The sequence below is a fragment of the Mustela lutreola genome, chromosome 11, assembly GCF_030435805.1.
Source record: "Mustela lutreola isolate mMusLut2 chromosome 11, mMusLut2.pri, whole genome shotgun sequence".
Taxonomy (NCBI): Eukaryota; Metazoa; Chordata; class Mammalia; order Carnivora; family Mustelidae; genus Mustela; species Mustela lutreola.
This window is the reverse complement of record NC_081300.1, coordinates 58,169,827-58,282,007: the sequence shown is the minus strand read 5'-3', so window position 1 is coordinate 58,282,007 and position 112,181 is coordinate 58,169,827. Positions and strand designations below refer to the sequence as shown.

Sequence of the window (112,181 nt, the reverse complement as noted above, 5' to 3'; positions counted from 1 at the left end):
ACAAGCTAAGGTGGGGTGGCCAGACAGAAACTAAAAATTCAGGGGAGGAGAGCTAGGTCACCCTTACTCAAATATTTGTCACTGTTGATCTGAAGTGAAAGTGTAACCAGAAGTCTGTACATGGCAACCCCATGGTAAGGTCAGCCTAAGTCAAAGACAAGGCCAGAGAGGAGTATGGCGCCACCAGCCCTCCGGGGACTCCGCCTGCCGAGAGGTGTCGCCCTCCACTGCGCCCGAGCTGCAGGGGCCCAGGCGCCGCAGCTGCCAGGGCCGAGTTCATATCTCCTTCCAGAGAACCTTCCCTTCCTTACTGCTGCTCCCTGCTTGGGAAGACAGACAGCAGAAGACAGACAGCAGAGACCACCTTACTAGCACTGAATGAGAGATGCTTTGATCCCTAGGTGAGAAACACCAAGAATTTTGGGTGCGACCTTGATCCGAAGACTACAGACATCCTCCCGAAGAGGTGGCTCTTGCTTTCTCTAAGTGCAGCTGGGATTTTCAGCAGTTTCTTGCCTTTTGTTGGGGCTGGGCTCTCCAGAGAATCCTATTCTGAGCCTGGCCGAACTGGCCCAGGGTGCCCGCAGAGGCCACTTCAGTCCCTCTCAGTGTCGGGGAGGCCTGGTGACAGGAGAGGCCAATAGCCAGCTGTGTGCCATGCCATGGCTTCGAGCCTCAGGCCCCTGTTGTTAAAAACAAGACAACAGGCCCAAAATGGAGTCACTTACGCTAATACCCCTGTCACCAAACGAAGACTCAGCTTAGTTTCAGCTCTCCAGGAAATGGATTTGAAACCAGTCCAGTCCGGAACTGCCTGACCAGCACTGGGAGGTAAGCGACCCAGGCCATCCCCTTGATGAAAGCAGCTCCGCAGTAACCAACCTGCTTTTTGCCAGTTCTAACTTCTCTGTCCCTGCTCCCTTCTGCCTACAATCCTTTCATTTTGTACCGCTCTTTGAACTCCTTTCTAACTGCTAGATGAGATATTGCCTGTTTCGAAGCCATCTTTGCTCAAACTTAAAATTTGTAACATGCTCAGACAGAGACACCCGGCAGCGTGCAGGACCAGTGAGCCACGAGGCACAGGCGCCCACCGAGCCCCCTAGAGCTTTGCTTGCGCTGCTGTGGCCGTTGGAGGCGGTGGCTCACTCCTTCTTGGAGAAAGCCTTGCAGCTTTTGTATCAGGAGCCTTGAGACTTGATTTGAGCACGATTTCCCCAGACTGAGCCTGACTGAAAAACCAGAATGAGTCCAGATTTAACTGGGTCCAACCTGAAAACTGGATTGGGCCCAAGGTAGAAACCAGACTGGGTCTGGGGTCAGACTAGATCTAAGCTAGCTGGACTGGGTCCAGTGTGAGGCCTCAGATTTCAAATTTTATTACAAGGCTGAACAAGCAGGTTTACCTTACCAAGCATAATAATCTCGAGTACAGTGGCTACAGTGGACTTTTTTTTTTTTTTCAAGATTTATCTGACAGAGCATGCGCACAAGCTGGCAGAGCGGCAGGCAGAGAGAGAAGCAGGCTCTCCGCTGAGCAGAGAGCCCAGCCGATGTGGGGCTCAATCTGAGGACCCTGAGATCATTAGCGAAGGCAGACACTCAACCAACAGAACCACCCAGGCACGGTAGACAACTTTAAACCTAATAAGCTTATCCATTTATGAGATGCCTAGAGAAAAATGGGTCCTAGCCATCAGCTCCCTATTAAAAGTAAGAGGGAAAATTTTTTTTGTTCTTCCTCCTCTACGGCTTCTGGGGACCCGGAAGAGACCTACTGGGTCACCCCTCCCACTCTGGGACCTGCAGATGGGCTCCTGGGAAAACTGGCAAGAGCCCGCAAACTGTGAGAATTTTACCAGGGTCAGCTCTTCCATACCTCTGTGGTGCTTGGTCAACAGAGGAGGCCATGGTGTGACCTTGTCCCTTCCTCTCCACATTCAGAATGGCAGACAAAAAGCCTTTGTTACGAATTAGAGCTTTGAATTAGAACTTGGAACTTGTTTCCGGTTACCCCTGGGTGTCGGTCCTTTCTCTCCTGTGCAGTTATATTGCTTTATTGTTGGTCTCATTTGGTGTCCACAGAACTTGGCTTGTCAGCTGCCAGGCTGGGGACCCCAGAATATGGCCAGATAGAAATGTGGATTGCACTCTCCCTTCCAGACAACTGTCGCAGGCTCTCAGGGACTTGGCTCTTTGAGTATCTTGAGTGGCTCTGGATAATCAGATGATAGTATCTTTTGCACCTTCTTTGGGGACACCTCGTGTCCACGGGGTTGCTCAGTACGGACAAGAATATTTACCATTAGTCTCAGCTGAAACCCAATAAGCTAGATGAAAGATTTTTTTTTTTTTTTAATTAGCTCAACAGCCAGAATTTGGCCAAACTGGACATTGATATTCAGAGCCTGATAGTTTTATTTTAGTTTTGGGGAGAAGTCCTAAAAAAATTCCTCTGTGTCCTAAAGGAAAGAACAAGATTCTGAAGTCTTTGTGGAAGGATTTACTAAAACATTGCAAAGACACACAGCCTGAAATCTAGAATGTAGGAATGTTCTGATTTCCATCTTAGTTGAAGATCTCTCCATGATAGAAAAGCAGCAAACTGAAGATGATGTACTTGGATGGCTGGGTCAGCCTCTTGGCATCATTCAGGTTGCAACCCAGTTCTTTGAGAGGTAAAAACAACTATACTTGGGGTGCCCAGCTGGCTCAGTCAGGGTCATGGGCTAAAGCTCCACAACGGGTGTAGAGATTACCAAAAACAAACTTTTAACAGTAAATAAACAAAAACTGTTTGTCTTACAAAATGAGTCTCCACAAGAATAGAAACGTGGTTCTAAAACCATCTAAAGCTCTTCCTGCCATCTTTACGAACCCCCAAAACGCCCCCCACCCCGTTCATCTCAGAAGGCTTTGAGAACAAAAGTCCTTCTTGGCAGAGTTGCGTTCTTTCTCTCCGTCCTCTGAGATGGAAGAATTCTACCTGGTCTGTGTAATTCTCATCGGGGGAAAAAGATCTTTAAATTCTTCTCTACAAATATTAGTGGAAAGTAGAAGCCATGTGAGCCGGTAACCTTAATTTATTCTATTTTGCCTAACACAAAATTTGTATCCAACTGTTCTTTCATAAACTAGTGAGTTCTGCACTATTATAACTATCTTAGAGCTGAAATCTTAAAGCTCCAAGACCAGTGTCTGCAGGTTTAGGCATGTCAGTGTATATACCTTATAAATGTGATTTTTTTTTTTTTTTTTTTTAGCTCCAGATGATGTTGCCCAAATTAATTTGTACGGAGCTCTATTTGGCTTAAGGACAAGTATTCCATAAATCAGGTATATTCTCAGAACACAGAAACTAACCAAAATGTTATTCAAGCTCATGTGATCTAGGATAATCTTAAGTAAATAAAATCTAGTTTAAGTTTGTTGGTTTAATTAAAACAGGCATGTCTTTAGAGTTATTAACATTAAATATAATGTGAACATAAAACTTAGTTTACTAAAAATCAAATAAGCTCATGTCTCTGTTACAGAATTTGTCAGCAAGAAAGGTAGGATGGTGGTTAGCAGTTTAATATCGTGAAATTTTCACAACCAGCCTAAATTGTTAAGAACAAGTGAATTAAATAGATGTAAATTAAAGTTTATAAATGAACTTTTCACCAACAATTGTGCTTTTTGGTATGTCTACTTAAAAATAGTTTTCAAAATATTTTTGGTAACTTGAAACCTTAAAGTTATACTGAGATAAACAATGGATATTCATGGAATATCTAGATCAGTGTCCAAATAAGAATACTGAAACACTGGGGGACCTGGGTGGCTCAGTCAGTTAAGCATCTGACTTTTGGTTTCGGCTCAGGTCGTGATTTCAGGGTCATGGGATCGAGCCCCAAGTGGGGGATCCCCATTCAGCGGGAGGCTGCTTTGATATGTTCTCTCTCCTTCCTCCTCAACCCCAGCCCCAGCCTCTGCATGTGCTCGCTCGCTCTCAACTAAATGCTTTTTAAGATTTTATTTATTTATTTGACAGAGAGACAGCCAGCCAGAGAGGAAACACAAGCAGACGGAGTAGGAGAGGGAGAAGCAGGCTTCCCGCTGACCAGGGAGCCTGATGTGGGGCTTGATCCCAGCAGCCTGGGCTCATGACTTGAGCCATCCAGGTGCCCCTCAAATCCTTAAAAAACAAACAAACAAACAAATAAACATTAATTACTGAACAAAGGTTTACCACTTTTGCCTTCCTTTTATAGAGGAAATAAAGACATTTGGCTCTATCGGTAAACACATTTTGTGCTAGGTTGGAAAATTTACTGAGAGGAAGAATATGCTTTTGGGAACCATGAAAATGTGTCTATAAATCTGCCAATCCACGGACTCCTAGTTTAGGAGTCTACAATTGTTTACTTCTCTGTTTTCACTAGGAATGAAGGATCGTGAAGGTGACAAATTTTAATCAATGTGTAGTGACAAAAGCTTCTTAGAAATAATAAGGGTGGGGGGATCTGGGTGGCTCAATCAGTTATTAAGCACCAGATTCTTGATTTCTGCTTAGGTCATGATCTAAGGGCTGTGAGATCGAGCCCTGCCTTGTTGAGCCTGCTTAAGATTCTGCCCCACAACCTCTCTCCCTCTACCCTCCCATTCTCCCTGCCCCCCACTCTCTCTCAAAGTTGGGGGGTGAAAGGAAACACCTGTGTATGGAAAGTAGATAAGGAAAGTAAAAGGATTGGCTAAATTTTCCACAATTAAGGAGAAAACCCAGGACAAAATCTGGACAGAAAAAACTTGTAGAAAATTTGTGGATAAGGAATCTGGGGAAAGTAATTTAAGTGTAGTGAAGCTGGCTGAGACTGGAATATAGATTAAAGACAGAATATAGATTAAAGAATAAAGATTGAATCTATATTGGAATATAAATGCATCAAAAATGTGTTTTAGGAGAAAAAACATTTTAGTATCAAAAATATACAGATACAAAAATCAGAATTTGGTTTTCTCTCTGTTAAAAGGACAAAGTTTTCTTAGATGATTGTTCTGCTCCTAAGAAGAAATTGCAAAGGTGGTTTTGTGGGTTTTTTGGTCTTTTTTTGTTTTGTTTAAACTTTGGATAGCAACGATTCTTCTTCCCCATATTACTTACTCGCTTTATACTGTTTTTATCAGGTATCCAATTATTTAAGAAAACCCAGTCTTCACGATACTGAGTTTTCTGTTCACAACTATATAACAGCCTATATTTACCCCAGTATCTCTTCTATTGTGACTTGCACTAGATAATTATTTCATAATTACCTGTCATCCTATTTAATCAAACATTTAAAACTTTTGACATTTTCTTAAAATTCTCAATAGTTTTTTGTTGTCGTTGTTGGTTTTTTTTTTTTCCACCTCAAACTAACTTCAAGATTTCCCAGAGAGCCCATGGAAAATCTCAAAGGCTGTCTTTCATTAATTTAACATGTTAAAATATGTGGGAGGCATTGTTAAATGCTTAGATTATATGTGTACAGTAAACCTTCGGCTATATGATGAGCCACCTGGGTGGCTCAGTCGGTTGGGCATCTGCCTTCAGCTCAGGTCATGACCCCAGGGTCCTGCATCGAGCCCCCGCATCAGGCTCCCTGCTCAGGGGGGAGGCTGCTTCTCTCTCTCCCTCTCCCTCTGCCTGCTGCTCCCCCTACTGCTCACTCGCTCGCTCTGTCAAATAAATAACCCTTATGTTATATATGTATGGATATATATTACTAACAAGTAATCCAGAAATTGCAATTTCTAGATATTTGTCAAAATTCTCATTGTCCAATTACCTTAAATGATGAAATAACTACATTTCCTTCTACAAAGAACTCATCAAATTATTAACCATGGGCATTTTTTAAAGTCTTATTGTTTACAGACAGTTGCTTTACCCTGATGCTTTTGTAAAAGTGAGATTCGTGGAAAGGACCCTACCAAGTACTCTTGACTACTGACGCTGCTGCCGAGTTACAAGGTATTAAACCCTGGGTGGAGATTTCACACTGAAGATGGTTCCACCTGACATCTAGGCCTGTGCAAATGGCCGGAGATCTTAAAAGAAGAGAGACCAGGAAAAAAAGCAGCCAACATTGAGGTAGACAGCTTTCTCCTAAGACGTGGGGCCAAGAATATTTCTTTCTATTCCTTCTTTCTCTGACCATCCTTTCCCTAAGTCTTACAAGTCTTACATCATGAAGGTCTTTAGGATTCTTCTGTTCACCTTTGCCTTGCCTCTGGCCCATAAACTACCTTGTTCACATACCTCAAGCAGGTCATCAGCATCTAAACATCTGTTGGATTTGTTACAATGCTGGTGATCCCATAGTTGTGTCTATTACAAGCTTCTCTCTGATTTCCAATCCCTTGGTTTCTTTGGAACAAGTTCGGCCCTCTCTTAGTCCTGTCAGGCTCCCCTAATCCTCGGGTCGATCCCTCTCTCTCCAGCTAACAACCCCAAACCTGGGGAATCTTGCATGCAGGCTTGGAACCAAGAAACATACAAGAAGCTACCCAGAATACAACCACCCATGCAGTCCACAGGTCCTGAAATTTTACTGGCTTCCATGGCTGTCAGCTGCCTGGCCCCAAGCCACAGATGCAAACCAGATATCCCAGGAAGCCTTCGTGATTCCAGATTCACTTCCTTCAACAGATTCCGCTCTTCACCTGGCTAAGCATGAGTGCAAATGCGGTGATCAGAATGTCTCCTCAGCCCCTGAAGGTCCTGAAGAATCTGCTGCTAGAGCAACAGCTGCCCCACAGCGGCAAGCAGACCCTCAGCTCTCTCACCAGAGAGATTCCTGATACCAGGAAGGCCCTTGGTTACCTGAGCAAGAAGGTGTCTGTGCTGTGGCCGGTGCCACTTGCTGCACTGATCTGTGAACACACCAGTTGGCGTAAGCGACTCCTTCAAACAGGGTCTCTGTTGACTGATGTGGGTCTTGGGGACCATGGCTCTGGAGCATACTCCAGACACTGGGATTTATCCTGCTTATAGGCCTAATAACTCCCTGGTCTGAATCTCTCAGAAGCTTTAAATCCATGTATGCTGCCACTTAGCAGGATGCAAATGATCTCCCTAAGAATACAGCATCAGGAAAGGAACAGAATGACCAAATTAAAGAATGTGAACCCAACACTGGGTGAAAACTGCAAGAACACCAGAATGGGAGCAGAGAGGAGCGCGAATGCCTTAAGTTTTGATCCCATCTCTCAAGGCTGAGAGTCTCATCAAAAGTGGGGGTTAGTGTTAGAAACAAGAGGCCCAACTCAGGGTCACTTATGTTAAGCCCCATGTCAGCAACCACAACGTAGTTATAGCTTCGAGGCTCCAAGCAATGGAATCTTCATCAGGACTCGCCCAATCCACGCTAGTTAATCTGCCTGACAGACCCCTGTCAGCCCCTAAAGTAAGTGACTTGGTAATAACCGACCTCTTCTTTTGCCAAGTTGGGCTGACTGACCTGTGCTTCATTTCGAAGGGCACTTTGCACTGAAGCAGGCCATCACTCACAGAAGAAGCCGCAGCCCCGATCGCAGGCAGCTGGGCCGCACGATCACATGCTCCCTCAGCAGCAAGCACCTACGTGGGGAAGGAGGACAGCAAACCTCGCCACCAGCAAAGGGCATAAAGTCCACCGAGGTGAGGAACAGACAGCGAGTAAAAAGGTTAGGGCACTCTTGGACCGTAAATATCAGACCAACTCCGGGTTAGCCACAGGATGCTAACTACTTCAAGAAAGAACGTATACAAAAAAAAAAAAAAAAAAAAAAAAAGAGACGCTGGGTTTGGTAGTTTGTTTTTTTTCCTCAAATGGCTGTTGAATTTATTTCCTTGATCAATAATGGTCCTGGCAAAAATTAGTTAACCAACGCTGAGACAACTGTAATGAAATACTAATTTTAAAAATCCATGACACCTTGATAGAAATTAAAGTTTACACAAACAAAAAAAGGAACCTTCAATATTGCCAGCAAATGAAATGAATGTAATATGACCGACGGGACAGCAAGAAGGCTTTTATACGTTTATATTTGACACCTGACCATATTTTCAGTCACCATAATATCTTCTCTCCAGATTTAAAAAAATAGTATGCTGATTTCTATAACAAAGCTTTTTTTCGTACAAAAATCAAACAATGGCCAACAAGTCACAACAGTGCAATAGGTAGAGAATAAAAAACCGCATCAAACAGGTGCTGAAAATAAATAGTAACTAGGAGAGGACAGAGCCCTCGTGGGGGGTTTGTTTCCATCACCTTGAGTGTGTGGGGTCTGTCTTCACAGCTGTGAAAGCTGACCTACCTCATGGGTGCCACTGATTCCGACAGAGCGTGACTGGACACGGGTGCCTGAGGGCGGACCTCCCAGATGCCTCAGTCACCAGAGAAGTTGCAGAAGCAAGAAAACAGGGTCGGGGATCACAGCTATCATTTAAAGGAAAAGATTTCTTTTTCTATTGCTCAATCTTGTCAATTGGGAGTCCATCAGCAGGTTCACTGAGATGAAACGGGTCACTGAAAACCTTTGTCTAAGAGCATATATGGCTTATTCAGGCAAAGAGACTTTTACATTCTAGCCCAAGCAAGCAATCTCATTCTCTGTTTAACGGCAGATCAGTCACACAGATTATTTCTGGGTTCAGAAACAGATCCTCGGTGTGGATGCCTCAGGCCAGGCAGCTACCTGCGACCAACCCAGTGAAAACATGCGCTGATCACCAGCAGCGAGGAGCCCACAGGAGCGAGGCAGCTGCCCCGGGGCCAGTGGGCAGGCTCCACCGGCAGCTCTGTCTGGGACTGGCTAGGCCATCCTGTGACTCAGGCTCGTGGACTGGGGTTTAGGACTGTCAAAGGAGAGAGTGACAAGGGTGGGTAAAGGTTAACCTCAGTAAGAGCCGTTCTGGCCCATCAGGAGATATGAGGCAGCTCCCCATTATATAATCTGCACCGAAAAGGTGTAAAAGGCACGAGCAAGAGTGACTAGTAAGCAGAGATCCCGGAGGGTGAGACTGTGGGGCAATCCACAAGGCAGGAACAGTGTTCACCTTGTTTGGTTCCCCCCCTTGAACGACAGAAAGAGATCCTGATTCTGCTGTAATAAAAAAGCAAAGAAAGACGATTTTTGGTTTAAAAAGAAGCCACTCAAGGGTTAAAATAGTTTTAAGTTAACAAAGAAAATTAATCTTCAAATAAGCTGACACTATCTGGAAAACTCATCTGTCCCCTACAAGCCCACACTGCGTGCACTGCTTTGTCCTCCCGTGTAACCTGAGCCTGACGCGGAGAAGTCATACGTGTGAAAAGAAAGAAGAGTCTGAGAAGAAAAGACATCTTTACAGAATGTACAGCAGAGAGTTGTCCACTCCGACTCTCAGGGTTACAGTAAGATGCACAGGTCTCGTTGGGTCTGGGGATTCTGTGACGCTCGGGCTGCTCAGATGGGCGTCTCCTTCCTGTCTCTGCTCGGGGACGGCTTGGCCTGCTCCTTGCCTGCCTTTGGCTGCTCCTTAGCTGCTTTCGTCTCTGGGGCGCTGTCTCTGGGCGGCTGTCCGGCGCCCCCATGCCTCTCAGGCTCGTCCTCGTCCTGCACCTGCGGTTCGGGCTTGGCTCGCTGCAGCTGGAGCAGGCGCAGCTGCACCCGCAGTTCGATGATGGCCTCCCGTTCTTCGTGAATCGCTTGATTCAAATGATTGTTCTTTATCTTGAATGACAAAGGAACAGTTGTCACTTAAGAAGGGGAGAGGGACAATGAGGAACAAGGGTATCCTACACAAGAATCTATTTCTGTTTTAGGCAACTTGTGAAACAGGAGAGAACATAAATATGCAAATGAGACACATAAACACCTTGACCCGGAATGCACAAAATCCTCCTTACAGAAGAGTAAACACATCTGGAAAAGATATATGCAACAACAGAAAACAATTTGCTTAATGATATTAAATATTTTAGTGTTTAAAATGGTTTGTTTTAAACTGGCTCCTGACCACCCCTTAGGTAAGTGGAAGATAGAAGTGACTTTACCAGCCATCAGAAGTGACAAGTCAGAGACAAGAGGAAATCCCAGAGTTGTCTCAAAAGCAGATGTCCTTGTCTGTTGTGAACGGCATCACTTCACACATGTCCTGTAGTACTTGGGCAAACAAGCGCTATCGGTTCTACAGCGCTTCACTCCTTCAGCAAAGCCGAGGGAGCTAATCCCAAACTCTGCTGAGCTCCGGAGGCGGCGGGCTAGCGCCTGTGGCTGAGCAGTGGCCTTCACCCGCAGTACATGTGTCCCAGCCTCCCCTGCAGCCAGCCATAGCTGGGCACTGTGCGCCTCTGACAGGATCGGGCATAAGCGCTGGCTTCTACTTGCACTGCTTGCCCTTAACCACCAGGCGCTCTTGGGTTCCTTCCCTGTTCCTGCTAAGAGTGGATAAAACCTAAGTGCCTACTCTGGACCCCACGTGTCTTCCACTCGTGTGGAGGGTGGGAGACCTAGACGTCTGCCAGGCAAGGCACAGAACTGTCTTGTTCCAAAACAGAAGAGTATTCTCTTCATTAAAGCAGCTAAGCCTGTACCCTAAGTCCTACAATTCTGGAACGTTTTCCTACTTAGGATTTTCATATGATCTGTAAAACGTTAAATAAAGTGCCAACACGAGGACCTTCTAAGGAAGGGAAGCTACCTAGAGGCCCAGGTCCCAACTGTGGCTCTGCTTTTCCCACAACACAGCCCTGGCTAATGGCAAGTGTTCTGAGCCTTGAGCCTCGGTGGGCTGTCCCGTCTCAACTCTGTCTGTACGACTTACTCTTTTCTGTGGAATTCTAGTTTTCTATGCAGTGGGTGGCTCTGATCTGCCCCAGCTGCTGAATGTACCGGGATGAGAGAAAGTCATCCCACCATTCTTGAACTCTAAGAATGGCTTTCTCTCAACCCTCAGGTAAAACATCCAGAGACAATGATTAATCTGGGGTAAGAAGGGAAATTCTGATCATGATCATGTAAATCTCTTGCTTTCATTTCACCATGCGCTTGCCTCCCAGATCCCCAGTGCCAAATTTATTCACACTGGCTGCTTCAAGGATTGAGGGACGAGAGAAAACTTTGTCCCCATTTTACCCACAGGTGAGTCAGGCGACTCTTCCTTCTTCCACCAGCATTTCTCTTTCTGTTCATCTCTGGGAAGTTAGCCCAGATCTTCCACAACCGTTCAAGGACAGTCAGGAGAGGCTTCCCCGTAAGTGGGAGTCACCACACCCAGAGATGCCTCGTGAGGTCACACCTGTGCTGTGTGCTCAGCCAGGACCAGCTCACGCCCTGCACACACTGGTGAGATGTCCCCTAAACTCCTCTCTACTCAGCACCCCGCTGTTTCCCAAGGAAAAGACGACTTCTAAGGGAAAGAGGTAGCCTCTACAAGTTTTGGGAAGCTGGTGCTCACTTCTAGTTCTTCATTCTGCCTCTGTAAGTCCTCCAGGATGATCTGAAGCTCCTCTTCGTCCTCACTCTCACTCTCACTGTCCGAGGAGTACTCCTCAGTCTCACTGCGGCCATGCTGCTGACGGCTGTGGGCGGGAGATCAAGAGAAAAGGACAGTGAGCAGAGGAAGGAGTGCTGCCTCCTTCCCACCCTTCTTTTAGATTCACCAGGTTTTCATGACACACTTAATATAGCACCATTCTTAAGGCTTAATCAAGATGAAACAGCGAGGGCGCCTGGGTGGCTCAGTGGGTTGAGCCTCTGCCTTCAGCTCAGGTCATGATCTCAGGGTCCTGGGATCAAGCCCCGCATGGTGGGGGAGCGGGGGGGTGTCCCTGCTCAGCAGGGAGCTTGCTTCCCCCCCACCCCTGCCTACTTGTGATCTCTGTCAAATAAATAAATAAAATCTTTAAAAAAAGAAGAAGAAGAAGAAGAAGAAACTTAGGGGTGCGTGGGTGGTCAGTCAGTGGAGCGCCCACTCTTGGTTTCAGCTCAGGTCATGATCCTAGGGTCATGGACTCGACCCTGCTTGCACTCCATGCTCTGAAGAGTCTACTTTAGAGTCTCTCTCCCTCTCCCCTCACCCCCAATTGTGTACACACTGTCTCTCTCAAATTTTAAAAACAAAGAGAAAGAAAAAGATGACTGATTTGGATGCCTAGTTCTTTTGTATGAAATCTGAGAGCTAAAACAATTTTATGTTTATATTTAACTAAACATTCTTGTATACTTAAAACTCTCTGCTTTCCTTTACCTCTGAATTTCAGCAATCTCGGCTCTGAGGCGTTCAATCTCTTCTTTTTCTGAGGCAATCTGTCGGCGCAGAAACTGCTCCATAGCTAGAAGCTCCTCCTGTTCAGTCAGGATCTCATTCTCCTGAAATAAAGACCACTGGTAAACACCTTTGGAAGTATGAGTCTAGGACAAGTCACTTTTCTGGGACATTGTTCCCTTGACTTCTTTAGCCCTATACATGCATAACACAAGTTATGGGAAAGCTTGGACTGCAAAGCTTGTATCCTGTTTCCTTAATGTTAAGGCTCTCTGAGAAAAGGTTCTCTGGGAGGAATGTCTAGATTTTTCTCAAGACAAAAAATGCCACCTAGGAATCCCATGTCCTCATTTTGCAAAAGTTCCCTATGAGGCCATCACACTGGGCACAAAGCCAAAGGTCAAGTGACTATGTCTATTTTTGATTCTCAGTCCCTTCTGAACGCCTTCTCACCTCTCAGTAAAGGGAGTGTCTGTCAAAATGGCCCTTGACCATGCACTGTGATAAAGACCCAGGAAATACAGAGCTGATGTCAGTATCATCTCAAAGCAGATCTAGTAAAGGCAAGATGTTCCCAGAAATCTTTTCTCCTCACCAAAAGCTACCATCCTCTTCAACGCATGTCCCCAGAGATGATAAAGAGCAAATACTGTGCTTTCACAGAATATGCATTTCTTTTTTTTTTTTTTTTTAAATTTTCTTTATTTATTTGATAGACAAAGATCACAAGTAGGCAGAGAGGCAGGTAGAGAGAAGAGGAAGCAGGCTCTCCAAGGAGCAGAGAGCCCAATGCAGGGCTTGATCTCAGGACCCTGGGATCATGACCTGAGCTGAAGGCAGAGGCTTTTACCCACTGAGCCACCCAGATGCCCCCAGAATATGCATTTCTAAAACTGAATCACCAAAGTGGGGGGAAGGAAGATCTACCCAACCCCTCCAACCTAGAAAAAAGAACCAAACCAGAATGTCAGAGGCAGAAATGTATGGCTATGAGAACAAGGAGTTGTAGGCAAAGGTCTACAGCATTTCCTTCCCAACTCCTAGGTATCCAGAGGATAAGCACCTTTGATCAAACCTGAAAGACACTGTGGTCAGGTTCTAAAGGGAACTATCCAAAGCTTCTGGCAAGCATGAATGAGCTCTTGGAGATGGAATATGCGGTGTTCCTTCCCCACAGGCTTCTAAACACAGATGCCTTTCCTTTACCACAGTGCACCTAGTAAAACTAATGTGCTGAGAAATATCAGACTGGAAAAGTCTGAAATAAAGACATAATCTGGAACCTCATCTCACCTTCAGGGGAAGAGCTATGTGTCCCTGTCAAGCCAAACATGGTCTTTCTCAAGTGACAGAAAAGGCCTGGAACTTGCATGGCTTTAGGTATCCCACTTTCATGGATTTCTGGGAGTACAGACTGATTGCTGTCAGAATTTCATTCATTTCTGGTTAAATTCTAGAAGATTCTAGTTAAAAGAATTTCATTCATTTCTGGTTAAACTCTAGAATATTCCAGAACAGAGTTAAGGTTGACTTAAGAAGTTCAGAGGGAAAGAAAGGAGCTTACCTTCAGCTCTACACCTAGAACAATAGATACTAAAGAACTATTTGTCAAATCAATGAAAAATAAAACAAGTTATCTCCAACAACTTTCAACCACAAAGAATAAAATCAAAATAAATATTATCAGCAACAACAATCAGATAAAATCTGTACTGTGATGGGGCGCCTGGGTGGCTCAGTTGGTTAAGGCACTACCTTAGGCTTGGGTCATGATCCCGGGAGTCCTAGGATCAAGTCCCATGTCAGACTTCCCTTGCTCTGCAGGGAGCCACCCCCTCCCCTCCCTCTGTCTCTCCCACTGCTTATGTTCTCTTTCCCCCCTCTCTCTCTCTCTGTCAAATAAATAAAATCTTTTTTTTAAAAAAATCTGTATTATTACATTTTAAGAATCCCAAATTTTGTGGTCAGGAAGAACTATTAAAGTCCAATCTCATTAATATGGAAGAAGTACAACTAATCTGTAAGTTGGGGAAAACACATAAAACTCAGACCTGTGTATGAATAAGATAAGATTAAGCACCTAGGGGGCACCTGGGTGGCTCAGTAGGTTAAAGCCTCTGCCTTCAGCTCAGGTCATGATCCCAGGATCCTGGGATGGAGCCCCTCATCAGGCTCTCTGCTCAGCAGGGAGCCTGCTTCCTCCTCCTCTCTCTCTGCCTGCCTCTCTGTCTACTTGTGATCTCTGTCAAGTAAATAAAATTAAAAAAAAAAAAAAAAAGATTAAGCACTTAGAACAGTGTCCAGTAAAAAGTAATCAGCAGAAGGTAGTTTCTTTCTCCAGCAGAACACTTAAGGAAATGCCACATAAAGGTAAGAACAATTACAACAGGCATGATCCCTCTCAGGCTACCAAATCATCTTACAACTTTTTTTAAAAGATTCACACATCTGTAGTTGAGCTTCTCAAATTTAATATATGACGATCATTAAGAGTCTTGCAACACACTCCTGAGCAAGCAACAGGTCAAAGATGAAATCTAATTATCTAGTAATGAATCAAAGTGGAAACACAACATGTCCAAAGTATGGGATCCAGCAAAACCAACTCGAAAAGGGAAGTTTATGGTACAAATGCCCTCACTAAGAAAAAAGTCCTGAAACAACCTATCTCTACACCTCAAAGAACTAGAAATAGACCAAACTAACCCTAAAATTAGTGGAAGGGAGGAAATGATACAGATCAGAGCAGAAATAAATGAAATAGAGACTAGAAAATCAATATAAAAGATCAATAAAACTAAGAGTTGGTTTTTCAAAAAAAAAGCACACCTGTAGCTAGACTAAAAGAACTCAAAACCATAAATCAAAGAGGAAACATTACAATTGATACCACGGAAATATAGAACATTGTAAGAGATTACTATAAGCATTTATACACCAACAAACTGGATAACCTAGAAGAGAAGGAAATGTTCTGAGAAACATATTACCTACAAAGACTGAATCAAAAAGACTGAGTATCTGAACAGAGCAATACAAAGATTGACTCAATAATCAAAAATTGCCTAACCAAACAAAAACAAGGACCAGATGGCTTCACAAGTGAAATCTACCAAATATCTAAAGAAATAATTCCAATCCTTTTCAAACTCTTCCAAGAAAACTTAAAAATGCTCCCAAACCTCTTTTTACAAGGCCAGCATTACCCTCGTCCCAGAGCCAAAGACATTACACGAAAGTAACAGGCTGGCACCCCTGATGAACATAGATGCAAAAATCCTCAACACATACCAGCAAACCAAATTCAACAATACATTAAAAAGACCACACAACATGATCAAATGGGATTTATCTCTGGAGAGCAAGGATAGTTCAACACATGCAAATCAATAAATGTGATACACCACACTGACAGAATGAAAGATAAAAAATCCTATGATCATAATCTCAGTAGATGCCAAAAAGCATTAGACAAAATTAAAGTTTTTCCTCTCATTATAAAAAGTCTTAACAAAGTGGGTATAGAAGGAACACAGATCATCGTAATAAAGGCCACATTTGGCAAGCCCACAGGTAACATCATACTCAACAGTTAAAGGTTAAAAGCATTTCCTCTAAGATCAGGAACAACACAATTATGCCCACTCTCACTTCTATTTACTATTTACTACTGGAAGTCCTAATTAGAGTAACTAGACAAGGAAAAGAAATAAAAGGTATCCAAATTGGAAAGAAGTAAAATTGTCTCTGTTTGCAGGCTATATATTCCATATATAGAAAACCCTAAAGATGCTACCAAAACAACAGAAAACAAAAAACCTGTTAAACCCATTCTGTAAAGTTGCAGAATATAAAATCAACATACAAAAATCCGTTGTATTTTTGTATACTAGCAAACTATCTGAAAAAAAAATTAAGAAAATCCTATTTACAATAGCATCAGAAAATAAAATATTTTGAATAAATTTAACCAAGGAAGTAAAAGATCTATTAAAAACTAAAACATTGATGAAAAAACTGAAGACACAAATACATGGAAAAATACCCATGTTCACAGATCAGAAGAAGTAATATTGTTAAAATGTTCATACTACCCAGAGAGATCTAGAAATTCAAAATTCCAATGGTGTTTTTCACAGAAATAGGAAAAAACAATCCTAAAATTTATATAGAACCAAAACAGTCTGTTAGTATCAAAGCAATCCTGAACAAAAGGAACAAAGTTGGAGGCATCACACTACCTGATTTCAAAGTATACTGATTTCAAAAGCTTTATTTAATAAAACAGTATGTTACTGGTGAAATAGAGACCAACAGAGTGGAACAGAGAGCCAAAAATAAATCCACCCATTTACGGCCAACTCATCTTCGCAAAGTGCCAAGAACACGTACAGGGAAAGGACCATCCCTTCAATAAGTGGTGTAGGGAAACTTGTCTTCCACATGCAAAAGAATAAAACTGGACACTTAACCTCATTCCATATATATAAGTCAATTCATAATGAGTTAAAGATTTAAATATAAGACCTAAACTATGTAACTATTAGGAAAAAACAGGTTTTTCAGGAAAAACACTGGTCTAGGCAATGAATTTTTAGATATGACCCCCCAAAGCAGGCAACTAAAGCAAAAAATAGACAAATGGGATGGCATCAAACTAAAAAGCAAAGGAAAAAGTCAAAAGAGTAAGGAGATAACCTATGGAATAGGTGAAAATATTTGCAAACCACATATCAGGTAAGGGGTGAATATTCCTAAGTTTCTAAGGAATGCAACCAATACAACAGGTAGAACACAACCAACCCATTTCAAAAATGGCAAAGGACCTGAACAGACATTTCTAAACAGAAGACCTACAAATCACCAGTAGATAGATGCTCAACATAACTTATTATCAGGAAAATGAAAATCAAAACCGCAATGAGATATTACCTCACAACTGTTAGGATGACTATTATTTAAAAAAACAAAACAAAACAAAACAAACAACCATTGGCATGGAACTCATACACTGTTATGGGAATGTAAACGGAAGGCAGCCATTACGGCAAATAGAATGGAGGAAGTACCATATGATCCAGCATTTCCATCTCTGGGTTTAAACCCTAAGAAAATGAAAAGGATACTGAAAAGATACCTGCACTGCCATGTTCACTGCAGCATTATTCACAATAGTCAAAAGATGAAAACAACTCAGTGGTCAATGCACAAATGGATAAAGATGTCGGTGTGCACAGACACATACACTGGAGTATTATTCAGCACTCAACCCTGAGAGAAGGAAACCCTGCCATTTTAGGATAACATGGATAAACCTGGAGGACATGATGCTAAATGAAAAAAGCCAGAGAAAGGCAGACTGTATGATCTCACTTTTAGGTGGAATTAAAAAAAAAAAAAAAGTAGAACTCATAATAGTAGAGAGCAAAACAGTGATTACCAGAGGCTGGGGGAGAGAGAAGATGAGGGGATATTGGTCAAAAGATACAAAGTTGCAATTACAAAGGACGAGTAAGTCTAGAGATCTAGAGTATCTAGATCTCTGGAAATACACTAAAGGAATGGATTTCAGGTGCTCCCATCACAAAAGGAAAAGGTAGTTAGATGAGAAGACAATGTTAACAAGCTTTACTGTAATCATTTCTCTATGTATAGGTCTATCAAATCATCATGCTATATACACTTTAAATATGTACAAAAATTTTTTTTTTAAAGGATTTTGAAAAACAGAAGAAAAAGGTTAGCTTACCTGGGCAAGGAGAATATTTATAACTTCCTCATTTTCATTCATTTCTTCTTTGGAAACATCCTCTTTTGAAAGACTGGCAATCTCTTGTGCAATCTTGGTTTCACACTCCTGTTCAAATAAGACAAACGAAGAACTGGTCAGCCCAAATGTAACACATATTCAACAATTTCACACCATCACCATTTAGAAGTTTCCTTCTCATTTCCTACAGCTGAAAAGGTAACAGTTATAGCCAGGCGAACTATCTGGCTAGAGGAGGATTTGTTAACTGGGCTTGGAAAATAACATGCGGATCTTGGTTTGTGGCTGCACCATGAAAATGGTCAATTCTGGTTAATGTGTTCACCATTTCTGGAACCCATCCATATAAAATTATATCCTGTGATACTTTTTTAGAGAAAGGGTGTCAATTTTAAGTATGCAATTCAATTAATTTTGACAAATGAATACAGCCAAGTCACCATCACCACAATCACAATATAAACATTCCCATCACCACACAAAGTACCTTTCACCATCTGCTGGCACCTGACAACCACTGACTTATTTTTCATTGCTATAGTTTTCCCTTTTCTTGAGTTTCATATAAATTGAGTCGATCCATAAGAAATATTTTATATGTGGCTTCCTTCACACAGAATAATGTTTTTTTTAAACTATTCATCTACTTTGCTGTTTGTATTAATAGTCTGCTGAATAATATGCCATGATACACCAATCTGTTCATCCATTCACCAGCTGATGGACATTTGGGTCCTTCCTAATTTTGAGCTATTCTAACTAGAGCTGTTATGAATATTTCATACGTATATGTTTTGTGTGGGTATGTGCTTTCTTCTTTTAAATACTTAAAAGTGAGATTGCTTGGTCATATGGTAACCATATGTTTAACTTTGAAAGAAACTGCCAAACTGTTTTCCAAAATTACTATACCATTTTACATTACCAAGAGCAACAATGAGAGGTCCAGTTGCCCCATGTACTTGTCAACACCCGGTTTTTGTTTTTTTTTTTTCTTTTTACTTGTTTTTCTAGAGAGGGAGAAAGAGGGGAAGAGAGCAGAGGGGAGGGGTAGACAGAGAGGGAAAGAGAGAAAATCCCAAGCAGGCTAGAAGCCCGATACAGGGCTCAATCTCATGACCCTGAAATCATGACCTGAGCCAAAAATCAAGAGGAAGATGTTTAACTGACGGAACCATCCAGGCGCCCCAATACCTGGTATTTTCAATTTTAGTCATTCTTGTTGGGTGTGTGGTAGTACCTCATTGTGACCTCAATTTTTATTTCTTTAATGACTAATGATATTGAGCATCTTTGCATGTGCTTATTTGCCATTTGTACATGATCTTTGGTAAAGTGCTTTTTCAACTTTTTTGCCTTTTTTTAAAATTTTTAGCCTTTTTAAAACTGAATTATTAATTGTAACAAATGTACCGTACTCTGGTGGGAGAGCAGAATATATACAGGAAATCTCTGTACCTTCCTCTCAATTTTGCTGTGAACCTAAATCTGCTTCCAAAAAAATAAAGTCTAAAAAAACCCTGAATTGTTTGTCTTATGAGTTTTTTAATATATTCTAGCCCTTTATCAGGTATGTGTTTTTGCAGAATATTTTGTCACAGCCTCTGATTTGTATATTCATTTTCTTAATGGTGTCTTTTGAAGAGCATGTTTTAGCATGCCGATAAAGTGTAATCTAACAAATTTTTGAGAGAGGAGGGACAAAAAGCACATATGAGCAAGAGTGTGGGGCAGGGGGGTGGAAAGGCAGGTGGCACGAGAGAGAGGGAGAAGCAGACTCCCCGATGAGCAGAGAACCGGATGCGGGGCTCCCATCCCAGGACCCTGGGATCATGACCTGAGCCGAAGGCAAACACTTAACCAATTGAGCCACCCAGGCGCCCTAACAAATTTTTCTTTTACAATTCATGGGTATTGTGTCCTATTTAAGAAATCACTGCCTAAGCCAAAGTCATTAAGATCTTCTACGTTTAAAAAAAAGAAAAAGAAATCTATGTTTTCTTCTGGAAGTTTGCTTTTTTGTTTTTTGTTGTTTTTTTTTTGCTTGTTTGTTTGTTTTTAGGTCTTAATGTATGACTCATTTTAACTTAATTTCTGTATATGCAGTGTGGAAAGAGTCAAGGTTTTGTTTGGTTATTCTTTTTTGGTATATAGATATCCAACTGTCCCAATACCATTTATTGAAAAGAAAATCCTTCCCCACAGAACTTTTTTTTTTAAAAAAAGATTTTATTTATTAATTTGATAGAGACAGGGAGAGAGGGAACAGAAACAGCTAGAGTAGGAGAGGGAGAAGTAGGCCTCCCACCAAGCAGGGAGCCTGATGCAGGGAGCTCATGACCTGAGCCAAAGGCAGACACTTAATGACTGAGCCACCAAGGTGCTCCTCCCCACAGAACTTTTATCCTCTTTGCTGAAAATTAATTGTCCATATGAGTGTGGTCTATTTCTGGACTTCCTATTCTACGTCTACTTTTATCAAATATCCACTGTCTTGGTTACTATAGCTTAATAGTAAATCTTAAAATCAGGTAATGTGAATCCTCCAACATTGTTCTTTTTCCACAGTCATTTAGAACATTTGTATTTCCATATAAATTTTAGAAAAGCCTGTTAATTTCCACAAAAAAAAAAAAACCCTGTTGAGATTTTGACTGGGACTGACTCCACAGATCAATTTGAGAATATCTAACATCTTAAAAATATCGAGATGCATCACTCTATTTATTTTAGGTCTTTATTTTTCTTTTTAGGTCCAATATCCAACTGCTCATTTGCTAATCTCAAGAAATATAACAGAGTACTGTGCATCTAATCTTGTAACCCAGAACCCTGCTAAATTCACTTATTAGGTTTTTTATAGATTCCTTAGGATTTTTTATGTAAACAGTCATGTAGTCTACATATAAAGACTCTCTTTCAATCTGTATACCTTTTTCTCTTTATTGTACTAGCTAGAATGAACCTCCAGTAAAACGCTGAACAGAATGGTGAAAGCAGAAATCCTTGCCTTATATACCCCAATCTTAGGAGAAAGCATTCAGACTTTCACTACTGTGTACAAAATTAACCACAGATTTTTTTCAGGCTATATCAGGCTGAGAATGACATTTGCTGAAAGCTTTTATCATGAATAAGTGCTGAATTCTGCTAAATGCTTTTCTGCATTTACTGATATGATCTTGTAGTTTTTCTTACTTCTTACCATAATGAATTAAATTACTTCTATCTTTAAATTTATTTTTTGAAAAATAATTTTTAAAAATAAGTTTATTATTTTAAAAATAAATTTATTTTATCTTTAGAAGTAATTTATTCCTGGATGGGCATGGGGAGGGAATAAAAAAATAGAAATAATTTATCCCTCAAAGTTGAAATCAACTTGACAGAATCTCATGAAAATTTATGAATGAATTAGCACGTATAAAAAGACAGCATGAAGAAAACTGACAAAGGTAATCTATCCTTTTCTATGCGCTGTTACAACTCCTTTTTTCAGGAGAGAAGGAGAAGTAAGAGTAATGAAAATCAAACACACATTATCCCTGTCACAGGTCTGAGACCCTTCATTTGGAGTCTGGTGGGCAAAGGGACATGGTTCATAATTACAACCATGAGGTCAGTCAGTCAGTCATTGATTCCAGGCTGAAGCATGAAGGGGACAATAATGACAACAGGCACAGGAAACAAAAGATAGATAATCTGGTAAGCAGGAGAAAATAAGGAAGAAAAATACACAAAGGCTTTTGCTAGTCTGCCAGTCCTGGAGTACATATGTAAAAAACCCCATGAATGCTTCCTTTCTGATGACGCTAACTCCACATAAATGTACACTTGCCCAGTCTGATGAATGCTAATGTTCCCTAGAAGTAACACTGGGGCCTGTCACTGAATTTGCACATGGACTGTAAGACGGTTTAGAGATCTGAGATCTGAGCCTCAGTGTGGCTGAGCAACTTCCAGGCTCAGAGCCAAGCACCACACACTGAGCCCGAGGAGATCAAAAGTCTGACTCGTGCACCCCAACCTTATCAGGAGTCACATGCTAGTCTTCCTATTATTAGGTGAATAAAACTCCTCCTGATCTTCAGTACCTCTTTGTGTTTCCAAAGAGCTGACTCAAAGGCCTCCAATTCCCCAGCAGTCTCTGAAATGTCTCACTATCCAACTGCTCTGTTTACAAGTACAACCAAGCAGGAAATGACAAAACACCTTTCAGTAAAATCATCTATTTAATTAAAAAAAGAAAACAACGGGACGCCTGGGTGGCTCAGTTGGTTGGGCAGCTGCCTTCAGCTCAGGTCATGATCCCGGCGTCCTGGGATCGAGTCCCACATCGGGCTCCTTGCTCTGCAGGGAGCCTGCTTCTCCCTCTGACTCTTCCTTCCACTCTGTCTACCCGTGCTCGCTCTCACTCACTCTCTCTCTGACAAATAAATAAATAAAATCTTTAAAAAAAAAAAAAAAAAAAAAAAAAAAAGAAAACAAAACAAAAAAAAAAACTTTCTGGAGAGATTCCCTATTAGGATGAAATTTACCAGCTATATGAAACTACTTTCAATTACTAGCCCCCCAAAACTACCTTTGCCTATAGCAAAATGTAGGTATTTATACATACATTTTCTTTGATGCTATTAAAGATTTATTTATTTTAGACAGAGTGGGAAGGAGGGTTAAAGAAGAGAGAGAATTTAAGCAGACTGTGGCTGAGCTTGGAGCCTGATGCGTGGCTAGATCTCACAACCCTGAAATTAGGATCTGAGGCAAAACCAAGAGTCCGATGCTTAACCGACTGCACCACCCAGGCGCCCCTTCTTTGATGCCACTAACGATGTTACTACAGGGGCACCTGGCTGGCTCTCCATCCAGACTGTGCATTTAAACCCCACACTAGGAGTAAAGCTTTAAGACAGTTATACAGATTGTTTTAGCTTTATTCTTAAGAAAATGTTTGTCCCTCTTCATTAATAAAACCATGACTTGCACATTTATCTACTGAATATCATGGGTCAAACATTAACAAGGCCAACACTGGGTCATCTCAGTGAACTGAGTCAGTGCCTGTAGAAATGGCCTACATTGTCGGCTAGTCAGTCCACAAGGTGCTTTTTATATTTTGTTACTTTGGTAACATCCAAGGGGTACCTGGCCAGCTTGGTTGGTAGAGCATGCCACTCTGGAATTTAATGTCGTGAGTTCAAGCCTCATGCTGGGCACAGAGTTTACTTAAATTACAAGAATAGAAAAGTGATTCCCTATTACACTTCACAGATTCAAAAGTTGTTGATGCTTTGCCCCATTATTGTTTGTACATCTTCTCTTTAAGCATGCACTTGAACATTTTTGGGTTTTTTGTTTTTTTGTGTTTTTAACAAAGAACAGGGGTGCGCAGAGAGAGGGGGAGGGAAGGAGAGAGAGAATCTTAAGCAGGCTCCATGTCCAGTGCAGAGCCTGACAGGGAACTTGATCTTACAACCCTGAGATGGTAAACTGAGCCAGAATCAAGAGTCAGACACAACCAACTGAGCCACTCAGGGGCACATGCACCTAAATATTTCAGTGTAGATTTTTTAAACAACAAACACACTCATATTAATATGGTATAATTATCAAAATCAGAACATTTTAAGATTGACCCAATTTACTAATACAGCCTGTTTCAGCAGTTATCCCAAGTGTCTTTCATAACACTTCATCAAACTGCCCAGGATCCAACACAAGGTCCACTTATTGTACTTTGTTGTGTCTGTGTGGTCTGTGGAATAGTTCCTCACCCTTCGTCTTTCACGACTTTCATATTGTGTGTGTGTGTGTGTGTGTGTGTATGTGTGTTTTATTCTCCAGCTGTGTTCACTGAGCGCCTGAAACCCGTGCTATGACAGTAGCCGTCAACACACCTGAGCATCCAGATCTTGATTTCTAAATACTGAAAGGAACCATGGCTCCTTGGACAAAGAGCCAACTGCAGGGCTGGGCTAGAGAAAATACAAGATAAACCTCGAACATTCTGTTGTGCCAGAAAGAAAGGAAACCTCAAAAACTGATGAGTGCATGTCAGAACACTGGAGCCACTCAAGCGGTTCTTACTGGCCAAATATGTATCAATTAGATTATAAAAGTATTGATTACAATATCACACGAAGTATCAATAAATAAATTAAAAAGGTAAAAAAAAAAAGCAACTTTCTAAATTAAACATTTTCCTGGTATCAAACTGTATGTAATCATTAACTGGAACATTTAAGCAAATAAATTTCCCATCAGGAACTTCACTTCAGGAAACATGTATATATTGTGTTTTTAAAAGAAACTAACTGGGGCGCCTGGGTGGCTCAGCTGTTAAGTGTCTGCCTTTGGCTCAAGTCATGATCTGGGAATCTTGGGATCAAGCCCCAAATCTGGATCCCTGTTCAGTGGGAAGCCTGCTTCTCCCTCTCTCACTCCCTCTGCTTGTGTTCCCTCTCTTGCTGTGTCTGTCTCTGTCAAATAAATAAATCTTTAAAAGGAACTAACTTAAAATAATATATAAAGAAAATTCCAGCACATTCAGTTTATATTCCATTATAAACATGATATACCAAAATGACAAATTTACTCACCTGTCTTTTAGCTTCTCTCAGTTTCCTTTTGAGGGCTGTCAAAATTCTTTGTACTTCCCATAATCTTTCTTCTTTAGATAAATCCTTTACCCCAGCCTGCAGATCTCGATGTAAACAATTCAAAAGAAACTCCTAGAAGACAACATGCCACACAATGAGTAGTGTCCCATATCTTATCATCTTAAAACCACATCCACATGCAATTTCTCAAGATGTATAACCAACTATCTTTCATTTATCACTAAGGGAACGAAATAATGGCATAAATTATTTTTTCAAGCATATGACTGCAAAATCCTTTTTTGCCTGGACATTGGGTTCTCATCATTAATTTACACCGGTTGACTAACAGTTCATTCCTAACCCTTCCTATCAACAACTAATAATGGGAGCTCAAAGTAGATAAAGGAAAGAAAATCAAATAGGAATTTGATAATGTGTATGCAAATAAAAGACATAATAATCATCAAATATAAGTAGATTTCTCAGTCTTGAATTTCTTAATCAGTTTTGCTACACACACACACAATCAGATGAACGATGTCTTCTACCAAAGTAGCACAGTGGAAAAGCACAGGATTTGGGTCAAATCCCAGTTCTATAGTTCAGTAACTACGTGGCACAGGGTCAGATATTTCGTTTCCCCAAATTTCTTTGTATCTGTAAAATATGGCTGGTCACAGCAACCTTGTCCAGATAAGCTAACATTTTTGGACTCCTTACAACATACCTGGCAGCATTATCTCATTTATGGTAATAAGCTTCACATCAAAACACAAAATGACCCATTTTATTTTTTTTTTTTTTTTTAAAGATTTTATTTATTTATTTGACAGAAATTACAAGTAAGCAGAGAGGCAGGCAGAGAGAGGAGGAAGCAGGCTCCCTGCTGAGCAGAGAGCCCGATGCGGGACTCGATCCCAGGACCCTGAGATCATGACCTGAGCCAAAGGCAGCGGCTTAACCCACTGAGCCACCCAGGCGCCCCAAAATGACCCATTTTAAAATGGGATCACCATGGCTTACAGAGTTTGACCAATCTGCCTAAAAATCAGTCCGCTAAGAAAACCTAGGGAGAACTTAAGGCCAGGTCTTTTGATTTCAAAACTGTGTTCTTTCTACAATATTCTCACTTCACTGGCATGAAAGTGCCAGACAGAAATTTCTGCCTTCCATGTGCCATGAACAATGTGTCTAACATAGTTCCAGGCACACATAAATGCTCAGTGAACAAGAACTGCTCCTACTAATCATTACTACCAATCATCGTCACCATCCAAAACGGTCAGAGCAAAGGTAGGCTCTTTGGGGCTGAAGCGTGGGGCTGAGCACACACACCTGTCTTCTGATCTCCTCCTTGATGTTCTCCTGGGTCTCTGGCAGTGTGGGCATAGTGGCCATGTTAGACCATCGAAGAGGTTTTGTCACTTGCTTTAGTATCACATTTCCAAAGAGCTCTTGCACATGTGTGAAAAACACATATAGGACACGATTGCTAATCTAAGAAAAAATAAATAAAAAGATTTGCAAAAAAAAAAAAAAAAACCTATTCAAATTATCATTTTATTTCATTTAATTTGCGTCTGTTGCATAGTACATCCTTTAATCCTAGACATGGGGATGACAATTTTCCTCAGTAGTGACCAGATATGCTTTGCTAATCAATGGCCAACTGAAAGAAAAGAACGGAAAGGCAGCAAGAGTTCAGTGAGTATTCCAGCACCGTAAGGAACTGGGGGGAAGAAAAGGACAGGAGAAAGGATGCAGAAGTCACTGGCCATCAATTTGCTCTTTTTTAGCAATATAATATTAACTGATTTTAAAAATCTTATGTTCATTATTCTCAAGTTATTCTGAGACCTTTTAACTCACACAAGTAGATCCATTGAGGAACACGAAGGAAGTAAGAGCACTTGCAGGTGTCAAGCTGGGCTGAGTGCAAGAACCCTGACTCCAGAAACGATGCCTTGTGGGCAGATATGCACAGCTAGCATTTAAATATGATGCTCATATGCAGGGAGATCAGGACATTAATTATTTTCTACCTAACACTTACAATACACTCGAACCTTCTATGAAATAATTGTCCCCAATATAGTAATATCAAGTAACAATGTAATATTTACCAAATTCTGAAAGCCTGACTAGTCTGAATGATCAAACTGAAATCTGAGAAACATTTTACCTCCTAAACACAATCAATGAACAAAGAAAGTGTAAGAAAATACCCTCTTACAACTGTGCATTATAACAGTGGCTGATAATAACCTAGTATACTGGCCAAAGAGCGAGCTTAAAATAAAAATACAACCATCACTCCATTTTTTTGTCTTTTGTGTCTGGCTTCAATAAAATATCAATAATTCTAATTAAAGGAAAATATATGCTCTGCGCCAGGACCAAGTGAGGAGCAATAAACAAATGCCAAATATTTATGTTGTAAAGAGACACCAATTAACATACTACCCAGTTCCCTGAAATGCCCTCTCAGATTAAATTTCTGTAACATTCTTCCCTAGGATCTATCTTTATGAATGAAATCACCAGGTTAAGTCCCTGACCAAACAAATGACATTAGGCCCCCTTGTGCCTGAGTCTGATATGTGGACATGATATAATGAGGCAACAGTGCTATTTGAAAAAATAAATCTTTGAAATTCTACAGATGAACTCCATAATTGTGGGTACCATGGGCTTCCCCTCTACTCATGACGGATCACTGTCATCAGAAATGGGTTTAGAAACCCACACCAAAGACTGTACAATACTCAAATTACAAAGCTACACGCTGGTCATATGATGACACTGTCCATATCCTGAAAGAAAAAGACCGATATTCAGGCTAATCTACCGTCTACATTTGCTGGTTAACTGTTTCTGTATGCGACCCAGCAACAGAAAATGTCTCTGACACTCCCCAGGGTCAGCGTCAGAGGGCTCGTGCGCAGAAAGGCCATTTACCTGAACCGTTGGGCTGAGCACTATAGAAATGTTCTGTATATTCATTTTTGTTTCCAGTTCCTTTGCGATAACATGGTCCATGTGCACGATCAGCCAAGAAATCAGAAGATAGTTACATTCTGGCAGTTCTTTGAGCAAGCGCTGGAATTCCTGCACCTTCTCGCTCTCTGTGCTCCTCCCACATGCCTCCTCAAAGCGAGGCATCAGCTCTTTGGTAAGCAGATTCTCCGGAAGGTCTCGCAAATACTGCTTCAACAAACTGGCTACAGTGTTAGGTTCATACTCTTCCAAATTGGGAGACTCCTCTCTGTCATAGGCCGCTTTCAGCTCATCTACCTTTGATTTAATTCCTAAAAACATTCAAATTCCAAAGAAAAAGAGTATCAAGCAAATATAAATAATCAAACAGCTTTTTTTTTTTAGCACAGCACCCACTCCTTGGGGGAGATCTGGGGAGAGCCAATCTGACAATAACAAACCTCTAGTTAGGAAGTATTTATCTGCTCAAGGTGTGCACAATTCCTCTATGAAGAAAGTAATATGAAAAACCACACTGTGTGGGTGAATTCAACCAAAAGCTAAATAATGGAAACTCAATACTTAGAAAAAAAACATCAGAGCAATCACAGAATATCTTAAGTTTCAAAACATGCCAAGTGACTTGGGGGACAATTTTTTTTTTTTTTTTTTTAAGTTTAAATCTAGGTAGGTAAAAATTCAGGCAGACATTCAACTACAATCCAAGCATAAATCTTGCTCCACATGAGTGGCCAACTGCCTTTTCTAACAAGTCACAAGACTGACAACATAAAACACAACTCAGCATTTATAAATGTGTCCAAAAAGTTGTGAATAATTACTTTTCTATAACATATGATAAATGCAAAAGGTGGGTTTGCTGTCAAAACACACTCTTTGAAAAATTTTATCCATTAAATAAACCCCATCTGATTTCTATTTTTAAGTTTCAATTGTTATTTTCTTAATCTGAAACGCAGCTGGAACCAAAAAGAGTGAAACTTGGGTTTCTAAAATCAAATTGTTTTGCTTTTCTTACAGGACAGAAAGAAATGCTGACACACAAAATGACTGTTTTTCAAACATTTTGTAAGTTTTTAAGTCCTTAGGCCGATCTGCAGTTAAGTGATATGGATTCATAAAAGTACAAGGTAGCTTTCTGTTGTGTTTATTACTCAAAACTTTAGGCCAATTATTTGAAACAAGCCACAGATTAAGGCCAAGAGACTAATGGTTGATGCAAATACTCCAGCGTCATCTAATCTGAACAGCATTTTATAATCAATAGTGCTTACATCCAGAATTTGGCCTTCCTTATGTGAAAACCTTCCATTACAATAAGTCTGTAATTTATCCAGCACTGACAAAATTGATAACTCAATTTTATCCATTGAAAATATGAGTATAAGAAATTTTATCAATTGAAAGTATTAAAGTAAGAAGACAAAGCTTATTTTTATATAATGGTCATTTTGATAAAGAAAATAATTCTCATTTTTTAAAAAAAAGATCTTATTTATTTATTTATTTGAGGAGGGGAGGAGCAGAGGGAGAGGGATAAGCAGACTTGGTGACGAGTGTGGAGCCTGACGTGGGGGTCAATCCCATAACCCTGAGATCACAACCTGAACCGAAATCGAGAGGTGGATGCTTAACTGCCTAAGCCACCTCTGTGCCTCAATAAATCCCTTTTTCTTGAGTGACAACTTCAAGTAAAATTCTTAGCAAAGACCTACTCTCTCTATTTATATGTATCTTAATTTTTCTCCCCCATCTGCCTATCCAGAAAACTGCTCAAGTAAATAATTAAAATATGTGTCTGGTTTGCTGTTACTCTGAAATTATCAAAATGTTTTCTTTTTAAGAATTGGACACTTCAGGGGCGCCTGGGTGGCTCGGTGGATTGGGCCGCTGCCTTCGGCTCGGGTCATGATCTCGGGGTCCCGGGATCGAGTCCCACGTCGGGCTCTCTGCTCAGCAGGGAGCCTGCTTCCCTCTCTCTCTGCCTGACTCTCTGTCTACTGTGATCTCTCTCTGTCAAATAAATAAATAAAATCTTTAAAAAAAAAAAAAAAAGAATTGGACACTTCAAATAGAACATCCTACGTAAAGAAAGAGCATGTCCAAAATGACATATATTTGTTCTAAAACTGGAATTTACATACAAATAAGTAAGAGCCAAAAATCTCCAGCAGAAAACAGTATTGTTATGGGCATTCAAAGAAAGAAAAGTCACAGCCATAAACTCTAATCCAGAATGCAGCATACTGTCAGAGCTTAAAAAATAATAAAAAATTGATCAAAGCAGAAGCTCAGCCTCCAGGAGTCAGTGATCAGGGGAACAGCTTCATTTGAACGCTCTGACACACAAAGAGAGGAGTTCTGCAACTCTGACTCTCCAAAAGAATGCAAACATCAAAAATAGGTCAAAAACAAAAGAATCCTTTGAACAAAGCTGTAGAAACTCTTCAGAGAAACTTTCACCTCCAACAAAATTCCTTCCTGCCTATCAAACATGTGAGAGAAGCAGCTATCTCAGTCAGTACTGTTTAAATCTTTACAAATCAATTAATCATTAGTTAGGGGTTTTTTCATCTTACTTAGCTTTAAAAGTCAAATCCTGGGGGGTTCCTGGGGGACTCAGCCCATTAAGCAGCTGCCTTCAGTTCAGGTCATGATCCCAAAGTCCTGAGATCGAGCACCACATCAGGCTCCCTGCTCAGTGGAGAACCTGCTTCTCCCTCTCCCTCTGCTTACTGCTCTGCCTACCTGTGCGCTCTCTCTCTCTCTGTCAAATAAATAAATAAAATCCTTAAAAAAACAAAAAATAAAAGCCAAATTTTCAAATTCATTTAAATGTGTTTATCTCCGTGTTACTAGAGAGTTATAAATTCAAATTCAATGCCTAACTTGTGGATTTTATTTTCTAGAAAATGGTTAACATGTTAGCTAGAATACTCTTAAACAATGACATGCTATCTAGCGGACTAGGTAAAGGGTTCCCCAAATACCAAAGGTGCCTGTCCCTTCCCAAAAAAAGAAAAAAAACAAACCTGCCCTCTAAAAATGTTTATGAGCCAAATAAATGGAAAAACTCAAGGAGTCTCTCTATATATTCTAAATTTGTATGATTTGATTCATAATGAAAACGTGTGACCAACAAGTTTTTATAAAACAGATCTCCAGTATTAAGAAACTGAATCACAGGAAGGCAATGATCTGGAGCACAGATGTTGCCACAGGCAGGACAGACTTCCACCCTATATAGTTCAAAAGTCCTACTACTTTGTAAGAAACAATCTTTTTCCTTTAAATAGTACAATAGTATACATTATGCTTGATTTTAGACACCTGAATGTATTCTATTCTTGCCAAACATGAAATTTTAATTTTCACAGATAGGGAACATACATAGATGGATTTTCCATCCAGAGATGGAAAATCAATTTTACTCATCTATGGAACAGCTGCACACAGCTGACAAAAGCATTCACATTTGGGCCTAAACATTTAGCAAGTAACATTTGTATGTCCCTTAGCCGAACTCAGGGAAGAGGATTATGTCAATAAGTGTCTCGTGGGGGGCGCCTGGGTGGCTCAGTGGGTTAAAGCCTCTGCCTTCAGCTCAGGTCATGATCTCAGGGTTCTGGGATAGAGCCCCGCATCGGGCTCTCTGCTCAGCAGGGAACCTGCTTCCCTTCCTCTCTCTGCCTACTGCTCTGCCTACTTGTGATCTCTATTTGTCAAATAAATAAATAAATAAAATCTTTAAAAAAAAAAGTGTCTCGCGGCCAAGACGCATTGTTCACCCAGATACCCTTCCTTGTCCTGCTCATCTCCCTCACAACACTGAGCCCTGCTCAGAGAGAAAGGAGGCGGGAAGAATAAAGCACAGTCTGAGCGCACCAGAGGGAAGGGATGCTACTCAGCTACTTCACTTACACTCAGGGGGCTGCTCCCCAAAGTGAAAACTAGTGTGGAAAGCCTCCTAAGGGAAGGGAAAAGCAAACTGTGGAGGGAGACACACGCGCGTGTGCGCGCACGCTGGGTGGGGATTTCTGCTCAACTAGAAGGATGGAGGAAATGGACAAGACTTAGGACCCATGCAACAATTTTCCTCACAAGCCAATCATTTTCCTTCCTGTGAAAAACGGAAGTGAATTTTCAGACCACCCAAGAGGAGCGCGTGTCTCCAGTACCTGACACTCTGTAAATGCCTTCGCACTTCATGCCGTACTTCTCCACGTAATCCACACACTCGCGGAACACCGCCGGCAGCCGGATGCCATCGTACATCATGGTCCGCTCAGCTGCATCAGTCAGGGGAACTCCGAAAATGGGCTTGAGATTGGGGACGTCCATCTGAGGCACCTCTGGCTCCTGAATTGGCTTTTTCTTTTTCTTCTTTTCCTTCCACTGTTTAACAACATCAGCTGCTGTCAAGTCTTTCGACTTCTTCTCTTTATGTTTCTCTTCTTTGTGCTTTTCTTCTTTATGTTTTTCCTCTTTGGGTTTCTCTTTTATTTTAAAATCCTTCTCTTTCTTTTTAGAAAAGCTGGGCTTCTTAAAAACATGGATTCCCTTGGACCTTTTCATTTTGGAAGGACTTTCAGCTTCATCTCCAGAGCTATCTTCCTGAAAGGCAGCATAGCCTTCAGCTGCCAAAGAAGTACAGGAAATAGAAGTCATCTATCTGTTTAATGTCAACCCGGCCATAAACTTCCTAAAAACAGGACCCAAAAAAAAGTGCTACCGGGCACTGGCTACCTCGCTTTTCACTCCTGGTCAATGCCTCCTGGGTACTGCCAGTAATGAAACGGGTTTCTTCTCGGTTCAAAGGAGATGAGGCAGTGACATCTCCTGACCACAAGAGAGGGAAATGCAAAGGACTAGTTACCTTTACGAATGGTTTTAGGTGGAGTTTTGGCAAACCAAGTATTATGAATACACAACAAAGGGATCTACAGGGAGGGCTAATGGAAAGGGTCCTTCTATAAAAGAGCTTTTTCTCATCATCTGACAAGGTGCTCTTACTTACTTTAGATTTTTTCCACACATTTGGTCCCTGTAATTTGAAGCAGTCTGACACCATGACACAAATGGCACTGGTGTTTGGAGGCTCCCGTACTTCCCCTATCACACCCCGCCCTCCTGTCACTATCTGTGACTCCAGTTCCTTCTGGAGACTGGAGCAGGGACTGAAGACTCAGGTGGATGGAGGACAGAGCCAGGAGATTCCCTCGCCTCTGGGTGATCGCTGACACATCCACCCATTTCCCAGCGTCTCGAGCCCTGGTTTCCACACTGACACTTGCTTTGTATCATATTAGAACTATCCTAGCTTGGTTTTGTTGCCTCCAAATATAATTCTCCTATTCTTTTCTTTAGCCAGCTGCCTTAAAAGCTAAAATAACAAAGATAAAAAACTATTTCACAAATCACCCTCTATTTAAAATACTACAACCAGAAGGGCGGGAACACGGAGGGCATGATACCATGATATAAAGCCAATGCAGTTCTCAGACAATGCTGGTGTGAGTGTAAACTGGTACAACCACTTTGGAAAATTGTTTTGCAAGATCTACTACTGCTAAAATGAGCATGGCCTATAAGAGAGGAACTCCAATCGCAGGCATACACAACGGAAATGGATAAACACCTGCGACACTCACAGAATGAGTAGAAATACTCATTCATTTTATCATCTCAAGTTATATTCCATTCATCACACATTTCAATCCTCAAAGAGCTTTTGTAGAAAGCACCAGCTACCTTAAGTACTAGAAGCCCTATTCATGAGCCAAAGAAGGCAAACAACCCAAATGACCAATAACAGCAGAGTACATTCTAGTATATTAATGCAACGAAACAAAATCCGGCAATAAAAATGAACTAATTACTGTCACGTTAAACAACATGGATGAATCTAACAAATTTAACTTTGGGCGGAAGAAACTAGATGCAAAAGGAAATATGCTTAATTTTTATAAATTCAAAACTAGGCAGCTTCAAGCTATATTGAAAGAAGCTTTACCTCTGGGAAGGGTGGGGGATTCACTTTGAAGGGATAATGGAAGGGAATTTCAAGGGTGTTGATAACACTCTATTTCCAGATGCTTCTAATTACAAGGACATATATCCATTTTGCGATATCTCATTCAAGTTATACACAATGTGTCCATCCTACCTCAGTGTTAAGCTTCAAAAAGCAAATTAACTTAAAAATATCATAAAATTCAAAATAAAGCAATACTTGAAATAACTCAACTGATCTGCTTTTAACATATTAAAGAGCTATGCTTAAACAACTCACCTTTCCTACTGAATAGGAACTATAAATAGAATACATTATGGTATTTGCTTAAGACAAACAAATAACAACTTTTTCAGTTCCAATAAAGTGGAGTACCCTAAATGGCTTACACAACCTAGCCAAGAAAGTAATATTCTATATAAGTAAAATTCCAGTATCTACTTCTTATACATTATTTAAAATAACCAATATAAGAAACTTCTACCAAAAAACTTTACCATTTCTGGAACTTGGTATTTTTATTCACAAGAATAGGACCCTAAAATACAACTCTAGTATACAAAAATTGAGACCCAGAAAAGTAAAGAACAGAGAATGTCAAACAAGAGTCTTTGGACATATTCCAGAAGACAGCAGGTAAGGGAGCAGAGTAAGAGTTTATCTAAAACATATCAAAAGCATAGAGAAAAATGGCACTTACTCCTTTTTTCTTTTTTCTTAAATTTTCCTTTTTTCTTCCCATGGTCTTTCTCATCATCAGACACTATGTCAGGAGGTTCATGGAGGCTGTCATGGGGAGGCGAGGGCTCGCCGGTGCGGTACAATCCAGGGAACTTAGTAGGGCTGATCTCCTCAGAGCTGGGGGTTCGGGTAAGACCACTGCCATGCTCCACCCTGCGGTGTTCACTGGGGCTGCTGGTGGGGGGCAGGAAGCACTCAGTCATTCTGCCTCCCTGATGAGACAGTGAAGAGGGTTTCTCTGTTACCTATCCATTACACCTGCACATAAGGGAAAAAGGTCATCAACACCAACCAAAACACAAAAGCACCAAACACACACAAAACATAGTGAGTAATCTTGCATTTACAAATCAAAAACATTTCTCTTCACGACCCCTCTTTAGAAATACTCATTCATTTTATCATCTCAAGTTATATTCCATTCATCACACATTTCAATCCTCAAAGAGCTTCTGTAGAAAGCACCAGCTACCTTAAGTCCTAGAAAAATAAACCAAATGAAAATCAGAGTTCTCAAATTAGTATACAGAGTTTCTTTTACAAAGAAGTCCCCCATTGTAAGGGGTTTCATTTTGGTGGCTACATAAATCTTACTATTTTCTTTAAGGTTATGAACAAACAACTATAAATAATAAATTATAAAAACAACTTATATAGCTATGCATGAATAGTTCAGAATCATAATTAAAATTTACAATAGCTGTAGTGATATATTTGATGATTCACGCAATTATAGATGCTTAAATTCTATATTGCATGATATTAAGTCATTTGTGTTGATAATAACTATTTTATTTTGTACTGAAATTCTGTTGAAAGAAACAAGGGAGCCCTTATTTGCTCAATCCTAAAATACAAACAAAATAGATTAACTGGAACGGACACTGCAAAGGACACAGTAAGAACTCAAGATTTGTTCACTTTTTCTTCCTTAGAGGTTACAGTCCACATACAGCGTTCTAAAGTTACTTGGATTAGTTCTTATTCCTCATTAATATACTTATGATATTCATTTGGAAAACTATTAGGATCACTTGTTTCTCTTTGTGCTTACTTTTAAGGTTATTTTGCAATTTAAAAAATCCATAAGCCCTAAATGACAAGACCTTTTCTGAACATGAACACAGGTAAGACAAGCAAATATAAAAAAAAAAAAAATTTTTTTAATTGCAATTTGCAACAGCTTAAGTTCTTTAAACTGCAAAGAGTTCTTACAAATCAATAAAAATATGAACAAATCAAGATAACCACACAAAGGATATGATGTAATTCATAGAAAAATGACTAATATCCATATGAAAATAATGTTCAAGTACAATTCTAATTTTTTAAAAGATTATTTATTTATTTATTTGACAGAGAGAGAGAGAGAGAGAGAGATCACAAGTAGGTGGGGGGGGAAGCAGATTCCCTGATGAGCAGAGAGCCTGATGTGGAGCTCCATCCCAAGACTCTCAGACCACGACCTGAGCTGACACTGAGCCATCGAGGCCCCCCAGAGCTCCAAAGAAAGGGGAAGCCAGAACACAGCTGCCAGGAAGGAGCATAGCTGTAAAGTACAGAAATAAACCCGCTGATAGGCATTCCTTCCACACTGAGCCATTTTGTCCTATGCTCCCCTGGCTTTGTGCACGCTGTCTTCATCCCAGAGAAGCCAGCCCTCCTTCCCGCACTTCTGCATGGCCAATGCACACTTATCCTTCACCATGATGCCTAAAAATGGGTATGAAGAATCTTTTTGAAGTGATGGAAACAGCCTAGATTTGGATGGTGGTGACGGTTACAACAAACTGGTCGATTTACTAAAAATCACTGAATTACACACTTAAAGTGGGCAGATCTTATGATACGTAAATTATACCTAAATAAAGCTGTTCTTTAGGGGCACCTGGGTGGCTCAGTGGGTTAAGCCGCTGCCTTCGGCTTGGGTCATGATCTCAGGGTCCTAGGATCGAGCCCCGCGTCGGGCTCTCTGCTCAGCAGGGAGCCTGCTTCTTCCTCTCTCTCTGCCTGCCTCTCTGCCTGCTTGTGATCTCTCTCTGTCAAATAAATAAATAAAATCTTTAAAAAAAAAAAAAAAGGGGGCGCCTGGGTGGCTCAGTGGGTTAAGCCGCTGCCTTCGGCTCAGGTCATGATCTCAGGGTCCTGGGATCGAGTCCCACATCGGGCTCTCTGCTCAGCGGGGAGCCTGCTTCCTCCTCTCTCTCTGCCTGCCTCTCTACCTACTTGTTATCTCTCTCTGTCAAATAAATAAATAAAATCTTATTAAAAAAAAAAAAAAAAAAAAAAGCTGTTCTTTAAAAAAAAAAAAAAAAAGGAACAATTACCAGCAACATTTTATCCAGGAATCCTCCCTCATCACTCCTTTTCCATGCTCCCAAAATCTCCGAAACACACCTCCGGCACTGCAAGCCCTGTGCTGTTTTACTTGCCTGGGCACCCATCTATCCTGTCCAGCAAATTTTTAAGTTCCAGCATTTAACACAACACAGGCATTACAGGAGGTACTCAAACATTTCCTTAATGAACTAATTAGTTTTTTCCATGCTCTTAACATACTGTGTACTGCCGATGAGACAAAGACTAGAAGAAGTGAACCCTTTGCCTTACATTTTAATTAAGGAAACAAAGCAATGGAACCCAAATTTTATTTTAATTCCTGCGGCTTCAGCAACATTCACATACATTAACTAACTTTAGTACATCCTGGGAGAAAAGAAGTACTTTTCATGTTCACAAACAGGAGTGGGTCACAGTGACTTACCCTAAGTCACACAGGAAGAAGGAAAACTGGGATCTACCCTGAAAGCATCCATTCTTCCCATTACACTGCCCTTCGTGTCGACCATGCAGAGGAGAGAACATGCATGCCGGAGGAATGGCACCGTACAGACACAAGCAGGAACACAGAGCTTATTTGTAGGATGGCAGCAAGCCTGGTCTGATGGGAGCAGTTCCTGGGAAGGGCAGGAAAGGCATGGAAAGACGAGGTGGGTTCTAACTGAATGCCAACTCAGGGCCCAGCTGAAGACGTCAGCCTTGATGTAGCCAAGTCATCACTAATTCCAAAGCCAGCAAGTGACAAAACTGGCAGGAAGAGGAGTAAGGGCAGGAATATATACAACCAAATGCCACACAGATTTGGGTTGTTCTCTCCTGTCCTACAGAATTTTGTAACCTATGTCTACAAACACCACGTTCTCCCAGTTCATTTGTTATCATTACTCAGTTTCCATCCTAGACTAGTGGAGAAGACAGGTTTCCCCATAAAGCGTTCAACAGATTATCTTGCAAAAAAAACTACTTGAGACAAGTATTTGTTGACTTGCCTCCCCAAGAGTTGGGAATTAGTAGAAGGAAGGGCAGTAGCTAACAGCATACATGAAGGGTGAAGGTCTGAATGCACAATGATTTAAAAGCATTAATATGCTTCCACTGGGACACACGGGAGCACTGGAGGAGCCACTTCACCAAATAAATGGGCAGAAGCAGCTTAGAAGGTCCCTGGTAAATCTGAGTATAAGTAGCCTAATGTAAGAAAATAAAACAAATATTAGAAATTCCAACTTCTAAGGCAATAGAAGAACTGATGTAAATTTGAAAGATTTGAAAAAAAGAACACTTATCCCCACTCCTCTTGGTAAGTACAACTAAAAATACTGAATATTAGTTAAAAAAAAAAAAAAAAAGACAATAAGACTGACAGAGAAGAAGGCTGGTGGTTAGAGACCTCAGGATTTTTTTTTTCTTTTTTAAGATTCTACTTATTTATTTGACAGAGATCACAAGTAGGCAGAGAGGCAGGCAGAGAGAGAGAGGGAAGCAGGCTCCCCGCTGAGCAGAGAGCCTGATGTGGGGCTCATCCCAGGACCCCAGGATCAGGACCTGAGCCGAAGGTAAAGGCTTTAACCCACTGAGCCACCCAGGTGCCTCAGGATTCTAAGAACAGAGTTGGGAGTTTCCAGGGTTTTCTTTTTGCCTCTACATCCCAGAAAACTTTTAAGATAATAGTGGAGTTAGTAAAGAGCTCCAGGCAAACATCAGAAAAATCTGTAGCCCTACCCACAACCGCACCAGTAAGAGGGAGATGAGAGTTGCACCCTCAAGGGGTGCCCCAGGTGGGGAGCTGGGCCTTCCACACCTGCCAGCTGCTAAGAGTACTCTGCTCTTGCAAGTGTGTCAATGGAGACCATGTGAAGGATCTGGACTTCCATCCCAAACTTAAGTAACTAAGAGCCCCATTCCACTCCGGCTGGGTAGTCTCAGAAGAGGCCTAGAAAAGAATCAGAATTTTCAGCATCACCCAGTGGTAATGAGGCCACCCCACCTCAGTGTCAATGGAGACCACATGGAAGCCAGAAGCAAAAGAGGAAAAGAAAACCTCCAAAGAAAAGATTAATTACACAGAAAACAAATTGCAATATAGAACTAAAACCAGTAATTACACTATAGGCAATGAACTAAGCATTCCAATAAAAAAGGCAGAGATAATCAGACTGCACAAAAAAGCAAGATTCAGTGATACACTGTTTATAAGAGATCTACTTTAAAGACAATTATTATACAGAGAGGTTAAAAGCAAACGAATGGTAAAGATACACCATACAAACCCATAACGTCAGAAAAATGGAATGACTGTAATACCAGACAATAAACTGCAATACAAGAAACACTGCTAGAAGAAAAGGATGTCCCCACAATCATAAACGATGCAATTCTACACACGTACATGCCTCATAACAGAACTCCAAATACATGAAGCAAAACTGACAGAAGTACAAAGAGAGAAATAGACAAATCCCCATTTATCTCAGAACTCTCAGTAAATGACAAAACAAGTAAATATAGGCAAAAATATCTCAGGTGGAACACAAAAAGCACAAAGCACAAACCATAAAAGAACAAATTGATAAATGAGATTTCATCAAAAGCTAAACCATCTACACACTGAAAGAAAATTAAATTAGGAAAATTAAACAACAATCCATGTACTGGATGAAAATATTTGTAATACATAAATCTGACAACGAACTCATTTCTTTAGAAAAAAAATGAATATGTATACATATAACCTAGAAGGTACATATTATCTTACAAATCAGTAAGACAAACCAATCACAAAATAATGAGCAAAGAATAACAGCAAGCAAAAGATACAGATACTTCACCAAAGAAAATACACAATCAAAAAGCACATGAAACAATGCTCAATATCATTACATTCTTTAAGAAAATGCAAAGTAGGGGTGCCTGGTTGGCTCAGGCATTAAGCATCATGACCTATCGCAGCTCAGGTCATGCATGATCCAGAGGTCCTGGGATAGAGCCCTGCATTGGGCTCCCTGCTCAGTGGGAAGCCAGCTTCTCCCTCTCCCACTTCCCTTGCTTGTGTTCCCTCTCTGGCTGTCTCTCTCTCTATTTGTTAAATAAATAAATAAATAAATAAATCTTTTTTAAAAAGAACATTAAAACCACATTATCTCCTACAAATCTACTACACAACCACTAACATTAAAAGGACTGGCAGTACCAAGGGTTGACATGAATGTGGAGCAACTGGTATTCTCATCAGTTACTGACAGTAAGGTAAAACTGCACAGTCACTTTGGAAAAGTATTTAATAGTTTCCTATAAAATTAACATACACTTTTTTAAAAATTATTTATTTATTTGTCAGAGAGAGAGAGAGCACAAGCAGGGGGAGCAGCAGGCAGAGGGAGAAGCAGGCTCCCAACTGAGCAAGGAGCCCGATGCAGGGCTCAATCCCAGGACCCTGGGATCATGACCTGAGCTGAAGGCAGACAATGACTGAGCCACCTGGGTATCCCAATATACACTTTTATCACCTAACAATTCCACTTTCAGGTATTTATTCAAGAGAAATGAAAATGTAAGCACACACAAAGACTTGTCAATGAAAGCTCACAGTACCTTTATTTATGACAGACAAAAACTGGAGATGACCCAAATATCTATCAAACGAAAATTAACAAATCATCATACATCCTGATGAAATATTATTCAGCAATAAAAAGGAATGAATTACTGATAAACACAACATAGATGAGTATCAAAAACAATGAACCAAAGAACCAGATACAAAAGAACACACACTGCATTAGTCCATGTATAATGGAATTCTAATACAAGCAAAACTAATCTGTAGTGACGGAACCCCAATCAAAGGTGCTCCTGGGACAGACGTGGTCAGCCAGGAAAGTGAATGCAAAGAAGTACAAGAGAATTTGGGGATGATAAAGTGTTCTACATCATGATTGTGGTGATGGTTTCACAGGTATTCACAACTGCCAAACCACAAAGAACTGTACACTTCCAACTGGGTGCATCTTATAACATGTAAGTTATACATAAGTGAAAAATGTTATATATAAGGGAAAAAAAGAAAACAAAACAAAACAAAACTTTTCGAAAGAAACTGACCTGATCCTCAAATTTTTAGAAATGCACAAAACAGAACAGCCACAACCACCTTGGAAAAGTGCAGTTATTAAAGCTAAAGTAATCAAGATGGCATGGTATTGGAGTACGGAAAGACAAATAGGTTGGTGGAACCAAACAAAATTCTGAATGAGACCCACATGTATGCAGTCAATTGATTCTCAATAAAGGTTCCAAAGGTATTCATGCAGGAAAGGAAAGTCTTCAACACATAATGTTGGATAACCATATGGGGAAAAAAGAGAAACTCAAGCCACTCTGTCACATTTCATACATAAAATGTAATTCATGGTAAATCATACACATAAAATTTCAAAGTTAATAACTATAAAACTTCTAAAGAAAAACAGATTTCTGAGATGTCAGGCTAAGAATTTCCCAGTCACAACCAGAAAACATGAACTATAATATTAAAGATGGAAAAATTGGACCTTGTGAAAAGTAAAACCTTCTGTTCATTAAAAAACACTATTAGGAAAATGAAGTCAAGCCAATCTTGGAAAAGACATTTACAGAATATATACCTGACAAAAAATTTATATCCATAATATATAAAGAACTTCTTACAATTCAATAATAAAAAGGTAAACAATCCAGGGAAAACAATGGGCAAAACAGTTGAGAAGACAATTAACAAATAAAAATATATGACTGGTCAAGAAGCCCATGCAAAAAGCTCCAACTCATTAAACACCAAAGAAATGCAAATTAAAACCACAGTAAACTATCAAAAAACACGATCTAGAAAGGCTAAAATTTAAATGGAATGAGATCATTCCTAATGCTGGTGAAGATGTGAGACACCAGGAAGTTTTAATACATTGCTGGTGGGAATGTAAAATTTTACCTCTTTGGAAGTGTTTGGCAGTAACTCTTGTTAAATCCTACTATATTCCACTACTGCCTATTTACCCAAAAGAAATGGAAATATATCCACAAAGGCTTATGATCAGAGTAACTTTATTCATAAAAACTAGAAACATCTACATTTTTATCAACAAAAGACTAAATCAACTACAATATACTCAGGTTAGCATTTTTTTAAACATTAGCATTTTTTAGAAGGAACAAACTACTCATACACACAACAAAACATGAATTTCAAGTCCGCACACCTAAACACAAAGGATCACATAATGTATGATTCTGTTCATGTAAAGTTCTGAAACAAGGAAACTTACCTCTGTCAAAAGAATTTAAAACTGCGGTTGTGGGGGCACCTGGGTGGCTCAGTGGGTTAAAGCCTCTGCCTTCAGCTCGGGTCATGGTCCCAGGGTCTTGGGATTGAGCCCCACATCAGGCTCTCTGCTCGGCAGTGAGCCTGCTTCCCTTCCTCTCTCTCTGCCTGCCTCTCTGCCTACTTGTGATCTCTGTCTGTCAAATAAATAATAAATTTAAAATAAAAAAAAAACTGTGGTTGTGGGGTTATGGGGCAGAAGCAAGCACTGAGGACAAAAGAGCAGGAGGGAATCTTCTCGATTGACAGCTATGTGCCATATCTTAACAGGCATATGGGCTATATGTATGTACACATTTGTTAAAACGCAATAAACTACGTATTTCATTGAATATCAATTATATCTCAATAAAATCTCTCAGAAGGGAGCAAGCCATGGATGCTATACATAGAGATGACTGTGATCACAAGCCATTAAAAAAATACAGATCTTCCTTTTTGAGAATGTTGCTCCTCCCACCTCTATCATAAACATCCCACCACCCCGATGCCCCACATCACTACAATAAAAATGTCTCTTTTAATCTTTCCTAAATGAAAGCCTGTGCTGGTTCCTGTATAAGAGAAATTTCTCTCCAGAGAGAACTGCAGGTAAAAAAAAAAAATGGGTTTTTTCATCACCATAGTTTTTAATGAAGAAATTTGTTTAAATCTGTGAAGGGAAAAATGGGCATGGGAAGGCAAAATCTTAGTAGTAAAGTGGTTAAACAAATTGAAAATACACAATAATGCACAATAATGAGTAACTGGAAGTGCACAACAATGCACAAACATTAAAATATTAAAGTATGTATGTGGCATATAAAATACAGTACAGATGCATGAGTTGCACTACACTAAAGGTAAAAGATGTTACTTCAGCAGTATCTGACAAAAAGCACTACGTTAAAAGTGTAAAAAGCACTTTCACAGTTATAATTGAGATAAAGCAAAAAAAAAAGGTTTCACAAAACTAGACTCAAACCTAACTAAGTGGCATAAAAACATTCAGTTTTTCTCCAAGAACTAGGATATTCATTATTCTTTAAAAAGTCTTTTCTGCTCAGGTACCAGCATTAATCAGTACATGTAATAAGAATCACTCACCCATGCAAAAGGACAAAGTAATATAAATAGAGAAGAAAGAAAGATTGCTAAACTCTCCCGAAATGAACTTTGAAGAATAACTCCAATAATGGTTTAATGGTTTATTAAATTTGATAATATCAACACAGAAAAAGACCCAGTCCAGAAAACTAATAACCTGCTGAACTAGTTTACAAGACAAACAAATTCAGCATTTTATAAATATTCCTTATTAATAAATACCAAGCTAAAATTCAGCAGAAGCAGTTTTTCCTTGTTTTTACAGTTTTTAAAAATAAGCTGTCAACTAAGACTCTCCAACCTAAATCTGTAATAAGAGAATCCAAATACTGGCTCATTAATGTATTACATACTGAACCTCTACCCAGTATTAACCTATTATTTGAAAATGCCAAATTTTGTGAACAAAATTTGCACCCACAATACATTTTGTTCTTCAAATGAAGAAATTTTCTCAGAATTAAAGGACAAGAGTATTCAGACCACAAGAGACCACTAAGCACCCCACACAATAAATGAAGAGACCCACACCAAGGCACATTAGGAAGTTGCAGAGCACAATGGGATATAAAGGGAATACTAAAATAGATTCCTCCAGAAAGAGCAATTACAAAGGATAGGGGACAATTTGCTAACAGAACACTGGGAATTTAAAGACAAAGAAAACAGCTTCTAAACTCTGAAAGAAAATTAGTTCCAACAACCATTCAAGCATATAGATAGAATAAAGAACATTTTCAGACACACAGTCTCAAAGAAGGTACTTCCCATACACTTTCTCAAGAACCCCAATGTCTTGAGTGCAACCCTGGAAAGCAGCAAAGGCAGCCCCAGGAAAAGCAGGCCTGTGACCAACTAGTGACACGGTTCACAGTGACACAGGAAGAAGAAGAGCTCCCGGGGACAATGGGATTTACAGACCTCTGCCCAAGTGGAAAAGAACAGTAAGATCTGGTAAAGAGCTGCTGGAGCTTTTGGAATAAATCTGTCACAGGAACAGAACAGAAACGCAAACTGAAAATAAGAGATAACCATTAACTGTTAGGAAAAGAAAAAAGTAGGTGAGAAAATGAAACTATAGAATAGCCTATTGCCTGGCTTGGCATTATACAGTATTTATCCAGTCATCATAATGAAAACAATGAACACTGATTCAATCAAACACTGTGATAGGCATGACTGTATCAGAGTGCCAAAGGGAAAGAATTCAGGAAAGGCTATGAGACCTAAACTGTCATCTACAGTAAAACCCAGTTAATACACCACCCCGAAAACTGGTATCTAAAAAAAAAAAGGAGTTTTAGTATATCATTTAGAAATAAGGAAATACCGGGGCACCTGGGTGGCTCAGTCGGTTAAACGGCTGCCTTGGCTGCCTTCGGCTCGGGTCATGATCCCAGGGTTCTGGGATCGAGCCCCGCATCAGGCTCCCAGCTCAGCAGGGAGTCTGCTTCTCCCTCTTCCTCTGCTGCTCTGCCTACTTGTACTCTCTATCTCTCTGTCAAATAAATAAATAAAATCTTAAAAAAAAAAAAAGAAAGAAAGAAAGAAAGAAGGAAATACCAAAAAAAATAGCTAAAAGGAAAAAATTAAGACTGCGGGGGTTGGGGAGGGTGTACCAGAATGGGACAGGGTTTTACACTGTAAGTCTTTCAGTACTGTATTGGGGGGCCTCCAAGATCACCCCACAACCCACATAACTTGGCACAGAGTCATACTTGTGGCTGAGATTTATGACATGAAAGGATAAAAAGCAAAAACAGCAAAGGAAAAGGCAAGCAGAAAGAAGTCCATAGGACACCAGGCTTAAGCTTCCAAGAATCCTCCTGCAGTGCTGTCCCAGAAACCAGCTAAATGCTCCCTTCCAGCAACAGTAACATGTGAAGTACTGTCTGCCAGCAGCTCCTTAGACTGAGCCCATGGTCTCTGTGGAGCCTACCGTGTATCAGAATTCCAGACTCCCAGAAAGAAAGCAGGTATTCAGCGGAAACCGCACTGCTTTTACCAACAGTTGAGACACAGTATGCCACTATTCTCATTTAGGAAAAGTTTTACATGCTGTAGGAAACTTAACAGTCAAGTTCTCCAATGCCAGCCAAGGGCAGACTTTGTAGGCAGGTCTTCTACAGCCAAAAGTCTCAGCCTCCTGTAGTAACTCTACACCAAGTACTATTTGATATCTTAAACTACCTTATAAATTTTTCTGATATAATCTTAAAACAAAAAAACTCAGGCGCCTGGGTGGCTCAGTCAGTTAAGCATCTGTCTTTGCCTCAGGTCTTGATCCCAGGGTCCTGAGATGAGTCCTGCATCAGGGTCCCTGCTGAGCGAGGAGTCTACTTCTCCCTCTACCCTTCCCCCCTCATGCTCACTCTCTCTCTCTCAAATAAATAAATAAAATCTTTAAAAAAAAAAAAAAAAAAAACTTGAGGGGCGCCTGGGTGGCTCAGTGGATTAAAGCCTCCGCCTTCAGCTCAGGTCATGATCCCAGGGTCCTGAGACAGCCCCACATTGGGCTCCATGCTCAGCGGCCAGTCTGCTTGAGATTCTCACCTTCTGTCTCTCCCCCAACTTGCATGCATGCACGCGCACACGTGCATACACACATACACACATACTCTAATAAATAAATCTTTAAAAGATTAAAAAAAAATAAAAGAAAAAGGGACTTCTCTTAAAATATGAATATTGTTGTCCAAGAAAAAAATTTTATAAACAAAATGGGACGGATATAATCCTTCAGATGAAGCAGATAAAGTTTAGAGGCGCTCATATCATCATCAGTGAAATTCCTTGCATGATAGTATGTTTGAGGTTTATGACCTATGGCCACAAAATGCAAACTAGTATTCACATTTACAGGCTTGACAACAATTTCTCATGCATATCCCCAAAGAGCAACTGCCATGCAATTCAGTTGTTATATAATTAGTCCTTTCAAATCTACTAACATTTGTTTAGGGCTGTACTTTAATAGAGACTTTACTCTTTATGTGAGTTGTTTCTTTTCTGTACCCATCTTATATAATATCAGGTTTAATCTTTAGTTTCTCCCCTAACCCCAGGAGCTTATCCAAACCAATAAATTTAATTAGAGTTGCATATGCCACTCACAGAAATTCACTGAATGACATAATGATTTCATGTCTTCCACTCAGATTCCCAACATTCTCAGTGTCACTGACTAAAACATTAAGACAAAAAAATAAATAAATAAATAAAAATATACTTAAGCCAAGATATATATGTAAAAGAAAATTTTAAAATGTAAAATTCTGAAGTTCCCTACAGTGAAAATGGAAGTATGAATGCCATTTCAATGCTGACATCTAACATACAACTAATGACAAGAAAACAAAAAAAAAAAACCTAAAGTTAATTCAGGAAATTGACATAATACAATCTGTAAACTCAACCTCCACATAAGACCAAAATCTGAAGAACATAAGAAACAGATTCATAACTACAGAGAACAAAACTAATGGCTGCCAGAGGGGAGGGGAGTGGGCGGATGAGCAAACAAGTAAAGAGGAGTAGGAGGTACAGTTATGGAGTGAATAAACCACAGGGATGAAAGGTATAGCACGGGGAACAGAGTGGAAGGTACTGTAATAGCATTGTGTGGTGACAGATGGTAGCCACACTTGTGGTGAGCACAGTGTAACATACAGACTTGCAGAATCACTATACTGATGAAACTAATACAACATTTGTGCCAACTAGACTTCAATATCAAAAATAATAATAAAATAAAGAGCACAGTTTGAAAGTGAAAGTGCAAGTTCAGACTCTGAGGATTAGAATGTCAGGTGCCCTTAAGCTGCCCAGGTGGCACAGTCGGTTAAGTGTCCAACTCTTAGTTTCAGCTCAGACTATGATCTCAAGGTCCTGAGATGGAGTCCAGCATCAGACTCCCCGCTCAGTGGTGAGTCTGCTCCCCCCACCTTGCCGCTTCCACCATTCGTGCACTCTCTAAAAATAAATAAATCTTAAAAAAGAAAGAAAGAGAGAGAGGGAGAAAGAAAGAGGAAAGAGAGAAAGAGAAAGAAAGAAAGAGAGAGAGAGAAAAGAATAGAATAGAATAGACTAAACTAGAATGTCAGGTGTTAGCAAATGAGTAGCCAAAATATACAAGAAATAATTCCACCCTCTGCCTCCAAGGTGAAAGACTGGAAAGGACACAATTCAGTCCTACATACAGCTGTCCAAATCAAAGAGTATGTATGTTTATTAAGTATCAGGGGAAAACCCACACTAGATTATTGTCTTTAAACAAAATCAAAAGTGCTATCACTACCTGTAACTCTAATACAGAAGACAAGGAAGTTTTCTTATTTAAAAAATCGTAATAAATATCATTTGGTACTTACAGAGAAACAGAATATATTTAAAAGAACTTTTAAAGGGACGTGGGGAGACAGGCCTCTTTCCTACCACATTTCATAATCACATAATCTACTCACAAGTAAATCTTAAATGAGAACTCAACTGGAGAGTGGAAGGACCAACAAACTTTACTTAACAATAACTAAAAACACACACTATGGGGGCCACAGGGTTGGCTCAGTCAGCCAAAAGAGCATGCAACTCTTGATCTGGAGGTTGTGAGTTCAAGCCCCATTTTGGGTGTAGAGATCACTAAAAAAACAAAACAAAAACAGAAATAAAACAAAACAATAAACTTAAAAGGCACACCACTGGTTACAACAGAAACTGGGCAGAAGTACTAGCCTATGGGTCCCAAACCATGCACTGAGGCACCCCGAGCATTATAAGCCAAGTCATAGAGGAGCCATGGGGTATTTTCAATTCGAGATAAACAGTAGCACCCAACATATCAGACACTATACAAACTACCAGCTAAAAGATGTTCAATTTCAACATTAGGTTGAGCGACATTCTTTTCAATGACATATCTTTGTGAAGTGGGATTTTAGGGAATAGCTGCCACAATTTTTTTTTTAAGTACTATGTGAAAATCAACACAAGACAAGAAATGAGAGTGGTAATGTCCAATCTGATTATAAAGTACTAATATGTACAGTATCCAGCAGGCACAAGCAAACCATTAATTTTAGTTAAGAGTGAAATAAAAATATTATTTTCTTTTTTAAATGTCTACTAAATTGTCATGACATAAATACACATTTTTTTAAGTTGTGTAAACCTAACAACATAATACATGGAACTATTAGGTATTCCCATTAGGCTGACACCACATCTAAGAACAGGATACATATACACCATGAGGTGGAAATATGTCATAAAAGAAAGTAAAAAGTTAGGAAAGATGCCTGGAATCAAGTCAAAAGAAAGGACTCAGAAGCCAACCAGAAAATGCTTCCACTAGCCAAAAATTAATAAAATAATTGCAATGAACTAAAATATATCAAGTATATTTAAATCTATGAGTTCATAATTATACTCATAAATAAAACTCACTGGTCACTTTGAAGGATGGTAGAGAACCATCTCATCGTTTAGAGTAGCTGGTAAACAAGGGGGAAAATTTATTCTGAATTTCCTATACAACAAGTGCTGATGCAACAAGTTTCTTTTGATCAAAACTTTCCACCTAATAAACAAAGAAATGAAGGACAATGACCACTTAATCAGCAATTTAAAAATGGATACTAGCAATGATTTTCAATGGCTGCTAAGATCTCACACAAAAAAAGAAACCACACCTTAATGTGCTCTCTGATGGACTCACACACCAGCCTTGCAAAAATAAGCAAATAAAACCTTAATCAATCATTAAGACTCAAAATTTATAGGGCATAAAATTTAGTTTCTTTAGTTAATACTTTACAAGCAAAAGAGAAGGAAAGGAGGGAGAGTGGGAGTGTGAACATAAAAATTAAGAGACTTAAGACCAAAAATGAAAACAGCCATAAAGGACTTCAATATAATGAAGGGCTGTTATGTACAAAGAACTCTTGAAACTCAGCAATATGAAAACAAACCAATTTAAAAATGGACAAAAGACCAGATTACACCAAAGATGATATATAAATGAAAAACATGAAAAATGCTCCATATCATGACATTAGGGAATTATAAATTGATGAACCTGATAAAACAAATTTAGACTTTTTAAAAATTATTTTTCCTTAGGAATGCCTGAGTGGCTCAGTCAGTTAAATGTCTGCCTTTGATTCAGGTCATGATCTCAGGGTCCTGAGATGGAGCTCCACATCAGGCTCCCTGCTTAGGGAGGAGTTTGCCTCCCTCTGCCCCCTCCCTGTTCATAGCCTGTCTCTCTCTCATATAAATAAAATCTTTTAAAAAATTATTTTTCTTTAAAAAATGTTCTTGTAACTATGTATGGTGATGGATATTGACTAGGCTTATGATCATTTTGCAATGTATACAAATATGGAATCATTACATTGTACACCTGAGATAAATACAATGTTATATGTCACTTATACCTCAACTTAAAAAAAATACCAAAAAAAAAAAAAAGAAAGAAAGAAAGAAAGAAAAGAACCATACCTATTAGAACGCCCAAAATCCAAAACACTGACAAAACCAAATGCTGGAGGTGCCTGGGTGGCTCAAGTGGGTTAAGTCTCTGCCTTAGGCTCAGGTCATGGTCTCAGGGTCCTGAGCTCGAGCCCCGCATCGAGCTTTCTGCTCAGCGGGGAGCCTGCTTCCCCCTCTCTCTCTGCCTGCCTCTCTGCCTACTTGTAATCTGTCTGTCAAATAAGTAAATAAAGTGTTTTTTTTTTTTTTTTTTTTTTTTTTTTAAATGCTGGTAAGGATATGGAGCAAAAGGAATTCTTATTCAGTGCTGGGAGTCTGCTTGGGATTCTCTCCCCTGCCCTTGTCCCTCCCACGCTCCCCTCACCCTCTACCCTCCCACCCCATTTGTGCACACACACACACACACACACACTCTAGCTTTCTTTCCCTTGCCTTCTCTCTCAAAAAAAAAAAAAAAAAAAAAAAAAAGATGTTTATGGCAGCTAGCTTAAGAGAATTACATTTATTCATAATTGTCAAAACTTAAAAGCAACCAAGATGTCCTTTGGTAAGTGAACAATAAACTGTGGTACATCTAGACAATAGAACTCGGGGCTAAAAATAAATGAGTGAAATTTTAAATGGACAAAGAATTTTAAGTTCCTATTAACTAAGTGAAAGAAGCCAACCTAAGAAGGCTACTTACTGTACTGATTCCTATTACACGACATTCTGGAAAAGGTAAAGCTATGGAAACTGCTAAAAGATCAATAGTTGCTGTGGCTGGGGGAGAGAAGGATGCAGAGAAGGAAGAACAGGAATGGCACAAAGGACTTTTAGGGCAGTGAAAACACTGTATGATACCATAATGACAGATACAGGTCATTATATGTTTGTCCAAACCCACGGAATGAACAATACCAAGAGTGAGATTAAATGTAAACTATGGAATGGGTGATTATGATGCGTCAATGTAGGGTCACCAAGCATAACATGCACCACTCTGGTGGGGGGAGGGGGAATGCTGATAACTGGGGAGGCTATCCATGTGTGGGGATAGGGGGTTTATGAGAAATCTTTCTGTATTCTGCTCAATTTTGCTCTGAACCTAAAGCTGCTTTAAAAATAATCCTTTAATTAAAAAAAAGTAACATAAGGAAAACAGGAGAAGGCTAAATTTAATGTCATAATACATTCTTTAATATACACTTAAACGTATATTAATACTGAAATACCAAATAAGAGTATTATTTAAATTTGACAAATACCAAATAAGAATTCTATATATTTATATGTTTATATATTAAAAATAAATATATTAAATATATATACTCATACATTTTCTTTTTTTAATTTTTTTAATTTACTTATCCATTTGGCAGACAGAGATCACAAGCAGGCAGAGAGGCCCTGCTGAGCAGAGAGCCCGATGTGGGGCTTGATCTCAGGACCCTGGGATCATGACCTGAGCAGAAGACAGAGGCTTTAACCCACTGAGCCACCCAAGCACCCCTCATAATATACATTTTCTTAAAATGCTAAACTTAAATCGGACTCCTTGCTCAGCAGGGAGCCTGCTTCTCCCTCTGCCTCTGCCTGCCACTCTGTCTGCCTGTGCTCGCTTTCTCCCTCTCTCTCTGATAAATAAATAAAAATCTTTAAAAAAAAAAAATGCTAAACTTAAGTTGAAGAACTTAGTTGGTATCTGCTGCTTTTCAATTGGTTGTTACCATACTAGTAGGATAACAAAATGGACTTCAATGAGTCTTTTCTCCAGTTTTATAGTCCCACTTTTGTTTCCTGTAATTTTCCTAAGAAGAAATTCAAAAGTTCTTGATTCACTATTTCAACTTCAGAAAAAAACTACTTAAAACTATCAACATCTTAAAACTACAGTTATAATTTACAAATCTTCCTTACAAAGTCTTCTTCCCAGTACAGGGAAGGGGAGCTTTCTTTCCTCCTCTTTCCCAGTTCTCTTTATTTTCTTTAGTAGCTTCTTATCCAACTATATTTATCTAAAGGCACCCATCGCTGGAAGGTTGGTGAAAGATTCCTATTTATGAAAAGGTTTGGAAGAAAGTCCTGGGGAGTGGGGCACTGGGAAGAAAGAAAGTCCTGGTCACAGAAAACCACTGTTTCTATAACTGACAAACACACCCCATTTTTAAATAATGGCAATAGTATGCAGCTTTATCCTCAACCTGTCACAAGATCTGCCTCTTGATTTGTAGTGGTTTTGAATTAATTTAACATTCAATTCATAATGAACTGCCACACTTCCTCACAATTCCAAAGTGAGTTTTACTAGTATTTTTGTTTTCAATAACCTTTTTTTTTAATTTTTTATTTATTTTTATTTGACAGAGAGAGATCACAAGTAGGCAGAGAGGTAGGCAGAGAGAGGAGGAAGCAGGCTCCCTGCTGAGCAGAGAGCCCAATGCGGGGCTCAATCCCAGGACCCCGGGATCATGACCTGAACTCAATCACCTTTTATGTAAAGCTTCATTTTTAAATATTTGTACAACTTTTCAAGGCAACCATTTTAAGGACTCCTCTCAAATATAAACAGACCCAGTACCTGGCACCCAGCAAGGCTCAAAAAATAAAGATTCCCTCACTCCATGTATTACAGCTGTTTAGAACAGTAGGGTGCTTGCAAGTCTCAGTTGGTTGGGCAGCCAGTTCTTGATTTTGGCTCAGGTCATGATCCCAGGGTCATATGACTGGGCCCTGCATCAGTCTCCTCCATTAGCGGGGAGTCTGCTTGGGATTCTTTCTCTCCCTCTGCCCCTCACCATTACACGTTCTCTCTCTAAAATAAAAAATAAATAAATAAAAATAAAAATACCCACACACTAAAAAAATCCAAGAAACTGTTTAGAATAGAATGTGTACATATTTAGGGACACCTGGGTAGCTCAGTCGGCTGGGTGACCAACCTATGATCTCAGCTCTGTTTGTGATCTCAGGTTCATGGAATCAAGCCCTGAGTCAGGCTCCATATTCAGTGCCGAGTCTTTTGAGATTCTCTCTCTCCTTCTGCCCCTCTTCCTGCTCACGTGTGCACACTCTCTCTTTCAAATAAGTAAGTCTTTTTTAAAAGTATACATACTTCTACATACAGCTTTCTTTGTATGTGTATAAAACATCTCTGCAAGAACATACATGAAACGTTATTTCTTTGGTAGTATCTTTAATGGCTGAGAAAAACACAACTGTATTATTTGTCTCACCCAGGCCCCCTTCTCTCTGTAAGGAAACTGGGAAATACCCTGATAGATAATTTGATAAATAGGAAGCATATGGGCTCAGGAGTCTGAGAGATGATCTGGATTCAAATCGTATGGAACAGAGCTATGCATCTTGACTGAATGCCATCACCTTTTAAGGAACAAATTTCCTTATCTGTACAAAAGAATGTTGACATCTTGCAACCTGTTGCCAAGATTTTTAAAAAATGAGAATTTCTCATATACAGTAGGTACTTAGGAAGCAGTAATATTAGCCAATATTTAGTTGTGCTATTTAACTATAAAAAAGCAAGGGCATAAAGATGTCTGGACAAAACTTGAGATTTGTCTAAACTGTATTTCTCCCCCTTCTAAGACTATGAAAAAGGAAGCTTTTCCTGCCTTTCCTCTTTGATGATCCATTTCAAAACCCTTCGAAAAATCTTAAGTACATTTTTAAAACAAATTCGTTAATACTTTTACTACAATCATTTAAAAGATATTGAGACAGCGAGCATACATATACAAGCAGGAGGCAGGGGAAGGGAAAGGGAGAGGGTATCTCAAGCAGACTCCCCATTAAACACCAAGTCCAACACAGAACTTGAGCTCATGACCCTAAGATCATGACCTGAGCTGAAAGCAAGAGTCGGACATTTAACTGACTGAGCCATCCACGTGCCCCATCATAAACAAATTTAAAAAGGCAAGAAGAAACTTGGAAAAAAATACTGGCACTAGACACAGCAAATATTTTTACTGATTTATTTACTTAAGAGACTGCACAAATTGGGGGAGGGGGGAATATCCAGCAGGCTCCCTGTTGAGCACAGAGCCCAACACAGGGCTCCATTTCACAACCCTGAGATCACCTGAGCTGCAATCAAGAGTCAGACACCAAATCAACTAAGCCACCCAGAAGCCCCTAGAACATGACAAATATTTATAGAATTTTCTTAAAAAAGAAAAACAAAAACATGATAGAAAGTATAAACACAAAAGACATAAAAAATACATTTTAAAAATGGAGGTGCCTGGGTGGCTCAGTCAATTAAGCATCCAACTCTTGACCTTTGGCTGAGGTCATGAGCTCAGGGCTGTAAGATCAAGTTCATCGTAGGGCTCCATGCTCAGAGAGTCTGCCTGAGATTCTCTCTCACTTTCTCACCCTCCGTCCCTCCCCATTACACACAAACACACACACACACACACACTCTCTCTCTCTCTAAGATAAATCTTTTTTTAAATGCTATTTTAAAAATGAAAGAATAAAAAATTAAAGAGATGCTCTTTCTTTTTATTTTTTTTTTTGAACAGTAAGTTGGGTTTTTTTTTTTTTTAAAGATTTTTACTTACTTATTTTGAGAGAGAGACAGAGTGAGAGAGAGCACGAGAGGGGAGGTCAGAGGCTCCCCATGGAGCCCGATGCGGGACTTGGTCCCAGGACCGTGGGGCCATGACCTGAGCCGAAGGCAGTCACCCAACCAACTGAGCCACCCAGATGCCCAAGAGATGCTCTTTCTTAATCATAAATTTTCTGAAGATGAACAAATCTAATACCCAATAATGGAAAGGTATGAAGAAACGCACGCCCTCATACACTACTGATAAAAGTGTAAACTGATACATTTAAAAGGGCAACTTAGCAAAACCTATCAAAAATTCATATTCTTACCTAGCAATTTCACTATCAAACCTTTACCCTCAAATACACAAAATAAGCAAAAATGTAATTAGAAGGTAGTTACTATAGTGTTTGTAATAGCCAAAAAACCTTTATTTATACTGCATCTCTTTAAACACCTAAAATCCTTGAAAAATAAGTACTATGAGAACATACTGACCCACTGTATACTACATGAAATATGAAACTCACTTGAACTATACTAATAAAGGTAGCCTAAAAACAAGTGCAGTATAATAAACAGAGTAATGTCGGCAAAATGCTGGCATAAGAAACAGCAAACACAACTAAAAACTGTCAGAACCAACTTTTCCAGACATGAGAAACTAACCAAAATTTTGTAGGAATCCAGGGTACTTATTCAAGAAAAACAGCTAAATCTTGGTAAGAACATAGAGCTTTGTAGCATTTAACCTGCTCTCGTCGATCTCATCCAATCGCTCCCCGGATCAGTGGTGGCTATGAAAACAACAGCTCACATTCCTGATACTGGTACAGCAAAATAAACCTCACTTACAAACAAACTGAAATCATTTGTTTTGACCAATCTATGGCTCCTTGGAAGACAGGAAAAGTCTTGCTTTAGCTCACCTAATGCTGCTAACTCAGACTTCCCACAAGCTAAAGCTACTATGGGACACAAAGGATGTTTGTCAAAAACACATACAAACAAATGTTCTCTGTGCTTGTCGCCTGACCCAATGAGTAACAGTTGGTGTAAACAAACTGACCAAAAGCCTTGAAAAGAAAGGCTGGGCAATGAGGTATTTTGAGAAATAAGGACCTTAAACAGCTTCAACAGATTCCTGGGAATCTAGGACACAACATGTATGCCCAGGGCTGTGCACATGCTCAGGAATTCTGCCAGCCCTTGGCTGACAGTTTTTTTCTTTTAGTACTTTGACTGTGTCATCCCACCACCTCCTGGCCTCTATGGTTTCTGCTAAGAAGTTGGAACAGTCAGCTGTTAAATGATACTGAGGATTCCTGGTATATGAGGAATCACTTCACTCCTGTTTCTTTCAAGATTCTGTCTTTGTTTCTCAAATGTTTGATTAAGATTCTCGATATGGATCTCACTGAGTTTATCCCACCCCATAAGTCCTTCTGGATGACTCTGACCTCTACACAAACAGGAAATTAAGGCTAACCAGAGTTGTAAAGTGGCTGAGTGCTGAAGGAATAAAATATTCCAAGAAAAGCACAACACCCTTCTGAAGATACTGGAAGACATTTTTGGTACCAAATGTTTAAGGAAATACCTGTCCAATCATTAGCTGACACAACACAGATACAAAATTCAAAGGCACACATGACAAAGAATATATACTTCACAAAATTAGTTCAGAAAAGTTCTTAAACAAACTAACGACAGCTACAACAAGGAGCAACATCTCTGAAAGAAGAGCCTAATTTCCATGGCTGCCACATAATACTCAAAATGTCTAATTTCAACAAAAAATTACATGTATGTAAAGAAACAAGAAGGAATAGCCCAAACACAGAGAAAAAAAGCAGTCACTAGAAACTCTCCCTAAGGAATCCCAGACATTAGACTTACTGGACAATGACTTTAAATCTGTATTAATGTTCAAAAGCAAAAGGAAATTATGTCTAAAGAACTAATGGAGAGTGTAAGAACTCTGTCTCACCAGATGAGGACTATTAATAAAGAGATAGAAATTATTTTTAAAACAATCAAATAGAAATCCTCAAGTTAGAAAGTACAACTAAAATGACAAATTCACTATATAGGCTCAGCAGCAGATTTAAGAAGACAAAACAAAGAACCAGTGATCTTAAAGATAAGTCAATTGAAATATGTCAGCCAGGGGATCAAACAGAAAAACTAAAGAAGAAAATGTAAGAGAGCCTAAGAGATTTGTGGGACACCATCTGGCACACCAAGCATAATGGCAGTCCCAAAAGGAGAAAAAGAGCAAAAATATTTGAAGAAATAGTGGCTAAAAACTTCTCAAACTTAACGAAATATATTAATCTATATACCCAAAAAGTTCACCAAACTCCAAGCAGGAGAAATTCAATGAAATTCCCACTAAGGCATATCTTCATCAAACAGTTCAAAGACAGAGAATCTTGAAAGAAGCAAGAAGGAAGTGAATCATCACATACAAGGAGTCCTCAATATCATTAACAGCTGACTTCTCATCAGAAACCATAAAAGCCAGAAGGCAGTGGGATGACATGATCAAAGTACTGGAAGGAAAAAACACTGTCAACTAAGAATCTTTATCTTGTAAAATTATCCTTCACAACTGAACGAGAAAAACAATACATTCTCAGAGGAAGAAAATGTGAAAGAATTTGCTGCTAATGCATCTACCCCATAAGAAATGCTAAAGTGAATCCTTCATGCTGAAATGAAAGGACACTAGATAGTACCTTGAATCCATATGTAGAAATAAAGAACACTGGTAAAAGTAACTACATAGGAGGGGCAGCTGGGTGGTTCAGTCATTGGGTGTCTGCCTTCAGCTCAGGTCACAATCCCAGGGTCCTGGGATCAAGCCCTGCATTGGGCTCCCTGCTCCTTGGGAGGCCTGCTTCTCCCTCTTCCACTCCGCCTGCTTGTGTTACCTCTCTCCCTGTGTCTCTCTCTGTCAAGTAAACAAATAAAATCATTAAAAAAAAAGGTAATGACCCAGGAAAATATAAAAGACATATCAATTTCAAAACACAGTACAAATATATCTTCCAGGGTGCCTGGGTGGCTCAGCCAGTTAAATGTCTGACTTCAGCTCAAGTCATTATCTCAAGGTCCTGGGATCAAACTCTGCATAGGGCCCCATACTCAGCAGGGAGTCTGCTTGTCCCTCTCCCTCTGCCCCTGCCCCCACTTGCGCACACATGTACACGCATGTGTTCTCTCTCTCTCTCAAATAAATAAAATTTTAAAAAAAATTTTTAATGTATTTTTTATTTGTATCTCTTTTTCTCCTTTTTGATTTGAATGACAATTGCATAAAGCAACAATTTTAAATCAGATGGGCATACAATGTATAAAGATACAACTTGTGGGGCGCCTGGGTGGCTCAGCTGGTTAAGCCTCTGCCTTCAGCTCAGGTCATGATCTCAGGGTCCTGGGATCGAGCCCCACATCGGGCCCTCTGCTCAGCGGGGAGCCTGCTTTCCCCTCTCTCTCTGCCTCTCTGCCTACTTGTGATCTCTGCCTGTCAAATAAATAAACAAAATCTTTAAAAAAAAAAAAAAAAAGAAAAGATACAACTTGTGACAAAAGCACCATAAGGGGGAGTAGAGCTACAAGAGTACAATTTTTTGTTTGTTTGTTTGTTTTTAGGAGTACAGTTTTTATATACCACTGAAACTAAACTGGTATTAATCTGAACCAGACTATTACAAATGAAAATATTAATTGTAATCCCAGGGCAACCACTAAGAAATAACTCAAAATATATAGTAAATAAGATATAAAGATTTAAAATAATACAGTGCAAAGAAATACAGAAGGCACTAATGGAAGAACTGAAGAATAAAAAAGATATAAAATATACAGAAGACAAACACCAATAGGGCAGAAGTTGCTCCTAATCAGTAATTACATTAAAGGTAAATGGGTTAAATTCCCAAAATTATAAGGTGGATAGTGACGAAACGGATTTTTTTTTTTAAGATCCAACTATATGTTGCCTACAAGAGACTCAAGTTCTAAAACACAGTTGAAAGGATGAGGGTGCCTGGGTGACTCAGTTGAGCATCTGCCTTCGGCTCAGGTCATGATCCCAGGGTCCTGGGATTAAACCTTGTTATCAGGCTCCCTGCCCAGCACAGAGTCTGCTTGTCTCTCTCCATGTGACCCTCCCCCTGCTCATTCTCTCTTACACATGCACATGCTCTAACTCTCTCTCTCAAATGAATAAATAAAAAATATTTAAAATTTAATTTAATTTAAAGAGAAATGAAAATGATGGAAAAAGATACTTCATGTGAACAGTAACCAAAAGAGAGCTGGGATGACAGACTATACTAATACCAAACAAAATAAATGTTAGGACAAATCTATTACAAGAACCAAGAATATTATAGAAAGATAAAAGGGTAGGTCTTGTCAACAAGATAACAACTATACGTGTACAAGCACCTAATAAAATAACTCTAAAAGACATGGAACAAAACAAAACAAAACCTGACTAAATTGAAAGGAAAAACAATTCAATAATAGTTGAAAACTTCAATATCCCCCTTTCAACAATGGATAAACCAACTAGATAAAATACCAATAAGGAAAGAGAAGACTTGAACAATACTTTGAAGAAACTAGACCTAACAGACACTCCACTCAACAACAGCATAATACATATTCATCTCAAGCATACTTGGAACATTCTTCAAAACAGATCAAATTTAGGCCACAAACAAACCTGAACAAAGTTTGTAAGGCTGAAAGCACACAAGTATGTTCTCTGACTACAATGAAATGACACTGAAAATCAATAAATACAAAAAAAAAATTAACAAACATTTAACAGAACATCTGACAAACTAACAACAGACGGCAACTGATAAAGGGAATCAGTGAAAAACCCACATTTAACATTACACTTAATGGTGAAAGACTGGAAGCTTTCCTCCTAAGACCAGGAACAAGACAAAGAGGTTTGTCCTTGCCATTTCTGTTCAACACCGAACTGTAAGTACAAGCGATGGCAATTAATCAATAAATAAAATGCATGCAGGGGAGCCTGAATGGCTCAGTCAATTAAGCACTTGCCTTCAGCTCAGGTCATGATCTCCACGTCCTGGAATCAAGTCCCACATTGGGCTCCCTACTCAACGGGGAGTCTGCTTCTCTCTTTCCCACCACCCCTCCCTGTTCATATGCATACTCTCTCCCTCTTAAAATCTTCTTTAAAAATAAAATAAAATGCATTCACATCAGAAAGGAAGAAGTATGGGGCGTCTGGGTGGCTCAGTGGGTTAAAGCCTCCATCTTTGGCTCAGGTCATGCATGATCTCAGTCAGGGTCCTGGGATGGAGCCCCACATAGGGCTCTATGCTCAGCAGGGAGCCTGCTTTCCCTCCTCTCTCTCTGCCTGCCTCTCTGCCTACTTGTGACCTCTGTCAAAAAATAAAGAAAATCTTAAAAAAAAAAAAAAAAGGCAGGAAGAAGTAAAACTGTCTCTATTCATTCACAGATGACATGATCTTACACAGAAAACCCAATAAAATCTACTAGGAAATTACTGGAGCTAATAAATGAGTTTAACAAAATTACAGGATACAAGATAAAAACAGAAAATAAACTCCATATCCACACACTAGAACAATCTCTTTTGCAGAAATGGAAAAGCTGGTCCTCAGTTTAATATGGAACTGCAAAAGGCTCTAAATAGCCACAAAAAAATAATCAAAAACAACAAAGTTGGAAAAAAGCACACTTCCTGATTTCAAAAGGTACTACAAAACTAGAGTAACCAAAACAATGTAGTACTGCCATTAGTATAAACATTGAGACCTATGGAATCGATTTGAGAGTCTAGAAATAAATCCAAACATCTATGGTCAACTGATATATCAACAAGGGTGTCAAGATTATTCAATGGGGAAAGAATGGTTTCTTCAACAGATGGGAATAAAGTATTGAATGTCCACATGCAAGAAAATGGACCTATATCTCAAACCATACACAAAAAATTTTACTCAAAATGAATCAACACCTAAATATTAAAACTAAAACCAAAAACTTTCAGAAGAGAGTACAGTGTTAATTTTCACATCCTTGGATTCGACAATGGATTCTTAGATAGGATGCCAAAATCATGAGTAACAAAAGAAAAAAGTGGATAAACTGTATTTCATCAAAATTTTAAAACTTTGTGGGCGCCTGGGTGGCTCAGTGGATTAAGCCGCTGCCTTCGGCTCGGGTCATGATCTCAGGGTCCTGGGATCGAGTCCCGCGCCGGGCTCTCTGCTCAGCAGGGAGCCTGCTTCCTCCTCTCTCTCTCTCTCTCTCTGCCTGCCTCTCTGCCTACTTGTGATTTCTCTCTGTCAAATAAATAAATAAAATCTTTAAAAAAAAAAATTTTAAAACTTTGTATATCAGAGGCTATCATCAAGAAAGTAAAAAGAGGGGCGCCTGGGTGGCTCAGTGGTTAAGCCGCTGCCTTCGGCTCAGGTCATGATCTCAGAGTCCTGGGATCGAGTCCCGCATCAGGCTCTCTGCTCAGCAGGGAGCCTGCTTCCTCCTCCTCTCTCTCTGCCTGCCTCTCTGCCTATTGTGATTTCTCTCTGTCAAATAAATAAATAAATAAAAACTTTTAAAAAATAAAAAAAAATAAAAAAAAAAAAAAAGAAAGTAAAAAGAGAATCTAAAGAATGGAAGAAAGTATTTGCACATCGTATTCTGATAAGGGTCTAGCATCTAGACTATATAAAGGAACTCTTAAAACTCAACAGCAAAAAGACAAACCCAATTTTAACGGGCAAAGAATTTGAATAGATATTTTTCCAAAGAATATAGACAAATGACCAACAAGCACATGAAAAGATGGTCATTATCATATCAAACCTACAATGAGATACCAATTCACACCCACTAGAATAGCTAAAATTTTAAAAGCCATAAAATAACAAGTGTTGGTAAAGATGAGGAGATATCAGATCCCTTATACTGCATAATGAAATGGTGCATTGCTTTGGGAAACAGTTTGGCTGTTCTTCAAAATGTTAATCGTAAGAGTAGCCCTATGATCCAGCAATTCTATTCCTTGGTATACACCTAGGAGCAACATACAGCCACGGAAAAACTTGTACATGAATATTCATATCAGCATTATTCACAAGAGCCACAAAGCAGAAACAGCTCAAATAGTCACCAACTGATCAATGGATAAACAAAACATGGTGTAACCAGGCAACAGAAGATTATTTGGCAATAAAAACAAATGAAGTTCTGATATATGCTATAATATGGATAAACCCTGAAAACAGTACACTGAGTAAAGGAAGACAGTCACAAATGATCATCTATGTGATTCCATTCATATGAAATGTCCAGAATAGGCAAATACAGAGGCAGATCACTGCTGCTAATGGGTGGGAAGAGAAAGAATGTGACCGATAATGAGCAAAAGGTTTCTTTTTTGAGGTAATGAAAATGTTCTAGAGTTTACTGTGGAGATGGTTGCACAAATCTACGAATATACTAAAAACCACTGAATTGTACAGTCTAAAAGGGTGAATTTTACATTATACGAATTACATTTCAATTAAACTGTCGTAAGAAAAAAAGCAGGCTCAAGTCTTTGTCATGTTAAAAATCACTCTTAACCCTTTTTATCATCTGCTAACAACTCTTTCCATTATTCCCTTCACAGCTAACATTTGTTTATTCTTGAACTAAACCGTATTTACTTTCTTCACTCTCTGATCACCCATCAACTCCTCAATTCAAAGAAACGAGCTCCTTCCTCCCATGATAGCATTAGGTAGAATGTTACAAAACTGCTCTTAGTTATCAGACTGAACAGTAATCCTTGTTTTACTCAAGTCCTCAGAGCTTTGGAGTACAGCTTCCTTTTTCAGAAATTTTCATGTTTTTGTGGAGAGTTGGTTGTGAAGCATAGCTTCCTTTTGAAATGATTCTATTTTGGCTTCTATGACATTTTCTCATGATTTCTCTGCATCTCTAAAAACTTAGGAATTTCCCTTCCCAGGTCTTCTTCCTCAATTTCACTGTAAATGTCCTCCATTGTCTACTTCCAGAACTATTCTCCATGGGTAAACTCTTCCTACATGTTATAATGTAAATCAAAGGTTTCAGCTACCACCTATAATACAGCCTGCTGACTCTCATAGCAAGACCTCTCTCTCTTCGACTCCAGATCCACACACCCAACTCTGCAGCTGCTTTCCACTTGGAAGCTTCATAGACAACTCCCATTCGATACATCCAAAATCTAACACACTGTCCCTCCCCAAGCTTGCTCCTCTTCCTGTCTCAGTACAGAGTTGATGCTTGAACAACATAGGTTTGAGCTGTGTGGGGCTATTCAGATGTGGTCCTTTTTTGATACAGTACTGTACTGTAATCATGTTTTTTCTTCCTTATGATTTTCGTAACATTTTCTTTTCTCTAGCTTTATTGTAAGAATACATATAAAACACGTAACATGTAAAATATGTGTTAATTGACTTATGTTATCTGTAGGGCTTCCAGTCAACAGTAGGGTATTAGTAGTCAAGTTTGGGGGGAGTCAAAAGTTATACATGAATTTTAGACTGCAAGGGGAGTCAGCACCCCTAACCCCCCCCATTGTTAAAGGGCCAACTGTACTCTACCACTGTCTTATTCAATGACCCAAGTTAAAATCCAACCACACCTGAATCCTGTGAATTCTACCTTCTGTCAAACTACTCCTTTGTATCTCCGACTCTACCTTAGTTTAGAGCTACCTTCTACCTTTCTGCACCCTGCCTGATCTTCCTTCCACCCCTTCTGAAATCTGCACTCTACAATACCAGAACAATCTTTCCAAGAGGAAAACTTTATCATGACTCTTTCCTGATTAAAATTCATAAACTCTACTACTTCTATAAGGGGAAAAATTCTAGAAACCTTAGAATGTCAAGCAACTCTCAAAGAACTATCTGTGCAGCCTCGTCTTGCGCTACTTACCACCATAAACCCAGTGCTATAGTTGCAGAGAATGACTTCCGGCTCTTCGAAGTGTTCCATGCTCTTTCTAATCACATCCAGCTTCCCTTCTGCCTTTGGTTCATTTCCCTCATTTTCTTTCCTTTTTTTTTTTTTTTAAATTTTAAGATTTTATTTATGTATTTGACAGAGACTGAGCAAGAGAGCACAAGCAGGAGGAACGCACTCTTGCGGAGTGGGGTGAGGGAAGGGGCAAAGGGAGAAGCAGGCTCCCTGTTCAGCAGGGAGGCCAATGGGGAACTGATCCCAGGATCCTAGGATCGTGACTAAGCCAAAGGCAGACGCTTAACTGCTTAACCACTTAACCAACTGAGCCACCCAGGTGTCCCGTTCCTTCATTTTCTGCCTTTGTCATGCCTAAACCTTCAAGTTTAACACACAAAGCATAAAATACCTAATGTCACACACAGCAGGGAGTTAAAATGGGCTCAGCTGGCTTAGGTTTCTGTTTTCTTTATCCTGTCTCAGTGACTTGTACTGGCTTACAAGATAAAAGTTGAAACTACTTTAACTGTGTTTAAGACTATTCATGAAAAAAAAAAAAAAAAGAATATTCCTAATTTGGCCCCTGCCTACTAGCTACACCTCCAGATTGTAAAATTCATTATGGAACCTCAGACTCCCGTGCTTCTGCTCACACCCTTCCTTCTACCTAAATGGCCATCCTTGCTGTAGTCTTCCCCTCCATATACTTTTTCCTTTCCACTGCCAACTTCCTCAATCTCTCCTTCTCTCCCCATAAGAAACTGATCACTATCTCCTTTGTACACCCTCTGCCCCCACACCTTCTCCAAAGTAATCTTAAAAACATATTGTACTTGAGAACAGTTCAAGTAAAAGATAAAGCCTTATCACCAGAAAGCAGGGGCACTGCCTTATCCATCTGCAAGTCCTCTTCAGAGGATATAGTACCTGCTACATAGTAACTCCTCTATACTAAATGACCCACGTTCTTCCTTATTCCTTCCAAACATGCTAACTTAAGTTTCTATCAGGAATTTTCTTTCAAAAAAGAAAGAACAGGGGCGCCTGGGTGGCTCAGTGGGTTAAGCCACTGCCTTCGGCTCAGGTCATGATCTCAGAGTCCTGGGATCGAGTCCCACATTGGGCTCTCTGCTCAGCAGGGTGCCTACTTCCTCCTCTCTCTCTGCCTGCCTCTCTGCCTACTTGTGATCTCTCTCTGTCAAGTAAATAAATAAATAAATAAATAAATAAAAAAGAAAGAACATACTTTTGGGTTACATTCGAACCTAATGTCCCCTTTCCGAGCAAACAGCTGTGCAAATACAAGTGTACAAATTAAAGTTAATATTCATTCTCTGATAACACTTCTGGTTTTCTAAATTAGATCTACAATGAGAGATACTATTTGAAGAGAAAGCAAATTAAGTTATGTCATACTGCTTCAAGATACTTTGTTCAAAGAATTACTTCCCAGTGGTTACTGTTAAACTAAGTCTATCCCACTTAAATCTATAGGGTCACTCTGAAAAGTGAGAACCACTCTAACTTCCTTCCTACCTCTCCTACTGCCAGTAGTTTACAGCAATTACTCATTTCCAGAAAGACACTCAGAAAGGAACTACCAAATCACCAAGACAACTAGGAAGGCGTCAAGTGAGGTTACTTTTCTTATTCACAGACCCATTTTTTTTTTTTTCATTTAGAAGTGCTGCCTCCATAACCACCAAACCAAAAGTGAGCTTGCTCCTTATCCCCACTTAAATACTTTATGAATAACTGCCAAGTATGATGGAATGCTACCGAAAGTGCTGCAGCATGTGAACATGCCCACTCCACTCTACAAAATATCCACTGAAAGCTCTTCTAATGAGGCTAGATGGTGTGTGAACTCCACGTGCAAACGACTCTATTTCTCCTACAACGCACATTCCAAGTATCTCGAGTTAACATTTTAATTATTTTCAAGAACTCTACTAGGCCTTAGAGGAAACAAGCTGCTTGGTCAAGAGGGAGGCTCTGAAGTAAAGAATCCCCAAACTGGAAACACCGTAATTATTCCAGGTTAAGACTGGGGTGTGGAATATTTTGTAAAACCTGTTTCATTCTCATAACGAGAAATTTTTAAAAAGGGAGGGGGGGAGGTGACCTCAATAAGAGCATGTGATCACAAACATACTTGGAAATGAGTTGTAAAAAGAATTCTCAACTCCAGATCTGTCCGTGCATTCGCACTGAAACCTGAACGGAAGACCGCAGCACCCAAAGGAGCCCCTACTGCTTCCGTGCCAGCGGTGGGAAACATCAAGAGCCTTTTCCTAGTCTGCTGGGCAAGTCCTGGAGACTGGTCAATATTCCGGGTGCGATTTTAAAAATAGTGATTATATAAAAGACAGTCCTCTCTACCCCCGTTCCGGTGCCCAAGAGCTGCCCCAAGGCCTGGAGACTCAAGTGGGGAGGGGCCCGGTTCCCGACTCTCCTCCTCCGGACCCCGAGGGCACCAAATCACAAATGCGGATGCCACGAGGGAGGCCCGGCCGGCAAGTGGGAGGAACGGCCGGCAACTGGGCGAGAACTGGGGAGAAGCCTGCCCGGGATGAACCCGCACTCGGGGCAGCCACGCCCCCCACCCCCAACTCCAGCTCCGCGCGCGGCGAGCGCCCAGCCCCGCATGCTGCCTGACAGACGCCGCCTGCGAGATGGGTGCGGAGAGGGCTTCCCGGGCACGCGAGGGGCACCGCCACGACCCCTGCACGCCACCGCTGCCCGCCACTGACCTGTGCCCGCCGCCGCGCGACAGCCCCCGCCTCAGCCGCCGCCTCCTCGCGCTCACGGTGCCGCCGCAGCCACCGTAGGCGCCTCCTGCGCTGCGCCCCTAGCCGGCCTCGGGCGCCCCATTCCCACCCCGCCCCAGCCTCCGCCTGTTTACAATGATTGGGACAGAAGCGCCGAGCCGGCCCAACGCGCACGCGCATTCCCTCCTCCCGCCGCTGCCGGCTTCCTGGGTCCTCCTCTCTGCGCTGACGGCTTAAGCCGTCAAGGGCAAACGCCCTGTGCCCTCGCGCGCAGCATGCTGGGAGGGGTAGTTCTCGGACACCCAGCGCCCCGCTTACGTGAGGACCCTTCGTCGAGGAAGGACACTACAACACCCAGGAAGGACCGCGATCCCTTCGGCCCAGAGGCTCGCTGAGGAGACTGAGAGAGCGCGCGAGAGAAAGCACCGCGGTAGTGCTCAGCGGGCGCCTGCGCAGTTCCCAGTCTTGGGGGACTGGGTGGGATGTAACACCTACCCCGTATCAGAGGATCAGTGAAGACGGCTTGAGGGCGTCGCCTGCGCTGGTCTTGAGAGAGCAAAGAGCTTTCCACTCCACGTTCTGGCCGGCTGCTCCTCAGCTCCCGAAGTGCAGAGCTTTTGTGCTAGCAGGCTTCGGTCTTCCTAACCAGTTAAACCAGCCTAGGAGGCCGGCCTAGCCGGCCGCTGGGTGGGGCATCTTCCCGGCCTTGGACTGGGTGGGGAATCTGGCTTGGGGTGGGGACTCTTAGTGTGGGCTTTCCTTAAAGGAAGCGCTTTGAGCCTCTGAGGGGAAACTGCACAGAACTCTGTGTCGGGACCCCGCTGAGAATTCCTAAACTGGGTATTGACAAGGGCCAGCCCCCGGTTCGAGCTGGCCTGCTGGGCTGTCTTCCACCGCCCTCTCTGGTTCAACACTTGCAAAGGAAACACCTGAATTAAAACAGCCTAGCCACACGTGTAGGTTGCAAAGAGAAATAACTGAATCGTGGAAAAGGCTGAAAATAACTACATTTCCCCCCAGGAATCCTAAGCAAAACTTGAAGAATTATTCTGCTAACGCATGCCTGGAAATCGGGTCTTTTGAAGCGTTCTTGTTTTATAAAAGTTGGCTGATGATTAGGGGAAAGAGACGATTTGAGATAAATGCCGTTCCCAATCATTTCCATTCCTACGTGCAATCCTCTTTTTAGAACTTCATTGTATAATGTCGATTAACCTACTAATCTGTCCTGCCGCTCTACCTCGCAGAGAAGCTGACAGATCGGACAGTAGGGCTCCTCCTTGTACACCCTGATTTCTAATCAGCCCCCTCAGCCTGACTTTGAAGAGCCTCCTGCAATTAGGTACCAGCATGGTCTGTACAAGCCCTTGTTTTCTCACTGTTTGAGGAGCTTTCTTTTTGCCCCTCTGGCAAAAGAAGTGTCCTCTAACCACTGAGATGGGCATGTCGCAATGCCAATTAATAATACACTTTACTGGGGCGCCTGGGTGGCTCAGTGGGTTAAAGCCTCTGCCTTCGGCTCAGGTCATGATCCCAGGGTCAGGGGATCGAGCCCCGCATCGGGCTCTCTGCTCGGCGGGTAGCCTGCTTCCTCATCTCTCTCTGCCTGCTTCTCTGCCTACTTGTGATCTCTGTCTGTCAAATAAATAAATAAAATCTTTTAAAAAAAAAATAATAATACACTTTACTGGGGCGCCTGGGTGGCTCAGTGGGTTAAGCCGCTGCCTTCGGCTCAGGTCATGATCTCCGGGCCCTGGGATTGAGTCCCGCATCAGGCTCTCTGCTCAGCAGGGAATCTGCTTCCTCCTTCTCTCTGCCTGCCTCTGCCTACTTGTGATCTCTGTCTGTCAAATAAATAAATAAAATCTTTAAAAAATAATAATAATATACTTTACTTCCAGCAACACTAGACGTGCCAAGGGATAGGCACTGAGCTGACTGGGGCATTATTGAGCCATTGGCTCAATTACGGGACTCAATTATTGAATCCAATCGCTGTATGGATACAGAAAAGAGAGCAGGAAAAAAGCTTTTTACTGAGGTAACTGCTGATGGCCATGTTCTTCATAACATAGTCTTTTCTTCAGTACCAATAAATGAGGCCAAAACCGGAGGGGAGGGTGGGGTGGGAAGGAAGAGAAAGCAAGAGCTGACAGCATGAAGACTCCGGTTTCAGTTTCAGACACTAAGGTTTGTATAGCTCTTGTATAGTGCTTTGAATACTTAAATTACCAATTTATTAGCATGTTCAATATTAGCTTTAAAAAGGAAGGAAATTCTAATACATGTAAAACAAAAATCATAAGAACTCAAAGGACAAATTGATGATTCACGTGTGGTTGGAGGTTTCAGATTCCTGTCTCAGCAATGAACAAGAGAATGTCAAGATGGGTACAGAAGACCCATATTACAGTATCAACTTGAAATATTTGACATATGCAGAAAACTTCAACAATAGCAGAATACACATTCTTTTCAAACAAATGAAACATTGTCCAGAACAGATCATATGGTGAGCCACAAAACAAATCTCTATACATTTTAAAGGACTGAAAACATACAAGATACATTCTCTTTCTATAGTGGAATTAAATTGGCAAAAACAAAAATCTAGAAACCCCCAAATATCTGGAAATGAACACATTTCTAAATAACCCATGGGCCAAAGAAGAAATTACAAGGGAAATTAGAAAACATCTAGGGGCACCTGGGTGGCTCAGTCATTAAGGATCTGCCTTCCACTCAAGTCATGATCCCAGGGTCCTGGAATGGAGCCTTTTGTCAGGCTCCCTGCTCCATGGGAAACCTGCTTCTCTCTCTCTCTCCTAGGTCAAATAAATAAAATCTTTTAAAAAAGAAAACATCTGGAACTGAGTGGAAACAAAAATATTTCAAATTTAAGGGAAGCAGGAAAAACTGTACGTAGAGGGCAATAATAGCAGTAAGTGCTTATATTAAAAGGAAGACAATAATGTAAGCTTCTATCTCAAGAAGGTAGCAAAAGAGGAAAGAATCAAACCTAAATTAAGTAGAAATAAAGAAATAGGATAAAAATAGGAATGAATGAATCAAAAGCAAAAGGAAATAGAGAAAAGGACCCAAGAGCTGGCTCTTTGAAAAGATCAAACTGATAAACCTTTAGCTGGACTAAGAAAAAAAGGATATAAATTACCAAAATGAGAAATGAAGAGGGACAACACTATAAACAAAAATGACATTTTGACTATAGACAAAAATGGGGGTACCTGGGTGGCTCAGTGGGTTAAAGCCTCTGTCTTCCCCTGAGGTCATGGTCCCGGGGTCCTGGGATGGAGCCCTGCAGCCCCTTATCGGGCGCTCTGCTCAGCAGGGAGCCTGCTTTCTCCTCTCTCTGGCTGCCTCTCTGCCTACTTGTGATCTCTGTCAAATAAATAAAATCTTTGAGAAAAAAATGAAAAGTATTATAAGGGAATATTATGAACGTCATAATTCTGATAATTTTCAAAATAGCTGTAAATGAAGGCATTCCTGGAAATAACAAATCACCAAAACTAAAGCAAAAACTAAAAAATGTGAATAGCCATATCAGTAAATACAAATATTCCCACAAGGAAAAACCCAGGTCAAATGTCTTCACTGGTGGAAGTCTAGCAAATATTTTAAGGGGAAAAAAATAAACAAAAACAAATCTATTAATCCTCTTTTAGAAAACAGATGAGAAAGGAACACTCTTCAATTAATTTTATGAAGCCACCATCACCCTGGTAAAAAAAACCAAAAACATCACAAGAAAATAGAAAATCCTTCATGAACTGTACACTTTAAAAGGGTCAATTTGGGGGTACATGAATTATATCTCAGTAATGCTACTTTTTTTAAGATATAAGAACTGGATTAAATATTCTAAAAGCAACTCCATGCTTGAATGAACAGAGTAGAAAATACAGTATCTGTTGTCTGTATCCTTGGGACTGGCACCTAAATGGTTCACTGGGTCATAGCACTGTATATAATTGAAATTTCTTATTTATATATTATAAAATATATGTTATAGTTTTACATATCATATAAAGGCTACAATATTTTGAGCTCATGACAAAAACAGGTGTCAGAACTATACGACTTCACATTTGCTCTTTGCAACAATTCACCCTACAACTCAGTGGATTTAAACTACTCTGCTGCTCTTCCAGTTATGGTCAGTTGGTGAATTAGGTGGACAGTTGGGATGGCTGAGGTTCTCTCTGCAGTGATCTCTCATCTTCCAAAGGCTAGTTTATATTCTCAGCACAAAAACATTTTTGTCATTTATTCATGTCTCATTGGCCAAAGCAAGTCACATGTCAAGTTCCAGATTCAAGGGATGGATAAACAGAATCCACCTACACAGAGACACAGGAAAGAATTTGTGGCTGTTTATTTGCAATCTATGTCAAGAATTCTTGACTCGCCTTGGCTCCTCCAAGAATGCTTTTATAACCTCCAACGTCTGTAAATTAGTGCGAATTAACTTTTGATTGAAACAGTCATGAATCAAATGTAAGTATAAACTGCATTCTAGTGTCTTCCCTCCATTCCTCTCTAATCTTAAAAGATTTTCCAGGAGTAAATAAACTATCAAGCTGATTTGGATAAAAAATTTACCTTCCAAGCCTCCATCTGATATAGCAGAATTTTTTCCATTTCCATTATATGCTGCAAAGCCAGTGCTTCATGTACTCATTTCTGGGGGGAGAAATGGTAAAACTGGTGTCATCATTTAAAGTATAACATTAGCTTTTTAAAGTTTTTTTTTAAGATTTTATTTATTTGTCAGAGAGAGAGGAGTGAGAGTGAGCACAGGCAGACAGAGTGGCAGGCAGAGGCAGAGGGAGAAGCAGGCTTCCCGCTGAGCAAGGAGCCCCATGTGGGACTCGATCCTGGGACACTGGGATCATGACCTGAGCTGAAGGCAGCTGCTTAACCAACTGAGCCACCCAGGCATCCCGGATTTTTAAAAGTTTTTAAAGTGATAACATTGAGGTTATTTAGAATAATAATTTAGATCATGTTTATGGCTTATAGTTTTGGTCTAGATAAGTCTAAACATCTAAAAGAATTCCTCAGTTTCCTTGTGACCTGGGATGGAGAACTGCCCTCCCCACCTTACCCCTTACCCCCCCATTCATTGCACTCCCTACCCCCTCCCCCATACTCTGCTTCTGGGAGCTGTAAGTACTACATCTTGTGGTTTTACTTTCTTTGTATGTGTTAAAACTGCACCTTCAGGGGCACCTGGGTGAACTCTTGGTTTTGACCCAGGTCATGATCTCAGGGTAGTGAGATTCAGCCCCATGAGATGGGTTCCATGCTCAGCAGGGAGTCTGCTGAAGAATCTCGCTCTCCTCCCTTTGCCCCTCCCCCACCACTGGGAGCACCTGTGTACGTGCTCTCTCTCTCTCCCTAAAAATTTTTAAAAAACAAACAACAACAATAAAACAATAAACTGTGCCTTCAGTCAAAAGGACCCTTTTCCTAAAGTGGGAACTCAAATGCTGAGGGAGTAACCTGCCAGCCCTGTGTGGGTGGCTTCTGCCTCTTCACTTTGGCGGGTCATTATCTGCATATTCTTAATTTAGTAGACCAGCTATGGGCCACCCAACACACACCACATATTTTAAAGTATCCTTTTTCTATTCTGACAAGTAACTGACTTGGTTTGGCCAAATACAGATTACAAATAACTCTACCCCAGAGTGTTGAAGACTTTGCTACAATCCTCCTAGCTTCTAGTGTCGCTGTGGAAAAATCCAATGTTATTCCGATTGATCCTTTGTAAACAAAACATCAAAAACCTTAAATTTTCTTCTTTAAGAAAAACATACTTTCAAATTCTCTATTTTGTCCATGGTTTTATGAAATTTCAGAATGGTATGTCTTGAGCTGGGATTAGTTTTATTCTTTTGTGGGTGAGGCATTTGCATTTCAGTGGCAGGATCTTTTCATGAATTGCCTCATTGATGACTCCCCCCCATCCACTTCTCTCTTCTGTATTTCTGTAATTCTTGTAATTTGCTCTTGAATCCTTATGGTGGTCTTTTATCTCCTATTTTTGTCTTTTATCGCCTATTTATCTCCTATTTTATCTCCTATTTTTGACTCTTTATGCTTTTACTTCCATTTCTGGGAAAATTTCTACAACTATATTTTCAAACTATGTATTAAGTTTTCCATTTAGTTTCATACTTTTAATTTCTCTTAACTTTTTTTCTCTTAATTTTCTTTATATAGCATCCTGTTCTATTCTTGAATGAAATAACCTGTCTTTCCTTCCTAGCAGTGAAACTTATGTTAAGGTTTTCTCCTCGCATAATCTCTGATTCTTCTCGGGTTGTGATTTGATGGTTTTGTGACCACTGTTTGTGTTTGTTTGGCCTCTGATTTTCATGTTAAAGATTTTTCTCAAGTGTGCAGTGACTCTTGGCTATCTAACTACATTTGAAAGTGTGAAGCTAAAAGGCTTGTATGTGGAGGTGGGGCTTGGGACTTGTAACCTCATTCCCTCTTGGTTGGTCTGGCTGGGCTACTTTGTTGAGTGTATCAACCTACTGGTTTCTCCTAAAAGGTGTTTCCCCCAGAGGACTTAACTAACCTTATTGGGGTAATCATTTTGCCATGGATACATGTATGAAATCATTATGTTATATACCTTAAACTTACATATAGGTCAATAATATCTCAATAAAACTGGAAATAAGTAAATTCTCATTAAAAAAAGAAAAAAGAAAGGATCCGCATTATCCTTTGGCATCCGCATTATCCTGAGGTATGGCCATAGAGCCATGTACTCTTGGATCTCTGAGTGTAGGGAGTCTAGTTGCCTGAATGTCCCAGATATTGTATTCCAGGTGCATCACATTAATCTTCCCAAGGCCACACTTCCCACATTGGCTGCTCCCCAGTCAGTGACTAAGAGTGCCAGGAGTACTAAGGCAAGCCCATTCCTGCAAGATGCAAGATTCCTTTCCTGGGTGTATTTGACTTGAAGACGCCCATAGTCTTGCCAAAATTTTCTTAGAACTGCATGTAGTTATGGACATTTCTTCATCCTTCCTTTCTTTCTTCCCCCCTTGCTCCCCCCATTTCTTCCTTGACAGGGGTCATACCTGTATCATGACTGATAGCTCTTCCAGTCTCCTCATTTTCTCTCATAGTTGTTTCCCCTAATAAATCTCTTACAGGTCTTGTCCCATCCTGGCATTCACTTCTCAGAGCACTCAGACTATTGCAAATTGCACATAAATTAGAGTCTGAGAAAACAGATGGAAAGATGAGATTTGGGATTTATTGACTTATCACTTGGCAGGTGTTGGAAATGCTCTCCTGAGTGGTAGGTGGGCGCAGATACTCCTGGCACAAGATTGTGACCCGGTTGCTCGGGACTTTCCCTGTGGTGAGCTGGAAAAATGTCCAGGGAGAGGGGAACAGTCTTGCAGATCAAATGATTCAGCAATTTGAGAAATATGAGGAGAACCATGTCTTCCAAGATAGTTGAAGTAGATGGCTGCTGATAAATTATATTAATACTCTGCAGAGGGATGATTAGAGTCTGAGCACCATTAATAAGCAGTTAATGGCCAAGAGTCATAGGCCTGTTGGGTAGCATACAAAGAGGCCCTTATCTCTTGTGGTAGAAGAGCGGACACAGATGAGCTCCAGGTAGGTTTGAATTCTCAGCCAAAGGCAAGTCTGCTGTGCTAAGGTCAAAGTCCTTGTTAGGAAAACCTGGGACTCTGAAATACAGAATAAAGATAAATGGATGTAGGCCATAAGATGTTAATTCTATAGACACCTTTTAACCCTATGACTTCCCAATGTTTCCCCTTCCCTAGTAAAAGCTGATACTTCCGCCATTCTAGAAATCACTACAGAGCACACAGCAGGTGTACTTCTCAGGGGCTGCCCCCAACACCCGTCCCAGAAGCCAGGCCAGTCACCGGGATGGGGACATGCTAGGCCCGATAATGGTGCAAGGAGTTTCCACCAGAAGAGCTGCTTCAATTGACTGGCCCGAGGAACAGGGCAAACCTCATGTTCAGGCAGCAATTAATTAGAAGCTTGCAAAAAGCCATGACCAACATTCAGTGAAGCAGAAATGTCTGCATTTCCTTGCCACATGGTAGAGGGAAGAATAAATGGGTTGAGGGAAGCGAGTATGTTGGAATGGATATATTATGGGTGACCAGAAGACTCACCAGGGGATAAGGGTCCCCAGGAGGGCCCCAGGACACAAGAGTCATCAAAGCCATTAGAGATGTGCTTGTTCGAGGGGCACTGGCATCGCTTAGCTAGAGTCTCTGCGGGTCAGGGGTGACAGTAGGAAAGCGCAGAGCCAAGTTATCCATGCTCAAGGGCAAGACAGGCCCCAGAGCAAGAGGCCTGGTGGCTGCACTTCATTTCCAGCAGCTGGGAGGTGGCAGTTCCTATAATGACCTGTAAGTTCCGAGGAGCTCAGTGGGAGTGACTGTGGGATAATCTTTCCCCACGGACACCGAATTAACATGTAATTTGTGCTAGCAGCCAGACCACAGCACTCTGAGATGTCCGCAAGAAGAGAAATACCATCAAAAATGTTGCAAAAATGTGTACACACAGCAAGCAGGTCTAATTAGAGTAGGTAATTGGGCACAGATTATTTGGACTCTGACAGGACTGAGTTTGAATGTTAACTCTCATTCCTACTGTAGGTCAGGGTCAGCAATTTTTTTCTTCAAAGAGCCAGATAGTAAGTTGGTTAGATTTCCTTAGGCTGTATGGTCTTTGTTAGAACTACTCGGTTTTGCTATTGTAACTCAAAAGCAGCTTAACAATACGTACATAAGTAAGTGTGGCTATGTTCCAAAAATTCTTTATTTAGAAAAACAAGCAAAGGACTGCATTTGGCCCATGGGCTGCACTTGGCTGACCTCGGTCCTATGAACATATTTTCTTCACTCAATTAGGTCATCTGTAAAAACAGTCCTAATGCTAACTACTTTGTAAAGTTGCTCTGGCCCTTATATGAAATAATATGATAGCTCTTAAAAGTTCTCATCACAAGGGGAAAAAAAACTGTAACTATATCTGGTGATGGGTGGTAACTAGATTTATTATACTGATCATTCTGCAATATATTCAAATAGCTAATCATGTTGTACACCCGAAACTAATGGAACATTGTACGTCAACTACATAAAAATAAAATGAAATTCCTATTTTAAGCTGGAAGGAAAAAAAATGAACCAATGCAGGGAAATGCTCCCCAAAGTCAGATAGATTTGGGGCTAAGTCCGGAATTTGTCGCTAACTACTTACAGATGACCCTGGGGAAGTTTCTGATTTTAAGCTCTATGGTCTGGTTGGATCAGACAAAGCCTGAGAAGTTTAATTTGCACAGGGCTGTTTAACGAAGAATTAGAATTTCTGGTTCACTGATATAAATATGGTTCCGGTTCTGGATGCAGCCACGCAAATATGCCATTTGTGACTCAACCGAAAACATTCACTTTAGTTCCCAGTCTTTCCAAAGCACTTAATAGTTTTGTGTTGTCGTTGTGTCCAACAGACCTTAGCTTGTGGCCCCTCCCATCCTCCTACTCCTTCCTCTGGTGGAAAGCACAGAGCTTTCCAGACGGGGGGGTGGGGGGGGGTGGGGGGGGTGGGGGGGGTGGGGGGGGTGGGGGGGGGTGGGGGGGTCAGACCCTGTAGAATGACGGCAGCATCTCAAATCCTGTGGGATTCCTCTGTGCTTGTGGAGACATACTTTTAATGACTGAAAATCTAGTTTTCAAGTAAAGGAATCAGGTATTCCATCTTTTTATTGAAGCTGAAACAAAAAGAAAAGAGCTTTAACCAAAACAAGGCTTTGAAGTTTGCCATCAAAAGGATTTTCTTAGAGTGACTGTTGAAAGCTTTTAAAACTAGACAGGCTTTTTAAAAATAAAGTGGGTTACCATCTCCTGGGAAGTTTAGGTGGGGTCTAATTACAACAAAGGAGGATCAATTGAAATAACCTTTATAGAGTCTTTGATTGAAATGGCTGGAAGTCTTTTCGGCAAATAAAGGATGAGAAATGTCCCGCTAGTGAATATTTAAGAGTTCCTTTGTTAAATATTTTACTTTGCAAGACTGGAACTGCAGGTTTCTAGAAGCTGAAGGAGGAGCTAAAAAACTTACAGCGTTGGGGGAACTGTAAATTGGCACAGACTTCCAAGAGAGAAGTTCGGGATTATCTAGCAAAATTTAAAGTATATATAAACTGTGATCCAAAAAATTATTCCAATGGTATACTAGGACAAGTGTGGGATGTACAAGAATATTTATAATATTGTTATTTTCAGCAATGAAAGCATGGAAACCTAAAGGCCTATCAACCAGGAACTGATTGGATCAATTATGATATATTCACTGCAGTAGAATACAGTGTATCTTTTAAAAATACTATGTATTTTTATTTTTTTGGCATGAAAGATGTCCATGATATCCAGCAAACAGCAAACTTAGTTATCTGGACAGAATATGTATGAGAATGTGTTCACTGTCCCTGTATTGTTTGAACTATTTATGAAAATGATGCATTATGAAGGAGGAAAAGAATGATGCTTTCTGTTTGAAAAAGACAGCTGTAATTTGTATTTTCACTGCTCAGAAGACAGAGCAAAGAGCAGACCCTCAAGCTGAACAGATCTGTGGTCATCTGATCCGGTTTCCTTACATGGGATATAGACAGTAAGACACTTTTTAAAACTCATCCAACCTAATTTCTTTACTTAAAAATACAAGTAGAACCCAAAAAAAAGTAGTGCATTTTTTCCCCAAAATGTGTTGCTGAGAACTATGATACAAAGTAAATGACATATTTTTCAAGGAAAATACATAATACAAAAATTTATTTCAGTATTAAAAGTACTATAGTGATGATCAAAATCATGTCATAAGTTTTTTTTTTTTTTTTTTTTTAAAGATTTTATTAATTTATTTGACAGAGAGAAAGATCACAAGTAGGCGGAGAGTCAGGCAGAGAGAGAGGAGGAAGCAGGCTCCCGCTGAGCAAAGAGCCCGATGCGGGGCTCGATCCCAGGACACTGAGATCATGACCTGAGCCGAAGGCAGCGGCTTAATCCACTGAGCCACCCAGGCGCCCCAATAAGTTTTTTTTTTTTAAAGATTTTTATTTATTTATTTGACAGAGAGAGAGAGAGAGAGAGATCGCAAGTATGCAGAGAGGCAGGCAGAGGGGGTGGGGGGGGAAGCAGGCTCCCTGCTGAACAGAGAGCTCCATGCGGGGCTCAATCCTAGGACCCTGAGATCATAACCTGAGCTGAAAGCAGAGGATTAAACCTGAGCCACACAGGCGCCCCATGTCATAAGTTTAAAAAGACGTACATACAACATATAAAATGTAGCAGTGTCGTTAATCTGAATGATCTAAACTGAAACAATTAATATACAATAAATGTTAATTATTTAATAAAATTTTGATTGGCTTATTAGAATTTTGATGGACTTGGGATGACTTCTATGGATCATGTTGCTAATAAACTTGTCCATGATCATTTTAAAATATACTTTCTTTCTTATTAGTAAAATTATGTAGCTGATGGACACATTTAAAAAATTCTATTGAGGGGCAGGCACCTGGCTGGCTCAGCCATTAGGACCCTGCCTTCGGCTCAGGTCATGGTCCCAGGGTCCTGGAATCAAGCCCCTCGTTGGGCTCCCTGCTCAGTGGGAAGCCTGCTTCTCCCTCTCACAGTCCCCCTGCTTGTGTTCTCTCTCGCGCTTTCCTCCTCTGTCAATAAATAAATAAAATCTTAAAAACCTTAAAATCTTAAAAAAAAAATTTATTGATGTTGAACTGGAAACCTTGACTTCAGACTTCATTTTTCTCTTTTCCTCTGTCTCTCTCTTGTCTGAGAGACATCTCTGGGTTTATGCTGGATCTGTTTGCAAGAACTGAAAAGACAGACATATCTGGAATTGAGTAATAATTCCCCAACATTGATAGACTCTTTTCATGATAAAATGTATCTTGAGCCCCATTAGAATTTTTATGGATACTTCCCAATTTTTTATTTTTATTTATTTATCTTTCCCCAATTTTCTTTAAAGATTTTATTTATTTATTTGACAGAGATCAGAAGTAGGTAGAAAGGCAGGCAGAGAGAGGGAGGAGGAAGCAGGCTCCCCGCTGAGCAGAGAGCCCGATGCGGGGCTTGATCCGAGGACCCTGAGATCATGACCCAAGCCAAAGGCAGACGCTTAACCCACAGAGCCACCCAGGTGCCCCTCTTTCCCCAATTTTTTAAATGAAAAATGCTGTATACATAGAAAAGTTGGCAGGCAGAATTGTACAGTGATGTATACCCACTATTGGACTCCATAAGCATTAATATCTTGCTGTATTTGTTTGATCATAGATCTTTCTTTTCTCCATCTATGTATCTATCCACCGACCAATCCATCTTCTTTCTTTATGTATTTTTTTTAAGATTTTATTTATTTTTTTAGTATCTCTATACCTACCAGGGGGCTCAAACTTAGGATCCTGAGATCAATAGTTTCATGCTCCACCGGCTGAACCAGCCAGGCGCCCCATTTCTTTTTATGTATTTCAAACTAAACAGTGGACAAGAGTATACTTTATACTGAAACATTTCAGCTCACGTGTAATTAACTAGATCTTAATATTTGCTTATAATATTTGCTTATGAAATAGACAAACATGAAGTGTACCACCATTCTATGAGTTTTTAAAAAAATGCAATACTCAGTCCAACCCTTCTCTAGATCTGTCCTCATTTTGTACACCATCGATTAGTTGTGCCTGTTCTAGAACCGCCTATATGTGCAATCATTCAGTTAGCACTACTTGGTGTAAGGTTTCTTCCACTTGGTGTGTTTCTGAGAGTCATTCATGCTGTGTTTCAGTAGTTCATTCCTAGTTATCACTGAGCGCTATTCCATCACATAAGTGTATCAGAAGCCTTCTAAGCTAGACACAAAGGGTTTTCTTGCTCACAGCAACAGTGGTAGCCAGAGGATCAATCAGTACCTGTACCACTTCCCTAAGACCATCTCCATGGAGTGACATACAGGGCCAAGGGACGCTTGCATACAGGAGTTATGTATGACACAGGGGACAAACCCTGAGCTTAGAGAACCTGAATAGGCGGGAGACTTTACCTTTATTTTCCAAGGCTGTTTTCTACACAAACATAGCTCAGAACAAAATGTGTTAGAGAACCTGAATCGGCGGGAGACTTTACCTTTATTTTCCAAGGCTGTTTTCTACACAAACATAGCTCAGAACAAAAAGCAGCCCGTACTTCTGCTCACAAGCCAAGCAGAACACCAGAGACCCATGGAGAACGGTCTCCTAACAAAATGTTCTTGCACACGTCCTTTTGTGAACACATCTTTAAATTTCCCTTGGATAAAATCTTAAGAGCTGAATCACTGTGTTGTAAGATGTTTGTCTAACTATCAGAACTTTTCCTAAAGTGACTGCATCATTTCACATGCCCACCAACAACATACAAGAGTTCCTGTTCTTTCCATTTTTCCCTGCGTTGGTGTTGTCAGTGAGTTGTATTAGTAACTTAACTGTTGTTTAATTTGCAATTTTCTGACAACTAATGATGTTGAGCCCTTTTTGAGTTGCTTATTGCCCCCTAGAACATTTTCCTTTGGAAAGTGTCTGCTCAAACTCTTTGCCTTTCCAAAAAATAGGTTTTTTCTATTATTCAGTTGTGGGAGTTCTTTATGTATTATGGAAGCATATCCTTTACTAAATGTATACTTTGCTAGTATTTTCCCTTTGCTTGTTGTTTATCTTAACTGTGCCTTTCAGGAAATAGGATTTTAAAATTTTGCTGAAGTCCAATTTACCAACCTTTTTTTTTTTTTTTTTAAGTAGTCTCTACACCCAGAGTGGGGCTTGAATTCACAACCCTTGAGATCAAGACTCACATGCTTTACTGACTGAGCCAGCCAGGCACCCCTAGTTTACTAAGTTTAATTTTATAGTTACTTCCTTCTGGGTCTTGTCCAAGAAGTCTTTGCCTACCTCATGATCATGAAGATTTTTTTCTTTAATGTTTTCTTCTGGAAGGTTTATAGTTTTAACTCTTAAGTCTGGGTCTATGATACATTTTGGATTATTTATTGGGTAAGGATGAGGTACAGGTGGTTCATTTTTCCCCTAATGAATATCCAGTTGTCTCTGTGCCATTTTATGAAAACTTTTCCTTTCCTTGTTGAACTGCTTTAGTAAAACTCAAAAAATTGTGTAAATGTGGGTCAGTTCTAGGCTCTCTATTCAGTTCTGTTGATTTGTCTGTCATTACACCAGTACCACACTGATTACTATACCTTACTAGTAATTGTAAACTCAGTCTAAATTCGTTTTTTTTCCAGATTTTATTTATTTATTCGACAGAGAGGGAAATCACAAGTAGGCAGAGAGGCAGGCAGAGGGAGAAGGGGAAGCAGGCTCCCTGCTGAGCAGAAAGCCCGATGTGGGGCTCAATTCCAGGATCCTAAGATCATGACCTGAGCCAAAGGCAGAGGCTTAACCCACTGAGCCACCCAGACACCCCTCAGATAGTGTAAATTCTTAAATTTTGCTCTTCTTTTTTAAGATTACTTTGGATAATCGAGGTCATGTGCCTTTTTATAGAAATTCAAGAATTTTCAGGGCACCTGGTGGTTCAGTGGGTTAAAGCCTCTGCCTTCAGCTCAGGTCATGGTCTCAGGATATTGGGATCCAGCCCCACATCAGACTCCCTGCTCAGCGGGGAGCCTGCTTCCTCCTCTCTCTCTGCCTGCCTCTCTGCCTAGTTTCGATCTCTCTCTCTGTCAAATAAATAAATAATTTTAAAAAAAGAAATTTTAGAATTTTCTTGGAAGAAAGATTGATATTTAGTTTTTGTGTGGTATATAATAGAAAAGTTATTTTAAGTACAATAATAGGAAAAACATTTAAATAACTGCATTATAAAAAATAAATAACTGCATTACGATTTTCTTAATTATTTTATATTTTTAGTTCCATATACATAAGGCAACTTGTATTTTATATTTATTTGACAAGTTACAGATTGCCATGCAATTTGATTAATATTAATTAGGTAAGAAAGCCCTGACAATGTGATGTGTTTTTTTGACAGAATAAATAAAATCTAAAAAAAATAAAATATTCTGATTAGTCTTATTAACCTGATTCAATTCACCCAATTAGAATAGTCATGTTTTAGAGTGAGCATGAAACAAAGTAAGAACAAATAAGGTAGTAATTATGTTGTTGATGGTCACCTAATTATAACACATATTTGAATCTTCTCCATAAAGTAACATTTCTAACAAAATAATTTGTTCTAACTGAAGAATTACCAAACAAAATAGAAAAGTAAAATTATGGAAAACCTCTGAAGAATTATCAGAAGCTCAATATTTAGTCTTGAAAGTTTACCAGTAAAAATATCCATCTTGAGAGACACAATAGACTAATATTAAAAATCTACAATAAATATCAACATACAATTAAGTTGGCTAATCACTATTTCTTATTTATTACTTTACAAAAGTTGCCTAATGTATATTTTCTCCCTGGTCACCTTAAAATTTCCATCATGAAAACAATAATTCATTTGCTAAATGTTTTGAAATAGCAGACTTCTCAGTTATTGTAGTTATCTTCTTATTGAACAACACTTATATCCTCATGAAATGCTTTTTGCTGTCTAAAAATTTTCTGGGGACTTGGATACATCAATAAGTTTGTTGCTTTTGCTACTTACAGAATGTTGTAAAATGCAGAGGTAAGAAATTGTGGCCTCTTGACTACAGAGTTTCGAGTACATTAGGTTTAGGATGATATTTTGTGTCAGAGAAACTTATTAATGGAAAATTGGCTGGGCTACCAAGAGGTCTCTTCCGCCATCTGGTAGTAAATGGCAACCCTTTGTGAAAAGCGGTTTCATGAATTGTAGTTGCCCAGAGAGTGAGTACAAACAATTAAGGATCCCCATATATATGAAAACATAAGCAGCAAACAGGAAAATACCAAAATAAACAGGCATACTTATTTTGGAACAAGTGGTAAGTCAACGTATCCTGCCATTAATTTCAATGATTTTCAATTTAAAATGCTATATACGGTTAACCTATCAATTGAATCAAAAAGTAAATTAGGATATTTGCACACATACAAGAATTTTTTAAATGTCACCTCCCACATACGCCTTTTCAGAAAGTCCTTGAGATGAGTGGAAAGCCAAGAAAAAGGGAGACATGGGATACAGGAAAGAGTAGAACTGACCTAGGAGCCTACTGAGAAGAAGACACCTTTCTTTTTTTTGACAGGATCAAAGAAAGGCACTTAGAAGCTCCAGAAAAAACAACAACAACAAAAGCAAGGGAAAGTTGTACAAAATAGTCATGGTTCAAACAGGAAACAACCTGGAAGATGGCATAAGTTTGAGCAATTGGTAGAGTATTAGAAAAGAGAACAGGTTTTGCTTACAATTCTAAGAACATTCTTTCAGGTGACCCTGGAGTGCTGACATTGTCTATATACAGAAGGAAATAGGATCCTAGCATTTTTTTTTTTTAAGATTTATTCATGTATTCTCGACAGAGAGAGGGTGAGAGTATGAGCTGGGGGAGGGACGAGGGAGAGAAATCCATGCTGACTTCATGCTGAGCATGAAACCCAACGTGGGGCTCGATCCCACCACCCCAAGATCATGACCTAAGCTGAAACAGAATTGGGTGTTTAACCATCTGAGGCATCCAGGTGCCCCTGGGACCCTAGCATTAAAAAACAATCTCTACAGTTAATAACACCTACATAGTTATAATAATGTGTAAACCATTTAATGGTTTTCAGCTTTGAAAAAGAACCTTTAGACAATCCACAGAAGACTTAGTAGGGAGCCTAAGTCGAGAGGTAGAATCTGGAGAAGAATTCTAATTGTATATCCTGGAAAAACAAGAAATATTGTAGAAAATTAATGGAACAAGAAATAGAGATCTGTGTACATTATTTCAAGTTACAAATATTAGAAAAAAAACTGAAAATAACTATCAAAAATTGAAAAGAGAAGGTCAGTTGTGTAGGTTAAATCTTTACATTTTGGAGCAAGGAGATGTTGGATAATATCTATCTAATTTAGAAGTAGTGATATGGGGGGCGCCTGGGTGGCTCAGTTGGTTAAGCGACTGCCTTCGGCTCAGGTCATGATCCCAGAGTCCCGGGATCGAGTCCCACATCGGGCTCCCAGCTCCATGGGGAGTCTGCTTCTCCCTCTGACCTTCTCCCCTCTCATGCTCTCTCTCTCAAATAAATAAATAAATAATCTTAAAAAAAAAAAAAAAGAAGTAGTGATATGGGCACAATATTTAGAATTATGAATGTAACTACCATAAGTATGGAAATTTTTTTTAAAAATTGCCCAGGAGAATAGCCTGGAGTGGGAAGAAATGTGATGTTTCCCATCTGAAATCTTGTGATGTTTTTCAAGAAGTAATTTACATCTACTACATTGATAAAATTTTGTTTAAATGAGAATAAAATTTAGATTGAAATGTATCAGCATTGTAGCATCAAAAATAGACCAAAGCAGCTGTCTTAAATGCTTGCAGTTCTTGGTTGAAAAATGCCAGTTGGTTTATTTTTGTAAAATTTCTGTGAAGTTTCAAACCGCTGTTTGTTATTATTTGTTCAAAAATCATTCATCAAGGGGCACCTGGGTGGCTCAGTGGATTAAGCCTCTCCCTTCGGCCCAGATCATGATCTCAGGGTCTTGGGATTGAGCCCCGCAACGGGCTCTCTGCTCAGCAGGGAGCCTGCTTCCTCCTCTTTCTCTGCCTGCCTCTCTGCCTACTTGTGATCTCTGTCTGTCAAATAAATAAATAAAATCTTGAAAAAAAAATCATTCATCGTGAATAGAAAATTTTTTTCCTCTATCAGTGAAAAGCCAAATTGGGCTTTTAAAACTGTACTTTCTCTTTTAATACTGATCTGTGAAGAACAAGAGAGAGTCTGATGTGCACTGTTAAGAACCGTGGTTAGATAAACACACATTATCAATCGTGGCAAATATAAGTATATATTCTTCAGAGAAATGACTACTCAGGATGATTGACTATTTTTTTTTTAAGATTTTATTTATTTATTTGACAGAGAGAGAGATCCCAAGTAGACAGAGAGGCAGGCAGAGAGGAGGAAGCAGTCTCACTGCTGAGCAGAGAGTCTGATGCGGGGCTCGATCCCAGGACCCTGAGATCATGACCCGAGCTGAAGGCAGAGGCTTAACCCACTGAGCCACCCAGGTGCCCCTGACTGACTATCTTTAATCAGGCTGTTTATTTTGTTATTGAGTTCCTGGAGTTTTTTATATGTTCTGGATCTTGATTCCTTATTAGATACATGACTTGCAAATATTTTCTCCCATTCGGTGGGTTTCCTCTTCACTCTACTTCCCCAGTCTACACTGTAGTTTTACACAGACTAAATTAAACAATGCAGAACTAAGGATAATGGTGCACCCCACCCCACCCCACACAATGAGCCTGCTCTGTCTACCAAGTGGTAAACTCCTCCCTCTCCCCAGCAGCGGCTGTTAAGTGTGAGCTGGTTCCTCTGACCTGCTCATGGGATATGCGTTGGATGACTCCAACTTTGTTTTAAGGATGAAAAAACTTTTTAAAGATCTTATTTATTTATTTGAGAGAGAGAGAGCACAAGGCAGAGCAGCAAGCAGAAGGAGAGGGAGAAGCAGACTCCCTGATAAGCAGGGACCCTGACATGGGGCTCCACCCCAGGACCCTGGGATCATGACCTGAACCGAAGGCAAAGGCTTAACCGCCTGAGCCACCCACACACTCCAAGGATGAAAATTTTTTAAAGTCCCTACTGGATTATTTTTAAAAATTGAAAAAGAATAGTGATCATTACATCTTCTAACAAAGTGAATCCCTTTATCCCTCAGTTGGGAAATGCTGTCCTGCTGCAATAAATCTGAATTGTGAAGTCACTGCTTTGAAATTATCCAGGACTCATCAGAGGCCTCCTTCTCTGGATGTAGAAAATGCTGTTCTAGAATTTTCTTCCCCTTCCCCAAATAGTTCCTCCCTCTCAGACTCTAGGGGAGGAGCCATTCCTGTGGGTCCTCTGTTACCCCATACTGGTGAGGAGAATTTGGAAATACCGTTTTACAATTGAAAAAAGGCACTGGCATTTTGCCAAGAGAATGACATTTTTGTGAAATCCTCTCTGCACTGACGTGAGGAAGATTAAAAATTGTTTCTCCGTCTCTGGCTCCTAGGTGTCCCCTGATGTCTTGGCAGTTGTTCAAACAAGTTAATTCTAAGGCAAAAAAAAAAAAAAAAAAAAAAAAACCAGAAGTGTCCTGGAGAAGAGTTCAGACTGGAGTGGGGACCAACACATCTGCTTGGAGTCCTGTCCCCGAGTTCCTGGTGTTGGTCCCCTTGATTAAGTTCCTCAGGCTAACTATTAAGAAGAGTCAGTGCCATTCTTACGGAAAATAAATGACCAGTTAACATTACCTCTGAGGCTGCTCGAAAGTTCAATGAAATGAATACCCAACTGTGATCTTGGGACAATTAATTTTATGAAACAGGATTTTCAAAGGCTCTGATTCTATTTCAAGGCTATTCCTGACCACTGACATTTGAAAAAAGCTTTTTCTTTTCCTTTCACAGAGATCATTTTGACATGTTTACTTCTGGGAGTTTCTTTTTCAGCAACACATATAAAAGCATTGAACTGGGATGAAGTTGACATTCTAAACATTTGAAGTTTGTTTTTGATTCGTTCAGAAAAAAAAAAAAAGAAAGGAAGGGAAAGGCGTTTAACATCATTAAAACATCTCGGAAGTTTTGCTAGGCTTGTGCCATGGAAACCTAAAATGACATGGCGACATTTTTCGAAAGGATGGAATTTGGGGATTTTCCTTAACTTTTTCTGCAGAAATGTAGAGGCTGAGGACAAGTGACATTAGTGTCCCCGGCCTCTGACATCTCTTGTTCCATAGCAAGGCTCCCTCCCACAAGTCCCCACACAGTCAGGCATGTGGCCTGATCAGCCTCTGTCTCCCGGGTCCTCTCCTGGTCATTCCCATGGCCAGCCTCCTAACCCTAAATCAACAAGTGCACGAACAAACAACCATCTTTTAATTTTAAAAGATGGGCAGCATGTGTTTAAAAGGAGAGGTGACTCTCCATATACGGACATGAAATACCGTAGTGTCTTAAGTGAAAAAACCCAGTCACAGAAAAATAGATTCAAGGATTCCATTCATGTTTAAAAAATGTGTGTGTGCACAAGCATGGTTTAAAAAAAAGGAATCAGGGCTGCATGGGTGGCTCGGTCATTAAGCGGCTGCCTTCCCCTTGGGTCCACATCCTGGGGTCCTGGGATCCAGCCCCCGCATCATGCTCCCTGCTGGGTGGGAAGCCTGCCCCGCTTCTCCCTATCCCATTCCCCCTGCTTGTGCTCCCTCTCTCGCTGTGTCTCTCTCTGTCAGATAGATAAATAAATAAAATCTAAGAAAAAGGAATATCTTACTTACACACACACACATACACACGCATCACACAGACATAGGTCAAACAAACAAACAAAAGTTAAAACAAAACAGCAGCCCCCAAAGGGAGTCCTTTTCCTGAACCTGAAAAGGTTCATTCTAATGAGGGGGCGCTGTTCCTTGGAAAGGTATGGTCCATGCCCTTTGTCTATGCAGACTCTGCTCAGATTCTCCTCACCTGCTCAAACGCTACCCTCTTCTGGCACCTCCCTTAGACCCCACCGCCAACCCCACCCTCTCCCTTTTTCAAACTGCCCCCTGGAGTGCCTGGCCACGTCTGGAATTTCCCTCTTTATGCTAAACGCTACATCCCCAAACTGTGACTTAACAACGGTTTTGGCTCTCCCAGAAATGGAATCTTAAACCCGTCAATCAGGAATCGCCTGATCGGCACTAGTGAGGTCATCGGCCTGATAGACCCCTAAAGGAAGGTGACCTTGCAATAACCAATCTGATTTTTGTGACCTGCGTGTTAACTTCCTTGTTCCCAGTGCGCTCTGCCTAGGAGGCTTCCACTGTGTACCGCTACTCACTGCTCCTTTCTATCTGCCGGATGGGCTGCTGCCTGATTCATGAATCATTGACCAAAGCCAGTAAGATCATTAAAATTCACTCAGTTGAATTTTGTTCTTTCTCCAAAAAGAGAGCAGCTTCCTCCTAACTTTAAGGAAAGCCAAGGTCCACACCCTGTCCAATGAGCCTGCCCTGCTTGGAATCTTCTCAGCTGTGCCCCCTCCAGTTTGCCATGGGGCCACCTCCTTGAGCCTGCCTTGAGGGTCACTTTGAACCTCCTACAGCCTCGCACCCAAGGTAGCATAGGCTGGATACAGTTACAGGAAGGAAATGAAGGCATAAAAGAATTCTTGCTCCCTTACACCTTCTCCTGGACCTGAAAAGGTTGATTCTAATGGGGCGGGGGGTGGGGGGCGCTGTTCCTTGGGAAGGTGTGGTCCGAGCCCTTTGTGTAAGCAGACTCCGCTCAGATTCTGCTCAGGTTCTCATCACTGCTCAAACACTTCCCTCTGCTGGCCCCTCCCTCAGACCCCACCTCCAGCCCCGCGGACTCCCTTCTTCAAACTGCCTCCCGGAGTGCATGGCCCTGCTGGGATTTCCCCCTTTATTTTGTGAAATTGCACCTCCTTTCCCACTTGAACAAGTGCTCCAGACTCAAATTCTTTTTGGTTCTGTAATCTTGGCGAGTGAGACGGAGAAGGAGGGATCAGTTTTTCTCGGGGCTGGAGTGGGAGGTTATCTATGGAATTTATGAATCCTCTAAGAAAAGTCTGGAAGGATCCGTGGGAGGGGTAAGAGGGGAGGAGAGTATGTGAAGAAGTTCTCACTCCATATAGTTTTGTGCTGCTGCATTTTTTTGCAATGATCATGAGTTCGTTTTTTACTTGTGTAATTACAAAAATAAAAATAGAGGCCCGGTTGGTTAAATGAGTTGTGGGTTTTTGCATACATTTTTAATTTGCCTTCTTGTCATGGACCAGAAATACTCTCTAAAATGAAGACATCGTGTAAAATAATGGGAAGCTATGTGAGACAGCTGTCACAGGCACAGGGTTTTCTCAAACTCTCTGGTGTTTTGTGCCCCAGATAATTAAGTTTAGAGGCAGCCTGTGTTCAGAACCACTTTGACTATGTAAATATATAAGGAAAGCACCCAGATCAATTTTGTCTCATCTGCTGTGAAATCCTACAAAGTTCAGCAGTCATCAGAAGAATCTGCTCAGAATTGAGATCTGGCCAAAGAGGGTCAAGTTGTCACTGATGTGAAACGGACGAATATCGCATGTGAAGACATCTTTGTAGTCCCTGTTCATTTTTAAAATGTGGGATTTTATCATAATTTTTCCAAAAAAGCAAACAAAAACGCCTCCCCTATAAGATCAAAATGTTGACTTATTTAATGTGGATTAGGGATGAGAAACTTTACATAGTAGCCGAAAAATGAGAAACTTTGGATGTAAAAATGGAACCATTATTCTCGCTGCTGAAACCATTAGCTCCGTAAAAGCAGTTTGCGCAGCATATTGTTAACTACTCTTTGTTAATGACTTAGCAACATTTGAATAGGAAAATGAAAAATATTACCTAAGGAGTAGGAACCTAGAAAGTAAATATAGAGCTTGCACCTGATGAGTTATGAAATCAAACACAGATGAAACAACTGACCTCCCCATGGAGAAAATTAATTTAGTAAAAACAAAACAAAACAAAAAAAGCCTGAAGCTGTGACCTGCAAATGTGGCTACTATTAACCTTGGCATAAATTGTATCCGATGTGACCAAAAAAAAAAAAAAAAATGTTTATATGCCATTTACATGGAGCGTTAAGACAAATGAGATGGACACAATAAGCCATTTTAAATATACACAGGAGGGGCACCTGGGTGGCTCAGTCGGTTGAGCACCTGCCTTGGGCTCAGGATCCTGGAGTCCCGGGATACAGCCCCACAGTGGGCTCCCTGCTTAGCAGGCAGGGAGTCTGCGCCTCCCCCTGCTCTGACCCCACCCCTGGTCAGACTCCTCCCCCTTCCTGTGTTCTCTCTTGCTCAGGCACACTCTCTCAAGTAAATAAAATCTTTAAAAAAATAAATTAAAAAAGAGGGTGTCTGGGTGGCTAAGTGGGTTAAGCCTCTGCCTTCGGCTCAGGTCATGATCTCAGAGTGCTGGGACTGAGCCCCGCATCGCATCGGGCTCTCTGCCCAGCAGGGAGCCTGCTTCCCCCTCTCTCTCTGCCTGCCTCTGCCTACTTGTGATCTCTCTCTGCCAAATAAATAAATTCTTAAAAAAAATAAAGATATACTGGATGACACAGCTTTACAGACTGGCATAAGAGACTTTGGATTAATTAATTAATTCATTAATTCATTCATTTATTGTGAGAGAGAGAGTGTGTGTATGCACGTGGGGACCCGGGCAGAGGGATGCGGAGGTAGAGAATTTTAAACAGACTCTATCCCGAGTGGAGGCAGAGGCGGGGCTCCATCCCAGGACCCTGAGGTCACCACCTGAGCAGAAACCAAGAGCGGGAGGCTTTAACGGACAGCGCCACCCAGACGCCCCGGGACTTTGGTCTTTGCCAGATTACCTGGGCTAAGATAACGCAAAAGGTATACCAGGTGGATAGAAAAGGAAGACTAGCTTTCTTGGAGAGACGTTCACCATCTTGCCTCTGGGCCCCCTTGCTTTAACCGTTCACCCTGCTCTGCCTCCCCCCGGGGTTTTCAGCAAGTTCCAGGGTCTGGCCAGCAAGTTCCAGGGTCTGGCCTTTGTTTAGAGCCGTGTGCCAACGTTCGTCATGCAAATGTGGTTTTGCTTCAAATAAGATTTCAGTGTATTTGCTGCTTCACAGATGCTTTGAAGCATCTGTGCATCGTGCAAACCTCGTTTTGGGAACCTCATGAATTCTGAAATGGGTCATGCTGTTACACAAGGGAGCTTGTCAAAACCTCTTTTGTACTCCTACTTCCAACTTTTTTTTTTTTTTTTTTTTTGCCATTTGCCAATATCTAAGTTTTAAGTAATTTTCCAGCTACTGAATGGAGTTTCTTTTTCTTGACCCACAAATAGGCAACTGGAAAGGATGCTTGAGCAAGCACTTCTCAAGCATAAGATACTCCCCATTCCCACACTTTGATACTCCGGCTACCTAGCATAACCAGAGTTACTGTTCTGTGCATGCCTTTCATTTGGCACACAGAAAATCACAAGTCATGCTGGGAGACACATAGAATTCTTTTTGAGGAAGTAAAATATTCCCCAAATGGTCACAGTCAGAGCTGACTGAATTCAAACAAAGCGGCAGCATTCCAGACCATGCAACCATGTGTGAGCTGCAGGGTGACCCCGACCACCCACCAGGGTGGGAACCACTCCCCTCTGCTGCATGCAGGCCACCAGGACACACTGTTCACCGGCATTCCTAACCCACCTGTACTGGGCAGGTTGGATTCTAGAACCTTCCAACTATAAACACATGCAGGTGATCAGGCACCACTGGGAGTGGTTCACCCAGGCTGAGGCTTGTATCCATTTCTGATTTCTACCATCCCAACATGGTCTGTAGTTTTACATATTTATCTTCTGAAGGAATGTCACAGATCTCATCCCAAGAAGAAGCTCACCCCCCTAGTTAAGGATCACTGCTTTAGGGAGCAGCAAAGAAAATCTAGGGTATTGGAGAGGGAGGGGAGGAAGAGGAGGAGGAGGACTAGAGTATGGATGACTTACTTTCTCAAATGAGTCAAATCCTGAAGGACATGGTCTTCCAAAGGAAAACTGTTGGGCTGGCAGGAAGGGCTACTAAAGATGGCGAAAGTTCCCGCCACAAGACCTGAGCTCGGACAGGAGAACAAAGGCCCAAGCAGGAATCTGAGACCCCCGCCCCGGGCTCCTGTGGGCCAATGGGATCCTGATGAGCGGCGGGATATCCAAATAAGGGAAACTTCCAAAAGACCCCTGAGCTTCCCCCGAGACCCCTTAAAAGCCCCCTCCTCCCTGCCTTGGGCGCGACTTCCGCCACTCTGCTTTCCAGAGTGGCGGAACCTCGCCCGAGGGTGCCCACCTCCTCCCGGCGCAACTTTCCTGGCTCCCCTTCTCCTGAGCCCTGAAACTTCGCCGGAGAGCGTTTTTAATAAATCTTGCCTGGCACCCACTTTGCCTGGTGTTGTGTTTATCTCGCCGGAAAAACCTTTACAAAAACCGGTATTAGAGTCAAACTCAGTGTTTTAAAATAAGCATTACCATTTTTTTTTTTTTTTAATACGAATGCTTGTAAACATTCCCGGGTGAGAATCCTCATCACCTGAGCCAGATCAGGCTGTTTGTTGTAACAGAACACCAGAGAATGGGTGGCTTCAACAACAAGCATTCATTTCTCACGGTTTTGAGGGCTGGAAGTTGAAGATCAAGGTGTTTGCAGATTCCTTGTGTGTGTGTGTGTATTGGGGTGGGGTGGGGGGCTCTCTCTGGTTTGGAGAAGCCCCAATCCTGCTGGGTTGTGCCCTGGCCCAGGAGAGCTGAAGGTGGCCCTTGTCCCCCTTCCTCCTCTTATACTGAGGCTAACTAATCCCATCACAGGGGCCCCACCCTCATGACCTCATCTAAACCTAATCCCCTCCCAACGCCCCACCCTCTATTAGCATCCCACTGGGGGCTAGAGCTCTCACAAGCGAAATTTGGGAGACTTCTTAAAGGGAAACAATCAGGTATTTCGCCGGTGGGCAAATTGTGGCCTCCATTCTTATTTAATTCCCTTTAGGAAAATCTGCCTTTCTGAGACCCCCCCTGCCCCCCCAGAGAGGTCTGAGGCACGCGGTGCGTGAGATGAGCCCTCCAGATGGCACAGGGACGCAGCTCCTTCCTCCAAGGAGACACATTGGGCTCTCTCCAACTCGGTTTCACCCACTCGGGTGTCCGTCTCCTGCCCATGAGCTGGTTCTCTGGGGCAAACACACAGCAAACTCCCAGCCGTCTGGGGGCCCTGAGGCCCAGCCATTGCTCAGCTCCCTCGTCCTTTTAAAAAGTTGTTAGCCCTTGGACCCGCACTCCCTCCCATGTAGAGGACTTGGTTTCAGCAGCGGTAGAGGAGAGCCAACCAACCCAAGGGTCTTGGGATGAAACCCAAAGAATCATACCATGAGAGGGTACATTTCTTTTCGAAGACTCACATTTTTATTTTTCAAACACAGAATTTTCCATCCTATTCTATAACATATCTATGTTTATTTAAATACTAGAGCCAGGCCCCTGGGTGGCTCAGTGGTGACGTGTCTGCCTTCCGCTCAGGTTGTGATCCCAGGGTCCTGGGATGGATGGAGCCTGGCATCAGGCTCCCTCCTTGTGGGGTGGGAGGGGGACGTGGGGTGGGGTGGAGGGGTGGGGTGGGGGCTGCTTCTCCCTCTCCCAGTCCTCCCCTTTGTGTTCTCTCTCTCTCTCAAATAAAATAATAAAATCTTTAAAAAAAGGTAAAATATAAATAAGTAAATACCAAAGTCATGTCTTAAATCACTTCTCATGAAATAAAGTTCATCTTCCACATTCTGCCTCTGGCTCAGAGAACTGCCTGGCCTGGCCCAGCAGCCCTGGGTGCATGTAACTTTGAGAAGCGTGACTCAGGTCGGACTGCCAGCCAGGTGCTTCCCAAGATGCTCCTGGGCAGTTGGTGATGTCAGTGAACAATGGCCCTTAAAGACATCCCCCCACTAAATCCCTGTGAATATTACCTTATGTGGAAGAGAGAATTTGTACGTTAGAGTGAGTTCAGTGTCTTGAGATGATTCTGGATTATCTGGGTGGACCAATGTCATCTCAGAGTTCTTTTTTTTCTTTTTAAGATTTTTTTTTTTTTTAAAGATTTTATTTATTTATTTGACAGAGAGAGATCACAAGTAGGCAGAGAGGCAGGCAGAGAGAGAGAGGAGGAAGCAGGCTCCCTGCTGAGCAGAGAGCCCGATGCGGGACTCGATCCCAGGACCCTGAGATCATGACCTGAGCCGAAGGCAGCGGCTTAACCCACTGAGCCACCCAGGCGCCCCTCTTTTTAAGATTTTATTTATTTATTTGACACACAGAGATCACAAGTAGGCAGAGCAGCAGACAGAGAGAGAGAGAGAGGAGGAAGCAGGCTCACCGCTGAGCAGAGAGCCCGATGCGGGGCTTGATCCCAGACCCTGGGATCATGACCTGAGCTGAAGGCAGAGGCTTTAACCCACTGAGCCACCAGGTGCCCCTCAGAGTTCTTATAAGAGGGAAGCAGGAGAGGGTCAAGAACATTGGAGAAGCCAGAGTTTGGAGTGATGCCCTTCAAAGCTAAAGGAGGGATCACAAGCCAAGGAATGCCGGCAGCTACTGGGAGCTGAAAGAGGTGAGGAAATGGATTCTTCCCCTCTGAGCCTCCGAAACGAAACTGCCCTGTTGAAATTTTGGTATTAGCCCAATAAAATTAGTTTTGAATTTCTGACCTCCAGAACTCTAAGAACAAATTTATGTTGTTTTAAGCCACTGAGTTTATAGTGGTGATTTAAGAAAACTATTACGGTTGGTTCACTTGGGGGGCTCAGTTGGTTAACTCCTTACTCTTGATTTCAGCTCAGGTCTTGATCTCAGGGTCCTGGGATTGAGCCCGGCACTGGGCTCCTCGCTCAGTATGGAGTCTGCTGAAGATTCTCTCCCCGTGCTTCTGGCCCTCCACATGTCCTCTTGCTCATGTGCTCTCTCAAATAAATAAATCTTTAAAAAAAAAATTGACTGTTGCTCTTAAAGACCAGAAATCCTTGTTTACATATTCATTCCTGTACGCATTGCTAAGTGAATGAGGAAAATAGCACCAGCTTTCATTGGCTAAGCACTTGTAAAAGTGCATTTTCCCAATTCATAAGGGAGAATGCACTTTGTGGGTGCTCCTTTGATTCCATTTTACAGTCCCTGTCTGCTTAATGGCCTGACCTCGTCCATCCTTTCCTTAAAGGACAGTCAGTGAACAAAGAAAAGAAGAAGCAAAGATGGTTGTCCAGTCAGTAATGATGTAAAGTAAAGTCAGTAATGATGACATTCTTCTCAACTGGCAAGAGTGTCTATGTGGAGACACTTGGTCAAGAAGAGGAGAGGAGGGGCGCCTGGTTGGCTCAGATGGTTAAGTGTCTGCCTTCAGCCCAATCATGATCCCAGGGTCCTGGGATCGAGCCCCAAGTCAGGCTCCCTGCTGGGTGAGGAGCCTGCTTCTCCCTCTCCCTCTGCCCCCACCATTGCACATGCCCTCTCTCTCTCTCTCTCTCTCAAATGAATAAATAAAATAAATAAATAAAATCTTAAAAAAGAGGATCATGACCCAGAGTAATTGTCTTAGCGGGCTTTGCCACTCAGCAGGAATTAAGGGGGTCTCCTGGGTCCATTCTTGCTGCTGTAACCACGGCAAACTGGGCTGGGTGGGCGGGGGGGGGGGTTGTTATAAACAACAGAAATTTCTTCTCTCAGTCTTAGAGGCCAGAAGTCCGAGATCAGGATGCTAGAGTGGTCAGGTTCTGGTGACCACCCTCTTCTGGGTTACAGATTCTGACTTTTCCTTGTGTCCTCACATGGCAGAAAGAGAGTTTTGAGGTCTCTTTTGTAAGGACACTAATCCTATATTCATGAGGGGATTAGAGAGGGTGATGATCATCCTCACCCCCTCCCTAAGGTCCCATCTCCTGATACCATCACTTTGTGGGTTAGGATTTCAACATATACATTTGGGCAGAGAGACACAGACATTTGGTTTGGTGTTGGGGGAGCCTGACATCTGACTCCAGTCTCATTCCTGGTTTCTCGAATTCCTCTTGGAATAATATAACCGATTCATCATAGGGAACTTTCATCTTGTTTTCATTTATAGGAACAAAAATTTCAAGGAAAAGGTGAAATAAAGCAAAATTTTGTAGCATATGGCTAATTTTAGGTGTGCTTTTCAACAAGTTGAAATGTTTATTATTTTAAAATTATCATAATGGAACTTTTCAAATGTCTCTGAAAATAGAAAGAACGGTGTGCCCCCTGCCATGTGGCCATCACCCAGCTTTAATAATGATCAATACATGACTGATCCTACTTCATCCCCCCCAATCACCCCTGAGTATTTAAAGCAATTCCAGACACCATATCATTAGATCAGCAAATACTCAAGTGATTATTTTAGAGTTTAATTGATGTAAACAGTACAAAATTCAAAAGTAGGAAGGAAAGCTGGAAAGAAGGAAGTCATGGTGGTCTCCTGTCCCTGTCCCATCAAGCCCTGCTCCCAGAGGCAGTGACTATAACTAGTTTCTAACTATAGTTGACCCATGAACACAGGGGTTGGAGCCCTGGACCCCCACACAGACAAAGATTCACATATAACTTTGGATTCCACCAGAACCTAACCATTAATACCTACTGTTGACTGGAAGCCTTTCTGAGAACGTAAATAGTCAATTAACACAAATTGTGTATATGTAGTACACACTGTACTCTTACGATAGAGTAAGCTAGAGAAGAGAAACTGTTGTTAAGAAAATCATAAGGAGGGGTGCCTGGGTAGCTCAGTAGGCTGAGAGTCTGACTCTTGATTTTGGCTTGGGTCATGATCTCATGGGTGGTTGGACTTGGACTTCGTGCTCAGTAGGGAGGCTGCTTGAGGATTCTCTCTCTCCCTCTCCCTCTGCTCCTCCCCCCACTCATGCAAATGCTCTCTCTCTTTCTCTCTTGCTCTCTCAAATAAGTAAATAAATCTTTTTAAAAAAAGAAAATCATAAGGAAAATACATTTACAGTACTGTATGGTATTTATTGAACAAAATCTGCATATTTAAGTGAGTAGACCCAGTCTGTGTTGTTCAAGCATCAATGGTAGCTCTTCTAAATGGAGGCACCACTTGGTCCTGCAAAAAGGAGATTTCTCCTGAGAAATTGGCATCTGAATAGACAGATCGAGCTATCAGTGTATTTCAATGATGGTACTTCTGGTAAGAATAGTTAGAGTGGGGCGCCTGGGTGGCTCAGTGGGTTAAGCCGCTGCCTTCAGCTCAGGTCACAATCTCAGGGTCCTGGGATCGAGTCCCGCATCGGGCTCTCTGCTCAGCAGGGAGCCTGCTTCCCTTCCTCTCTCTCTCTGCCTGCCTCTCTGCCTACTTGTGATCTTGCTCTGTCAAATAAATAAATCAAATCTTTAAAAAAAAAAAAAAAAAGAATAGTTAGAGTGGACTACATGCTGAACACATTATAGATCAATTAATATCTGTGGCTTGATTGATCCTGGAGCTAATGATGGTTGTTATCCAAAATTCAGTTCATAGGACCCCTGGGTGGCTCAGTGGGTTAAAGCCTCTGCCTTCAACTCGGGTCATGATCTCAGGGTCCTGGGATGGAGCCCCACATCTGGGCTCTCTGCTCAGTGGGGAGCCTGCTTCCTCCTCTCTTTCTGTCTGCCTGCCTCTCTGCCTACTTGTGATCTCTGTTAAATAAATAAATAAAATCTTTTAAAAATTCAGTTTGTATTTATTTTTTGAGATTTACTTATTTATTTGAGAGAGAGAGAGAGTGAGTGGTGGGGAGGGGCAGAGGGAGAGAGAGAGAGAGAGAGAGAGAGAGAATCTTAAGCCGATTCTGCACTGAACGTGGAGCCTGACAGGGGGCTTGATCTTACGGCCCTCAGATCACGACCTAGCCAAAACCAAGAGTCACATATAACCAACTGCGCCACCCAGGAGCCCCAAAACTCAGTTTTTAAAGCACCCATCTTGCACCACTCTATCTTGGCCACACATAGAACATAAGAACTAGAAGGGCCGCTAGCACTAATTTAATTGAGCCCTGGGAGATGAGAGAATTAAGACCAGGGAAGTCAAGCTGGTAGCAGAGAATTAGAACATCATTCTCTTGCATCCAGGGCTCTGTCCACTGTGTCCTAAATCCTTCCCCAGCCTGTCCATGTTGGAGCACATCTAGCTCCCATTACCATTAACCATAATGAAGGGCAGATGCTGTGTTCTTATAAATCTGCCCTTGGAGAAGGAGTCCTCATGGTGTTGGATGAAACAGTCAGAGCTGGCCACAGAAAATTCTTCCCAGGATTCAAGACACTCTCAAACAGAAACCAGGCAGCAAAACATTGCCCAAGGCCCACAACAGACTCTGCAGCTTTTGGTCACTGCACGTGGGTTGCCTTAAGATCAGAATGCGTGGGGTGCCGGGTGGCTCAGTAAGTTAAGCCTCTGCCTTCGGCTCAGGTCATGATTTCAGGGTCCTGGGATAGAGCCCCTCATCAGGCTCTCTGTTCAGCAGGGAGCCTGCTTCCCCATCTCTCTCTGCCTGCCTCTCTGCCTGCTTATTGGTCTCCCATTCTCTCTCTCTGTCAAATAAATAAATAAAATCTAAAAAAAAAAAAAAAAAAAAAAAAAGATCAGAATGCGTTTGTGCAGCCTTGAACAGTTCCCCAAGTTGCCTGACATCTAACAGTTCATGCGTTCCTCCTCCTTTAAGGTCAATAATTATAACCCTGGCTTTACACAAAAGAGAGGAAGGTTCAGGCATCCTAAGTGACCAACCCAAGGACGTGTCATCAGCAAGGGGCAAAACCTGCACTTAAATGTTGGCTTGTGGCCCCCAGCACAGTTCTCTACCTTCACCACAGGCTCGGATACAAAATGAGGGAAATGTCTTTATTGAAGGAGAACGTACAACACTCGGCCACTGTTTCGGAAGCCCAGAAGCACGGTTATGTGTTTGTCTTGGCACCGACTTCAACTGAGTAATTTTGGAAAGGGCAATTCCGGCAGAGGACAAACTGGGAGTGTGGGGCATTGTAAGCAGTTTGTATTTCAGGAGCAGGGAGATGGGAGCCAGGCAGCAGGAGTCAGCTCACGGAGGACGGCTTCATATACCACGCGGACCTTGGATTTTGCCCTCTCAGTAGCAGATGAGAAGTCACTGAGGACTTTAAGCAAGGAGTAACATGGAAATATTTGCATTTTGAAAGGTCAGTTGGTGGCCACGAGCAAGATGAAGGGTTGGTGCCAGGACCAGGGAGAGAGGAATCGGCCAGCAGGCTGCACATTGGCCAAATGAGACAGGGTGAGAAGTTGGGGTGGGAAGGAACACCAGCGCCCCAAGGTCCAAGTCACAGAGTCCATGAGAAAGGCGAATTTATTTCCACCCTAACATTGCAGGATGTGGTACTGTTCTGGGGGCTTAACTTTTATTGAAAAAAAAAAAAAAAAAGAACTCTGAAGACATAGTGAACATATGACAAAATGCGTGGGTTTTGAGTGTTCAGCCCAATGAGTTTTTTCTTTTATTTTTTAATTCAAATTCAATTTAATTAATATATAGTGTATTATGAGTTTCAGGGGTAGAATTTAGTGATTCATCAAGTGCTCTCCTTAATGCCCAACACCCAGTTACCCCAATCTCCCACCCACCTTCCCTCCTGCAACCCTCAGTTTTCTCCCTGGAGGTGACTCTCTCATGGTTTGCCTCCCTCTCTGTTTTTATATTTTTCCCTCCCTTTCCCTCTGTGCATCTGTTTTGTTTCTTAAATTCCACATATGAGTGAGATCATATGGTATTTTTCTTCCCCCGACTGACTTATTTCGCTCAGCATCATATCCTCCAGCTCTACCCACGCCGTTGCAAATGGCCAGATTTCGTTCCTTTTGATCAGCCCAGTGAGTTCTGACCACCGTGTAACCCTTGTGTGGCCGCAAGCATGGCGGCTGGCAGGTAACTCCAGCTGCAGAGAGTGTGAGAAGAGAGCCCCGTTTTTCTTTCTCGTTTCCCTACCACACACCTAAGACACATTGTCAATGGAACGATGCCGGCATTACAGCCTTCTGATTTCTTTCTTGTCCCCAGGTTTCTGGATGACCCCAGGGAAAACAAAGAGAGAAGGGAGAGGGGAAAACCCCGGTTGAGTACCATGGAAGCTGCATGCCGGGTGGTGACAAGTGTCACGGCATTCACCCTTCCAACAGCAGCCTGACCACCAAACCACGACCCAGGAAAGATGGTGCCCGAGAGGCTGTCTGTGCTCTGAGATAAAGCCAGCGGCTAGAGGTCAGACACAATGGACCTTTCTCAGTGTTCACCCATGAGCGCTCCTGGCAAGGACCTCGAAAGAGTGACAGCTCTCATCACCTCCCCTAAGCGCAGAGATGGGAATGGAGCTTGGCCCAGGTCCCCAACGGCAGGAACAGACGCCACCACCATCCAGCTCAGGTGAGGAACTCCGCGGGGTGGTGGAGGGCTCAGAGGGTTCAAGATACAGCCAGTGCCTTCCCGTGGGACCTGAAATGCCAGGGCTCCCCAGGGTAGGGTCCTTAGGTCCATGGCTGCCGTGGGGCTAACCCCCCTTCTGGCTGTAGCTGCCATGGAAAAACCCTTCAGGAACAGTTCAAAGCCATAGGAGCATGAAAGGTATAGGCAGAAGGGAACTGAAGTTGTTGAAATGGCCTGCATTTCTTGTTTCTTGATAGCCCTGGGAGATGGTTCAACGGCAGGGTCGTCTTCGCTCGAGATAGACCGAAGAGCTCAGCTTTGCAGTTTTTTTATCTTGATGACAGATGTGCTCTTTTTAAAATGTCACAGAACAAGCAGAACTCTAAACGATGCTGCCTGCTTTTCTGTGGCTCATTCTCAGGACCTTTTGACAGTTCCAATATGTCTGTGCTCTTGAGAAATGGATTTGGGACAGAGACAGTGAGAGCCGTCGCTGGAACTCACTGAGGGTCTGCTGGAAAGGCGTAAAAGCCCAAGGGCCAGGGCTGGCGCGGCTCCAGGGAAGGCGGACTGGGAGACAATGCCGCTCAACTTCACAGTGGGTTTCTGTGCTGATACTTGTTTGGCCGGAGAGCAACACGTTGGACTGTGCTTTTTGATGACAACTGACCAGAAGTCTGGTTACCTCGCAAGGAAATTCTATGACGTTTCAGTGATATTTAGAAGACTTCTCACAACACATGGTCAAGTTAAAAATAACAGTTCAGGGGTGCCTGGGTGGCTCCATCATTAAGCATCTGCCTTTGGCTCAGGTCATGATCTCAGGGTCCTGGGATCGGGCCCCACGTTGGGCTTCCTGCTCTGCTGGGAAGCCTGTTTCCCCCTCACCCACTCCCCCTGCTTGGGCTCCCTCTGTCGCTGTGTCTCTCTCTCTCTCTGTCAAATAAATAAATAAATAAAATCTTTTAATTAAAAAAAAATTAAAATAACAGTTCATTCTGATTCAGTTTTGTCCATTTGTGGGGACAGAGGGACTGGGAGGGCATTGTATTACTTAGGATGTGGGAATATAAAGAACAGAGACTCACCAAGACTGCTCAAAAAACAAACGAACAAAAACAAAAACCAAGTTCCTTGCAAGGAAACACCTGCACCTATACATAAGCAAAGCTGGGAAACAGTAAGAGTGAGGATTATTCTGTAATCAAGGCAGGTCCAAAGGGCTCAGCCACAGGAGCCGAACCTCTGGAAGCTTTGCTCTGCAGTTGGGACTGGTCAGCTTCCTCACGCCCTCTTCTGTAGTTTCTTTTCTTTTCTTTTCTTTTTTTAAGATTTTATTTATTTATTTGACAGAGAGAGAGATCACAAGTAGGCAGAGAGGCAGGCAGAGAGAGAGAGGAGGAAGCAGGCTCCCTGCTGAGCAGAGAACCCGATGTGGGACTTGATCCCAGGACCCTGAGATCATGACCTGAGCCGAAGGCAGCGGCTTAACGCACTGAGCCACCCAGGCGCCCTCTTCTGTAGTTTCTCACCTTCTCACACCTTCTCCTTACATTTTCTGTTTCTCCACAATTCGGGCTTGCAAAGGACCCATCAGGGCTGCACTGTTCCTCCTCGTGTGATTCTTGAAGCCAGGTCCCCTCTGCTAGCCACCAGTCTGTCTGCAGCTCCTGGTTCTAATACCCAGGAGAGGAGAGCTTTGGCCCACCCTGTCTGTGCCCAGCCCATGGAAACCAGCCTGCATCAGGCTACCTGGGCTCCTGGTCCCCGTACAAGGATCAAGCTAACGTGCATGACTTTGATTTAGTTCCTCAGCACTGTGGCCGGTGGGGCAACAATGGTGCAATCAGACAAGACACACGACATATTGAGTGGACTGAAAGGCGAATGATTGGGAAGGGTACCAGCCCGCACTGGTGACAGGACACCGTGGACAAGTTCTGTGCCCACTCACGTTGTCTGCCCCACGCGTCCCGCAGAACGTGCAGTGACCTTGGGCACCTTGGCTAGTCTGGGCTTGCAGCACCCAGAGGAGAATCCCCAGCCTTGCCTGCCAGGCCTATCTGCTCAGTTTCCCTGTTTTCTAGCAGGAAAGCTGAATTTCAGGATGAACTGTGAGTTGTTTTTTCAATCTGTTTTATGAGCCCTTAATCATCAGGAAAATCGAGCATTAAAAAGAAAAGTGCATGTTTATTTTTCTTTTTGTCGAGACCTTGAAAACAGAAGAGGGATGGGAGAAATGACAAAAAGCCACGGCGGTCAGGTGATACACATGCAGGAGACATGCTTCTTTGCCGAAGTGGGCACGCCTCGTTCTGCCCACTAGACTCCTATGCAGCCACAGGGAAAAGCAGGGGGGCTCTTCTGTCTGAATGTTGTCTCCAGAACTGCCCAACACCTGCACCTCTTGAATTTCATTCAAGATTCCTAATCAATAAGAGAATGTGTTCTTTGTGGCTGGCATCCTGCCACTAGCCCCAAGAATCACTTAAGAGTCTGTACTTCGGGCCCTTCTGGAAGGAGTTCTTTGTTTGAAGCTCTGTACTTGCCTAAAAAGGTCCCTTGGAGGAAATCTGGTATGTCTATTCAGAACGACTCACAAAAGGGAGAGTGGTAAACACTCTGATTGACAAGGTTTGCTTTAATAAATTAACAATTACCTTAAAATGATTACAATCTTGTGTTTCCTCCTCCCCACCCTGGGGGTTCTGGGTCTGGCCAAATATACGAGTTCTCTGTGAAATTGGCAATAGCAGGGAAATTCCAAGTCAAGAATGTGATGGAGGCCCTGCAGGAGGGACCGGCTGGGGCTGTAGAAAAGCCATGAAGAGGCAGTCATCTCATAGATTATAAATGAAGCAACAGATGCGATCTACTGCTTAGCATGTTTTATGGGACCACAGATACATTCTTCTTAAAGATCCTTCTCCTGGAATTTTAAAATGAAGGCGTGGTTTCTAGCTGGTGTTTTTGTTGGTTCTGATTAGTTTAAGGAAGTGGAGCATAGCTGTTTAAATGCACGTTAGGGACTGAATTTATACTCCTGACCGCCTCTGTAAGGACAAAGAAGTAAATCCCATGATAGTAAAAGGCACGAACCACATGACTACCAGCCGTAAAATCTTACTGCTCAAATCTTGGATCCTATCTGGAAATAATTTATTAGAATTTGAGAGCTGAAAATACGTCATTATCCAAAACACGACTAGATCAACAGGTGGAGTCTATCAGTTATAATCAAGACTCCTTAGGTTAAGATTTTTATCAGAGACTCTGGGTATCTAGTTACTCATAGAGACTTATTATTATTTTTTTCTGCAAAATGGACATTTTTAGGAAGAATATCTGTTCATGTCTTTTTAAAATTTAAATTTTATTTATTTATTTTTAAAGATTTTATTTATTTATTTGACAGAGAGAGAGAGATCACAACTAGGCAGAGAGGCAGGCAGAGAGAGGTGGGGAGCAGGCTCCCTGCTGAGCAGAGAGCCCAATGCGGGGCTTGATCCCAGGACCCTGAGATCTTTACCCAAGCTGAAGGCAGTGGCTTAACCCACTGAGCCACCCAGGCACCCCTTAAAATTTAAATTTTATTTAAGGTAATACATCCACATGGCTCACAATTAAAAGGTGAAAATGGCATAAAGTGAAAGTCTCCTTCCTACCCTGTCCCTCCGCCTCTCATCTCCCCTCCCTGGAGGCAGCCAATGTTTTCATTTCTCTGGATATTCCTTCCTCAGGCACTTATTTGCATACAAGCTAATATGTACATAAATTTTTCTGTTTTACACAAACTGTAGAATATTATACATAATTCTACACTTTGCTATTGTCTGTTAACAATGTATCTTACACAGTCCCCACTATTCTGCACCACTATTCCATTATAAGAACAGACCATCGCTCACTCACCTACCTCTGTTCAACACTTAGGTCCAAGACTTTGCATTACAATGTTGAGTGGATGCCTTTGTGAGTAGTATCTGTAGGACACATGGTTGGATAGATGCAGATCTGCCAGCTGTGCCCCTCTCCAGCAGGAAGATCGTGGAAAACCACATGACCCATGATTGGTTTCCTGCAACCTTTCAGTGTTAGGTGTTATACAATTCTTTGAACATTGCGGAACTCTTTGAACATTTTGTAGCTGAAAAATATTGACCATTGTCAATTTTGATACATCCAAACGGTATTTTCATGCTTTTATGTGTTCGTATTCTAATTTGCATCTCTCATTTTGAGAGAGGTTAAGAATCTTCCATAGTCTTTGGCATTTCCTTTTCTTTGAATAATCCATTTATATACTTCAATTATTTTATTATCAGGTTGTAATTCTTTTTCTTACAGATATAAAAAAAATTATTTTCCAACGTATCAAGTCTTTTTCACTGTTTATAATTTTTTTTTAAATCCCCATATTCACATTTTGGTTTTGTAGTAAAATGCATCAGTCTTCTCTTTACTAGCTGTAAAACTTTAAAATTGTAATTAAAATGGTCTTTCCTACCCTAAGATTAAAAAATAATTCTCTTTTTAGGGGTAATTTTGTAGTTTAATTTTATTGTATTTAAATCTTTGATATGAAGTGTATTTCTGTATAAGGTATGAGGTATGATTTCAGTTTTATTCTTTCTCAGATGGCTAATACTGTGGGAGGAAAGTTTGTGTCCTTCCCAAAGTTTATGTGAAAGCCCTAACTAGTCTTCAGCATGATGGTATTGGAGGTGGGGCCTTTGGAAAGCAGTTGGGTTTAGGTAAGGTCTTGGGAGTACAGTTCCCATGATGAGATCAGTGTTCTTATAAAAGAAAGGAAGAGACAGAGATCTCATTCTCTGTGTGTACACACCGAAGAAAGATCATGTGAACATGGGTCGTTGTGACCTGGAAGAAGGCGCTTGCCAAGAACTTGACCCTGCTGGCACCCTAATTTCAGACTTCCCAGCCTCTAGAACGATGAGAAATAAAAGTTTATTTTATTTTGTTTTTTTATGATTTTATTTATTTGTTTGAGATAGAGGGGGGCACAAGTGGGGAGGAGAGGGAGAGGGAGAAGCAGACTCCCTGCTGAGCAGGGAGCCCACTGTGGGTCTTGATCCCAGGACCCTGAGATTATGACCTGAGCTGAAGGCAGACACATAACGACTGAGCCACCCAGGCACCCTGAGAAATAAATGCTTATTGTTTATGACAACCCATCTGTGGTATTTGTTATAACAAGCTGAGCTAAGTTACCCAGTTGCTCCCACATTTATCTAATAACAATTTCGCACTAGTATGTAACACCATCTTTATCTTATACTTTACATTTTGTGCATTTAGGACTATTTCAGGCAAACCCATACCATAGATATGTATGAGAATATGCTAGTACCACACTGTTTTAATTACTATACCATTTATAACATGTTGTAATACCCCTGACCTGATTTTAAGTGCATTTTATAAGCAATTTAGTATTGGTGTTTTTTGATGCAAGCAAAAGAAACAGATTTTTTTTTTTTAAGAGAGAGAGGGAGAGCATGTAACTGGGGGGCAGGAGGAGCAGAGGGAGAGGGAAAATCCTAAGCAGCTCCACTCCTAGTGTGCAGAGTACAATGCAGGGCTCCATCTCATGACTCTGAGATCATGACTTGAACTAAAATCAAGAGTTGGATGCTTAATCAACTGAGCCACCCAGGCACCCCCAACAGAAACATTCTTAAGCAAGGAAAAGCTTTTAACTGGAAGGTTGTTAGGGTAGATCTTAAAATCAAAGGAATCAATCTGGGAAGTGTAGGAAGTAGGTCAACTCCAGAGAATTCCATTGGTAGAGCTCCTCTCCAAGTGGTCCCATGAATGCAACTTAGGTTCTTGGTCACTATCTTCAAGTTCCAAATTCTTGAGCAAGAGATGGGGTGTCTTGCTGGGTCAACACAGAAGAGGCCACAGTGAAAAGGTCATGGTGAGAAGGAAGCTGTCCCAGTTAATGTGTCTATTACACATCTGAATTATTGATATCATGTTTCTAAGTCCTTTCTAAATATACATTTCTATATTGAAAAGTAAATGTTCAGATCAGTGGTCCAAGATGGCAGAGGAGTAGGAGACCTAAATTTTGTCTGGTCCCAGGAATTCAGCTAGCTATCAAATGGTTCTGAACACCTACAAACTCAACAGGAGATCAAAGAAAAGAATAGCAGCAACTCTATTAACAGAAAAGTGGCCTGTCTCTGGAAGGTAGGACATGTGGAGAAGTGAATCCGAGGTGATATTTGGAAAGAGAGACTGTGGGGTGAGGGAACCTCCATCACCAGGCTACTGGCAAGTGATAGAGCAGAGGAGCACAAAATTGGAACTTTTAGAAGTCTGCTCCACTGAGGGACATCCTTCTGGTGGCTAAGCAGGGTTGGGGGTTGGGGGGGGTGGAACCCTCACTGGGACAGTGTGGTCTCAGGACTCTCAGAGTCACAGGACGACTGAGGGTGCCTGAGTGCAGTGGAGCTCCCAGATATTGGAGCAGGGAAGCCACTGCAAAGATGGAGCCCAGGAGTGGGCTCTCAGCTCAGGGTTGCCATAAACCAACATCTGTGCCATAGTCAGGCCATTGCTCTTCAAGCAAAGACTCAAAAAGTGGCAGATCTGGGGAGACTCCCCTTCCTTCCTAGGGAGGAGTGGTGTGGGAGCATACTGCAGGGATCTCCTGGGTTTGGAAACTCCAAACAGGGTCATATGCCAGTGATAAAAGTGCTTAGTCACAGGCCTGATGAACTCAGAGTACGGCCGGAGATCAGGAAGATGGGAATGATTGACTGCTTCTTTCCGAGGGCGCACTGAGGAGAGGGGCCTCAAGTTCTCAGCTCCTGTGGGGCAGAGATTGGGAGGCTGCCATCTTCATTCCTGCCCTCCAAAGCTATACAGAAAGCGTTCAGGGAACAAAAGCTCCCAAGAGCAAACCCAAGCAAATTACTTAGCCTGGCCCCTGGCAAGGGTGGTACAATTCCCTCTCGGGCAAAGACACTTGAGAATCACTGCAACAGACCCCTCCCCCAGAAGATCAGCAAGAACATTCAGCCAAGACAAAGTTTACCGGTCAATGAGAACTGCAAAATGCCAGCACTAGGGGAATACAGCACAGGACTCATGGCTTTTTTCCCATTTTTTTCTTTTTTGAATTTTTCTTCCTTTGTTTTTCTATGTATATATAGAAAAATGATATATAGAGAAAGAGAAAGAGTCTTTAAAATAAAATAATTTTGGGATGCAGTTTCTTCTAACAGACCAAAATACACCCAGAATCCAATGTATGGCTCTGTTCTATTCATCAGCTTGATCGCATTCTTTTTTTTTTTTTTTTCTTTTCTCCCTGGTTTAAGGTCTCTTCTGATTTTTCTAAGTGTATATTTCTCTGGGGTCATTGTTACCCTTTTAGCATTTTATTCTCTCATTCATCTACTCTTCTCTGGACAAAAAAAGAAAACTCACCTTAAAAAAGAGAACAAAAGGCAGTACTGACTGCCAGAGACCTAATCAATATGGACATTAGTAAGATATCAGAATTAGAGTTCAGAATAAGGATTATAAAGATACCAGCTGGCTTTCTGGATAAATAAAATCTAACCAGTCAAAATCAAAATGGCTACTAATGAGCGGCAATAAAAAATGGAGGCTCTTACTGCTACGATAAATGGAGCAGAAGAGAGAACTAGTGACATACAAGACCAAATGGTGGAGAACAAAAAAGCTGAGAAAAAGAGATAAACAGTGTATGTACTGGATCACGAGGGGGGAATTTGAGGTATAAGTGATACCATAAAGCAAAACCATATTAGAATAATCGGGATCCCCAAGAAGAAGAAAGAGAGAGGGGAAGAAGGTATATTGGAGCAAATTATAGTGAAGAACTTCTCTAATTTGGGGAAGGAAAGAGGCATCAAAATCCAGAAGGCAGAGAGAACCCCCCTCAAAATCCATTAAAAAAAAATCCATTAAAAATAGGTCAACACCCTGACATTTAATAGTAAAATTTACAAATCACAGGAACAAATAGAAAATACTGAAAGTAGCTTGGGACAAGAGGTCTGTTGACCTTCAAGGGTAGAAATATTAGATTGGCAGCAGACCAATCCATGGAGACCCAGCAGGCCAGAAAGGACTGGCATGATATATTCAGGGTGCTAAATGAGAAAATGTGCAGCCAAGAATACTTTATCCAGCTGGGCTGTCAAAATAGAAGGAGTGATAAAAATCTTCTAGGACAAACAGAAACTAAAAGGATTTGCTATCACTACACCAGCCCTATGAGAAATAGTGAAAGGGGTCCTCTGAGTGAAGAGAGAGCCCCAAGTAACAGACCAGAAAGGAACAGAGACAAAACACAGTAACTATCAATTTACAAGCAATATGATGACACTAAATTCATATCTTTCAGTAGTTACCCTGAATGTAAATGCGCTAAATGCCCCAATGAGAAGACACAGGGTATCAGATTGGAAAAAAAGCAAGACCCATAAATATGCTGTGTGCAAGAGACTCATTTTAGACCCAAAGACACCTCCAGATTTAAAGTGAGAATGTGGAAAACCATTTATCATGCTAGTGGATATCAAAAGAAAGTGGGGGTGGCAATCCTTATATCAGACAAATTAGATTTTAAACCTAAGACTATATGAGATGAGGAAGGATACTATATCATCTTAAAGGGTCTTTCAAATAAGAAGATCTAACAATTGTAAATATTTATGATCTAACATGGGAGCAGCCAATTATATATGCCAATTAATAACAAAATAAAAGAAACACATTGACAATAATACAATTATTGCAGAGGGCTTTAACATCCCATTCACTGCAATGGACAGATCATCTAAGCAAAAGATCAACAGGAAATAAGGGCTTTGAATGACACACTGGACCAGCTGGACTGCACAGATATATTCAGAACATTCTGTTCCAAAGCAACAGAACACACATTGTTCCGGAAAACACATGGAATGTTCCCCGGAATACATCACATCCTGGGTCACAAATCATGTCTCAACTGGTACCAAAAGATTTGGATTATTCCCTGCATATTTTCAGACCACAATACTTATGAAAGAAATTGAGGAAAATAGAAGGAAATGGAAAAACATTCCATGCTCATGGATTAGAAGAAATATTGTTAAAACGTCTATGCTGCAGAGCAATCTATATATTCAATGCAAACCCTATCAGAATACCACCAACCTTTTTCATAGAAATGGAATAAATAATCCTAAACTTTGTATGGACCCAGAAAAGACCCCAAAGAGCCAGAGGAATGCTGAAAAAGAAAACCATAGCTGGTGGCATCACAATGTTAGTCTTCAAGCTCTATCCCAAAGCTGTAATTATCAAGAAAGTATGGTACTGGCACAAACCAGACACATGGATCAATGGAACAGAATAAAGAACTCAAAAGTAGATCTTCAAGTCTATGGTCAACTAATCTTTGACAAAGCAGGAAAGAATATGCAATGGAAAAAAGAATCTCCTCAATAAATGGTGTTGAGAAAATTGGACAGCTACATGCAGAAGAATGAAATGGGACCATTTCCTCATACCACACACAAAAATAGATTCTAAATGTGATTTCTGACTGTCAAATAAATAAATAAAATCTTTAAAAAAAAAAAAAAAGAAATGGGCAGAAGGGGTGCCTGGGTGGCTCACTGGGTTAAGCCGCTGCCTTCAGCTCAGGTCATGATTTCAGGGTCCTGGGATCGAGTCCCGCATTGGGCTCTCTGCTCAGCAGGGAGCCTGCTTCCCTCTCTCTCTTTCTCTGCCTGCCTCTCTGTCCACTTGTGATCGCTCTCTGTCAAATAAATAAATAAAATCTTTAAAAAGAAAAAGAATGGGCAGAAGACATTAACAGACATTTCTGCAAAGGAGACATCCAAATGGCCAATACACACCTGAAAAAGTGCTCCACATCACTTGGCATCAGGGAAACAAAACTCAAAACCACAATGAGATATCACCTCACACCAGTCAGAATGGCTAAAATTAACAAGTCAGGAAACGACAGATGTTGGCGAGGATGCAGAGAAAGGAGAACCCTCCTACCCTGTTGGTGGGAATGCAAGTTGGTGCAACCACTCTGGAAAACAGTATGGAGGTTCCTTAAAAAGTTGAAAATAGAGCTATCCTACGACCTAGCAATTGTACTACTGGCTTTTTACCCTAACGGTAAAATGAAACAAAGTGAGAACAGAGAAGGAGACAAACCATAAGAGATTGTTAATCTTAGGAAACAAACTGAAGGTTGGTGGGGGCAGGGATGGGGTGGCTGGGTGATGGACACTGGGGAGGGTATGTGATGTAATAAGCATTGGGTATTACATAAGACTGATGAATCACAGATCTCTACCTCTGAAACCAATAATACGTTATATGTTAATTTTAAAAATTCCCCTTGAAATCCCCAATGGTAATAGGTTTCTATAGAAACACCTCAAAGTTGTGGCCACTAGTTAGGCAAAATGATTGGAGATACCCCAAATTCTGTGTAGTATTATTCTAAAAGAGTTATAGGATTCTTGGAATACAAAAAGATGCAAGATACCATCAGGTTCAACGTTCTTGAGAGTTACTCCAAAAGACATTTCCATACTTGAAGATTTCACTAAAGAGTACTTACAGAAAAAGACAGAAACTGGGGCACCTGGGTGGCTCAGTGAGTTAAGCCTCTGCCTTTGGCTTGGGTCATGATCTCAGGGTCCTGGGATCGAGCCCCACATTGGGCTCTCTGCTCAGCGGGGAGCTTGCTTCCCCATCTCTCTCTGCCTGCCTCTCTGCCTGCATCTCTGCAGGCAGATCTCTGTCAAATAAATAAATAAAATCTTGAAAAAAAAAAAAAAAGACAGAAACTTATAAAACCAAATATATGTATAGTCCAACTCAGTCATTGACTCAGGTGGGAAGCACAGACTTCTCTGAGAAGTAGGAAGACATAGGTAATGTATGTAATTTGGACCAGAGGGATTTTGCATATAGGGCTATTTGATGAGAACATTTCCCCAAACTGGGTATTTCCATCCTGGGTAAGAAATCATTTAGTGGACCTCTGGGCCTTTCTCTGCTCCTGTCTTCATTTTGCCTTTGGGCAGAAGAATAACTTGACTGGCAAATTTGGGGAGAAAACTGAGCATGCTCATCTCCTTGATAGTGAGTTGTCTGTACAGAGCATATATTTTGTCCTCATCCTTCAGGGGCAGGCCCCCTTGAGGACATGGTTCTTAAGACATCTTTGGCTAAATCTTGGCTCCAGTCTTGTCCTCTAATCTGGCCTCTGTCATCTGTCAGGTTCTCTGGCATCTATTTTACTGAGGTCATAAGAAACCTCAGTTAGCTGTCTTGTGTAATAGGAACCTGTTTTTCAGCCTTGAAATGATTTAGTGGATCTAGGATATTAAAATTAAAACCATAAGATCAGTGTTTTTATGTTAAGAATTGGCATATCTAACTGAATGTTGGAAAGGATTTTGTTTATTAGAGCGCAGCCTCATAAATCCAATCTAAAGTGTACACCTGAGAAATGGATTTAGCCTTAATTTTCAGTTGACATCTTCCTAAGTTTGTGTGTAGAATTGGAACTCTCAATAGGTTCACTTTATTATAAGTTTACTTTAATTGTTGTCTAAGGACTCAGCAAACATTGAAGGAGAGCCTTGAAAACTTAAAATGCATACCTACATTGTTAAACTCTTAGAAATAATATTTACTATTTTTTTAAAACTTATGGAAGAATAATTTTGTAAACCAAATAAATTAAACATTCATTTTTAAAATGCATAGTAATTTCTAATTCTTCTTTCCTGCACCAAAAATTGCCCTCAAAGATACCAAATACTGTATCAACAACATACGTGATCTTCTTGCTAGGTTGCTCAAGAAGTCCCCTATTCTCCAAGTCTCCTAGAGTGCCAACAGTCTAGAAAAACCCTGAGCCACACAGCAAAGATGCATTTGCAACACCTGCATATGACCCACTCAAAACCTGGACACCGGCTTGAAGAGCAGCAATTCACAGTGCCTGGTTACTTCCTGACTAGGGTAATAACTCAGGTTAAGATGCTGCTGAGAAATTCCCTGGGGTTAAATGCTAAGCCTGAGAACTTCGTTAGTGGGCCAGTAAAAGGGCTGAAGGGTAGGCACAAAGGGAAAAGTGTCCCAGGATGATGAAACGCCATTTACAAGGGACCCGAAAGCCATTCAGTAGGATTGTGAAATTGATGAGGGACAGAAGCAGGAAAATGTTTACCCTCCACCTGAAAGGCTGACCTAAGGTGCATACCGTATTGATAAGCATCAAATATGTTCCCATTGCTTCAAATATGTGTCTCTTTAAGGGTCTCATGACTGCCTGTATATCTCACCTATAGTTAATATCAAACTGCATGTTAAGCACCAGAGGAATCTTGCAAAAGTAGTTTCACAAGTGGAATGTAAAGGAAATTCAAAGAAACTTTTGTAATCTGACATTCCCTGCATGCCCCCTTTCGATTACTAAGTATATAAACCACAAGCCTCACACAGCAAAAATCACAGCTCTTTCTGTCCATGAGTCCTGTTCCTGTGCTACTTAGCTAAACTTACTTAGTTGCACCAAAAAGGTCTCAAGAATCTTTTGTTAACTGCTGCCCTCGACGACCCTGCATCATTCTGGGGAGGGGGCAGTACAGGGACAGCGACAAAAAGAATCCAAGAGCTTCCGTACACCTTGGTAAGTCTTTACTCTCACCCCTCCCCCCACCCCCGTCTTTGGCTCTTATTTGTTCTTTTTCAGAGATGTCCTGAATGGTATGACCCTTCAGAATGTGCCTTGTCTGAGTGC

General features: G+C 41.1%; 1 protein-coding gene and 1 long non-coding RNA gene across 4 annotated transcripts; one reads left to right on the top strand and one right to left on the bottom strand.

Moving 5' to 3' along the window:
• Positions 1-7,819: 7,819 nt before the first annotated feature.
• Positions 7,820-66,666, bottom strand: RALBP1 (ralA binding protein 1). 3 transcript variants are annotated; one of them, XM_059140120.1, is made up of 10 exons: positions 66,502-66,666; positions 34,348-34,646; positions 31,813-32,271; positions 27,596-27,945; positions 25,973-26,134; positions 24,635-24,766; positions 18,015-18,122; positions 12,248-12,369; positions 11,456-11,579; positions 7,820-9,729 (listed from the first exon to the last, which is right to left on the bottom strand). In XM_059140120.1, the coding sequence occupies exons 2-10, from the start codon at positions 34,589-34,591 to the stop codon at positions 9,463-9,465; spliced, it is 1,968 nt and encodes a 655-aa protein (XP_058996103.1). In that variant the 5' UTR covers positions 34,592-34,646; positions 66,502-66,666; the 3' UTR covers positions 7,820-9,462. The 3 variants fall into 3 exon arrangements, with proteins under 3 accessions (XP_058996103.1, XP_058996102.1, XP_058996104.1); XM_059140119.1 differs by lacking the exon at positions 66,502-66,666 and adding an exon at positions 65,989-66,148; XM_059140121.1 differs by lacking the exon at positions 66,502-66,666 and adding an exon at positions 37,153-37,318.
• A 31,168-nt stretch (positions 66,667-97,834) lies between these two features.
• On the top strand, positions 97,835-100,328 carry LOC131811676 (uncharacterized). Its single transcript, XR_009346070.1, has 3 exons — positions 97,835-98,111; positions 98,987-99,349; positions 99,607-100,328. It is a non-coding gene; the product is annotated as an uncharacterized LOC131811676 (long non-coding RNA).
• Positions 100,329-112,181: the final 11,853 nt, after the last annotated feature.

What these genes read in the sequence shown, in the direction of transcription:
- RALBP1 (XM_059140120.1), bottom strand. Translation starts at nt 34,591, where the DNA reads ATGACTGAGTGCTTCCTGCCCCCCACCAGCAGCCCCAGTGAACACCGC. An exon ending in TGCTCAGCCCAACGGTTCAG is followed by an intron (nt 26,135 to 27,595) that starts GTAAATGGCCTT and finishes ATTTTTTCTTAG; the next exon opens with ATTAGCAATCGTGTCCTATA. An exon ending in GGCAGAATGAAGAACTAGAA is followed by an intron (nt 9,730 to 11,455) that starts GTGAGCACCAGC and finishes TTGTCATTCAAG; the next exon opens with ATAAAGAACAATCATTTGAA.